General features: G+C 32.1%; 8 protein-coding genes across 11 annotated transcripts; 4 read left to right on the forward strand and 4 right to left on the reverse strand.

Annotated features, from left to right (window-relative positions):
* Positions 1–47,719: 47,719 nt before the first annotated feature.
* LOC121130765 (uncharacterized) lies at positions 47,720–55,399 on the reverse strand. 2 transcript variants are annotated; one of them, XM_040726462.2, is made up of 8 exons: positions 54,308–55,399; positions 54,129–54,235; positions 52,591–52,736; positions 52,161–52,528; positions 51,902–52,038; positions 50,882–51,137; positions 50,235–50,304; positions 47,720–49,282 (listed from the first exon to the last, which is right to left on the reverse strand). In XM_040726462.2, exons 1-8 carry the CDS (start codon positions 54,705–54,707, stop codon positions 48,472–48,474), a joined length of 2,295 nt encoding a protein of 764 aa, XP_040582396.1. In that variant the 5' UTR covers positions 54,708–55,399; the 3' UTR covers positions 47,720–48,471. The 2 variants fall into 2 exon arrangements, with proteins under 2 accessions (XP_040582396.1, XP_040582391.1); XM_040726457.2 differs by having other exon boundaries at positions 54,129–55,399.
* Positions 55,400–58,321: 2,922 nt separating this feature from the next.
* Positions 58,322–60,967, forward strand: LOC121130793 (HEAT repeat-containing protein 3). 2 transcript variants are annotated; one of them, XM_071893788.1, is made up of 4 exons: positions 58,322–58,817; positions 58,879–59,043; positions 59,104–59,753; positions 59,834–60,967. In XM_071893788.1, exons 2-4 carry the CDS (start codon positions 58,902–58,904, stop codon positions 60,914–60,916), a joined length of 1,875 nt encoding a protein of 624 aa, XP_071749889.1. In that variant the 5' UTR covers positions 58,322–58,817; positions 58,879–58,901; the 3' UTR covers positions 60,917–60,967. The 2 variants fall into 2 exon arrangements, with proteins under 2 accessions (XP_071749889.1, XP_040582407.1); XM_040726473.2 differs by lacking the exon at positions 58,322–58,817 and having other exon boundaries at positions 58,825–59,043.
* Positions 60,968–61,561: 594 nt separating this feature from the next.
* RpL14 (ribosomal protein L14) lies at positions 61,562–62,218 on the forward strand. The gene is made up of 2 exons (XM_040726497.2): positions 61,562–61,692; positions 61,761–62,218. The coding sequence occupies exons 1-2, from the start codon at positions 61,690–61,692 to the stop codon at positions 62,172–62,174; spliced, it is 417 nt and encodes a 138-aa protein (XP_040582431.1). The 5' UTR covers positions 61,562–61,689; the 3' UTR covers positions 62,175–62,218.
* Positions 62,219–62,597: 379 nt separating this feature from the next.
* Positions 62,598–65,866, reverse strand: LOC121130805 (autophagy-related protein 16-1-like). The gene is given in 5 exon segments (XM_040726480.2): positions 62,598–63,221; positions 63,284–64,962; positions 65,024–65,370; positions 65,441–65,503; positions 65,505–65,866. Coding segments are annotated over 4 exon segments (1,611 nt in total). The 5' UTR covers positions 65,724–65,866; the 3' UTR covers positions 62,598–63,221; positions 63,284–63,980.
* Positions 65,867–72,250: 6,384 nt separating this feature from the next.
* On the forward strand, positions 72,251–92,869 carry roq (RING finger and CCCH-type zinc finger domain-containing protein roquin). Of its 2 annotated transcripts, XM_071893799.1 has the most exons (10): positions 72,251–72,498; positions 72,558–72,804; positions 80,401–81,057; positions 81,412–82,032; positions 87,973–88,306; positions 88,784–89,090; positions 89,155–89,857; positions 89,919–90,546; positions 90,610–91,125; positions 91,650–92,869. In XM_071893799.1, the coding sequence occupies exons 3-10, from the start codon at positions 80,893–80,895 to the stop codon at positions 91,787–91,789; spliced, it is 3,414 nt and encodes a 1,137-aa protein (XP_071749900.1). In that variant the 5' UTR covers positions 72,251–72,498; positions 72,558–72,804; positions 80,401–80,892; the 3' UTR covers positions 91,790–92,869. The 2 variants fall into 2 exon arrangements, with proteins under 2 accessions (XP_071749900.1, XP_040582438.1); XM_040726504.2 differs by having other exon boundaries at positions 72,454–72,804.
* On the reverse strand, positions 92,620–94,811 carry bys (Bystin). The gene has a single exon (XM_040726509.2). The coding sequence runs from the start codon at positions 94,185–94,187 to the stop codon at positions 92,931–92,933; it is 1,257 nt and encodes a 418-aa protein (XP_040582443.1). The 5' UTR covers positions 94,188–94,811; the 3' UTR covers positions 92,620–92,930.
* Positions 94,812–108,807: 13,996 nt separating this feature from the next.
* On the forward strand, positions 108,808–110,588 carry LOC121130862 (uncharacterized). The gene is made up of 5 exons (XM_040726516.2): positions 108,808–109,252; positions 109,312–109,567; positions 109,617–109,808; positions 109,879–110,063; positions 110,119–110,588. Exons 1-5 carry the CDS (start codon positions 108,925–108,927, stop codon positions 110,469–110,471), a joined length of 1,314 nt encoding a protein of 437 aa, XP_040582450.1. The 5' UTR covers positions 108,808–108,924; the 3' UTR covers positions 110,472–110,588.
* A 3,921-nt stretch (positions 110,589–114,509) lies between these two features.
* On the reverse strand, positions 114,510–118,241 carry rt (Protein O-mannosyltransferase rt). Its single transcript, XM_040726522.2, has 9 exons — positions 117,758–118,241; positions 117,533–117,699; positions 117,346–117,470; positions 117,104–117,280; positions 115,992–117,032; positions 115,694–115,914; positions 115,507–115,633; positions 115,267–115,441; positions 114,510–115,197 (listed from the first exon to the last, which is right to left on the reverse strand). Exons 1-9 carry the CDS (start codon positions 117,947–117,949, stop codon positions 115,011–115,013), a joined length of 2,412 nt encoding a protein of 803 aa, XP_040582456.1. The 5' UTR covers positions 117,950–118,241; the 3' UTR covers positions 114,510–115,010.
* Positions 118,242–121,896: the final 3,655 nt, after the last annotated feature.

The raw sequence follows: 121,896 nt of genomic DNA on the forward strand, positions 1-121,896 counted from the left end.
TATTATAGCTACAAACAAGCTACTTATATGTACACGATATTGATATTAAATATAAATAGATAAACTATTTTTAATACTCAAGAAATTATATTTATGAAAATGATTTGTCCAAAAATTATAGAGACAAAATACATAGAGTGATTAGGCTGAGTAGTGTTGGATCAGTTCTAGGACTGTTTGCATAATCAGTCTTTTTTCTCCTTCTGCGGCCCTAGCTATCTTTTTTTTATCTTCATTCCTTGCTAGAATTGAAGAATATAAGAACTAAGAAAAAAAATTAATGATAGCTAGAACGTTTAACAATACGTTCTAGTCACACATCCTCTACTTTTATCTTCAGGTATCCTGTCTTTTTGATAGAGGTTATGAATTATGAAGAAACTTCTGCGACTGAAATGACGTAGTTAGTAGTAATTTTTAGCTGTTGTAATTACCATAAAAGACCAATAAGGACCGGCCCTATGACTGACAATATTTATTTGGAACCGGACTAACAGGACTGTGTTCTTTTTAGACCGATCCAACCCTAACAGTGAGTAAAAGTAAGGGAAATCTTTTGAAGTCGAAAGCTAGTTAATCAAAGCATTAGAAAATAAGCTTTTATTCATCAATCAGTCCTGATCTTGTATGAAACTTCTATAAAAACTGAAGTGCCCTCTATGTTGCTAACATAGCTATTTATTATTACTACAATTTGAATATTTTGGTCAACTACGCTAGCGTCAACTTCTTGTTCGCATCATCATTCTATATATTATTTTCTTTGTTCCAAAAATACATTTATTTATAATCAACAAATATATTTGTTGATTATAAATAGACATTTTGGATTTTCAAGTGTAATGTAACAGTTGTTTGAGTGAGTTGATGTGCCTGTTTTTGTGAAAATGGACAACATCGAGTATGTAGCTCTAATAAAATATTTGTTTTTTAAAGTATCACCATTAAATAGATTCTAACAATAGCAGACATATAAAGGCTAGTTGTATTAATATTTGAGGCGTCTAAGTCAGTCTAACTCGGAGTAATTGAGCCAAAAACAAAGAGTGTATCCCGTACAATTTTCAGAGATAAATGCCGAGTACTATTTGGATGGGTTACAGAGATGGAAACATTGCTTGGAGAACTGTTTAGAGTTACAAGGAGACCATCTTCAAAAATAATAGTAATTAAAATTTAGAAAAAATATAGGTATCTATGCTAGGTCGGAAACTTTCCGGACCACCCTCGCCGAAGTCTCTTAAATGAAACCCAAAATTTGAGCTATAACTAAACTCTTGGGGATCTACACTCATCCAAGTAGTTTGAATATAAAGCCTATAATTCTATATATAAAGTGAAAAAATAAAGAAGGTTTGTCTTCTTTTCTTGTTTTGTGCTCGAGATTATTTTCATGTTCACCCACCACATATGAATTGCTTAGTTCATTACTGCAAATTATATGTGCATAAGTGATTCAATGATTCCAAAAGAAATTTCAATGCCGATTCCTATGCAATTCTTGTAAAAATTGGATATGCTAATTCCGATTCTTTAATATTTGAAATAATAGAAAAAATATTTTTTTTCTATTAAGGGGATCCACACAGTCATATTTTAGGAGGCTTGGTTTTTGGAATTTTTTTGAAAAACAAAAAATAAAAATATCCGTTAGAACAGGCAATATACCAAATGTCCAGGCAATGTGCAAAATGCCCGTCAGAGTGGGTAATTTATAAAATGCCTGGGCATTTTATAAAATTTCAACTTCATTTACATTGTCAGGTGAAATGATTGTGGTCAATTTGATAACCTAGTGAAGGGATGTTCAACCTGTGCATAACGGGCAACATCGAGGCCCGCTGAATGTTTAGGTGAGGCTTACTACTTATTCTCACTTCAAGTAGTATTTTTTAGAATAATGATTTCACATATCATCAAAACACGTAGAACGCTTATAATACGAACAACAACATTAAAAAATATTTAAAAGTATCTTGTATTTTCTGATACTCTAACAGGTTTCGCAGTTTAGCTTTTTTTAAGCAGTTTGGCCTTGAAAAATTAAATTTATTTATATTGAATCTAAAATTAAAATAAATTTGTATTTAATAGTTTTGTTTTATATACGCATTTGTCAGGAAATTTAACTTAATAGGTTCTGCAGCCCATTGAAATATTTCAAGTTAGAATACGGCCCATTATATTAATAGGTTAGACATCCCTGATCAAGTACATTTTTCTAAAAATGTATTTAGTATTCAGACAATCAAACTATAGTATCATAAGAAATTGTCATAAGAGACTCCATTTTATTTTCCGAAATATACTTAGGCCAACAGGCTTTGAAAATATTTTTTTTTTTGGAAAAATATTTCAAATATTATTTTTTTTCTTAAAAAAACGAAATTTTTTGGAAGAAAAAATTTCCATATTAAATTTATTGGAAAAAATACAAAAATCCACAGCTATTCACAAAAAGTTAAACTTTTTGGAAACAAATTTAAAATATTAAATTTTAGAGTAAAATCAAAAATTCCTTAATTTAATGGTGAAGGGCGGGGCTATGGACCCTCCAGCCCACACCCTCAGACGCCACTGTAGTCTAGATAAATATATTTATTACAAATAACGTCAGAAGTCCAGAGTTTTTGAGACCTACCTAAAACTCTATAATAATTGGATAATTTTTATCCATTAATATTCTTTTCTTACTAAGTGATCACAAAACAAGTTATGAAAAAAATATTTTTGACTAGTTAGTGCAGAAAAATTTCAAATATATTGTATATAATAATTATGGACTTGAAATGAACTCAAAATAAATATAAATACTTGAAGGGAACTCGATCAAAATATTTAATCATATTATTCTTTTTAGCAAAGACTTGAGACTCTAGAAAAAAGAGTTTGGACCATACTTGGACATATATATAGACTATAGTGTTATATATATATAGATTATACTAAGTATGAAGTATATTTTGTGGCCGTATACGGTCATATCAATAAGAATTTAGGATTTATACGTATGAGCAAATATTCCTACACTATCATATGTATTAAAATCATTCTCATCCATCAACGTCTATCCTATAATCATAATACGTAGCCTTATTTCTCGGAGGGGAGGGAGTTTTTTCTCCTCCTTTTATTATTGTTGTAATAATGGTAGGGATTTGACAAATTTTATATTGTATTAATAATAAAGAAATGCTATTGTGATTAAAATTCATTCTATGTAAAACTATTTGGCAGTCACGTGTGTGCGTGTCTCTCTTTCTCTCTGTCAAAAGATTAATTAATATGAGAAAACTTGTCAAGTTCAAGGCCATGCTCATCGTTAATTCCTTAGCTTCTTTCTTCCTTTCACCCAGATAAGAAAATACATAATACATTCAAAAAATAAAATATCTTCAGGAGCATTGTCCTTTGAGCTGTCATGATGAAGAAAAAAACGAATAACAAATCCATGGTTAGAGGCTAAAAACCGTTTATTTCTCTCTCTCTCTCTTTCTTCTTGGCAATAGATGCAATTCAATAATAGGAAATATCTTTGAATGGTTGATTGGGTCAAGACGTGCATATATTATTGTTATTTATAAAAAGAAAATGGCTGAAATAAAAAGGAAGGGGGAAAAGGAAGAAGAAAAAAATAGGATTGTTTTGTTATTATTGAATAGCTGATCCTTTTGGCTATTTTTTTTCTTTCTCCTCCCCCCTTTTAACTCTTTTCCTTTTCTTTGGTGGTGAGTATTACTAAGTGTAGTAAATAGCCAGTGGATCTCTATGTAAATTTAATGTTGTTATTGTTGTTTGGCTCTGATGGTTTCTCCCCCCTCCTTTTTTTTTTTTTTTTTCTTGTTAATACATTGTTGACTTTTGTGGTTTCCTTGGATTTTCCCTTCCTTCCCTCCTCTTCTATGGTCTTGTTACCCTAAAAAGACACACACAAAACATATTTAGAAAAATACATTTTTACTATGTGTTTAGGGGGTATATTTATATATTTTAAAGCAAAGAGTGGTTTAAAAAAAAAAAACACTTTATTTTTTCTTCTGCATGGAATTTAGAGGGGATTTTTTTTTTTTTTTCTGTTTCTCCAATAGCTCATTTTGTCAATCTCTGTTCGTTTACTCATTATTAAGAAGACCTAGAATGTTATGTAGGAGTAAAGAAACTTTCAAAATCCTTATTTTGCACCCATTGTGGCAAAAATAGATGTCATTATTAATGTAGAAATCGGTTCAAGACCAATTATTTCATAGTTTGTTCATAAATGATTTTTCTAGATCCATTTGGAATGATATTATGGTCCAGACCGCAACGTGGATCAAAATTTTCTTTTTTTTAAAGTAATTCTTTTGCAGAACCGAAGTTGGACCGAATAATTTAAATATATAACGGTCTGGGACCGAAACCCAACACCAGTTATTACATCTGTGGGGAAATAATTTATGACCCACTAAATTATAATTTTTTAAGTTTTATAAATCAGGATATTTTATTATATATACAGAGTATTGCATGCTCATATAGGACGTTGTTTGTTGTTTTAACGGCTAGCCAGAAACCTTTAGCGTCAGTTAAAAAATAGCATCGAAAATCGTGAAAAGGCAGAATGTCCTTGTTGGGATTCGAGCTCAATTCAAGCCCATTAATATTATTTATTTGAATTTTTAGGCTTTTCTTGAATTCTGTATATATTTGTGATAATAAATCAATAGTAATTGCTGCCACAACTACTATATATCAAATGCAAAGTAGTCTATCATTATCCATTGGAAGAGGGGGGGGGGAGATTTTGTCTCCCCCAGATATTACAACATATATATAGTTACACCCTAGAATACCCCCTCTCAAAGCTTATAATCCTAACTGCGTCCCTGTTTTCCTTGTTAATATTTTGCTACTCATCTTGGCTCGAATTAAATTTTAAACGTATCAAATCCACTATGAAGAGTAATTTACATAGGTGAAAAAAAGTCCTTACACTTCCAGTCCAAGTCCTTAAATATTTTTATGGAGTCCAGATGCAGACCACAGATTTATTTTCTGTTCATTTCTAACTCCATAATTATGATATAGGGACCACAGGAGTATTAAGACCTTTTTCAGTTACGTATAAAATAAATTTGAGTCTGAATGGAGTCGTAAGTTTTTGAATTTAAGATCAAGTCGAATCTTGCCATTCGAGTGCAAGTTCTCGTTGTGTATGTTGAAAAATCAACATAGACTTCATCTTAGTGGAATTTGTACAACCTCGACATTCTTAGATTTTTCAATGTTTTGATTTACCTCAATCTTCAACAATTATTCTAAGCTCTATTCAAACTTGGGGCTATATTATCATATGTCTAAGAGTTAGAGTTAATCTTTAAAAATAACAGTGATAACGCATAATTTATGTAGATATTTCCAGGGAAAAAATCCAATGATTGCAAGAAATGTGTAAAAAACGAACTCAAGTCCATTAAAGTCTCACGTCTTTAAAATAAAGACTTGAGTCAAAGTCCTCACCATTGGATGGTAAAGTATAAAGGTTTTGGATTTGCCAATCAAGGGTGTTGTTGGGAATTTGACGTAAAACGAAAACTCTTTAATAACTAGACATTTACAATTATACTTTATATATAGTTTTACTGAAAGAAAAATTTAAAAGTCTGATATAGATTCCTTGTGTTGAATCAGGTTCCTACATTTCTTATTTATTAATAAGTTAGTAAGGTCTTGTTTTGACGGATATGAAGGGATATTTATAACCCTGGATCATCATCATAAATGACCGATTCTATTTTCCCTTTTATAGGGCTTCTTTTTTGTTATACTTCCTCAGAATTAATCCTTGACCGTAAATAGGTAATCCGGATATGCCAACTGCGCGGATTTCTTTTGTTTCTTTTTCAGGTGAAATATAATAAATACAATTGTATAAAATACATTTATAGAATATGAAAAAAAAATACACTATGTATTATGTATTTATATAAGTACAAATATCAAAAGATATATTTTTTTCTTAACGAGAATTCGGAATGAATCAGCAAGTCCTTTTTTTTCTCTATCTTGCTTGCTCCTACACAATAATACAAAAATTTCTTAGCCATTAGTTATAACTTTGACTAAGACGGATTTTTTCGGTTTCGATTCGGTCTTAGGCTATTTTTTATAGAGCGGGTTGTACTTATAATTGGTTTGAGAAAGAGGTTTAGACATTGAGCCTAAATTATATTATTTTTCAAATCGAAGTTAGATTTTTTAAAGTCTACCTTCTTAGACCAAGTTCCTCACCTTCCCAGTTATCTGTGTTAATTTTGTCTTATTTTTTCACATTTTGCCACGTCTTTATCACATTTAGGCCCTGAACACAGGGCAACGTATTTATTTTATTCGGATTCAAATAGTTTTGTTCCCAAATGATAATTAAATCTGTTTAATCCAAGCCGGTTAAAAAAACTCTTGATGGGAATCTCATAATTAGAGAAGAGAGATTGAGCGTATTCGGCATATACAAATTATCTCCTCCTCTTAATTTATACAATTTCCTGAGAGAAATGCTTCATTTCTTAAAACAAACAAACTACAACTTGTCCAAGTTAATTATAAGTAAACGGTTTTCGAATTCTTGGGACAATGCTTAAACCTCCACTATTGTATTTTTTTTTTCCTGTCATAATTAGAGTTGTAATAAATATTACGTATAACAAATGAGATATTTTTTGTATTTGCAACCTGAACAATGTTTTTCATAATTATGTAATTTTGAAGGAGATAACATTTAAATATTAAGTACGTGTGAATGACAGAGAGTAACACTGATAACTTTTAGGGGGGGGGGGAAAGAAACCGAAAATCAACATGGTAACCCTGACAATTTGAAGAATGTTTTTATAGGAAATCAGCTACAATCAGCTGTGAGGAGGGAGGAGAAGGAAATGAACAAGGACATTGGCAAGAATGTCTCGGATGTCGATCCTTAATTCTCCTCTGAGTCCAAAAAGGACTTGAACTTATAACTCTGCAACGATTCCTCAAGGTTACTCTCCATCTTTTATGAGCTCACACAGGTTTTGAATATAATTGAATCTAGTAGGAAAAGAAGTTCAATACTCTGGAGTTGAATAGTAAAGACATTCAGCTAGGGAAAAGAAAATAGGTCAGCTAATAAATGCACAGGATTTACATTACTGGTTATATATGTCCACAGTTAGACTCAGATTCTAAGTGAGGATCGATATCGGAGACATTTCTTCCTCTATCATTGCTAGATACGGAGTGGGGATTTGTGCTTATTCTCTTCCTGCTGATATAACTCAATCTCATGACAGCTAGGCTGCTCTCCTCCCAAACATTCTTCAAAATTGGCAGGGTTGTCAATTTCATTTTTTGGTTTCTTTTATTTTTAGCATACTAGCAGATTATGCATCGCTGGTTATACTACATTGAAGCAAAGTTTAAAGTCCTGGGATCCCAAGAGATAGTCCCTGGATGAGAACCAAGACAAACATAGAGATTCAATGCAAAATATCTACTACGTTGTATTATATATTTAATTAGATTGTGTTTCTTTTCTTCTTTTTTTCTGTCAGATTTTGGAGGGTAGAAACAAAACATGGAATTTAATTTACAATAACTTGAGGATTGTTTATGGCTAATATCATGGTTGTACTTGTACATGTACAATGTACATATAGGTAATTTTTTTTATTCTCTAGCAGCAGAGTCAATTAACATTTACATTTTGGATAATTTATATATTCTAATATCATTAAAATGTGTGAAATTAAAAATAAAAATTGTACGTACATACATATTATATAGTTATAATAATATATGTGTTATAAAAAATGGAAAATTTGCAATCAAAGGAACAATGAAATGATACTACGGTTAATAACACTTATCCTAAACAAAAATAATTAAGGAAACCTTGAAATATATTCATATTTGCCTAAATAGTCTAGAAATAAGGCGTTGAATGCCACAAGTGTCTGACACACTTGGATTTCATTTAGTACAATGTGTTCATATTCTTTCTCTACTGTACAGGCGAATTGATAGCTTCCTACCAGGTGGAAACTTGAAACTTACACACTTGGAAAGTAAAAAGAATATAGCCTGCCATTCTTTAATTAGGCATTTCACAAAAATCCTTATTAATCTCGCGAAAAGAGTAGCAAGTATTACGAATGAAGCCCATGACAGTCCACTCCTCTTCGGTAGAGGCCTTCATGATTTTGGGTGACGATTAGTGCCCAGAAAAAAAAGTCGAGGGGATTTACATCCGGACTATATGGTGATCTCATTATCTGGTCCCAGAAAGGGATGTTTTTGGCGAAGAAGTTCTGCAGTGTGATCGGGGCCCCATCTTGCTGAAAGACGAATTTGCAGTCGGGAAATTTGATTATTGGTTATTGAGATATAATTACAGACAGTTTAAATTTCCTCATAAGAACATCTCAAATCAATATAATACAAGTATGTAAGTCAACAAAAGGAGAGTTTTGCTTTAATCCAAAGTATCTAAGTTGTATAATGTTTCTGCCAAAAAGCTGCAAAGACCGTTCGCATCTCCATCCAGAGTCTCTACAACATCAAGAAGTTCATTACAGCACCACACATTCAATAAGACCCCAAAAATTATGCACCAATATAATGGCTGACATATATCCTGCCTCCATGTGAGACATCGTGATCATGAATGTATGTCGCACCTCTCATCCAAATTTGAATTCACTCCGAGCTGCCATCAAACCAACAGGTTATCCCATGGACTTAAAGAGTTGCCAATTTCTCCATATCATTGTTGTCAATAATATTGATTTATTGAATTAGAATGAACTTTTGCAAAGTCGTCAACAATTCTCAACATTGGTTAAATAATATCATGGACGTCCACAGAGGTGAACTGAAGGAGCTGTAGCCCCCCTCCCAAATTAAGGAATTTTTGTTTTTGCTAGAAAATTTAGTATTCGAAATTTAATTAAATCTTTTTGAAATTTGAATAGATTTAGATTTTTGAATTTTGTTTTTTACAAATATTTAATATTTGAAATATATTTTCTAAAAATTTGATATTTGAACTTTATTTTTTGAAATTTTTGTACAAAAATTAAATTTTGTATGAACAGCTGTGGATTTTTGAAAATTTTTGAAGAAAAAATCAAATATTACATTTTTTCGAAATTTCAAAAATTCAATGCAGTTCAAAAAGAAATTTAATTTTTGGAAAATAATTTCAAATATTAAATTATTCTTCTAAAAAGTTCAAAATTCCATGGTTGTTCACAAAAAATTTATTTATGGAAAAAAATTTGAAAAATTTATAATTATCTACAGAAAATAAAAAATTAAAAAAGTGAATATTTAATTTTTTTTTGAAAATTTTAATATTTGAAATTTTTTTCCAAAAAAATTAATTTGTCAAATTTTTTTCTAAAAAATGTAGTTTACAAAATGTTTTCAAAAAAAAAAAAAAATATACATATATAATCCTGCGGCCGCCCCTATAATAAGGTATTACTTGAACGAATTAGTTGGACTTTTCCTTTCTATAGTCACACTAAGTGTTGTGATGAATAATTGAGCTTACTTTCTTTTGAATAAACTGGACCTTTTGCTACGGCACGGTTATAGTCAATAGTCAAAAGCAAGCACATGACTAGTATAGATATTGGTCGTAATTTATTCAGGGTATGAATGAATATCATTGATTTGTAAAGAGGCATTTTACCGTTCCAAGATCGATGATGATGACGGATTTAAAACGCCATAGGAATTTAAATGGTGTGTCGACAATAATGATGGAAATGAAAAATCATTTTGAAAAATAAGTGATTTTAAAAGCAATAATAATAATAATTATGTGAAGATGGTCTTCAACATTCAACATAGGTAGGATTCTATCATGAGAAACAGAGAGGTGGGATAATTGCATTTCCTCAGCTAGGGGGCTGTCGTATTACTGAAAAATTGGACATTTTTGAACAGATAACTGATATATAGTTTTGATGCTATGATTCCTAGTTATAATTATACCTAGGAATTTCCTAAGAGACTACCATTCGTTATAGGCAGCCATCAACAAACCAATAGGTAATTAATAAGTGACATTTCTGATGAGTACCTATTAGACAGGCTTTTCCCGCTCATTTTCTGAAAAGTTTGTATTCAGACGCTAATTCCTTCATTCAGTTGTTCATATTTGAGCATAAAAATTACATCATGCTAATTGTTGCCTAGAGCAATATCAATCATAATTCAATTAAATCAAAACCAAATGACGGATTGAATAATAAATAAACTTGCAATCACTATTATCATCCCTTCCTTCTAAATTAAAATACGGAGGTGAGCCTTAAAAGAATTTGCGGACAGAATGGTGTTTAATTTTAGATAATTAATTCGCCTCCTCTACGAGGTCAAGGAGCTACGTAAAAAATAAATTTTTAAAAAAGGGGGATAATACGAAAAAGAGACAAATGTTTGAACAGCTACATCAACGCTGTTTCTCCGTTATTCAATCAACTTTTTTCTGGTTCAAGAAATCAAAACTGATTGGAAAATATAGACAGTGTAATAGTTGCTTTAAATCTAAAGAATGTATTTCGAATTGGACGGAAAAATCGTTCATTTGAATGATTTTTTTACTAAATAATGTTGTCAATCTTTATCAATTTTTGAATAATAAAATTTTGGAAAAGAATGAACTTTTATCTTGTATGAAAGATAATTAAAAGTTTTACTAGACTAATTCAAATGGTAAACGGATAAAAATGATACTCCACTCTAATATTATGCCTTGCAGAGGGTGCTTTAATATTTGGAACGTTTTTCAAGGACCGATTTTTAGACTCATAGTAAGTGGGGATAGAACCTTTCCATGTATGGTAATTGGTTCTTATGAAATATCAGCAAACCATTTGGATACTCCTTGTTTGAAGAGAGAAGTGGGCCCGCAGGAAAGGATACTTCAGAATCCTTATTACATCACGAAATCAATTAAGATACACTCCTCTTAACTAATATTAGATAGATATATATATCCTGGGTGGAGTACCAAGTTATTTGAGTGTTGTTAATTATCATTCAATTCGTACAACGACACAACAATAGGGTCTTCTCTTCTGTTGAGATAACATCATAAGTAGATAACAACATTGTCTATATATTGGTATTGGTGGTAGATGAAGAAGTTTCACACTTCATGCTTTTCTTTATCATTCAAATTCTAACTCAATGTAACAGTCAACCAGGGGCGTCCGGAAGATTATGTTTTGGGGGGAAGGGGCTTGGTTTTTGGATTAAAAAAAGAAATAATCCAAGAATTACAATTTTTGGGAAAAACAATTTCAAATATGAAATTGTTTGATAAAAAAAAATCAAAAAACCACAGCTATTCTTAAAAAATTAAAAGATTTCAAAGATCCATAGCTATTATCAAAAGATTTCAGAGATCTTCTTCTTTATTTCGAAAAAAATTCAAAAATTAAATTTTTTGAAAAAAAAAAAAATCAAAATTCCATGGCAATTCACAGACAATAAAATTTTTTGGGAAAAATTTCAAAAATTTAATTTAATTTCAAATATTACATTTTCTAGTAAGAATAAAAAATTCTATAATTATGGGGGCTTCCCTCCCCCTGCAGACTCCCCTGTCAACATACATACATTCAATTTTAATATAGACAGCCATAGTTACTTAGATGCAACAAAAATAACAATAAGAGCTAGTCTTATTATTGAATAAAAAAGAAAGGGAGTTAGTTGAGTCGAGTCATTCTGAGAAATGAAACATGGACCAGTTGGACCAAGTAGTGGTGAATGGTGATGCATTCAAATCAAGTCCATCATAATATGTATTATACGGGGGAATGTGGCGTTGATAGAAAAGATAGCCCTAACAAGCTACGGAGATAGTAAAAAAATACTTAGATAGAAAGAAGGAAAGAAAGAAAATTATTGTCATCCTGGAATGACGAGGCAATTTTCTCTTTCGCCTTCATTATTTGAATCTCTATGAAATGATGATAATGACCTTGAAGAACTGTCCAAAACGCTTCGAATTAGGGGGAGAGGAGAAGACGGAATTGTTTGTCAGATCTATGAATCTATCTATGTTGTGTATTGGGAAATAGGAGTCCAAGTAGTTGGATCTACTTCCTCGACATTCCATCCTCCTAAATAGTGATCGAGAGGTGATCCTGTGATTGATAAATAGTCACCAAATTAGGGGGAAAAAATACAAGATCCAAAGTTCCTCTAACAAAGAGTATAATTTTTTTTTTTAAATAGATTTTTGTAAATCTACCGAGTAGGGTTGCTAAAATTTACAGATGGCCGCTTCTGTAAAAGTCGTCCTCCACCCAACCTGACATTTACATAATGTTTGGATGAGTCACAGATTATAATAAGGATATTATGGATGATCCATCGTTCTTTTTCGACGGATATGTCCTATTTTTTCATCCTGTCTGGATCTTACATTGACTACTTTAATAACACATTTTTTTTTTCTAAAAATCTTTTTTCTTTTAAATTATTTTTCTTATTATTTTTATCAGCTTTATGGACCGGAGTTCCCATAACAGTTTTCAAGCCATTTATTAGCTTGAGCGGTATTTTTTCTCCTCCTCATAAACAGTGTAAAATTAAAAAACGAAATTGTTTGTGATCTGGTGTTATGGAAAGAACAAAAGTAGGTTCATACTTAGCAAAATAACTCACAAACTAAGGAACAAACTGTCATGGAATTTTGACAACTCTCTTTTGAAGCATGGTGCTAACTGAAAATAAGATGAATTTTAAAAAAAGTCATCTATGCGTAAAGTCCGATACTTTTTAGCCCATTATATCAGCCACTTTGCAACAGGAAGAATGTCAGTTAGAAAACATAGAACATCGGTCAGAAATTTTGATGAACTATTTGCAAAATGTTATCCTAGTTTCTACAAAAGATAGTAGCTGTTGTCCAAAATTTAGAATATTTGAAAACAGAAAAAATAAATTGTATTCAAAAAGGTCATCCACACATAAGCATTTATATATATATTAAAAAAAGGTTAGTAAAAATATGTTTAACATAAAAAAAAGTGATTCAAAGACTCAAATCAAGGGTCCACAAAGGAAAAATATGACGGTGATCCTGCATGATATGCCCGGTTGTTTGTGTTCTAAATTGATTTTACTTCATTTTATGATTTACTATCTCATCTAAGAATTTCCCAGGATTCCAAAATTAATTTCCAGGGATATTGCATTTGTACAATTTTCTGAGAAATGAGAAGCCCTAGTAGAAATATGTTGACTGCTTTAAATGATTTGATAACAGCTCATTTTCAAAATTCAACATTTAGAGCAATAATAAAGGTTTCGATAAATCCACAGTAGAAAGAAAATATGTTCACAGTTAAACCTGTATTAAGCTGTCATGTAAAGGAACTGTAAAAGTAACCGCTTAGTCCAGGTAACTTCTTAAAATAGTTTTTCTATTTTGTAACAATTTCCATTTGAAAACTGGATATGGTCGCTTAGTCACTGCATACAGGCTTAAAACATGTGGCTGTTAGACCAGGTTTGATTGTGTATACATTTAAAATTTCCAGGCAATGTTGATTTTTTGGGGGATAGCAATTTTTAAGAAAGTGGAGTCAAAATATAAACGATATCTTTGGGTCACCCAATCAATTCTTGCACAACAGGAAATGATGTCATAAATTTAACAGAATTTAATTGGTTCATATCTTATGATTTTGAACAAAAATTAAGAACCTTTTTTCAAATGGATCCCTTCTTAAGACCTACCATTAATAATAAAATGATAAAGATATGAATCTTGAACGAAGGAAGGAAGAAGCTTTAATTCCAATTTAATTCACCCTTCTCCTCATTTTAACTTATAAATTGGATGGTTTTTATACATACATATATAAAAACCATCCATTTAAATTGCAATCTCTACTTAATAATGGATTGCCCTTCAATTTCATCATTTGCCTAAAGATGATATTGGAAGATGATCTCATTTTTTTTGGAATGAGAGACATGACTTTGTAAATCTATTTTTACAGAAAGAGTAGATATTTACATTGATATATATGGGGTGCGTTTACATAAAAACAATCTTGAACATTAAATCCTAAATTATTTTTTTGTTTTGTTTCATAAATACATACATCCCATTATCTCTTAGAGATATTTGAGTTAATAACATGCATTGTATTCAAATTACTGGGATAAGTTAAGATACTCAATAGTTTTATCTATAGTTGAGAACCTTTATTTTATTTAAGAAACTTATATTGGGCCCGATATGATACCTTTCAAATAAAATCTGTCAATTTCTCATTCATTTATTGTCCTGTTCAATTTTGGCTCCTTCAACTGCAATTTAAGGTCCACCCAAAGGGTTAGTAAAAATAATTTGTAGATAGAAATTGACGAATATTTGTCGAAGAATACAAATTAAATCCAAACACAATTTATGAAATAATCATTCTAGCGTTTGTGTTAACGGGCCAAAAATATAATGATTCAAGACAAATCGAGTACAGTTGTTAAGGATCGACTCAAATGGATAAATTAGAAGAAAAAAAAGTAATGAGGCCCACTCCCCATTTTATGAAGACTTGCAGCGACTCGATTTGATCTCACAATCAAAGACTCGAACTTGACTTGAACTCGATAGCTTTAAGCTTTAGGACTTTAAACCTTGTTTATACTGAAGTCTTAACATTATAGACTATTATAATTATGTACTTGAAATGAGCTGCAAAGAAATCTGATGACTTGATCCGGGCTCTATAAAAATAGTCAAGGACTCGATGAAAATATCCAAGGACTTGGTCTCATGACCAAAGACTTGAAACCCGACTTAAACTTGCAGTATATGGACTTTTCCATACATTTTTTTATTTCTTAAAATTTCAGACTATAGGTATATTGTTTTATTCATTCAATGTTGTTTTACTTTTGCATTGAACTGAAAAATGACTTCATTAATAGCCTGAGAATAGATAATGCCAGAGAGGTTTCTAAAGATTCATTCCTATAAAATTAATGGAATTAGTGTCCTGGCTTGAGGAAAAGTCGTACAATCTCCATGTTTTTAAATATATATCTAAAAAATTTGCGAGTGAGGGAACCATATTGAACAGGTATTTTTACTAATATCTCATAATAGCTGCTACCACGTTTGCTAGTCAAAATCCTTTAAAATTACCAGAAAATCCTTTATAAAAGGAAATAATATCTAATTTGGCTTATAAATGGCAGGTTAAATAGGGAGTGATTAGAAAATCATCTAGGTAGCACCACGAAAAAATAAAACAGTTTATGATGTTTAAGGATAAAAATCACCAATAATAAGCAAACTCAATAAATAGTCGTGTCAGATTTTTAGAATTTGAAATTCTACTGTTTATTTAAGTGGAGTCAAAAAATCATCAACTCAAATCGAGTCAATAATTGTAATGATCCGATCTGATACAAAACTAAGTGTAAATATTAGTGTTAAAACTCAGTCCAAGACTGAGTTTTTCCATCTCGATTTAAAATCATTGGACCAATATTCTGGTCCAAATCCCTATCTGAGACTGTAGACCAAAATTTAATCGTTTTCCAATCGTGGACCGATTTTTTGGTCTTAATATATCCTGATTTATAAGCTGTAAAACATGATTTATGCAACTCATTTATCTTCAATTGACCTTATTGTAGATACATGTTCACAATTTTGAAACACAAATCTTTCTTTGTGACCCATCGAGATCAAATTTCTTTAAAGGAGTGGATTATTTCCTACCACTTAACTGTCTCAGACCGGTCTAGGATTTTCATAGCCAACACTAATAAATATGTCAATGTAAAAATGTACTACTAGATCCTACTTCATCATTTGGGAGTTAAGAAGCTAGTATCTTTAAGTTGTCATTTTCTGATTGTATTTTGACATCCATGACATGGACACTCATTCATGTACATATATATTTATATTTATAATGTACATTTTAATCAAAAAAGAAGAATAAAAAATATGTAAAAACAACAACAATTTAATATCAAATTAAAATATGTCAAGAAGCAACTCTTTTTTTCTCCTCCTCCTCCTTGTTGCTCTCTCTCTCTCTTTCTTTTCAAAAATGGATGAATTGATTCCTATCAGAAGAAACCGATGGATCTTCATCAAGGACATAGATAAATTTGTGGGTCCTGTTCACGTCAATCCTTGTTTCCTCAACTTCATGATGTACATTTTAAAACTTCTCATTTCCTGGAAAATTGTATCTGAGAGGGATTCTGGGAAACGAATTTTTAAATTACGGGATCCCCTTATTAGATAATAAATACTGTAGAATTACAGTATTTATAATTAAATTTTATGAAGTTAAGAGACTCAAAAGCATGGATTCTCAAGTGAATTTATATTAAATGCATTCGATGTTGGTATAATTAGCCTACCTTGAGTTTTAATAACAAGTCCGCAGGGGGTGGCCTGGAGGGACTGTAGCCCTTAATAGCCCATTAAGGTATTAATTTTAATTTTTTTTTCCAAAAAAATTAATTTTGCGTAAACTGTGAAATTTTTAAAATATTTTTTCAAAAAATTTAATTTTTGAGTAGTTATGGATTTTCCATTTTTTTTTTTCAAAAAAGTTAATTTTTTGGGAATAATTATGGATTTCCATTTTATTTTTTTGGAAAAAAATATTATTTTTTTGAATTTTTTGATTTTTGATTTTATAGGAAATGTTATGGATTTTTGAAATATTTTATTGTGAATGGTAGTGGTTTTTTGAATTTTTTTCCAAAAAAAAATTAAATATTTGAAACTTTTTAAAAAAAAAATGATTTTTTGGGAATAACTATGGATTTTTGAGATTTCTTTCCAAAAAAATTAATATTTGAAGCTTATTTTTTCAAATTTGTTTTCTGGAAAATTTAATTTTGAGATTTTTTTATTATTCCAAAAATCAATATAATTTAGTGAACGCCTTGAAGTCTGATATGCACTACCTAATCTTGAGAGGGGCTGAAACAATTGTCATCAATAGTTTCTACAAGTGCTTGGTAATTTCCTCGGTTTTAAATCACCATCATAACTTCCACGTTAAATCATTCACTAGTAAAATTGAACCATCGACCGATTTCAGAGTTTCCTGGTTGGATCCTATATTTATGTTTATTAAGGATGTTAGCCTGTATTCTCAGAGATTAATGTTGTGAAAATTTTAGATTTTTCTAAAATTACTCAAGAGCACTTAACTCAGATAATGAAGATTCTTACATCCAGTCTGGATGCGAAATTTAAAAAGAGCTCTCGAGTTATTAGAGTTACAGATCTCTCCGTCTAAGAAGCCATATTTTTTAAATATAAGAAAGATTGTTATATTTAAAAAAATATCATCGAATTTTGAAAATGTAATTCATAAATATAATCAAGGGACACCTTATTTAGATCCTCAATCAATATAACCGCCTTTTTCCTTAATGACCAGTTCCAGCCTTGTCATGAACCTTAGAGATCTGTGATGATGATTTTCCCCGCGCGGATAGCTCCGGACACTTTTATTTCTCGATTGACTTTGCTTATTTTTTATTGACAGTTTCTTTAGACAGTTGTTTACAAAAGTTATGTGGGTTAAACATAGGAATATAACAAATAGGACAAAGGTGCACCCTGTAAAAAACATTTTAGTCGGAGGGGCCTGTATAATATCCACAAATAGCCTGTGAGTACATTTTGTTAAACTCTGTAACTCGATTCTACAAGCAAAAAAAAAATAAGAGATGAACAACTTAATAAATGGTGACTATATTTTAAATTAAACTTATATTATGAAATAATTAAATGTGTAATTTTCTCTAGGTGTAAAACTCCGATGAATCCCGGGAACACGGTATCCTGAGAGAAGAACCCTAGAACATATACATAAATATCCTTGAAAAGAAGAAAAATTTATATATATATTGCATAAGTACCCCAACAACAGCGGACGTGAACCCATGCAATAACAACCACCTCAAGAAAAACGTCATCGCTATACATATTATCTATAGAATTAAGACCCTTGTTACTATAAGCTGTCTGTGATATGATTTTGGAAAGAGAAAATGAATTACTCCTATGTAGTGGATAACCTTCTATTTTTAGAAATATCGTTAGTACAGGGGAAATATTATAATTAAATTTCAATTAATGGAAACATATTTTATGATGTATTTTTAAATCAATTTATACCAAAGATAGGCAAGAATTCTTCTTTCAGGAGGAGAAGTTAGCCTTAGTTTGTTGAATAATCATACCATAGTTAGTAATAATTGGCTAACTACTACCAACTGATTTTGGGCCTTTTTCCTGTTTCTTTCAGGAAAAGTTAAGGTTGCAAGATACCTTACAATAAAGGTAACGACATGCCATGCCTAGTAGTAGACACAAAATACCCTTTGGGGGCTGTTTCCTACTTGGTACGAATATGTAAGACCATTTGATATACTAGATACAAGAAGAAATGTGGAAGCCCTTACATCCTATGATCATGATGGGTTGATAATGGAATTGAAATGACAGGTTCCTTTTTTTATTGTAGTTACATGATCATGTCCTTTTACAGACGAGGATCGAATCTTTTATATATATATAATTCACTTCATCTACAAAATTCTACTACATGACGTATGAAGTACAATAATAATAATAATATCCAAGATGTGTTCTTGTCTACTCATCATCTTTTGGGGGAACGTATCTCTATATATGTGATAATTAAGGAGAGACTTGGGTCCAGTGCTTCTTAAACTTTTTAATCATATCCCAGGGTTAATGACATAACTACTCTTAAACTCCCATTGGGTGTACTCTTAAACACAATTTTAGGGTTATGGACTTATTCTTAGGGTGTAGTCAATGTTGAGTTTAGAAGGGGTATTAGAGTACTTGTCATAAGCCTGACGCTTGATTGTTTAAAATAGAGGCCTGCACATTGTAGATATTTTTAATAATATGGAAGAAATTTATAAATAATAGTCTTTTACGACAATTTCTTTTTTTTTTTGGTTTTTTAAAACTAAAATAAAAGTCATTAAAAATATTCTGTTTTATAAAATAATATAATTAAAAAAAAATATAAGAATCAACTTATTAAAAAAAAACTATAAAAAGACAAAAATCTCATCACCACAATAAATACCCCGTATTTTTGTCTTTGCTCACGGTAAGACCGGCACTGCTAAGGGTCCCTAATATAAGAAAATAGGGACCCTGCTCACAAATATTCGAAATTATGAATAAATTTAAAAAAAAGGAAAAAAAGGCCCCACACATATATTTATACCTTAGGCTCAACTCATGGAAAAGAACTGGCCCTGTGTTCATTTGGGATTTTACAACAGGGGAGAAGGGACACTTAAAAGATGGAATATGCGATAAATGCTGTAAATTTTAGATGTATAGGCATAGAGCATGATAATTTTTTAGGGAGAGGGCAAATTAAATTTTGCTATAATATTTGGGATCATGACATTTTTTTTTTTTTCATAAAATACATTTTTTAATATTCATTCATTCAAAGAAAAAATTACCCGAATAATACCAGCCAAATTTGCCTCCTATGTCTATGCTTCAATGGTATACCCTCCTCCCCCCTCAGCTGCATCCATGGCTTATATATAGATAATAGAAACAGAAAATTAGCAACACATCTGGCTATTCTTGCGAATGCATTATCTATTTTACACAATAGTTTGAGAAACACTTCTTGAGCCATTGAGTTGAGGACTATAAATGAGCTAGACTCCCCAATTTCTGACCTACTTACTCCAATTATTGATGTTATTATTTTTATTATTATTGTAAAAGGGTATAATAAATCTCATACAGTAGATAATTTTTTTTAAAATAAAAATAAAATTTCAAGTAGTTCATTGATTGATGTTGTAATCATATTAACAGATGTGTGTTCTCAATAATCCCGGGGATTTTCTCTCTCTCTCTGTACATACTCACTACTAACGTCTTTTTTTATTATTCTTTTTATTTTGGTTTCTTTATGGGTTTGATGAAGTTCCTTTTGTTTTTAATGGCCTGAGAATTTAAATCATCGTTTGTAATTATGTTTAAAGGAAAGAGTAAGTTACTACTATCATTATTCCATTAGTCAGTCCCCTAATATTAATGGAATGCTTTGTAAATTGACTGAGTAGTTATAAGACGTAAGTAGAGCAATGAAGGAAAAAAAAAAGGCATACTATCAATTTATGACTGGGATTTTTGTTGAGAAAAATGCAGTTTACAAATGAGGGGGAAACGGTTGGTACGCCTGCTCCATTTTCATAACAAAATAATAATAAATACATATATACTGGGAGTAGTATTCAGTATTGCCCAGATATATAAGACGCTGAAGAGCAGACAATTTTTTTAATAATGTAATACTGATGTTAATGTGAGTGGTTTTGTGAAAAAAGGACAAAATTGAGGATGGAGCTATGATTTTTCAAAATTTTCTCATTTTTAACTTGAATTCTGTGTATAAGAATAGACAGAATTCAGCTCATATAGGATTTGTGTAGGTGTATTGCCTTTCAAAAACAAATATTTAATGACAGCTACCTACACAATTTTGTCCATTTTCACAAAAACCCTCAACTCACTCAAACGACTCTTACATGACAACCCTCCGTCTATAATGGCTGAAACTTTGGTGAGTAACTTTCAACAGATGCTATATAGATCTGACTAGCTTTTATCTATAGCGATGTCATCTTTACGTTGAGGTCGGAAGCATTTCAGACCACCTTCGTCTATATCTTTAAATGATCTAATCTAATTACCGTTTATAGGGGGGCTCATACCCCCAGTGGTACTAAAAAATCCTAATATTGGAAGTTCTAATTATTTCCATTACTATCCAATGTCCAGTTCATGTTCTCAGAAAATAAAAGATGAATGGCATCCACTGAAAATAAATGAAAGTCGAGTCGAGTCCAGAGTCTGAGCTTTCGAGTCCAAGTCAAGTATCGAGTCCTTCATTGTGAGACCAAGTTGAGTCGCAATTTTTCAAAATACGGAGTGGAGTCCAAAATGGAATCCAAGTCAACACCTCCAGATATGATCAATGTACATTTACAATTGGGATTCTGACCCATTACATTCAGAGCTTTAATATTTTATTCAATCATGTATAGTACAAAAATTAAATTAATGTTCTATATGTCCGGGAAAAAGAAACTTTTTCTTTTTCCCGGACATATGTTTGGTGTCTGAGAACTCTTTTATAAGTTTGTGAAATGTTCAGTTACCTATATGGCACATTGACACTTGTTCAAAATCGAATTAAATTAAAGGAATAAAAAAGATTGATTTTTGAAAGAACAAAAATATAAAATCCAAAAAAATCTTTACTAAAAAAACAGAAATAAATAGAAAATATTTTATGATAAATAAAAAAAAATCTTACTACATCATTGAATTTTTTTAATATTGAAATATTAATTCCCTCTTCCTAAGTTTTATAGTCACATTAGAATATATGTTTACTGATTAACATGTAGTGGCCTGTAGGTGCTATACGTGCAATATCCATATGCATCAGAGAAGTTTTCTATATCCGAATCGGATTGAGAGTGTCCTTTTCATAGTTGGGTTTAAAACACACAAGACAAAAATAGATCTAGTTTTTTTTTTTTTTTTTTTTTCAGGACAACGAGATCCAGATATTCAAGGGTCGGAACAAGACTTTTAGGGGTCTTGATCCAAACAAGTCTTTCAAAAATTTGGTATTTAGCGTAAGACCAACCTCTAACAATACATCAATAGAAATTATCACAAATACATATGAATTAAGTATTACTTTTTAGTCAGAATTAATGTGTATGGTCACAATTAGTAAGAAAGTGATCGATCCATTGGCACGGTGTTACCTCACTAACACAAAAATGGATGCTCAATTTTGTTGTCAGACAGGAGGCCATGGTGGTGAGGGAAGGGGACATTTTGAAACATAATTCTTCATATTATGAAGTATAATTATAATTTAAAAAATACTTATGTACATATATATTTAGGTACAGCCCCAATTTGGAATTAATTACTCCCCCTTTCACTTCAAAGTTTACTCTGAAAGAGTTGGAGTAGTATTGACAGTTAGTTAGACATCCGTGAACATTGTTAAATATATGTATAATAATGTATATATAATGGAAATCAGGAGATCCTCCTTAATGAATCCACCACAGAGGTAGCCTATTGTGATAATGAAGAGGAGCTCAACAACATTCTTCAAGAAACGAATCCTTAGGGATTATAAATATATCGTTTTTCTTCATTTTTATTATGATCATCAACATCATGGAACGAAGGAATCAAGAAGCGCATAGGAAGGATAAATAGATACCTACTTATTACGCTCATCATTTTTCAAAAAAAAAAAAAAAAATCAGTCATTTTTATAAATGAAACCAATCATATCATCTATTTATAATCGATTATACAGACGCAACACAATAATGTGTTGTGTTAGTAGTTATGAAGCAGTCGGCTACTTCTTCTTCATAAACATGATTTCCATCCCTCCATGAGGTCTTCCTCTTCTTCTTTTCTTTCCTTCTTTTACAAATCTTCTCCATTGTCAATTATACCCTGTGGTAAAAATGTATGTTATATAAATGGATGCATAAATGATCCCCATTCTAACATCTACAAATAAAGATATCAAAAATGAGAAGGAGGGGTCAAGCCAATTTACACACACATAATTAGGGCAGTAAATTCTAAGTATTTGTTATTAGTGGCAACCTGAATATTCTTTTGTTTTTCTATAACAGTAATCACTATTCTTTAATTTTTATAGTATAAAGAGTAATCATGAGTGGTTGTACTCATGAGAGACGTAAAGTAACGCCGTAGATTTGTCAATGTGTCATAAGTGTAAGCTCCTGTTGGACTCAGAGTAGAATTAAGGATCAAAAATGGAGTAAATCCTGCCTATTTACTAAAAAAATTCAATAAGAAATTGCAATTATTATTATTACTTTTTTTAATTTTTAAATATCCACAGCTATTCACAAAAAAATTAAATATATTATTTTTTCCAAAAAATAATATATTTAAATTTAAAATATCAAATTTCAGGGAAAAAAAAAATATTTTCCTCTACTGCATAATTTCCCCGAATTAAAAATTTTACCTCTATTTTCTTGTAAATTTTTTTCATCCTGACCAAAAAAAAATTCTAGAAAAAAGCAAGGATTTCTTAATTTTGGTGTGGTACTAAAGCCCCTCCAGCCAACTACCTGGTACGCCCCTGAAGTTTGATGTTTTTACGAGAAGCTCACACCCCTCTATCTAACCCCCTTTGGACCCCCCCTGATGCTAAAAAGGAAGAACATAAAAATAGAGGATAATTTTTGAGTAGGACATGCTTAAAATGTATTACTTTTTCTTATAAATATATGAAATATTTCCCGGGATGCCTCCAAAGACAATTTCCCGGGAAATGAGAAACACTTATACAGATGTATGTATGTTAAATTATTACATATATTTAAAGACGATGAAGAAAATGAAATTAGATCCCTTAAGTCTCATAAATTAAATGTATGTATATTAATAATATTATATTATTAGTACCATTATTAATTTTTTATATATATATTTTGACGAATTCTAATTTTAAATAATAATTGAATAAAATAAATGTTATTATTAAGAGTTTAATGATCATTATGTAGGTATGCACGTTAGGGAGTTTTTTTTTTAACTTTTTTCGAGTTTCAAATACTTTTCAGTAGTAAATGGCTGAGAATCTAACCTATGCCAAATTGCATATGCAGTCACTTTTAGGTCGCACACATCTTGGTCAATGTTTGAGAAAAGGCAAACATTCCAAATATTTAGTCAATGAACAGTCAAATAAAAAAATATACTCTACAGAGGGACTTTAAAAAATAACTTTAACAATATTTTTTAAAGGGTAGAAGCATGTTTATCAAAATACTTTTATGCAAAATAAAGAATAATGCTTCATTTTATTATTTATTCACTAAATAAATTATTTCTAACTTTTTAATCTTTGTCCGAGATGTGCTACTTAAAAACAACATTTGCCATGAATTATGTGCATACCACATGGATATTTTTCCGCCGTAGTTGTATTAAAAATTCGAAAAAAGTTTAAAAACAAACCTTCCTAATACACATTGTCCAATTATACCTTCTACATAGGTAATTGTATAAATTATGAATATTTTTAGGCAGCACCTGGATTTAGCACAAACCCCAATAGACATAAATAAAGATTATTCATGAGATATTATATATTAGTGTTGATAATTGATTAAGTTTTTAGGTATTCCTTCAAATTAGACGGACATCCAGGGTCGTAAATTCGTCTTAGACTCTGGACCGAAATTACATGACTCTAAAACTCTTGGTTTTAGACTTTGAAATATGAACAACGACAATTGTCTCCTTATCATCACATCAAAGTGAGTCACTATACTATATAACTTGAATTTCATCATTATTTAAGCACTTTTGGCTCTCATTTGAAATCAACATTGACGTGATTATCTACCACAGTTTATTAAAATATCGGTATGATCAAACCAATGCATGATTAAAAGTAATTACTCTAGACGATATTTGTTCGAAAATTTCATTGCTTTATAAAAAAGCGGAGGTTGCTCTGATCGGGATGAATTTTTACACTTTTATTTTTAGGACCGTTAAGTTACAATTGACAATTCTCAATAGTTATTGAATAATAGTTCAAGAGTTGAGAAGAATATGGCCTTTACTCTATCTTTTCGATAAAAGAAAGTTTGTAAAATACAATAAATTTAACGATGTTCAAACCATTTGTTTAAACATTCCTTCAAGGTAGTTTAATCATTGTCTCAAAATCCATAAATAGTCATTTTATTCCAATACTTAAAAAAATTAATATTGAAAAATATTAAATATTTTTAGAAAAAGTTACTCCTAGAGGAAGGACTTTAGTGAAATTCTAATATTGATTAAGAGAAGTAAAAAAGGTTAAGAACCACCGCAATAAATGGCATGGCTGGAATTAAAAGTTTTACAGACTGTAGGGGGTTCAGTATTCGTGGATGAAACTCAAACCAAAATTAATTTGTTGAGTATGATAGAGTAAGGGTGTCAAGCTCAAGGCATATGGCCAAGGTTGTGTCCTTGGCGGTCTTGCAGTTCTAGCAGCTCAAGAACCTGAACCGAGAAATTCGAAGCGATACCACAATATATTGCTTAGCGGTCTCGGTTCTTGTGATTTTGTTCCTAAATAGAATACATTTATAAAGAAAATACAATATATAAAATTATAAAAAATAAATTAGCAGCAATTGCAGCGTTTTCCAATGAGTTTTTACGTCACCAGGGTGATACAGTTGTATCTGAGTTCCAAATAGCTAAGGGCTTCTTAAAGATATGAAAAAGGGGTTTTAGACACCAGGCTGTGAAAATAAAAGAGGTAAGGGGTGGGGTAGATTATGGATTCAGGTCTGCTACTAAGCTTGTCAAGGCCCTATAATATGATGACTATTATATTTCTTAAGCCAGCGTTTCCCAAATTTTACTATGCCAAGGCCCTCCTACACTAATACATTATTAGCTGATTCCCCATTTATACTAGTTTTCGGGACCCCTGTTGGAACTTGGGACACTCCTCACTCTGCGTATAAAGTAGTTGTGGCCCTGTTTGTATCAAATATCATTTCCTGGGCCTGAATTTTCTAGTGACGTCACTTGCTTTAAGTGTCTCTTACCAAACTGATCCTATATAAAAAAGAACCGAAGACCAGAACAGAGACCGATAAAGCTGAACCGGACGCAACTTGTCATATGGCACATGTAGATTGTAAAGTTATATCTTATACATTTTTTTGGGTTATATTTGTTCTGGACCCAGAGCTGTCAGAATAGATCCCCTCCAAAAATATTAAAATACCCATTATAGAATGAGCTCAAGTTAACCTTTTATTACATAATTTGCCCCTCTAAAGTTTTAGATCTTCTGATCCTCCTGATTGCACCATTACATCTGACAGCCATAATGTGTACATGCATCTCGGTCAAAATGAGTTTGGTATCGATATTTAAATGAAATCAATTAAATCATGGAACTTTATAGGTTACGTGAAAAAATCCAAATTAGTTTCTGTCAAATGAGCAAATTCTTTGAAAATACTACTCCAATTTATGAACTTCAAAAAAAGTAAACCATCTACTCATTTCTTATGTCAACTCATGGAGGGCATTAAATACAGTAGTGTTACATCTGAGAACTATCATTTCATTCGTACAGTAACAATTTCTTGATTACTTTTACATTCATCGACCTGGATTTTGTCCAAATTTGCAAATAACCAAGACAATGAAACTTGTATTTTTGTAAAGCTATTTCTAGCTATTACAAAAAGCCTACAAAATTCAATTATGTGCTTCTTATTGTTTTTTGACAGGAGTTCTGTCTTTGGATGTGTCTCTACGGACACCAATTCTCTAGAACGCACTGTGAGATAGACAGTAACTATATGAACTTTTAATATTATAGCTGTAGAAAATATTACTTGTCAGCATGCTACAAAAAAGTAAATCAAATTGGTAATTTTGTCAATTTGAAGAATGTTTTGGAGGAGAGGGCAAGGACATGGGTTAAGAATTACTCGAATGTTGATCCTCAATTCTACTCCGAGTCTAACAAGGACTTACAATAATAACTCGGCAAAAAATCCTCAAGGTTACTCTTGTTCTTTTATGGGAACACACGAATGTTCAATCAAGGTTTTGAATATAATTAAATCTATTTAGGGAAAGTATTTTCACTACTCAAGAGTTAAATAATAATGACAACTGTTAAGGAAAAGAAGAAGAAAAAAAACCCGGGCCAGCGAATAAATACTCACGATTTACATCACTATTCTCCACAATCAATCCGCTCACGCAACTTATACCTAGATGTTATCTCTTTAAGAATGAAAGAATACCACCTCTGAGTAATATAAAAACACTCTTCCGTTTGCAAATATGTACAAAATTAAGTATCTCACTCGCTTAAGTTTATATTTTTGACGACTATATGTATCATATTTAGTGACTTTTCTATAGCTCCAAACCTTCCTCCTTGCTAAAGCCAGTGGTGCCCGATTCCGTATGGATATTTGCATGGCATGTTTATAGTTATATTAGATATATAAATAGATATGAATCAAAAATCTTACTCCCAAGACTCAAATATACATACAATCTCACAAAATATTCAATTTGAATTATGCAAAATATATATATATATTTATTTTATTATTAATAACAATAAAACTTAAATTGAAAGAATTGATAAATATCTTTAAAATAATAAATTTTTATAGCAATTTATTAAAATAATTATTAGATATTATAATGATTATATTATTTGTATATTTATTGATTCAAATCTTTTAATTATATGTATATAGGTAAATATAATTTTTTTGAAGTTATTTTAAAGAAAAGAAAACAAAAAACTAATTCAATTAAAGTAAACATTTTTATGCATAATTTGAGAACTAAGGTTTGTATTTTCTTAATGTTGTATATACTATTTAGACTCACTTCCTTTTTGCAAAAGAAAAATCTTTCAAAAAATAATTTGTACAATATTACAGAGTGTATTGTTTGCTGCGTTAACATAAAAACACTCTTGAACAAATATGAAAAAAGGAGAAAAGGGTGGGGATTTTAAATTAGGAAAATTAATGGATAATGTATACGAGTATATCAATTAATTTCCCAAAATTAATTCAACAATTCACAATTTCTTACTCTTACAATACGAAGTACATGTTCAAGTTAATCACTCAAACTAAACACTTCCAGCTACAACCACAGCCTCCCACTTGGCCATGAACTTGGCCCAGGCTTTGATGAGGAACTCCTTGTGCATGCTGGTCCCTGCCTCGGGAATTGAAGCCTGCAAGGAGTCAACAGTGTTATGTGACCGTTTATTGGACTCTCTCTACAGACGCTCCCAGATAGTAGTCCAAGGGGATCAGATACAGCTAGCTAGTATTAATTTTAATTGTGTATTCCATTAATTTATTATCAGATATCTTTCCTAAACGATCATGAGCCTTGAAGTTGTTCCTGAGGCGTCAGACTCCTTGAAAGCCTTGATTGATTTTATATTTCGTAGGACGTGTGCCTGCCACACAATACAGCGTTCGTAATTGGAGGACATATTGTATTGTTACTGATACAATTTTGTGAGCTAAATCGGATGAGCACATTTTCATAGCATAGATCTCCGGGTTGCTAAGATATTGAGGAATAAAGTTGTTTCGGATTTAAAATCTACATATAAGTTGTGTGTACAAGTTGTAACTTGTATAAGCAAATTGTACAAGTTGCAAATAAATTTGTGTTTGCAAATTGTAAACAACATATACATGAAGAAAACTACACTCAATGACTTCTCTAAAAATGCTATTTACATATATTTCACAGGATGTAATTAAACTTTCATTCCTTAAATAAATACAAAATCAACATTAACCTGATTCCAATGCACAACCAGAAGTATGATCCTAATTAATGTGGCATCATTTGAAATATTTATATCAGCTCTTATAAATGAATTATGAATTGGTCTTGTAGGTTTTAGGCTTTTCAATAAATTGCCTTTTTTCGTGGGTAGATGGACTTTCTGCGGTTCTTTATAAGTGGACTTTATATACATGCAAATAATTCAGTGCATTATAATCTTTGTATCCAAATTTTTAGGATGAGTTGAGATACCCAATAATATTAACAGGTATAGTTTAGTAGTTGGAGCTTTTTCATCACTTTGTTGGATCAGTCCTTATATATTTGGTCCGGTCCAGTCTTAGGACCGATCCTATCAGTCCTTTGAACTGACTCATAAGACCGTCTGTCCTTCGGACTGTCAGGTCTAGAACTGATTTCACAAGGAGCAAAATTTATCAGTTTTGGGACTGATTTGCAGGACTAAATTGGACCTGACGGAGACTGAACTGGATTGTTTTTTTGAAGGAGCATCTAATTTTGACCGAATATATTTTGGTCTTAATCATTTTCAGCATGACCTTACACAATATTTGACCTTTCCAAAAAAAACCGTCATCGAAAAATACATATTTTCTATTTAAAAAAAAATGATAAAGATTCTAGCGTGCTTTTGTGTTGAGGGCTAACACAATATATCTATCATTTCTATATTTATGCATTTGCAAAAATTGACGAGATATTAATTTTAGATAGCATTAAATGCAATGACCGGGAGTAATAAATAATAACACGTGTAGCTCTCTTAAAAAATAAAATAATAATTACAAGCTATCATGTCACTTTGTGGTTTATTACTAGGCTGCTACAAAACCACACACACACACATAGAGAGAGAACCTTCTTCCTCCTTCTTCTTTGTTAAACAGGGTCAAATGTCAAAGAGTGTACTCTTTTAGGAGGTGGGGGGGCTATATCATAATAATAATAACATGTATAATTGAGCACACCTCTTGGTGGCTAGTAAAATAAAGGAAAGAGGAAGAATGAATGGAATATTATTTATTATTTATATGGATTGTTATTAAATTTCTTCTCAACTCCCTTCTCTTCCCTTTTTAACAAATATGTTAAAATAAAGGTAGATTCAGCTGCGATGAAAAGATGAGTTCAGGGCTTTTTAAAAAATATACTAAAATAAGGATAGATTGAATTGCGATGGAAATATTAGTTTTAGATAAAGAAGTATAAAAAGTGAAATATGGTACATGCTCCTATGATTTGTCCTTAGAGGGTGGGGGAAGAAGTTACATTTTTTAAAGTCTAATATGAAGGTACTTTTTTTTGGTAAATAAGATTAGGTCTTTTTCTATTTTTCACAATAGCCTTTATGATGAAGGATTCGGTTCATTTCAATCGAATCGACTAGTATACTAGCAATGGTGCCCGTCAGGAAACAATAGACACACTTTGATTTAATAATATAAATGACATGTTCCCCAACAACTCCTCAGTGTCAATCTCCGTTTTTCCGGAGAACACTCAAACGTTGTTACTCAAAACTAAAACATTTTCTCCTCAAGAATAAAAGAAGATGAGTAACAGCTTTTTTTTTTTTTTTTTTTACTATTTTACATAAAGTACTTCCCATTATTTTCTTCTTTTGGACTGTTAGTTAATGGTAATTTTCTACCTAATTTAGACAGTTTTAATGATTCTTTTTTGACATTTTGGTTCAACCATTCTTTCTGCATAAAAAGCTGAAATAAAAATTTCCTCATCTCGTCATTATGAGTGAGTTAAACGCAAAAAAGCAGATGTCCTAGATGCTGTAGTTGAGGTGAAGAGGATTATAGACTTTGTGATGTGCTCCAGGAGCCTGCTTTTCAAAAATGAGGAATGTTCGAGAAGATATGCACGAGAACCCCACGAGAGAGTTCATAGAGGTCAGGAGGCTCGAGAGTCCACATTTTACTACCAAACCCTGTACGTGCATACCTACTTTGCCCTTTTCTAAAAAAAAAAATGATAAAAGTATTTTTTTTAAGGGCTTTCATTTATATCCTTTTAAGTCACTACAAAAATAATCCAAAACTCCAAGTTACATTCTATTTTTTTGCAACTCGGATACTCCGTGGAGGATTATCAATCCCTCCCCCCCCCCCTTATTGCCATGTCTTTACAGATAGATTTGCCGATATAGTCATAAATCCAATAGGCTGATTTGTTTCCTATAACTTTATCAAACTTCTCAAGATCATAATGTTAATAAATTCATTGTCCAAATCAAGTAAAAATCCTTGTCATTTTCAAGGTCAGACCATCATGTAATTGGGCTTGCTAGAATTTTCAATTTGATGTATCGTATTGACTGCTGGGTAAGACAGGTGGATTTTCACAAAATACGGAATGAATCATACTCTATGACCTCACTTTTTAAAAGCGTGGTGGAAGTCAAACATCAATAGTACACGCTTTATGGTATAACCTTGGTCACCTCAACATTTTTTTTCTCTATAGTTTTAGGTGCACGTTTGTGATGCTGACTTGCAGGGTTACCCGTGGTTGGATTAGCCATGTATTTTCAACTCGCAGTTCCAACAAAAATCAACTTGTATATGACAAAGAAGTTAAGTTTTTTTTACAAGTTAAATTCCCCATTTCTTACTAAAGAAAAGTATCCCCAGTACAGGGCCCTCAAGTACCACACAGTTAACAAAAGAAATTCGAATCTTCTTTGTTGTTTTTTTTAGAAAATAAATTTCTTCAAATGTTCTTTTTATAAGAAAGAGAGTAATTTGATGACATTTTCTTTGAAAACCCATTTTTTTTTTTTTCAAATGACCTTATTTAAAAAAGGCAACAATATATATGTATATATTTTTAAATGTTCCTTTAATTGGTTAGATGGAGTTGCACTGATTAGGTATAAGTAAAAACTAAAGTATTACAATTACTCCATCTCACCTAAGATGAATTATAAATACAAAGGGTTGAAATTTTTGTAAAGGAAAAAAAGAGAGTAAGGAGAAGGCTGGAGCGAGACATATGGAATTTAGACCCTTGTTAATATCAGCTGAATTACTGTTATAAAGAGAAGAACATTACATTTAAAATAGCATTAGTCCACGGAAAATATAATAATTTTATTTGAATTATTTTTTTATATTTATTAAAACAATTTACAGCAAAGATGGGCGATAATTCTTCTCTCAAAGGGAGAAGTTAACACCATGAAGATATATTGAAGAATGAATAAAGGAGAAAAAAGAGCACTTGCAACAACCGGTTTTTTTCCTTTTTCCAATTTTTAAAAGTTTGTTTTTTTTACTACTCAACTTTATACATTAAATATATTTTATTCGCTAGGAGTAACTGCAAATAGGACTTAAGAAGCTTGAGTTGAAAAGAATAATTTTTTCACGAGTGCATTGTCCATTGAGCTACGTTGCTCAATAATTTTTATTGTCCCCTGTTTTTATATTCAAGCAGGGAGCCGGGGAAAAATACCCCAATCCCCCTTCCTTCGTCAATTATAACCAGAGGTGGAGACTTGGACTTGCAACTCAACTTGATCTCATAATCATAGACTCATGCCTGAATCTTATATTATAATTATGAACTTGAAAGGAACTCAAAAAGAAATATGAGGACTTGAACTAGGCTCTATAAAAATATTCAAGGACTTAGACTTGAAATTCGACTTGGACATGCAGTATATGGACTTTCATCCACTCGCGATTATTTATAACCAATATGAAATTGGAAGCGTAATGAACTATTTTATAGAAAAATAGAATACTTCTTAAATATATATATATTTATATATGATCTATATATAAATATTCTATGTCCATTGATTTTTTTTTCTTAATGATTGGAGGATCAAATAGTGTAATATATAGTATAATAACCACGATCATTATATTAATAGTTTTATGGTTATTAATAGATGGATGGAAAATGGTTCAGAAATCATGAATAAATAAATACAAGGAGTTGACCTAATAATTAATAATAATAATATAATTCTCTCCCCCCTCATTCTTAATAACCAGCTGTAAGAAAGTAATGAGCAGTTTAATAATGAGAAGAAAGAAGAAAACAGGGTGGAGACATCATGGACTAACGATGTCGAGAAGGATCATGATAATAACTCAAAAACTGTCAGGTGTCTCTCTCAGGTGCTTCAAAGAAGAAGAAGAAGAAGAATAACAATAAAAAGATTGAATCAGAAAGGTTGTAGGTTTTTCTCATTTGATTTGGGTTTGGGCACGCTTTGATGTTTCATGTACAAAGATATACATAGCTGTTAACTATGTAGAGAACAAAAAGTATTCGATTATATATTATATATGGATTAGAACATTAATCAAATGATAACATTCAGTAAATAAAGTAAAAAAGACAAGATTTGACTCATCCATTAAACATTTAATATTGTGAATAACATTTGCACAAACTGGAATGAGTTGCAACATACTTACATACATCGATAATCACATATTATTATCAAACAAGCAGCAATGTATCCTAAGTCGTAGATTGATTAACCCTGTACACAAAAATTATAATGACAAAATATATTTATATCATTAGGCCGTCCCCTTTTCGGGAACCTCTACAAAAACTTTTTTTAAAAGGACTATTGCTGCTCGGTAACCCAGTACTATCTTGGTACTGCCGAAGTACTGACACATTTAAAACGATAATAACCTAAACCAATATTGTAATTGGTACATGTAGCGTCATTTTGTCGTTAAAATATTCACTTGACAATGACCTAAGCCGGATATTTAAAAAAAAACCTTACTAAGGATAAAGTTATTAGAAATGAGCTAACGTATTAGGTATAATAGGGATGCTCTTGAATATCAAAAGGGATGTATCCACTCTGAAATATCCTTTACCTTCTCCCACAGCTTTGGCCTTCTCTATTTGATATTCAAGAGCCACCCTATAATCCCAAATGCAATATAACAAAGTTTTTCCTTATTAAAGAAAGTTACACTAGGACCACATTTTTTTTTTAGTCAAAAAGTACGGGGGAAAAAAATTGCAACCGTAACAGGTACTTTAATATTAACATCACAACAACTATATTAGAAGACAATTAAACAGTTAACTTTGGCAAAGTTACAGGCTTCTAAGCAATTTTACAGCCTGATATTTTTATTTAACAAATATAGGTTTTTAGGGTTGAAATGGGCCATTTTGAGGCTTATATTACCACTGTACCAATTGTACTTTTATATTTTTGAGTATTTAGTTTATCAGGATCAAATATTGAGCACTTTGCCCTTAATTATTTAAAAGGTCCAAGATGTGCTCAAATATTTGCAGTTTGTCAGTTTTATCAAAGACAATTAATGTTCCTTCTTTTTATTTAACAACAACTATTACTTCAACTATGTAACCCATGAGTCCCAGGCTTCACAAATAGGCAGCCCTATTTTTTTTTTCATTCGCCTGATTTTCATTTACTACGAACCTTCAAAAGACAGCTGCCCGAAATTTTATGACAACATGATTTTTTGATTTGTGCTTTATTCTGCTAAATTTGAAAGAACCCTACATTTGTTATTTCCAAAGCAATTGATCAAAAAACAATTTCGTGTTTCAATTTTGGGGAAAAATACCGTTCAAGCTAAGAAGAAAAGAGAAAAAAAATAATATTTTTAAAAATCAAACAATTTTGAGTGTTTTCTTTGTTAACCCAGGACTTTTCAAGCCCATCTGTAAGGGGTTAGATGTTATGTTTTCTGCCATTTTTGACTCATTGTGGGATTGTACTTGGAATGGTGGTAAAAGAGGTCTAAAAATCCCCTTTTTGAACCCAAAATGCCTTACGAGGCATCTAACATTGCAAAGTCAGTTTTTGTATTGTTTCCAGTCAAAAAGAAGAGGGGATATGTGCCCAAAAACGGGACAGTCTAATGTATAGATATCTAATCTATCTCCTACCTATGTATGTTCATCATCAGCCTCCACAAAACTGTCTACCTCGACTCTCTCTCTCTCTCTCTCATCTTCACAATAGTCATTATCGTCCATTTTATAATAATAAATAATAATATATAAAATAAAAATTGATCGATCGTTGACAAAAGGAATATTTTTTTATAAAATAGATTACTTATAAATATATGTATATATAGAGAGAGGTAGAGTAGAGAGACGCGCCATTATATTTAGGTGAAGGAATCAACCTCAGCAGAATGGCGACCCATTAATATTTTTACAGAGCTCTCCGCGCCCCCTGGGGCGAAGAAAAAAAATAAGATCTTATTAAAAACGTCTTAAAGAAATATATATATATATAAATTAGATCAACAGGGTGTTGTACTCATTAAGAGATAGATCTATTTCAGTATTGGCTCAATACTCCTCGCAATCTAGAAGAGTGAGTCTCAAACTTTTTTTATTCCTGGGCACATTAATGGAATAATTAAATCTATAGAGTGATGCACTCTCATTTGGGGGGTAATAAGTCCTTCAATATTTTCATCGAATGCATTTCGAGTCTTTGAATATTTTTATCAATCTCAGTTACAGTCCTCAGATTTCTTTTAAGTCCATGAATATGATATTATAGGTACAATAGTAGTGGCTTTTCTTGAGTTTAATATAAAATAGCTTTTGAATCCAAGTCAAGTCGTGAGTCTTTGATTGTGAAATCGAATCGCAATTTTCGAGTCCAAGCCCTCATCTCTAGTCATTCGAAAGTAATTGTAGTCTTGTCAAGTGGCGAGACTTAGCTATCCCGTCCAAATCAAGTTGCAAGTCTTTGATTGTGAGATCAAGTCGAGTCCAAGCCCCACCTTCTAGTAATTTTATCTTCATATATCCAGGGAAAAGAAATCAAATGATTGTAAAAAAAATGAATCAAAACGGTCTCAAGTTCAGTAAAGTCTGAGTCTTTGATTCTGAGTTCCATGAAAGCCACAAATCTTTAAAATACAGGTTCGAGCCCAGGTTCTCATTTTCGACTGGTAGAGTATAAATATTCAGTACAGTTTTTTATATGTAGATATTGTGAACTGAAAAAAATGTCATTTGTAAGTTTCATAACTAATAAAAAAATATATTCTCTGCACGGGGTTTGACAATATGCAGTTGGGGGTGGGGGGGGCATAAATAAATTAAAAATGCCAGTCCTTTTTAATAAATTTTTTTTTTTTATTGCAATTAAATACAATTTTGAATTTGAATTGACAAATAATAAATATATTAAACCAATGAATACTAAAAGTAATACTAGTTGTTAAGAGTCAGAGTTGTATAATTTTGCCGCAAGACGGTGTAATTCTCAATTAATTTTGTAAACAAATTAATATAAATAAACAACGCTCAGGCTCCATCACATTATATAAAATGCATTTTAATTAGATACTTTAATTAATGTGAACATTTCATTTTGATCTACATATAAATATTTCTTATTGATTTACGTGAAATGGAGCGGTTGAATGTTCTAATGTGCCACAGGATACTTGGCAATTTTAATCAGTAATGTCAAGATTCATATGATTAATATATCGACAATCTAATAGAATTTCAATCATTGCATTATACTTAAGTTATCAAAACTCCTTTCTAAGTTGTAAATTACTTATGTAGAATGATTCACATGTTACTATAAGTTGTCCACGACTTAGAGACAGTATTCTTGCAGGGAACTTGGCTAACGGTCAAGGTCCATTGTTTAAGAAACACTGACCCTTAACCATCCTCACATATGTAGTTTATTTCTTCTTCTCGAGAGTAAACGAGATTTCATTGCAAATCCTCATCAGTGATATGATAGTTCCAACTCCCCAGGGGGAGCGAACTGATGTTGTTATGAATTTCTTTTTGTTTTATTCTATGATTCCAAAGATCCATTTATTTTCTTATTCTATCCTCTGAAACCCGGGCGTCTCATCATTAATATGTACCTAGTTAATAATAATCTGATACTTTTTTTCATCCTAGACATGGGATCGCAGAATGAGATCAACTATTAATAATATTATTATAATAATCATAATATACCTATAAAATGGCTCATTAGATAGCATCCCAGGTGGCTGAAATTTCATTTTTATATTATAGGTATATGTATCAGTATGGTATAATAGATATAGTATTGGAACTTCTAACTTTCGCTTTATAGACACACTAATATATGCAAACGCCAAATGTATCATATTTAGACTGCGATTTAGCACAACGAAGTCAACATGTAATACATTAGGAGATGTTGATTGCAACCAGGAGGAACAAAAGTGTGTCGAAGTGAGCACCTTGGTCAATACAAAAAGGTAAGTGACCTAGAAGCTATAAGGAGATCCGTAAAAATCAGGGTTTTGTTGTCAACACCAAAAAATTAATCAGCAGAACAATAGGTGGATTACAATAAGGACCCAAGGATGTCCTCACTAGTGTTGTCTCAGTCTTCTTTTAGGACCGTGGTTCAGTCCCACTTGTCTCGGTACTTACAGGAGGTAAAATCTATCTTTTGTGGGGTCCATGGGGGTTTTCCTTTTTTTTTTAAATTATTAATTCATCCATCCAGTTGCTCTCTTTTTCTTTCTGAATTATCCCCTTTCTTCTACTGCTTAATTCACTCTCTCTCTCTCTTTCGGCATTCTTTCCCCCTTTACACTACCATCAATGGACGTCGTAACTATCCCCTTCTTCTTATTTATTATTACTGCATGTATGTATTTAATTATATATCAAATATCCCCCCCCCCTCTTTCTACAAAAGAAGAACAAAATGGTCGACCAAAGACAGCTGACAAGTTCCAACAGGTGATTTGTGTGGGAAAGGAATATTATTGGGAAATTCCATAGATGATCCGCTAAGGGATTGTGTTTCAAATCCTGGGATTAAAGAAAAAATACATAATATCTTATTTTTGTTTGATATCAAGAAGATGTATGGTAAGCAATTTTGCAAGGATTAGTAAATCCTTTAACAATTTTATAAGAACAAATAATGAAATTAACAGCAATTTAATATGTACTAAGCATGCTCTTTTTTTTAGATATTTGAAGCAATTTGTGGATGACTCATCTCCTTTTTGGTTGGTGTTATGAGTCTTATTTGCTTTCAATTAACATTCTTAGAAAGGGGGGGAGAGAGAGGGAGAGCCCTGGAATATAAATCCATACATATATGTACATCGACAATGTATAACATTATATGTAGCCTCTCTCTCTGTGCCAGTCCTAGAAATTTCAAATTTGTAATTGCAAATAAAAGCAAGACAATGGATGAAAAAGAACTAATATCATCCGAGAAATACGTCTGACAGCTAGGGAAATCGTTTTCGTCCATTTCATTATTGGATGACAGTGTTTGTATGTACATATTTGTTTACTGATCATTTCACTAACTCCTGATTTGACTAATTTTTATCAGGGATCAATCTATATAAGTTCAAATATTGTTCAACTATAATTATTCAAGGAATGTTTAAAAGATTTGAGATCAACTCCTCCCTCCTAAAAAGGCTAACTGAATAATATTTAGATTGATTTAGTGTTTACATCATTATAAAGAGCAGTTTCACGTGACGTCACAATTTTGATGTCGTCTATTTTGGAGTCCTAAACAACCAAGTTATATAAGAACTTAATACTAAAGAAAGTAGTGAACTACTGGGACCAACAAATTAAAAGGAATTAATACTTTAAACCTTTACTGTCTATAAAAAATCAATCTCATTATTGGCTAATTTTATTAAATATATATGACCCTTAAATATATTATAAATATGTTATTGCCTATTACAATCTTATTTCCACATTGTTGATAACAATTTACTATTACTATGGAAAAAATAAGATAATTTCCCCCAACTATCCTACTTTTCTCGTCTCTCATCGATCAAAAAAATGTACAAATTTAGACATTTCCTAGGGATTTTCAGTACATACGACTGAGATTATGAACCAATATCAGTGTTTATCATTGGCATCGAGTGGTATTTAAGCCAGGTGTTAAGTCTTTTTTTATTCTTAAAACCATTTGATGAAGTTTCATCAAGATTTATTGAACATGTATACTTTTGATGGGGTTTGAGCTCCCAAAATGGCGTTTCCTTCAATTTTAATGCAACTTATGACGTCAGACTCTATTGCCCCATAGTTAACATCATACTACTACGTGAATATAAACAACTCATTTTGTATTTATATGTTTGTTCAAGGATTATGATGACTCCACTTCTTAGTTCTTGCAGTCATTTGTTTTCAATTAGAGAGGCAAACGCGAGCGACTCTTGAAGGATACTTTTACTAAAGACACTCTATGTACATATATTTAATTAATTAAGTAGCAAATACATACATCTAAGTACAAACATGTGTAAGTATAATATATAAATTATAAGCACTCTAGACACTATTCGCAGGGGACAAAAAGTTCTTTTCAACTTTTTTCCTTATTCGGTAAGAGATAATGGAAAAATATTTGGGTCAAAAAACATAATACTTGTGTATCTAACTACCTACATAATATGTAGTAAGTTAGAATGATAGATAGATAGATAGTCTCTGCTTGGATGGATCACTAGTTTACCAAGAGAGTCGTACACACTATCCATTTACAATTGAAGTAGATATTATGCATATCGTCCAAACAGAAATGTATTTTTATTAGTAATGATACGATTCCAAAAAAAAAATCCCAATACCGATTCCGATACGATTCTAGTAAATATTCCCGATTCCAATTCTTTAATATTTTAAATAATACTTATAAAATACCACTTGATTTTCGAATTTTTTTTTAGAAAAAAACTTTTCTTAAAAAATTTCAAAAATTAAATTTTTGAAATTTTTGAATTTTTTAAAAAATTCAAATATTCAATTTTTAAGAGAAAAATTTTCAAAAATACATAATTATTCACAGAAAATTTCAAATTTAGAAAAAATTTGAAAAATTAAATTTTTTGAATAAAAATTTAAAACAATAAATTTTCTTGTAAAAAGCAAAAATTCCTTAATTTGGAGGGAGAAGCTATTTTCTTCAGAACTTAAAAATGTAATAAATAGGTAATTACCAGGTATAAATAATAATCACAAATTAAACATTATTTTCCCGATGCAGATTCCGATTTCGGAAAAACTCCCCATTCTCTTTCCGATTAATTGTCCCATCACTAATTTCTATTCAATTGTTACTAAATATGTGGAGACAGAGCCGTAGGAACCACGGCGGGGTTCAATATTAAAAGTTTGAGGGCACAAATATCATTCGGTTTCCCAAAAAAATATGTTATAATATTTTTTAAACACACAACTCATTTTAATTTCAATTAATCAAAATCTTCTGCAAATAATCATTTATGTCATTTCTATATTTATAATTTGCAACAATGATACATTAAAATAGTAAAACCTTGCGTAGTTTTGAAGCGAAGTAGCAAAAGTTATTTTTCATTTTCCTCAAACTTACGATAAATGTTTATTGTCTTATAACTTGGAATAAGAATTTCATTTGGGGATATAAGTTATTCTACACTGAGAAAGATACATATTATATTATATATATATAGTCCTGGACCTCCCTAATATGAACTCTACCTACACCCCTAAGTTAAGGACCAAATCTGGAGTTTTCATACACGTATAAAAAAGAGAAACAAAATATGTATTTCTTTTATTACTGAAATTTACGATTTCTACACAGATTTAATTTCGAATCACGCAGTTGTTTCCCTATTTTCTTTTACTGTACCAGGGATTTCTTTCCTAATCCCTTGTTGTTAAACTATGTCCTTTCATAAATATTTCAGATTCTACCTTCCACATATCAACGTACTACTTACCTCTTGTCCAATAATTCAATTCTTTCCTGTTGTTTATTTTTCTAAATATTAGTAGTATTCGGTACCCTGGTACCTCATCAGTACCGGAGTACTGATACATTTAAAACAACACTCTACTAAAATAATATCGGAATCTGTATTTGTTAGATCAATGACGTCATTTGAAAAACATTGCCCGCTAAACAAATCTTTTTTATCCACTCTCAACCTAGAATGGCATAAAGAAAGAAAGAAAAATTAACATTTAGGGAATAGGCAGAGTATGAATTAACATGACTTCTAAACTAAGGCACTTGATCAATATAAATTAATATAAAAATCCAAATCCAATGCAATACTTTTTTTTTACTTCATAATATACCTAAAGTCAGCTATTTGAAACCGTACAAGTGTCAAATTATGAAAATAGCTATAAGGAAAAAAACACTACATCTCTGTTTACTTGACATTTGCAAGCCGTGAATGTGTCCTTAAATAAACAAGAATACAAATTTTGTTTAGTGAAAAAAAGTCTAAAAATATATGAGCTGGCCTTCATCCCAAACAAAAATTATGCGGACAGCCCTCTAAGGCCTTGTTAATTGCCCTTAATGGCATTTTTGTTTTGTATTTTAAGTCGAAAAATTATAGAAAAGTACTGAAATATCGACCTATATTGGCAACGGAACTGATACGGAAATATTGGCATCCTGACAATATTTATATGTATATACATAATCAGAACTAAAACAGTTTGAAAGGAAGACTCCTAGTAGTTATACTAAAGGGATCCTTATCACATGGCCCACAAAATCAAGCATCTTCATGAAACCACAACTATTTCTACCAAAATCCATGAGGCTAATATATTAATCTACCCATTTTCTTAACGTAAAATAATAACATCGCTGGAATTTTTTTTTTCTTCTTTTCTTTTAATCATTGTTAAAATGCATTTATCTACTATTTTTTGTTTTTAATTACACATTGTAATAATTCCTGAGCAGTATTGGAAGAGGAGTTTTAATACAGTGTGTTTTCTTATATTATGGGTTTAATTAATTATAGATTTTCCTTTATTTTATTTTTTTTACCTGTTATATTTAATTTCTTCCCTTTTTCGTTCCCCTTTCTCAATCAACTCACTCTGAGGATTTTCATGGTGCTACAAAATCCTTTGAAGAAACATATCATCAGATATCTAGCAATTAATGTACGTATGTCAAGACGTAACCTTACTTACACAAAAATCTTTAGGTTTTGTTCTCAGCTGTCGATGTTTCCGCTTCTTTTCTCATAATGAGTGTTCTGAGCATTGATGGGTTGAATTCAAACGCACTTTTATTAAGCTTTGAACAATCCCCAATTATTATTGAATAATAATTCCATATTTGGGAAGAGTTGGCTAACTGCTACCAACTGATTTTTGGCCTTTTTTATATTTATTTTTGTAGGTAAGGTTACAATATAAAATAATATTAATGAGGCAGATACAATAGTACCGAGCACCGTTTATGAAAGTCTTCAGAAAGAGTCGTTCATTACACTGATTATAAGAAAAGAAGCAGAAAACAATTTTTTCAATTCTATATGATAATGGTAATTTTTCAATAAGTGGGGGCCATGCCCCTGCCTCCCCCAGTTGTACAGCCCCTGTAATGTACGTACACATGTACTATTGTTGAGATTTAGATTTTTTTGGGTTGGATCTTACGTTAGTTAGTTTTTGTTTTTTTTTTTGGGGGACTGATCAGGACTGACCGAATTTTACTAAAAGATCGTTTTGGTCTATCAAAAAATATAACATGGTCACAGACATGTCTAGGATTTTCATACCGAACCCCATTACTAATATTCTGTTCGTACCAGGTCCATAACTACAGAGGGCACTAGGTTAAAAAACCAGGTCCTCCCTCCAACTGGAATATAAATATAAACATAATTAAAATTGTATTCTACTAAAAACACCAGAATTGTCATCATTTCCTAGATTATTGTACATAACCATCCTTTATTATTAAACCTGTTTTTCAGACCTATGGCGACTACTGAGGGCTGTTATAATATCCTACACATTAAATACATTCTCACTTATGTATATATTTTAAATAAAACAACACATAACTAATTTCAAAATTTGCCCTTTTATAAAAAGAGTCATTTAAATTTTTCTACAATAAATAGATAAATAAAAAGTCACGACTATAATTTGGCATGCTCTTCCCTGGATATAGTTCTGGTTACAGGACTGGTACATACTCGTGATGTATAGGACATCTAAATTCGCAGATGCGATTATTTTCAATGTAAGAGGCACCGGCGTCGGAATGTATTTACAAGAGGAGAGGCCGAGGAATTATGTAATAATGACGTTATCCAGGGTGTTCACAGGTTTAGGGGCTGTGCCTATGATTTTTTTAGGGAGGGAGGAGTGCTGGAATATTTGACAACTTGGACAAATTGTTTTGTTTTTGTATTAATACCAAATTTGAGATAATAAACTTTTTTGAAAATTTTTAGAGCAATTTGACCGAATAACATTTTTTCATAAAAGGCAAATGATACATAAATGAATACATTTTTGACATCACAAATACATAATTTAGGGAAACCTTGATTTTTGTTTTGCTATTACTATAAAGTTCCTCAAAAGGAACTTTCTTTGTTTAAAAGAAGTACTGCATTTTCAAACAGCTGATGGTTCAGATTGTAGATGCGATACATTATTAATAGTACTAGTTTGTTATTAAATTGGTAAACAAACTTCGAACATGTCCCAGAGCCATATAAATCATTAGATTGACGAAATGTCAATGAATCCATTGTTATTCTTTCAAGAAATGCACCACCTCATGTTTTGGGAGGAGGAGAAGAAGAAGAAGAATAAATATCCCTGATGATAGGGAGGGGTGGCTGGCTCTCTTTCTTTACTCACCATTATGTTCCCATAATATAATATATGAATACAGAATACATAGGTATTATGTAGGTAAATTCAAAAGAATCTGTTCAAACATAAATAATTTCTTAGAGAAAGGAAAATCCCAGGTGTGGGGATCTCCATATGCATATTAGGATGAATTCATGCATCAACTCCCTGTTGGCTCAACAGTTGAGCATGTATGAAGGTTAGGACAGATTTGTATCCAACTTTTATCGAATTTTGATTACGACTAGTTCAGAAAAGTAAGTTGTCTTGTGGTAAAAAAATAACCTATAGGGGGTCTCAAAAATTTTAAAATTTTAAAAGCCGTTTTCACTTCTCCATATTTTTATTTTGTGCCATTTTGATGGCAAAATTTTTAAGGACAAGTATGTAATTCAACAATTTTCTACAATTTTTATTTAATATGCCCCCTCCATTCTGAATGATAGCTCCAATATGGGGACGAACAAAAGCACAACTGCCCTTGATGAAGTCTGACAACAAAATGTTCCACTCCTCCGTGATCACGTCTTTCAGGGTATGAACATTCGGGTGATAAGTTTTGTTAGTCTTGCTCTCCAAGATGTACCAAAGAGTGAAGTCAATTGGATTACAATTAATGTTAGAAATTAAATTTGCAAAAAGTTTAATATTTGAAATTTAATTTTCGAAATATTTTTTAACAAAAAATTTTTTTTTTTTTTTGAGAATATCTATGGATTTTATATTTTTTTTTCAAAATTCCAAAAATCAATCCCCCCTATGAAAAAAAAATATGTTCATTCGAACGCCCCTGAAAGATGACATCATCTTTGTACAATGCAATTTTGCATATTTTACATTCTTACCAATTAACAACTTTCCCTCAACAGCAGTATTCAAAATTCAAAAAAAGTTGATAAAACGGTCTTATTGACCATGTTTGTAGATTGTAGGTATTAATGGCTCGAATCTTTGACTTATTAAATTATTATATCTAACCCGTCAACACAAAAGCAAGTTAGAATATTTCTTTTCAAAATGGAATGTGGATTACATTTGTATTCATATACGATGAATTATGTATTCTCAATTTTTATCAAAAAATTTGTCTTATTATTTATAGCCTTTATGAACGTCACAATTTAAGAATAAATGGTTTTGTTTGAAAGGGTCAGGGGCGTTCTGAGTATCCTAACTCATCCTATAAATTTGAATGAGAAGCCTATAATTGATTATATACGAGGGGTTGTTAGAACAGAAAGGTCCAAAAATTTTAAAAATGCAAAGGACGAGAGAAATAGTATTTATTCTTTTTCGGTTAAAATTAAATGGGAAGTGGATTTTGGGAGGAAGGTGATTCAAGGGCGTCTGAAAAAAATTCAAAAAGGATAAAATTTTTACCAAAATTTTAATTTTAAAATTTTTCCAAAAAAGGAGGCTTTTTTTTTGGGCACAAGTGAATTACTACTTTAATTTTTTTTTAGCATTTAGTTGGAAAACTCTTTTCTGCTCTGTTTCAAATTCATAAATTTACTCATTTTATAGCCTTTTATCAAGTTTTGATAAACAATTTTAAAAATTTTTTTTTAAGGTGATTTTTTGGAAACTTGGTTTTTTGAAAAAAAAAAAAATTAAATTTTTTGGAAAAAATTTTAAAAATTAAATTTTCCCGGAAAAAATTTCAAATATTAAAATTTTGGGAAAAATTTAATTTTTTGGAAATAGATATAGATTTTTGAATTTTTTCCAGGAAAAAATTTTATTATAGGATTGTAATTTTTAAAATTTTTGGAAATTTTTTTTTATTGAAATTTGTTTGCGAATAGCTCTTTATTTTTGATTTTTTTTCAAAAAAATTCAATATATTTAATTTTTTAGCAGAAAGAACAAAATCCTTAATTTGGGGGGTACAACAGCTCCTTATTTTTATTTTCAATTTAAAAGATAATTAAAATTTTTGCTCCGCTGTCTTATTTGGTCGAATGATCTTATTTTTTAAAATCCTGAATTTATTTCTAAAATATTTTTGTGACATTGAATTTTTCTTTCAGAGCAATACTTTTTTCTATTCAAAAACAAAAATCCCCCCCCCTCCCCGCTGGACACCTCTGGAAGGTGCCCCCTCTAAAACCAGCACTGATGTACATTATATTAAAATACTATGTATGATAAAGGAAATTTGAGAAATCCTTATATATTACAAAAAAAAAAAAATAATAATAATAATACTTTGTTTCAATTCATTGGAATGACTTGAGATTTTTTTATACTTTTTTTTGTTCTTCCATTCCATTCCTTTTTCTTCATTTTTATTATTGAGATATTAAATTACACTCCCTGCAAAAGAGGAAAGAATTATAATACAATGAAGTAAAAGAAGATTCTTAATTGAATTGACTAATTACGATGGAAAAGTATGTATGTATAATGTACATACATATTATAATAGGGGTTTTATCAAAGCCCTAGAACAAAAAAAAAAAAAAAAGAGCAACAAGGTAATCATAGATGTACAATACTATACCTAGATAATTACATCTATATTGTGGTTCTTGAGGAGAAGGCTATTATAGTAGGAAAAGCACATGGATTATAAAATATTAAATATTTAATTAAAACCCGTCAATAAAGAATGTTTAATTTAATTCTTCTTCAACAAAAAGAAAAGGAACGGAAAAAAGATAGATTAATGTATCCCTTTTTCTCTCTCAAATGTTATTATTTAATATTTATATCACTAAGTAACCATAAAAAAGAGTTATGATATATATATGCAGTACGTCAACATAAACATTATCTTGAACAAAAATCAAGAAAAGGAAGAAATCTCAATTTATTTTCTTACTTCATATATAGGTACATACGAGGGCCGTTTGAAAAGTCCATGCAAAGTCCGAGAGATGGCACTAATGGCGCGTATCGAGCTTATGCTTAGTTAGGGTTTTTATTTTCTAAATCATTATACCTTAATAATTTTTGAGGCCGGAACACCTACATTGAAAAGTGTGGATGCTCATGAAAGACGGAGCCTAACACTGAGATACGATGTTGGGGAATTATAATTAGGGATGTGAAAATTGTCAAAATCCCTGCTGAGACAAAATCAAAAAGAAAAGTCTATGTTGGCAAAAGGCATATCCGCTCACAGAGATCACTAATGATGTATATCCGCCGTGTTTTTTAGCTGACCCGTTAATTTGTAATTGGTAATATAAAGAATGAATTTTCTTTTCCTTAAAAGTAGTGAACATCCTTACACAAATAGATGTTCAAAACCTGATTGAACATTCGTGTGTGCTCTTAATAGACGGAGCGTAACCCTGAGGATTTGTTGCGGAGATATAATTGTAAGTCCTTGTTGGACTCAGAGTAGAATTGAGGATCAAAATCAGAGTAATTCTAGCAAATGTCCTTGTTTATATTCTTTTTTCCTCCCTCTCTTGTCACAGCTGATTGTAGCTGATCTAATCAAACGTCATGAGCACTCTTCGATCTCTCCTCCAAAACATGATTCTAATTGTTGGGGTTACCATCTTGATTCTCAGTTTCCTATTTTTAACATGCCCATTCCACACTGGATTTTCATTATTGGAGATCATTATAAAAATAATTATTATTATTGCAGTGCTCATGAATGAAGGAGAGTCGGACTAAGGATTTGTTGTGGAAATATAAATGTAAGCCCTTATTGGACTCAGAATAGAATTGAGTTTTCGACATCTTAATCATTTTTTGCTTATATTCTTACTAAATACGAAGTAGAATTTGTGTTTATTCCCTTCCTTTCACAGGGTATTGCAACTAAACTAATAAAACGTCATGTCAGCTAAACTGCTCTCTTCCCAAACAGTCTTCAAATTTTCAAAGGGACTGTGTCATTTTTCGGGTTCTTCTTTTTTAGCCTACCGGCAAGTCATATTTTCTACTACTCTACCTATAGAAATAAGAAAGAGACTATAAACCTTTTTTTTATTAGAATTAAATATAACTTATTTTCTTAAAAACGTTATTAAATTAACTATGGACAAAATTTCTTTTAAAAAGACCAAAAAGGTTTGACCAATTCCCAAGAAAAGGTCATTCAAAAATTGAAGCTAAATATTATGTCTTAAAAAATGTTAATAATTATAGTCTGTAGACCACAAAAAAAAAAAAAAAAATAAGGAACTTTTGCTTTTTTACTAGAAAATTTAATATTTGGTTTTTTTTTTCCAAAAAGTTTAATATTTGAAATTTAATTTTTTTTTTTCAAAAAAATTAAACTACTTTTCTGTGAATAACTATAGATGATTTTTATTTTAGACAAAAAATTCAAAAATACCCCCCTGCGGACTCCCCTGAGAAGGACACCACCTATTAAATGAGTTCATGTATATTTTTCAATCAAATTACAAAAAGGAAAGGAATCAATGTGTCCTGCACATGAATACTTGCCCCACTCACTCTAAATCTGACCGTACGTTCATCTTGTACTTGAGTACTACTAAATAAGAGAGTCAATTTTTTTATCATCATAAATAAAAATAATAAATTTATTATAATTAAATAATATATGCGAAGGTTTACAAATAATAATATAATATATAATGAATCATTTTCTGTTCTTTTTTAAAATATATAATAATAATATAAAATCGTGTATACTTAATTGAATCATCATATTAGAATGGAGGCAATCTTTTTCTCCTGGAAGACAAAAAAAAGTCCCTGAAATCTCTACAAATTCTCTACATCAATAACATCATCATAATAAATATCATTTATTTGTCGATTATCGAAAAACCAGAATAATAAAATAAAACAAGGAGTGGTAATAGGGGGAGGGAGGGGTGTGGGGTTGTTTGGGTCTTGGAAATGAGATCATCATGTTGCTCAATTAAATTAAATAACTTTTTCCTTCGTACTATCATAATTATAAAAAAATCATTCCACTAAAAATATGTATAATAAAAAGTATTTTATCACAGGTCACTTTAAAAAAATCTTTTTTTTCTTTTTTTTTTTTGCTAAAAAAGAATGGCACAAATAATAACGGGTTTTGTAGCACACTTTTATAAATATGTATGTCTGTAGTAGGTAGGTATGTATGTATGTATGTATGTATTCTATAATATTTTTCTTCTCTCTTTGGCAGAGCTTATTAGTATTATCATTTTGTAAAGTAGTAATAATATATAAGTAAGAAATGTTTTTGTTTTGAATTCTTCTTCTTGTTCATGAGATCTTTGTATTCAATGTTTTCTCTCTCTCTCTCTCTTCAATACATGCACCTAAGTCATGGAGAGTAGAGGCGGTCTTTTATCCGGATGTGAGGGAGGGGGGATCATAGAGCTATGAATGGATGATGGTGGTAGTGGAGGATGTGGGAGTGAGAGGCCAGGGTGTCCACTGCCGACACTTCCACCCCCATGGGGATGATGATACTGCGGTGGATGGTGATGGATTGAATGATGAGCATGAAGATGATGAACAGGGTGATGTGAGTGATTCCCAGTCAACTGGGATATACTCAGAGGATTCTTTGAGTCTCGAGGATCTGTACCAACAGGAGGGCGCTGTTGCATGCTACCTGCAACTGCAGCAACGGCAGCAAGATGATGTTGCATAGCTGCTGCTGCTGCAAAAGGAGGTGTCATTGAAGGAGGTTTAAAGGCACCAGGACCATTGCTGAACCTCAACCAATCAGACTCTGCTCCTCCTCCGGGAGTAAGGGGTGAAGCAATAGAGGCTGGAGATCCCAAGCTAGGAAGACTACTGAATCCTGCAGGGGAGGTAAGGCTCGGCTCGGATGGACTTTCTAAACTTCCAGGATGAGAAGTTCCATCTTCAGAGTCCTCTTCATCCTCTTCCTCTTCTTCTCCATCCGAATGAAACATATTCGTGTCATCCTTATCGTGCTCAGAGCGAGACAAGGAAACGTTGTTGTTCAGGATAGTGTTGTGGTTGTTGATGTTGTTGGCATTTAATACATTGTTGTTATTGTTAGTATGAAGACTATTGTTGTTGAGGCTCAAGGATCCAGGAGCATTATTACTCTTTCCATCCAAGTAGGCTTGAACACGAATACATTTCTTCTTCCGTCTGCAGCAAAAATAAAGAGAGGTCAGACACATTCATATACATAATAATTAGATTTTTTCTTGAAATATTTAATTACATAGACAAAAGTAGTAGTACATCATGCAAGAAATTTAGTTTATGTATGTAAGGCTCTACATCTACAGCTATTTATCTACAGCTAAAAAAGTTCATGCATATTTCAAAGAAATACCTCTGTCATAAGCCATTCATTATTAAAAGAAGTAAAAAAACGAATCTTTATAAGGAAATAAACTGCGGCTCCAGGAGCGTCGTTCCAACAACTTCTCGTGAAGAGAATGATGATAATGGAGAAGAATGAGGCGCGGATTCAATGAACAACTCTTCATGGATAGGGGAATAAGGAGGATAGAAATGAGGGGTTTCATTATTTGAGGAGGAAGAGGATTGAGAGAGTGGGGGAGTATTTGGGGAATATAGAGGAGTAGAGGAGGAAGGAGAAAGCTGCTCCGACACCACCTGTTGATGATGCGTATTTTGTTCATACAAAGAGGATTCAAAGAGGTCTTGAAGAGGTGGAGAAGGACTTTTTGAGTCAATGATTGTGAGATATATCATATGTATGTGTATATGAGAGAGAAATGGCAGCAATAGGATTAGTCAAATAAAAGAAGAAAGAAAGAAAAAATCAGTGTTAGTAAGAGTGTTTCCCCCAACAACAACAACAACTTGTAGGTTAACCGTTAACCTTCAAGTTAGTTCTACGTACATATTGTTGTTAGTAAGTAATAATACATATTTTAAGGAGGAGAGTAAGAAAAGTAAGGGGAAAATATATATATATATATATAATATTAAATTTCAGTTCACCACCACCCTCCACCAAAATAGAAAAAAAAGAAAACGTTTGACGTCCCTGGCATGTATGTATGTATGTATATTATACATTCATTCAATATGGTTGTACAATTTATTAAAATTTAATGTGTCTTACCTGCATGGTTTGCACCATAAGTCTTGCTGATCTAAGCCATATCGAGCACGACACTTCTTCATACCGCCTGCTATAATAGAGCCACATACAAAAAAGAAGAGAAAAAAAGTATATTTTAGTATAAATTACTACAAAGTAGGAAAGTTGTATATTTATATTGTACATATAATTGGCATTAATCTGTAGCGAAAGATCCCTTGAGACATGCAAAATTCAAACAAAAATTATGACACAAAAAGCAGATTTTGAGAAGTAGTAAAAAGTCCAAATATATGTAAGTAAATACATTAGGAGAAAAAAAAAATAAGCAACCCACAAATGAAATAAATAAATTAGATGATAAAAAAACCCAACTTCTTCCGGCATCCCTTTCTTAAAGGCGCAGGAAGAAGAACTTTAAGTTAGAGAATGAGAAAGTTAAAAAAAAAAAAAAAAAAAAAAAAAACACACCAAAGACACAAACAAAGTCAAATGCATTGCGCGCGATACTTGTTGAATTGTTGTTACAGATGCTTTAAAGCTTCAGGATTATGATTAATTTGTATTTTATTTTAATTGAATTGAAAAAAAAAAAAAAAAAAGGAAATAAAGACTAATAAAGAACTGATGATGAACTGATATTTTTGGTCATTTTTACTACTTCTTACCTCCATGACTACTGCTCCCATAGGGGACTCCAATAATTGGAGTTCCAGGTAGCCGAGATGAAGAGTAGGAGGAGGAGGTTGAAGAAGGAGGAGGAGGAGGAGGAAGAGGAGGGAAATAATCTCTTTTCTTTTTCTTTTTAAGTTTTGCATAATTGTCTCGAGCAGACCAACCCGGATATTTCGCCATGTGATCATTCCTTTCAATCCGAGCTAACTCATAGTATTTAGCTTGCTCTTCCTTACTCAGGGAATGCCACTATGAAAAAGAAAGGGAAAAATAAGAAAAATTAGTTATGAACCTGGATCATCGGATCTATCTCTTTTTCGCTTTTTCTTCTTTTGCCCGAAACGATAATTATTCGCGGGCATTCCAATGGGGATACATTTGCATATGTTTTTGACGTTCCATACGGGCCTTTTCATAGTATTTGGCTTGTTCTTCTCGACTAAGGCCATGCCACTAAATATATATATAGTTATGTGTAGAATATAATGTGTATAATAGGAAATTTTGGCATGATAAAGAAAGACACTGCCACACAGTCACACAAAAGAGAGAGAGAGAGAGAGACGGCACAAAGTAAAATAAATACACAAACAAAAAAAAAGTAAAGTAAAATAATAATGGTCATAATTTGTACTAGTTATTGTAGACTACTCTATAATACATACATATAGAGTAGAGTGAGAGAATTAACAAATTCATTCGAGAAGAAGGAAGACGAAGAGGAACCCTTCAATTTGTAAATATATTAAGTTTTAGTTTTTTTTCTTTTCTTTTCTTTTTTCCTCAAACTTGTAATTAAGTCTACTACTTCAATATATATTTATATATATATATATATATATTATATTTGTGTAGAGGAAAGGTTGTTTTCATTTTGAACAACAAGAAAATAATAATAAGCATAAGAAAGAAGATAATAGTAATACTAATAAGTAACTCGTGAAAGTCTTGTATTGTTTCAAACACAAGAGGTTTAAAAGAAAAGGGGAAGGAATATAACAACAATTGCTTACCCTTCTACCCAATATTTGATTAATAGCTGCAGACTCCTTTAACGTACATTCAGACTGAACTACTGGTCGCATTTCCTTCATATAGAGCATAAAAGCATTGAGTGGTTTCTTGATGTGTGGTTCTTTGGATTTCTTAGCTGAAAGAAAAAAGGTATTAATCCTCACGTCAGTCAATACGAAAGAAAGAAAGAAGGAAACGAACAAACAAACAAAGGACATACATCACTACATAATACGAGTAGAAAAGAAAACAACTTACCCGCTGATTTCGAGGGACTGTTTTTATCTGAATGATTTCTACTACTACTATTATTGTTATTAAGGTGGTGGTGGGGATGATGAGGATGGTGATGATTTGAGGAGGACTCCAAGGATCTCTCGGATTTAATTACCGTGTTCGTCGAAGACGGGACACCAGAGGAATTGGAGCCACCACTCACAGGACTACATAATCCACCAGCGCCAGGACTTAGTCCAGGATGAGGAGGAAGGAGACTTGTGGGGGAGAAACGAGACATTGGACTCGTAAGAGCTCCTGAGGTAATGGGAAGGCTATAAGGAGAGGCAGAGCGAAGGGCTGCTGCAGCATTGGCTTGTTGATACATTGAGGAAGCGGCTTGGTGATGCCTGTCAAAGAAAGCAAGACAAAATATTAAGGAGCCCACTGGAAATGTAACTTCACAACTTACCATGCAGCTAATTGATCCGCTCCGAGCATGGAATAGGGATACTGGGAATGAGCTAGAGGATATAAGGGTGGCCTTAGTCCAGCTCCCATATGTGCCGGAGGGGGACTTGATAGTGGATCCGTTGCATAGAGAAATGGGGAACGTGACTATGGGAGAATAAAAGAAAGATATTATTGTATGTCTAATATATATAACTCATTGAATCAAGTTTCAAAATGAGAACCACAAAATTTACTCTAATTAATACTCTATGACTTGTGGATATATTGTAATCCTAAGAAGTAGCTCTCAATTAATTACATATATGATGTATGTATGTCATAAGAGCAATACTTTGAGACTAAAGCATCTCTAATTGCATTAAAATGAAATAAAATAAAAAGTGAACTGCTCCAATAACAAGAACAACAACTCCATACTAATTGAAATACGACACCCTCTCCTCTTCTCTTCTGTCTATGTATATCATTGTTATTACTTTTTATTACGATATCCCCACTACACCTACTACAAGGACCACTCAATGTACAATATGTACACATCAGTGATATTAAGTATATATCATATCAAGTAGAAAAAGAGAAAAAACATTCCCCATTTCTGAGGTCATAAATTTTTGCATAAAATCATAAATTTAGCTATTATTTCCCTTTCCCCCTCTCTGTTGGGGGTGAAACAATTATGTCTGAATGAATAATGGCTTCACAAAAATGAAATGAAATAAAACCAACTCAGTTTTTCTTTCTATGAGTGAATACATAATTCTTTTTTCTCATCTCCTTTTCTTCGGAGGGCGTTAGAGCGATTCTGAGGGTGTCGGATTGCATAATAATATTTAGAAGAGTGACAAGAATTCTCTTTATTTCACTTACAAGAGAATGTATATGTGTTGTTTCTTTGCTTTTTTTAAAATAATATTTCCATTCCCTGCAGAAAGACAATAATGAAAAAAGACGAAAAATACCAAAAGGAAGAGAGTTATTTCTCATAAAATAATAAGCTCATGATTAAAGTGTGGCGTAGATATATGTAATGAGTGGTGGTGGGTGACCTTATTATACTCTCAAAATAAATATATTATTATATCAAATAATACGAAACAGACAAAAAATGAAGAATCAAAACAAGTTTGTATTTTTTCTCTCTTTTTAATTATCATGAATAAAAATGTCAATTTTTTGTCTTTATCAAAATATATACATATATCTATATCTATAGAAAGAAAGATATACATATTGTGAAAAACGTGTTTACTCTTCAGTTGCAATTGATATATATATTTTATTTAAATTATGGCTATATAGAGGTCGCTTATCACTGATTAAATAGTAGTTGTAGTTGTAGTCGTCATGATTCGATGAAAATGATAAAAGATTATCAATTTTCACTTAAGTAAGCAACTTTAATATAAACAGATAGTGATTATTACTACTCGTTTATAAATATTCATTTATGTACTACTGGCAAACAGATAAAAAGTATATATATATATATATGTGTGAGTGTAAGAAGAAATGAATCAAATAAATATAGCTTACCAGAGCAGATCCATTAGCAAGTCCATTCGCATAGGCAGCCGCATAAGGCGATACGAGGTAGGGAGGTACTCCAAAGGGAGAATTAGGGTCAAAGAACCGACCTGGAACTAAAGAAGGATGATGGTGATCATGATTTGTCGGCGACAGAAAGGGGTGAAGAGGGATGGACATGATCTTACCAGGGAAATAAGGAGGAAAGGATTTACCCATTTCGGATTCGGAGATAAGAGATGATTTTTCTTCAAGAAGCTCAGCCTGGAGACTCTCTGAGACGCCTCCATCCCTCTCATCTTCACCCTCATCCTTAAAGACTTTGACTTCATCAGAGGGGCCTAACTCATCATTAGAGGAGGAACCTCCTCCACGACGAAGGGAGGAAGGAGAAGAAGCTTCATTGTGTCCACTACCACTCGTACTGGATGACGTAGAGGCCGTGGCATTACGCCCACTACTACTGCTGCTATTCACACTATTTGATGTGTCTGTAGGTCTCAGAACACTCCGACTCGTCTGGGTTTCATCACTCGTTGACGAAGAAGAACTATTGGATCCTGAGGGTAACATGGCAGAAAGGCACATCCCTTGGTGAATAGCTTAAGAATAATTCTTGGGGTATTAGTTACTTCTTTTCCTCTTTAAACTAACATGACACTTGATTATTATTTTCTAATCATTAATAACAAAGATTAAATAAATAAAATGAAGAACACAACACGACTCGCCAGTGACAAACACACATGTATACTGTCTCCACACGTTCTATCAACAACTGAAAAAGCGCAAGGACGGCACTTGATTCCATCAAGAAGAAAAATAAACGAGTGCGCCGTCGTTATTCACGCGCACGCGTATAGCAAGTGCATGAAGCGTAGTTAAGAAAAGGAGGTAGCCCCAATCGAGCGTAGAGAGAAGCGGTGATAAAAGAAAATAAATAAATACTTATCACAACACATAAAAATAATAAAAAGATGACACCATTTTTCCGGATTTTATATTTGATTAAATAAGTGTCATGAGCAAGTTCAATATTTCCATGACTTATCCAAAGACTCTTGATTGTCATAACTCACGATTAAAAGGACAGACGAAGGTGAGGGAATAGGAACAAACCACCTGCAAATGCTACAAATCAGCCGAACAATATGTATATGAACAAAAAAGAATCTCCTCCCAAAAGTGTGATATTTTAAGAAAAAACAAAAAAAGATATTATTATAATATTTTTGTCCTCTCAAAAAAATAAACGTTCTTTTAAAAAAAAAAATAAAAGAATTGTAAAAATTATTCCATATTTTTATTATTCTAATAAAATGTGATGGACGTAAATCCATCCTCCATAAAAATAATAGTGTAGCAGGAGCAGATTCCAAATTATCCAATACATATAATATTCTCGCAATTCCCTCGCAAACAGCATATCACTAGCACTCTATCATAATAATATGCACTGTATAAGTATAGGAGTATACAAGTATGGATGAAACAATAATAATCAAAATAATAATAAAATAAAACATTTATGGGTATTTATTTTAGTACTTTTAAGAAGTTATATTTAAATGATGATTAAATGACTAAGATGGACAAAGAATGACGACAACGACAAAAAGAACGCTTTCTTTACGATACGAGGTGTTTACTCAGCGATCATGAGTCTCCATTCAATCCAACCATCCAACAGTTTATAATTTTATAACATGATAATTACTCGTAAATCATTCATAGTATATACCATTCATTCCTCAGCTTGTCGCTAGATACAAAGTGGCTTGAATAGCCATATTAGGACGAATTGAGCCAGTCAGATTTGTTAATATATTCCAAATGAGAGCAAGTTTTAATATATTGAATCAAATGATATTTAGAGCGGTTTCATGTAACGCTAGATTTGTTGATATTGATCATTTTGGAGGCCTAAACAATCAAGTTTGATTACAATTTTCATTAATATATGGAAAAATAGCAAACTATTGGATGTCAAAATCAGAGTGACAAATAAAAGGACTTAACCCTTACTGTCTATCAAAAATGTATCCCTCAATAGCCTAGTTTTATTACATATTTGACACTAATATGCATTAAAAATATATGTTATTATATTGTTATACAATCTTATTTTCATTTTTAGATAAAAAGTAAGAGTCTTATATTGTATTTTTCTTTCAATACCCTACTTTTCCCGTCCCAAACCGATAATTTTTTACAAATTTAGACATTTTCTAGGGATTTTCAGTAGATATTATTTTGAATATAGTCAAATATATCATTGTAAAGTAATGGTATCAAGTAATATTCAATCCAGGTCTTAAGTCTTTTTTATTCTTAAATCCATTTGATGAAGTTTAATCAAGATTTATTGCAAATTTGTACAATTTTATGTAGTTAAAATATCAACAATGACCCCTTAAGATGGCGTTTCCTTCAATTATGATGCAATTTACGAATCTTAAGAGCATTACTTCGCTTACACAAAAATAGTCCTTTTATTTACTGTCAACTGTCGATATTTTATCTTCTTTCCAAACAATCCTTGTACAACAATAGTTTTGAAGGAAAGGTTGCGTGAAACAGTAAAGGTAACGCCGTAGATCTTGTGTCAGTCAACAAACCATGCCAACGGAGAGGTGGTGGAATTATGGATAAATAAAATGGGGGTTCTGGTGAAGGGGGTGGGGAGAAGAAAGGGAAAATTAATGAAAAGAAGGATTCTTTGGAGTTATTTAAGAAGAAGCACCCTATAATTAGTAAACTACGGGAAATATCTAATTTTCTAAATCAATTAAAGTCAAGAGGACAGAAGGATGGTGATTATGGATATATATATATATTCCACTGCTCCTCTCTCTCTCTCTCTCTCTATCTCTTTCTACTCAATCTAGCTATTTTCTGTTTCCCTTCTTGCTTAATGTAAATTGGTTAAATGTATAAAAAAAATAACAGTTTATTTATTTTATTATTTTGCCGACAAAGAGCACTCTGTTATGTATTTATTTTATGATAATATTAAATGAATTGGAACGAAATTTATTTTTGGACTTTTTTTTCTAATTTTACATGTGATTAAAAAAATGCCATCCAGCGTGAATAAATAAATTTTGCACGAAGTGAAATTGAATATGAAGTAGTAAAAAAAAGTCAATAAATAAATTAAGTATGATTTTTATATCCCAATTTTTCTTATTATTTTTCATGTATGTTCAATGTACATATATTTTGCTTAGACCGACATTTTTTTTTTTTCAATGAAACTAAAAGCTTTTTGTTTTCATGTAAGGAAACAAGGATTTTTTTTAATCAATGATAAGAAGGTCAAAAATGGGATTTGATACATATGTATCTTCAGGGGCATCCGTAGTGGTGGACTGGAGGTGCTAAATCCCCCATTATGGAATTCTTCCTTTTTAATAGAAAATTTAATTTTTTTATTCTAAAAGATTTAGTTTTTTTATTCCAAAAGATTTAGTTTTTTTATTCCAAAAGATTTAGTTTTTTTATTCCAAAAGATTTAGTTTTTTGAGAACAGCTGTGGATTTTTGAATTTGTTTCAAAAAAATGTTATAAACGTGATTTTTTTTAAACAGCTGTGGATTTTTGAAAAAATTTTCTAAAAAATTTAATATTTGAATTTTTTTTTAAATTAAATTAAATTTTTTGTGAACAACTCTAAACTTTTGAAATTTTTTAATATTTTTCCAAAAAAGAATTGGATTATTTAAAAAAAAAAATTCCACGGCCCCTAAAGATTGGACGCCCCTGATCTTTCAATACTGTTTGTCAAATGTATGGGCGGAGAAGTTATACTCCCTTTATGTCGCCACATAGTGGGATAATAATATCTTATCAATAGATATCAACGATTAAAAAATGTCAATTTATTTACAAATACTATTTATTTGTATCATATAAAATGTATTAATTAAATTCTTCATTAGAAATTAGGTCTCCAGAGGGCAATTCCAAAATGTCATATTCTATTAGGGTTATTTTATTGTTTACTTTGAATATATGTAGTTCTCTTTCACTTCTATAGGTGACGTCCTTATCTAGGACGAAGGAAAAAAGATTCACAAACCTGCGCCCTCTTTTGTATTTAATTATAAACTCGACTTCAAATGCTTAAAAACTAGATAAATAGGGTTATTTCTTGACTTACGTTCCATCTAGAGATTAAGTTAATAAAATAAAACTTGACAAGAGTACAAAACTGCTATTTGATTTGATATTTTCAAGTTGATAAAGTCAGACATTGACAGCTTTAAACCCTTAAACTGATTATTTTTCGAAGAAGAAAATATTTGTAAAGTGAATCATATATAAAGAAAAGAGAAACATTTTATAAGTGGAAGCGAGTGTCTGTCGAGGCAAAGCTTCGCTTTGATCGCTCCTCGGAGCCTGATCAGCGTTGTTTCACCTCCTTTCCCCCATTTCTTTCTTCGCTACAGTTTTCCCGATTGCCGAAGTGTCCGTTCACACGGGTCTTTGTCGCACGGTGAGATACGAATGCACTTTCAACACAGTTCTACTTCCCTTCGATGGGACGGCATTTGCAAACTTGTGTTACTTTGAGCGCTTCTAATATCATGGCCTCATCCGAGATGGGTTGCCAATGTTTTTGCAATTTTTTTTTTTTTGCCAAATGACGTCACAGCCAGTGGACCAATCAGAAAAAGTAGTCCTTCCCAACTTGAGGTAATAATCAATTGTATTCTTGTATGTATTGCAACAACGTGTTTTATTTAAATTATTCTAGTGCTACTACGGATTGGGATAGAAATGGGTAAGGTGAAGAGGAATAAAAATGCTCAGAGGCAAAATCCTATGAATGAGATTACTCCTGAGAGTGAAGAAGTAGTGTTTGTTCAAGAGAGAGATGAAAACACCTTCATCGAAAATGTTATTGCCAAACTCAAGTCGGGTAAGTTTATTATCGGGTATATTATTCCCGAAATTTAATTAAATTTAATTTGTACTTTAGTAAAGGATCAAGAGAGAGAGAATGGATGTGATAACTTATGCATTGCGGCAGATCATCATGTTTCCTCTATCATTGAAACAGGACTTTTGCGTATTTTAGGACCCTTACTCGCAGATCCCAATCACAATGTTCGACGAGCTGCTGTTGGAGCCCTTAAAAACCTATCGTTATCTTCAGAAGACCCGACAGAAATTGTCCAAGAGCTAATGAGGGCTGATGTTCTCACTCCATTACTTGCACTATTTGATAAATTATCGGAAGAAATGGATGATGAAGAAACATTTATACAAGCGATTAATTTACTATGGAACCTCTGTGAATCCAGTTCAACTGCTCTAGATAGGGCTTTTGAAAACTTCAAGCTCTTAGAGTTATTCCTTAATTATTTGGATAAGTCGCCAAGAGTAAGGATTCCTATACTACAATGTATATTGACTGTGTCAGAAGATAATCCAAAGGTAGTCACATATTTGGAAGAGAAGAAAGAGCATATACGAGAGCTCATTGTGAAGGAGTCCTCTCCTTTGGAAGAACGGATTTTGGCTTGTGGGATCATTCTTAACATTATGTCATCAGAGTGTGATGAGAATGAACTGAAAATAATCCTAGGAATAATTTCACTTGTACTTGACCAAGACCATCGTCTTTTGGTGAGGAGGAGTTTTTCAAGTTTTATTCATTGTTTAATAATAAACTCTAATTAATAATTTGTTTTCTTCTTTAATCACAGATCAGCGAATTTTCAAAGCGCTTGTCTCTGAAAAATGAGGAATTAGAAGGAAAATCAAGTTTTACTGATAAATCAAGTATGGATACAGAGGATAATTCGGAATTAGAACTCATTTCTCTATTAAATGCTCAACAAAGAGCACTCGAAATCCTCACAAATTTGTTTTGCGACAGTGGTGAGTATGAAGAGGCTAGTGAAGAAGGAGAAGATGAGGATGAACAAGATATGACTTCAAATGATAGCCAAATGGATGATAAGGAGGGATTATCTTCATCCATCCCTCCTTTCATTGTGGAAGCCATTCAATCACATAATTTAGTTCATAAACTATTGCAAAAAGCTATTTTACCACCCATGGAAATTGTTCATCAATTAAGAGAGTCGATCCAGGGAAAGGATCTGCTACGATCCATACGATCCCTTCGGAGCAAGTCCTTCCTTTGTTTTAATAATATTCTAATTTCAAGTTCCATTCAGTTAAAAGAACTTATTGAAGGTGGGAGCAGCGATGATCGTTTGTTTGAGATATGGACTGAGTTAGGAACCCTCTGCTTTGGAGAGAGTCAAGAAAATGATATATCTGTGCTTGAGTCAGCAATCTCTGCACTCAGAGCACTCACACAACGACTCTGCGAAATTAGGTGCAAAAATTTTTCTTCAATTACTTTTCAGGAATTAAATATGATGCTGGAGTTGACCAAGATATCTGGCTCAGAAGTTAGGATTAATGTGGTACATATTGTTGGAAATTTGGGAGCATTGAACCTTGGGGATGACGTTACAAAAGGACTAGCAAACTTCTTATTGGAAACAGCTCATAGGGATAGTGATGTTGGTGTTTGTGCTGAGGCACTAGATAAAATACTTGACTTATTTGCTGAGGATGAAACAGATCAATTGGCTGTCGAAGTGTCTTTAATCCCTAGACTCAAAGGACTTTCCAATGGATTCAAGGTTAAATCCGGGCGTATGCCAAAAGAAGATCAAAAATATCCACTCGTTCATACGGCTAAATTAAATCTTAGTAGATTCATAAAATACAAATCCAAAAGACCACTTGTATTTAAATCATTATCAAGCTAATTATTTAATAAAATAAATGTTACATACGTCGCAATAAACCTATTTCATATACTTTTTCACTTATTTATTGAATAACGAGCCAATTTTTGTATTATCAATTTAATATTGATATACACAAATAGATATATCAATGTATTAGATACCTAATGAGTATCAATTTGTGACGATTTCAAGATTGAATATAATTATTTGATTTACAATTAGTTGACTAAGATCATCACTGGTGCTAAAATGACTAACTGAGATTTAGTTGTGTTTCTCAGTATTACGAGGTTTCTCATTATACTTGAAAATACAAATTAATCTGTAATTATAGTTCACCGGGTATTTTTTAGTATTCCGTGTCTATATGAATCGTTTGTGTTCGTTAAATATTATTAATTAGGTAAGTATTAAAGAAAAAATTGGGAAACAAATCATTCAAAATTGCTAAGAACGAACATATTTGATGGTTGGCCTCTCAAAAATTTTATATAGAGGCTATAATTTTAAAAAAACCTTGCTTTCATAATGATCAACAGCATTATTATTTAAAAATAAATAAGATTAGTATTCATTTCTGTATTTGAATTTTCCTAATTATGTATATAATATCAAATGAATATATATTACAGATATAATGACTTAAAGCATTTAATTCAAATTAAAAAGGCTATTAAATACTAATTATAAGAAACATTTGGCACTCCTGTGTCAGCTGTTGAACGGATCTCCAATTTCTTATTTGTCTCCTCTCTCTCTTCCTTTCTTTCCTTCCAACGCTTCCGGTCACGATGGTAAGTCTCTGAATTTTGTTTTATAATATATATTAATTAATTACTGATCGATTTATCTATGATTGCAGCCATTCAAGAGATTCGTAGAAATAGGCCGTGTGGCTGTAGTGACTCAAGGTCCTTTCACCGGACAAGTAGCAACGATTATCAACGTTGTTGACCAAAACAGAGTTCTCCTTGAGGGCCCTGGTGTACCTCGGCATGCGTACCGCATCAAGAATCTTCACTTGACCAAGCTTGCCACTAAGTTCCCCTTCAATGCTCGTTCCAAGGTCGTGAAGAGTGCCTGGGAAGCAGATAAAATCTCCGAGAAGTGGGCTGAATGCGGATGGTCTAAGCGCATGGAGAATCGTGTTAAGCGCGTTAACCTTAACGACTTTGATCGTTTCAAATTGGCCAAGGCTAAGTCCGTGAGGAACAAGATCGTTGCTCGTGCCTTCAACATTAAGAAGAAGAAGTTGACCAAAACTGGAAAGTTATAAATTAATATCTTGCGTTTCTCATAAATAAAAAAACATCCTTGAAACTCTGTGACTTTATTTGTTATCTTTTATTCCTTTGGGGTTGATATTTTGGTTTTGGGTGCTTAGTTACTTAATTATATGTATTAAGTCGTGATGGTAAATTATACTGCAAAAATAAACAACGTATATGGTTTCAATGTTTCCTTTAATACCTTGTTACTCTGTACTTCCATAAAGGTTAACCTAAAGTGTAGGTTAAGAAGAGTTCACTGATTACTAATAAGAAATGTGCGCCAAATTTCTAACTGTATATCTGTGTGCGGCTGAGATGAATTAATAATTTCATATTCATCCATCAAAAAGCGCGTTTAGAACACAAAAATAATCCTTCACACCCTCAAGGGTACGAAGCAACCCCCCTCTTCAAATTATGTATAGCAATAGATTTTAAATTTTTTATTCACGGACGTAACGTTCATCTAACAACCTCAGTACAGGAATTATGTATTTGATGATCTGTAAATGTCGATTAAATCATGATGAAAACCACTTATTCTCGAAGCCAACAACTAAGTCCCACTCCATATTAAAGTCCTTGTTCTCAGTAGGTGGTCTATAGCCTTCTTCAATTGGTTTCATCCTTGCAGAAGCCCCCAAATCTTTAAATGTGCTATCCTCATTTCCTCTGGACTCATTTAATAGATCTCTTGTCATACGTTTACTGAGTTCTACAATAATATCTTTCGATAGATTTTTCCTTTGTACTTTAGAATTCAAATCTTGAACAAATAATAAATATTGTTCCTTTACCAATGAGCCCACAGTCTTACTTACACTCTCATATAATGCAATTGCCCTTAGCCAAGAGGCAGTAGCTTTGAGAGAATCTGTATATGTGTCCCCAAGAAGGTCCCATGCCTTGGGAGTATGTGGTCGATGAATTAACATTTGAATTATGCAATACTGAGCAATCTCTGTCTGATCTCCCATAATGAGGTATACCTTCGACAACAAGTCAAAACTGGCAAATATATTACAAGAGTTAACGGGATTCGATGTTGAATGCTAAAAAAATTGTAGTGTAATAAAGGGATTAAGGTTATTTTAAAGTTTTAATGCATGCTTACAAATAGTAGAGCATATTTTAAGGCATCTTTGGTCTCCCCAGTTTTCAAATAAGCACGACTCAAGGATTCAAACACTTCTCTTTTAAGAGGAACACTACTGGCCACTTTATCCATCATTTCCAGTATACAAGCATACTCAGAAATAGCTTTATGATAGTCCTTTTGAGCATAGAAATAGTCCCCTTTGTATTTGAGACGATTGAGTCTAAATTTTGGATTCTCATTGTCTGAACTTAAAAACCACTATTGGAGTAACAAAAAAAATTAATACTTTCATATTTAAATGATGTATTGCAGGACTTTTTTTCTTATTTTTTTTGTAAATTTTATTAGATAACTGAAACAGAATATTAGGCATATGAAATAGCAGGAAGCGCGTAAATTAGGGGCTTGGAAGGCAACTGTATTTAATTGCATAGAAACTGTACCCATTATTTTCTACCTCAAGAAAAATAAAATGAATTATAGAGAAGCAGATATAATCACGTTTGTAATAAATAAAAAACAATTAAATTGATGCCATCATAAAATACGTTAGTTCAGCAATTGACTAGTGACAGCATTTTTTTTTTTTTTTTCTTATTTGTCAAGAGCAAAATAATGGAGACTGACATACTATGTAGCTCCATCAATCAAAGGAAAAAAAAGAGTATCACAATGAGAAAGGTTGGGAGGGGAGGAGATGACGATAATCTACTTATATATCAGCCCAAACAACAACATTTCTATTCTTATCACAGGATACAAGTCCATTCCCAGAGGGCTGCCAAGCAACTGCCACCACAACCGAATCAAATTCTTTCAATATACGCTCAGGATTGGATGAATTATACTTCCATATAAATATTGAGCCATCAGAAGTTCCACAAGCGACGTATTCCGAATCAGGACTGAAGGTTGCTCTAGCCCAATCACAACCAATTTGAAAACCAGAGCCACTTAGACAATTAAGAGTTGTTTTCATATTTCGAAGATCCGTTATCTCAATTTTGTTTTCACGTGTGGATGCCAGTAAATATTGACCATTTTTTGAAAGATCAAGGGATGTAATTTTGCCTCCAACAATGATTTCGCTTTGATGTGTATCAGATCCAAATGAAGAAGAGCCTCCAATATTTCGACAATCATAAAAACGAATTTTTTTATCGAAATGACCAGATATAATCATTGTTTCATTTGTGACTAAATCGTTACAGGTTGAGCCAGCAAATTTTGTGGAAATACAGGCTCTTGATTGCAAGTCCCATACTTTTATTGTACGATCTTGGCTCCCAGAGATAAACTTTGTAGAGTCTAACAGAAATTTGGCACTCATGACTTTACCCGAGTGACCTGTTAATGTATGTCGCAATCGACAACCATCAACACTCCAAATTCGAGAAGCAAAATCACCAGAAGCACCAAGAATTAAGGATCCAGAAGTATCAAAATCTAAAGACATTATAGAACCATTGCAACCTGATAACTGTCCTCGATTCTCAGCTACACCCTTTGCAATGTTCCAATATTTGATTTTACGATCTGAGCCACCGGTATAAAGATCAGAGGTATGAGGATTCCAAGCAACACAATTGACTTCTCCATCATGTGCGATAAATTTTAAATAAGACTTTGTTGGCAGTCGCACGGTCGCACAAATCGTGGAAAGATTAGCTTGTCCGACAGTTTGAATGTTTTTTCTGAAAAAAAAAAAAATGAAGAAGAATGATTAAGTCATGACCCCAAATTAAGTATTCCTACTCATTGGGTAAGTGAACCGTTTTTTCTTCTGCAGCTTCACGTAACTGCTGTTGAACCTGTAGTTGAACTTTTTGAAGAAAAATTTCATTTTCTCTATTCATGAGTTGAACGTCTCTTTCTTTGAATTCCATGACTTGAGCCAAGAGTCTGTCATTTTCCTTTTGGGCCTCGATGAGCTTGTGATCCGCAGAGTTAAGTGCTAGATGAAGAGCCTGATACTCGTCGTTAAGTAATTGATTCCTATCTCTAAGCTCATCTAACTTTTCATTTAGAGATTCAATCTCTTGTTGAAGCTTCAAGACAAGGGATTCATTCTCTACAAGACTTTTTTCTTTCTCTTGGATCTCCTGTAGACATATCAATGACATTTCATTTATTATTTAATAACATGGAAATGGAGATGATATGATAATATACCTTTTGCGAGTACTGAAGAGCAGTGGAAAGATCGATGACTCGTTGTGCGTTATCCCCTTTTTTTTCGATGCAATTCTGTGAGTTCTTCTTGAACTCTGAAGAGTTTTTGCTCTAAACTCTTTACAGAAATGGAATCCTCGTCACGCACTCCAACAAAACCGCCACCTCCTCCTCCCCCTCCTTGCAAATCTCCTCCTCCATGTCGCTTAATCAAGTCTGCAAATCCCGTTTCTCGACGATTTCGTCGCCGAAGCTCTTGATATATGGATTTACGCCAATCCATTGTCTTATGAATTAAATATTACTTGCCTTGGAGGTCTCGAATCGTGTCTTGTAATTAATGTTCTTACACCGACTCTTCTTTTCCCCCTTCCTCTCCTCATCAAAATCCTCATCCGAGAAATTCAAAACTAAATCCATAGAAGATTGATGAAAAATGTTGGTTAAAATAATATGATAAAAATGAAATAAAAAGTTTCTCTTTTTTTTCCTCTTTCTTTCTCTCTCTCTCTCTGCAGTTAGTACATGTACAAATGAGTTCTTATACTATCTGGAGGAGTACAAGCTCTAATCACGCAACCTATTGTGGTGATTAACATCAATTTTTATCACAAATTGCTGCTAGTAAACTCATATGGATATGATTTGTCCAATCATAAGAGTAATAGTTTGTCGTTGTTGTAGTTTTTAAACAACATCACGTGGTGTTTTATTTAACTCTTCCATTTTGGATCAGCATTTTAAATCCCCATAAATTGTTTTCGAGGCGAAAATGATGGACTCACTTCACGTTCCCTGCTCAAGATATTTTTTAAAAGGTTTTCTAAAGTAAATCGTCAAAAAATAATTGAACTAATTATTTAAATGGATAAATTTGCCCTTCAAAAATAAAGTTTCAAATTCAGTTCATGTTTGTACAAGATTATGTGGTATCAGTTTCATTCCAATGATATTATATTTATTTAATAGATATTATTAATCTTGTAATAATAAAATAATTCATTCATTATGGACCATAATGAATGAATGGTAAATGGTAAACATGTGTGTTTATGTTGGGTGTCGAACTGGAGCCGATAGGAAACTTCCTTTTTTTTTGTATGTAATATCAGAATAGAATATGCTTTGTAGACCAAAATATCGAGAAAAGAGAATCTTTACGAGTCTAGAAATTTTCTTGCACTTTTTTTCCAATGATAAAAGAGACTCAATAGTAATAAAGAAATCCATCAGGGGTGAGATTGAAGTGTCCATGTTACATAATTATCCGTATAGACCGTATATAACAAAATCCAACTTATACATGGAATTGATATAAATCTGATTGCGATGAGTGATTTCTGCATTATAATTTATATAACAAGGTACATCAAGGGTACTGAACTACTCTTATTAATGAAATAGTTTTCTTATAGTAGGGGAGACAAGGCAGAGTTGACTTTCATGAATTTCAAAAAAGGAACTGTGGATGGAGGATGATAACTGTCTCTGCTCCTCACTTGATCTTTCTGTTGTTTTATGAAACTCCTTAGTTCTTATATGTAGATGTATACGATAATTCTGTAGAAGATCTGGAGGAATTTATATATAAGGACAATGATTAACGAGATTAAAAGTCACTATCACAGATCTTGACATAAAGAGGCACTACAACATTAAAGGAGACTATATCCACCGAGTGAAGCAATTGTTCAAGGGATATCGACTCTTAAGAGTCGATATCCCTTGACTTCACAAAGCACTTCGTGGTTTTCATTTTGACGACCTAAGGCACTAAATGGAAGCATCCTGGTCCTACAGGAGTTGTTTCCAAATCTTTAATGAATGAAGTAAGTTTCTATAGCAAATCTCATTTGCCAGCAAAAGGGGATTCTAAGAACGGAAGATACCGGAATTGTGGACGTCATTCAGCATACATTTGCAAAATGTGCAACTTACCTGTACACCCAGAGTGTATGGAGGCATTCCATACAAAAAACAATAGTTAGATACATGCATGATTAGTTTATAATATTATTTTAAATAGTAATAGACAGTAACGCAGAAGACAATAAAGATATTTATTTACACTAATGCCGATTTGTATCTATAGTGACCATGCTATATTTTTTTTTCCCCCGGATGAATTTTCAATTTCAAGTTTTTTTTTTGCGTTGTATCAACCCTAAATATGTTAATTAAATCATTAAATGTAAAAAAAAGTCCGCACAACAATTATCGGCATCAATGGGTTATAACAAAGTAAGAAACGAGGACCTTCGTAATCAATATTTCTATAAGGTATAGGTAGTAGAGATAATTTTTTTGTCCAATCGGGTCGGGATTGAGTATACATGAATATTACTTATTAATTTATTATATTAGTAATAAGAATTTACTCAAGCTGCGCTAACAATCATGTTTTGCTACTAGTTGGTGGGTTACAAAAGATCAAAAATAACTGAACCAAGGACTTTAAATAGGTTCCTACGATGTATATTGAATGTATATTTTAGTTGAAACCAAAATGATTTATATTTGTTGGATAAGCACTGAGTTATTGTACTTTTTCTAAGACGAAAATTGTATCAGTGGATATAATTTTATAAAATTATGCCACTAGATACATAAGTCTAAAGTTTACCGAATTCTGCCCGTAATTGACAGGAAATGTTGTCGAAAACTTACCTTTTTTAAAACATAAATTTGAAAAAAAGTGAATTTTCAATTCGGAATGTATTAGAGCTATTTAAAATGAAATTTTTATTAAAAAGAGTTGTAGATGACAAAACAATTTATTAGTAGCCATAGCCAAATGTAAGTCTCATAGTCATCATCTTGAATATGTTATTAAAAATCAAATTTTTGCAAGTCCTATAATTTCGACGTCAGTTTATAGAATTTTATAAAATTCTGACAGTTTATAGACAAAACCCTAAAGTTTTCCGGATTATTAACCTTGACCTTTTTTAAAAGACTAAATTTAAAAAGGTAATTTTGAATGTATTATAGCTATTTAGACTCATTTTTTTTTACACAAAGTTATAACTGACATAAAAATGTATTTGTAACTTTATATAAAAATCTTTTTCCTACATATTGTAGAGCCTACTCTATTTGTAATTACGAAACATAATATCTTTGTCAGCTGAAATATTTTTTTTAAACTTCCCATTTTCAAAAATCCAAAAGAAGACGCAAGAAGAAAAATATGGATATCAAATCTTAAATATCTTCCTAATTGGGAACCCGCTAACCATTCTGTATATGGTAATCATTTTGAATCATAATTACCTTTCCATAATTGTTCAAGCAAAAAGTATATGAATAATTAAGTAAATAAAAGTAGAAAACAGTACAGTACTTGACTCATTCACGAGAGAATAGGAAATTATATTCCAAAATGCTTGAAATAATAATACCTCTAGCGGAAGAAAAAAGTAAATTTTGACCAAGATATTTTTTTTCGCTAATGATGACTTTTGCTTTCGATGCGCTACTTGGTACAAAGCTTTAAACCAGCCTACATTATTAAGAAAAATGACAGAGTGGCGTCATATGAAAAGCGACATATCGCGAAAAAGTGTTAAAATGCTGCACCATTGTATCTCCTCAGGTCGCGTTTCTCTACTTGGTTTAAAGCCTATATCTAAAAGTAAGTATGACAATTTCATGGTAGTGTCCTCTATGTTGGTAGTAACCTTCATACTACCAAGCTTATGTTACATAAGTTATGTATTTATATTAACCTTGCCTACTACTAGCTTTGTTTTAAAGTTTTACTATGACGTAGTCTCAGCTGTTGCATTGTAGTTCCAGCAAATCAAGAAGATAACAGGAGCGGCGTTGTCAAGATTATATTTTGGTTTTTGGATAAATAAATAAAAATTACCCCTATTTTCTCATAACTTTTTTTTTCAAAACGGAAAAAAATTAGAGTACAAAGAAAAAATTACTTTATTTTTTTTTGGGGGGACTTGAGCACCCCCTCTGCGGACACCTTTTCCTCAATTTTCCATATCCCCAATTCATGAGCTTAAAAGGATCCAAATAATGTAATTTAAGTAATTAAATTTAATTTAGCATGTAAATAATATTTACGCACAAAGTTATATGGATTTGAAATTAGAATAAGTTTTATTCCAATAATGTTTAATGGACAATGTAATTCATTATTTGTGACAATCAAGGGACTATGTGTTTAGTGCCCATATAAAGCCAATTGGAAATACTAATTAAATTGTATGAAGTGCCTAAATCTCCGTTAGTTGTAACCATGGATAATGAGTCAGCCGGTAGTCAGGAGAGTAAAATGTATTTACACATGGAGTTGAATAGATTTGGAATATAGAGAGTATATATACAATATATATATATATATATATGTATATGAGTTGGAGTACCAAATTTTCAAATAGCTGAGATACGGAGCCGGGATCTTTAAATATTATAAATTCAACTTTAAGAAACTATAAGAATCATACGTTATAAATTTAATTTAAACTCTTAGTCGCTAAAATATCAAATGAACATGAACAATTTATTAAAACTACACACATCTAAGAATCAATTATTCTTAATTTATAGTTGTGAATAAATAATTTTTGGTGATTCTGGCTCTTAATATAACATTTTATAAATTACACAATTCAAATTCCATTCGACTCCGTGTGCAAATTTACTCGACTCTACCGACTATATGAATTAATCAAATGAATATTAAAAGATCAATAGAGGAATAATATTTCATATTAGTTAATTTATTTGAATGAAACTCATAAGTCACGAACTGAAGTTGATACTTTATTTTCAAAAGACGAATTCATCAGCTAAAATAAATAATTTTATGAATATTTACGTTAAAAAAGCCTTTAACACAAGGTTAATAGAAATACAACCTTGCTTTAATATATATATACCTTGACAATGAATTGGATACATCCAGTCAATGAATTATTTTTTGCTCAAGAACAATTTTTTGGGATTTCAAATATTGTCCCAAAATAGAAAGGTTACTTAAAAATACCACGTGTTGTATAAAAATACAACTGTATCAAATACAGAAATTTTATAATTGTACAGATTTCGTATGAGTTTGCCAATAGGAATTTATCATCAAAAGTGATGCTTTCCACCAGAACAAGTTGCGGGATTGGATTTTGTGCTCCTTCAGATAGTATTACTAAAAAAACAATGCTTTGGAGCCATATCGATAAAAGACATATCGTGATGATGAGAAGTAGGAATTAAAGTTTTCAAAAAAGAAGAAATAGTTGACCAAAACATTCGAAATATAAGAGTAAATATAGGGGGCTTCAAATAAATGTTTTTAAAATATTTATTGTAATAATTATAATTTATTACCATAATTATATAAATTTAGAGATGTCAATAGGTTAGTATAGTAGTTTTGAAAAGAATATTTTATTAAGTATATTAATATTTTATTCAAATTTTTAAAATTCAATACAATTTTATTTAGCCTTTCAAAATATTAATAATTGGCTTTGGGAGATAATTCTCATTTCCAATTTAATTCAAGAATCAATAATGATTGATTCTTGAATCGAATAAGATTCGTGAGTATGCTTCCAACTTTGGTTCCTTGAATCCTCTCACTTTCACATTTTCCGAAATGATATATAATTTATACGCTTTTTGTAAAATATGAGATTAATACATTAGACTTAGTCTACTATTTTTATAAAACTATAACCCAAATCAATTAACCTTAATAAAGATAATTCAAAGAAGTATTAAAGATCCACTAGATCTATGATACAAATATTCAGATTCCTGATAGTCCTAAATAATAAATTAGTCATAATAGTCGAAAAAGTATACATTTTCCTTGTTGTGACATTCTTTACTCATATTCTTAATTTCCTTATCAGTTTCTTGAATCGTTTCTTGCTCGGGATCATAATCTTCATGATTTATCTAAGAATTGTTCCGATATTTAGAGGATTTTGTAAAACTTGCCGCTCTGGAGGTACAATTATAGGTCACAAAAAGTAGGCATGTTCAACTTAGGACTATATATATAAATTTATATATTATTTAAATAACATACACCTGTAGTAAGGATGTGCAGATTGATGTGATGTAATCATCAATGAGATGCAAATTATGCCTTTAATTCGATTTTTTTTAACTTACAGCAAGAAATACAATGTTTTCGATGGCTTTGGTTAACAATTAATCTTTTTTTGTATGCTATTGATGTATGTATGGTATTTTATCTCTATGATTAGATCTCCGTGTTTTTGCTCAGCGTTAGCACTCAATGTATCTTGTCTCTATGGGTCAAATATATTTAATATTGACATTTTGGTTCTAAAAGTTAGCCACCAGATCAGTAGCTACGTGAGAACATACGTAACTGCCTTCTTGCTCAAGGCCTGTGTCAAGCATTTATGATTTGTTGAGTCAAATATATATACATGTCTTTAAATAATAATTATTTGTTTCTATTTTATTATTGTCATTTAAAAATGTGTTTTCCTAAATAGAAAGCCTATTTAAATATTAAAATCTGATTTAGATTTTCATGTGCTAAACCAAATTAAGCAGTTGTATAAGATAACTCAACAAATTTACTAGGTATAACAAAGTTATTATAATAAGTATTTAATTTAGAAATTAAAATTCATAGTATGATGTCACACATATTATATGTATTTGTACTAGCAAAGATGAGATTCTTCAATAATATATATTTAGGGACAACTCCTACAAAATCTTGAAGGTAAAAAAGAATTGCTTGATAATAGGTAAATACCTACATTTGCACACAGGAATTGCGCAGTGCGGGCATCTCCCAAGATTTATATTGAAATAATAAGTCATCTAGATATTTCACAATATAAATGACGTCATACAAAAAGTAATAGTAATTAGCTGCTAGTGTTGTTGACGTTTGTTGTTCCAATTATTGAGAATTTCTAAAGGAAGTCATCACGTGCTTTTCTTTCTATATTTTGTACAATAAATTGTACAAAAGGATCATAAGATTAGCGCAGCTAGCAGCAGCTACAAATATACATCTATAAATATTTGGATTTAATAATATATTAGAAGTACGTTACTAAGTAATAATAGTATATTAATAACTAACATTAAGAAGAATCATATCTAGCAGCAGCAGGAGGAGGAGCAGCAGCTAGGTATATATGTTTGGTTGTGTGTATATGTACGTGTGGACTAGACAACACGGGAGTGGGTGTTTGTATGTGAAGAGTGTGTGTACTAGTAAAAAAGTCAGTCATAGATCGAAGGAGAGAAGTGTGTTTGTGTCGCCCGAGTTCGTTTCTCGATGATCCAAGAAACAGGATCCTTACCTTTTATCAATGATCACATCATAATGATTTATATCCTTCCTTTCGGTAAGTATATATCCTTCTTTCTCTATGTCTTTAGTCAGATCCTAGAATGATTACGTATGCTCTCATGTGGAATGGTCGTTAAATAAGTATTCAGTACTACTCTAATACACAGAGAGATAGAGGTGGGGACGTAATAAGAACGTGTCCCGCAGAAAAGTCGGAACATGATTTGACTTGATTTTATTGTAAATAACTAAATAATAATAATATAATATTTCGTTTATATTATTTATGTTATGAATAACGTTCTACGTGTAGTTAGTTGTTACACTACACAGAGACTTTAGTAGTGAGTGTTTGAAGGCTTTTTTGCGTCAAATGATCCATGTACTATGGAGAAAGATGAATGTTTTATATATATAAAAAATAAAAATGATTGTGTTTGATGTTTCTATGAGAAGGAGACAGAGCGATGGTGATTCTCATCATCGTCATTAGCCTATTCTGTATAATAATATACATGATAGTATATAAAACAAATAATTTGATTTTAATGCCTCTTGTATTTGAGTAGTATGTACCCTGTAGATCTGTAAAATGATACGTGAATGTTATCAAACAAGAAATGATGTAATGTCTTTTCGTTTCATCATAACTATGTGCTATGCAATTTATACTTTTTAAATATCCACTCTACTTGAATTTATAACTTACACATAAAATATGTCTAACCCTGAAAAGTGAAGAGGGAGAGTATGGAATCGTGTTGCCAAAAATAATGGCACTCGTGAATTGGTATTAGTGTGTATTACATAATAATGTACAAGACATATTGTTAAATGCCTCAGTGACGAGCATATATTAGTATCTTTTCCAGCTCCAGCTCCTCCTACTTATTGCCTCCAAGGATATTATTTGCTAGGTACTCAAAGTTTTGATGACAATTTACGTGTACTTTGTACTTATTTAATACCTCATAGGCTGGTCCATGCATTATTAATTGTAATTCAATTCCATTTCCGGTTTTTGGATTTTGATAACCATCAATTCATGTCTTAAACATATACAAAAGAATTGAATAATTAAAATCATATTATGCTATTAGATAAGTTTTTTAAACAAAAATATGTATGTATATATTGTTATTTCATAAAAGACGATAGTTCCTTAATTCAACTTTTTTTTTTGTCGGTAGATCTTGTCGAAATTACTACTTCCTTGATTTGATTTCTCTTATAGAAAGACGTTAGCATTCTGTCTGAGTGGTTTCGAATATCTATTTCCGAAAGGTCTTATTTAGTTTAAATGTGTAGGTGCAATAATAATACTTTGGAACATGCCTCGAATTTCTGGTTTTATATTTTAATAGACTTCCTATAATATGTACAAGGTACTCTAAGGAGTATAATTTTTGTAGATAGGTATTATTATGCTATATGTAGGATGATACAACAACTCAATCAATAGGCCCATAGTAATATAATTAGAGGGAACACTTTTTAGGATAGTATGTAATTGAGTTTCTCATTTCCTGGAAAATTGTCATGAGCAGGATCCCGGGACATATCGGGATCCCGTTATTAAATGATAAATACTATCAAATTGAAGTCCTACTTCTTTTTATACTTGAAGATGAAAGAATTAATTTTAAGCAACGAAGTCCAACCCATATATTATCGTTTTATCACTATCTATAATAGTGCGTGGATTGGTTTTTTAAAAGCCTGCTTTTTTGGACCTCGCTAACCCAATCTGACCCATAAGAAGAAAAAAACTAAAATGTTAAGTGATGAACGAGGTAGGTTATTGTATAATAAGGCGTGAGCACATTAAAAAATATATATTATCCGCAAGTTGGGTTGACTTTCTGTAGCCTAGGCTAATATAAGTATGTTAGTCTCTCCTCTATGTGATTATGATAATTATCATTCAGGGAGTTGTATGATTTTGTTGTAATACGGTGCCACTCACTGTCGCCTTATTTACAAACTTATATAAGTAAACAACGCTCATGCCATATTGTGAAATACACAACCCGATCTGCGGGCTAAAAAGTTTACTCGTGCATCACTAGGATATATTATGTAATCTCGAGGGATTCTTGATTTATAACTAAATGAAGCTTATATTATGAAGTAATAAATGCGGTAATCTTTAGGTGTAATCCCCGATAAATCCCGGGAGGGAACCCTAGTATCTACAATTTCGATTAAAAATAGGCTTCATATTTAATGAGAGTTTGATAGCATAACCCGGATGTCATTTATGCATATACTATATGTATAAATATGCTTTACAAAGAGATATGCAGATTTGATTTTTTTTTAATGGAGAAAAAAAGAGCGAATTTTGTATTAAAAAATAAGGATTAATTATAATTAATAAAAACATTATGATAAAGAGGAAAAAACTTTATTTAGGATATATATTTCAATCGAGTCATTTATATAATAAAAAACACAATGGATTAACAGACATGAAGGTTATTGTAAAGTATAGGAGCAACAACCAAAAAAAAAAAAAAAAGATCGTAAAAAAAAATAAAATCTGTGCAAATCTCTCATTCTTTTGTTTCATGTGGAAGGGGTTTTTTGTTTTTTGGTAGAAGGTTAACACCAAATCATGTGTTGAGTTAGCTATTTTTTTTTCTCTCTCTTTATATACATATATTGATAATAGTATGTATATACAAAATCCTGATTTATTATTATCTTCGATCATGAGTCCATTGTGAGTTAGGGAGAATAAGTGGTTTAACTTAAGATGTTCATAATTAATTGTAGAAAATATATTGATACTTTATATAATATTATTTTTCGTCATGATTATTTATTTTCTCAAATAAATAATTCTTATTTAAGAGGGGATCATTCATTTTTTTTTTTTAATTTACTGTCCAATATTCATTCTTTCATATTCGTATATATCTTATAAGTAGGGACTAATGATGCATGGGTTGACTTTTTTTGAGCCTCCGAATCCTGCATCATTTGAATATTTTATCCTATTGGTCAAAAACAATAATTTATTATTTCTTCCCCATCATACTTATCGAATACGTATTAATTCAATATATTTAATTAAAATTCACAAGTTTAATTTTCAAATTGCCCGTCAACCCCTTCAATTATAATTGAATTACGTTCTGAATTATTGCTTTAATGTGACGTAATTTAAAAAATATATAATTTTAGAACCTTCAATGTCTAACAATGTATGTAACAACTTGTCACAGAAATAGCAGACCTCGTCACCCTCAACTCTTACGTGCAACGTTAGCTTCCCCTCCCAAAAAAGAACCTCATATCCAGGGTAACTTTTCTATGTTTTAAAAAGTGTGTGGGATAGAAGTTTGATAAGGTCTTACTTAAGTTTATAGGCTATTTTGTGAGAGTTTTTAGAGCCCTGGAATGGGGACACCTTTGTTTAGTAACAAATATGTCATTTAAAGGCTTAAAAAATAAAGATTATTTTCGTAACTGCGGGTTGAAAATGCAAAGCCCGACCTGCGGATCTTGCGGGCTAAAAGTCAACTAGTAGCCACATACTATATGTCTACATATGTATTAAGAGGGGGAAGAGTAGTTGTGGTATCTCCATTGCACTTGATTGGCAAATATTATGTATACATATATATTAACTTTAGTATGATACAAAGAAACTTGTTCTGGTGGGTTCATACCTGGAAGGAATAATATTATTAGCAAATGATCACTATTTAATGCTTGTACTCTTTAAAGTCTGTTGGGAGGGAGGGGGAGGGGTGATGGCTGATGGATGTGTAATAATACAATTGTATTATTTGTAATTCGTACATTGGTATATTTTTATCTGTTAAATAACTAAAAAGTCTTAATGCCAAATAGTATGTGTTTAATACATACTATTTGTGATTCATATTTATTTATTCTTCTGTTACTCCTACTCCTCAAGGACGCCAGACTATAACTTACTATGTATGTTACTTAGTTACTTTTATGTACATACAATATATGACTACCATCAATTCTATTATTTTCTTATTGTATTCTCATTGCTCTCTCCCTCTCATAATGATGATTATTTCCTTGCAATTTGAGTTCATAAAATTGCGAAAATGTATGCTTTACTTTGTTTCTGCACATATACATAGATCATCAAAAACATTGTTGTAAGACTTTGTTTTCCTAAGGAAATGGACAAGTATGTATGCATATAGTGTGGGCCCTAAATACTGTATACTTATATTACATAACCTAAGTATCTAGCGTTGTGTTGATAGGACTCAAGACTAGGTCCAGTCTCAGTCAAGTCCTAAAACTTGAAAAGTTCAGTCCTTGATGACGTCACTCAACTTTATATTTTAATCAGTTCTATGATTGAGAGTCCGAAGAACCGATAGTCTCAAGAACTGGGATTGGACTGGACCAAATATATAAGGGTTAACAAAACACTAGAGGAATCATGGATCAATTGTCAACAAAGTTTGCTTAAAACGTGAGCAACATCCTCGAAAAAGGTTTCCTACTATACTATGTCCCAAGAAGAGAGACGTAGACTGTTGACACGTCCAATATGATGCAATGGAGATGTCAAAGACTCATCTCTATAGATTTTAAAAGCAGCAATTTTTAGCTACTACCCAGTCTAGATTTTGAAATCCGGTTCATTTCGGAGAATAGGGTCATCCCTATTTAAATTTAAACCCATAAAAATCCTCCTTAATGAGGTAAGGGGCAGATTTTCCTTGCATTACATACTATATGCTATCATTTCTGCAAAAGTTAACCATTTTGAATATTATTGTTTCCACTCCTTTGAAAAAAATATCCCGTAGTATCCACACATATAATTTTAGGTTTCTAATTATATAGGATTATTCATTTTACACTATCTAGTGTCCACCCTGATATAAAATTCTTCTACATAAGGAAGCTCTTATTGATTCCATGTTCTTTTGATGATTGCTTTAACTATACGTGCTCTAGTAGTAGTAGTACAGCAGGTATTTACGAACGTCGATATAGTATGTACTTATCCTTTAAAAAGCAAAAAAAATAAAAAATAAAAATAAATAATAATGTGTATGCGATCTGCCTCATCCATCAAGAAAACTGATATTAGCCACAACAGCAATAACAATAATAGGTGATAGGTGAAAATCTTATTCCGGCCATGTAAACAATTTCTTATCAATGATTTAATACATATGTACATTTTTTTATTTTGCATTCAAGGACGTATGTAGGTACCAAAATACACTGTTGTTGATTTTCCACTCCTATGATGGTTACAGTTATGTGTATTCATTGGTTAATGATCACTCCTCTTTCTATAATATATTATGTACATGCGTTGATGACTATTTAATTGTATTTAATTTTGTATAAATGTGTTATTATATAATAACCAAATCAGACATGGATATAATAGGATAACTTCCGTGTTATATTAATATTTTTCTATATAATGTCTTGAAAAGTAATGTGCCATACATTCCATTAATTCTTCATCTACGGATCACTATTATTCATAACACTAATAAATCTTTGTCCCTCAGTCATTACAAAGGTCGGTGTTTAGCTAAAGCTCAATATTACATACTTCTTGTGTTGGATTTCGGTCTAAAAATTCTAGACCGTTCTGAAACCATTGTAATAATTTGGTTCAACTTATGTATGCACCAGCCTCGTAGTAAAAATTGGCTTTGATCCAATCGCACGTTATTTTTTGGAAAGGGAAATTTTGATCTGGATCGAAATTTCTATCCTGATTTGTCTAGAAACATTTGATCTCGGACCGACTCTCAAGAATACTTACTGCATATAGCATAGAGTCGTCTTGTAGTATGTTTTGATACCCCACTCATTAGGGCACCCCTTAACAATTGCGGAGCCCCAAACAAAACGGATGGCTGGAGGCCCTTTTTGTAAATAACCTTTTGTTTTATATAAATTATAATTATTTTTTATTAACCTTTCATATTATTGATCGAATGACGTTTTAAAGAAAATAAAGTTTTGTTTTATTTTTAGAAGGAACTTTTTGTGAAAGGTCTTTTTTTTTTACATATAGGGTCAATATTTCAGTTGATGATCTTTTTTGTAAAAAGCTTTCTCCCATTTTACTCGAATTATCTGGGTTTTTAAAAAAAATATTATAATATCTTCAATCCAGCACGAGGCCTATTTTTTGGAATTGTGGGATCCACTGCGGCACTATCTCTCATTTTCATTTTTTGCTTGCTTATAAAACTGTAAAACACGCCTAAACAATAAAATTCATATAAAATGCCATGAATAATAAACATTTCTCATGATTAGAATAAAAATTATGTAAATAATAGCATCATAGCTGATTTAAAAGTCTTTGTTCCTTAACTACATTTTATATAATTAATGCTTTCTATACATTATTTATCACATAATGCACCAGCGATTTTGAGATTTCTATAGCAATAATTATCATAATTATGTATAATCATGTATTATGTTGATACTTAATCTCCCAAATCCTACACACACTCTCAACATGGGAACTGTGGATTTATTTGCTAGAGTAAACTAGGTAGATTTTTTTATTTAATATTCGTCTATATTTAATTTATCCCGGGATAAAGGTATTAATTATTATATTGTATAATTATAGCTAAGTATGTGAAAATTGTCGAAATCCTTGTGAGAATACATTTAAAAAAAAGTATATGTTAGTAAACTACAAGAAATTAGTGTTCTTATTAATTATTTATCCCGGTTTTGAAAATTAAAACGTACTATAAAGCAAGCAAGGAGCACTTGAGTGTTTATAGGTATCTCTGTCAAACTTGCCAACAAATAATTTACTTTTTAATTAACACTAACGACATGACACAACAACACCACACATGAAAAAAAAAAGTAGATTCAAAATAATTTCCAGTTAGAAATATTCGAAATTAAATTCAAATTTTTGAAAAGAGGCCATAAACACATTTATTTTTAACATAGGCCCTGCTTCTGGTAAAAACCAGTTCTGTCAGAGGTTCCAGAATCCATTTATAAGGGAGAAGGGGTAGTTTTATAAAAATAACGACACAATATGTAAATAAATAACACCACAATCACCCAACTTTTAATTAATATATATATATATATATTTTTTTAAAAGTGGGTTTTGAACAAAATAATAATATATTTATTATAATATTGAAAGAGTTTCGTAACGGGTTTGTTATTTATATGGATATATAATTAAAATTTTCCATGTGTCTTCCGCCCAAAAATATTTTAGTAGTTGATGGTCGTTGGTAACAAGGCGCCGCCGCAAGGAGAATCTACAACAGAGTTGTAGAAGCAACAACGCCTTCAGGAAGTTTATGTATAATAAAATACATAATGGAAAATTACTCCATTTCGATTTATTGATGAAAAATGGTTTTCATTTGCTGAAGAAGTCGACTCTCATGACACTTTTAATGTGTAATTTTTGTATTTTGTTTTTGTAAAAGATATGAAAAGGTTAATAACAAATATATTATACATACATATATATATATGTATATTTAACAGTTCTTTATTATGATAATATGGTAATAATTATTAGACGTGTTCGAAGGTCAATAAACTGTTGGGGAGGGAAGAAGTATGTCCTTGCAGAGCCTTTATCTCTATTTATATACTTTTTTTTCTTCTTCTCAAGGGTAAGTGACTACTATTACTACTACTAGAAGAAGAAGAAAGAGGAAGAAGAATAAATATACGACGACCAAAGTGGTTGACGGTGGTGTAGTGGTCGTAGTAGAAGTATTAGTAGTGGTTGGTATCGCAGAACTTACTTACGAACTACACACATACAACTATAGAAAACGTAGAAGCGTCAACGTCGTCGTTTACACTTGCTTCCCCGAGGAGAAGAAGCGCGGGGGAGATTCGCTTCCTGGTAGTCGTCATTTTTTCGGGATTTCATCTCTCACTCTTTCGTATTCGAATCGTTTCAAAAGGAGCAGCAGTTATTGTTGCTATTGGCGACTGTAAATAATGTTCTTCAGAGGAGAGCTTTTGAACCACACTCCAGCCTCTCTCAAATGGCATACATCTTCCTCTTCTCCATATTGATGCAAAAATAAAACAATACAAAATAATAATAGTGTGCACCTCTACAAAAATTTAATTTTGAATAAGTCACTCCAAGATGCCTATACAAGCAGCTACTCAATGGACAGAGTATCTAAATTGTCCAGTTTGTGAAAATGGTTTTGATATAAAGGTTCGACAGCCTATTAGTTTAGGATGTGGACACACCATTTGCAAAACTTGTCTCTTCAATCTTCAAAGAAATCAATGTCCCTTCGATTTAGTAAGTCTTCCTATTTGTATATTTTTCAGATTTTAGATTTTTTTGCATGCGTTCAAGTATGAAAAATCACTTAATACATATTTATATATATAAAATACGTCTCTTTCTTATGTTAATATCCTTGAACTTGATATTTAAAAAAAACAAACCCGTTTATTTTTTTCTTCTTAAAATAGAATTCAATATATGACTATATTGTATTTATGTTTGCCTTTGAACAAATATGAATACTCTAAATTTGAAACCATGAGGTTCCTTCAAGGAATGGTTTCAAATTTTAAATATAGGAATTGTGATTGGATGATTATATTTGTTGGTTGTTGATTTCCTCTTTTTTTCTTCTTACTTATTCAGGGTGTCATCACCGTGGAAGTGGAGCGACTCCCCATCAACACGGCTCTCATGCTCCTCATCGATAGCAGTTATAATAACAACAATAATGCTTCTTCCTCGAAACAAACATCTCAGAGTCCTCCCTTCCCTTCAGAGCTGGAGTCCTATCGTAATTCCTCCGAACCGCAAGTCATTGCCCTCATGAAAATAATGGAAAGCTTGGCTCTTTTCCTCAAGCCTTCCTCATCTTCTAACTCCCTTTCTCGCTCTATGCAACGAAAACTCATCACTCTCATCAACTGTCAACTCATGGAGGACGAGGGAAGACTTCGAGCAGCACGAGCGGCTCGTTCTCTGGGTGAACGCACCGTAACAGAACTCATTCTTCATCATCAGAATCCACAACAACTCTCAGCTAATCTCTGGGCTGCAGTTCGTGGACGTGGCTGTCAATTCCTTGGACCTGCCATGCAAGAAGAAGTACTTAAACTAGTCCTACTGGCTCTTGAGGATGGAGAGGCACTCTCAAGAAAGGTTCTTGTCATGTACGTTGTTCAGAGACTTGAGTCACAGTTTCCGCAAGCCTCTAAAACCAGTATTGGTCATGTGGTACAATTACTCTATCGTGCATCTTGCTTTAAGGTAAGGCATCAATACAAGTATTAACTAAGTTTTCCCTTATTAATTATCATCATCATCAGTCTTCTAATTAATTATTATTGATCGATTATTTGCTATACATAATAAAATGGGTTATTAGAATTAGAAGAAACAAAAAGTACTCATTTTTTTGTCAAAACATTTTCCACTCCTTTTGTATCAATTTAGTTGACATATATCTACCTATGTAGTATGTATATCCGTACAATAGTCTATAATATACATATGTTCAATTATTGTTCATAGCATATTATTTCCTTGAAGAAATAATCATGACCTTGAATGCCATTGGCAGAGACATCAAAAATACATTCCTGTTAACAACACACACAAACACTCACACGGAACAGTGTTACTTACCATATATATATATATATATACTCAATTGATATCAGATATGTATGGGGGCTCTTAAAGGGGGAAATGGAGGAAGGAAATAAGAACAAAAAGAAAACCCCAAAAAATCTAGGGGACACTGACTTTTCACATTATGTTGGTAGGTATAAAAAAAGGTCAAGTAGTATATATCCAGGGGCGTCTGCAGGATTATAAATATATATTTTTTTTTTGGGGGGCCCAAAAAATTTAAATTAAATTTTTCTGAGAAAAAAAAATGAAAAATTAAATTCTTTGGAAAAAAATTGAAAATATTAACAGCTATTCAGAAAAAGTTAAATTTTTGCGAAAAAAAATTCAAAAATCCACATCTATTCTCAAAAAAATTCAAAAATCCAGAGCTGTTCAGAAAAACTGAAATTTTTGGGGAAAACAATTCAAAAATTCAATTTCAAATATAAAATTGTTTTCAAATATTAAATTTTTCGGGAAAAATATTTAAAAATCCATAGCTATTCACAGACAATTAATTTTTTGGGAAACAAATTAGAAAAATTTAATTACATTTCAAATATTAAATTTTCTAGTTAGAATCAAAAATTCCTTAATTTGATTACCTACTATTATTTCCTTACTTTCTCACTTTTGTCAAAAAAGAGTAGTATTACAATTCAATGCCTTTGCCTATTTTTGTTTTTTCGTTGTCAATTTACTGCATGCAGAGGTGCGAAAAAGTCCATTTACTGCGAGTCCAAGTCCTTGAATATTTTCATAGATTATTATTTCAGATTATTTCCTTTGCATTCATTTTAATTCCACAACTATAACAGATATAGAGCAGACATACATAGTAGCAGACTCAAAAAAACCTTAATTATGGACTTGAAATAAACTAAAAAAATCACTCATAAATTGAAACTACTGGATAAAAATATTCAAAGACTTGGATTTGTGAGCAGAGAAGACTTGGAGACTAGCTTTCGAGTCCTAATCAAGTTACAAGTCTTTGAATCTCTCTTCAATTTAGTATTATTTATTGCGTGTTAGTCCAATAAAACATCCCAAGTGGTTGTTTTCTGAAATAGCGGAAGTTGTGTGGTTTGGTGTGGTGGTCTGATGCAACGTTTACGGAAAAACTTTTATTTATCACATGTACCCACACACTCCACTCCACCCTTTTTGGTAAGAGAGCTAGCTAGGAGACGAACAAACAACAAAAGCATACATATAATAATAATTTAATTCTTATGCAGTTTTTTTGAAGAACTTTACTTCCTTTTAAAGTTGAAGGTCAACCCCCACTAGGAGTAGGTACATAAATATAATAGGTATCGTCATCGATAATACATATATACGTATCGATTCTTGGATTGTTTTTCTCTTCAAGAAATTATGTATTCTAGGTGCATTAACATATTATCATTTATAACTGATGAATATTGTCAGAAGGAATTCCATTCCTCATAATACAAAATATTATGTAGGATATGTTTGTTTGAAATTCACTCAATATTGTTAATGACTGAGTGAGTGAGTTGGTATTCTGTACATAAAATGATCTACTCCCTCGTAAACACTTTTCAAATAAACAAAAAAGTACTACTCTTTTTTTTCTTTTTTTTTTCATTGGACCCCCTCGATCTGCGTGGAACTTGAATATGATGTGCTATTTAAATGTCATTCAATAATATAATGATGTGTTGCAATTTGCATTTAAGAGAGATGGAGGGAATCGGTAGAGAGCAGCCGTCTTATCATGATCGTAAGGAAGATGATTATTATCATTTGAACAAATCATAAATACCTATGTACATTAGTCATTACTGACAAAATTAACACTTCACTTTTTTTTTGTCAAGTTAATTTCATGTAGTGCCCAATGGATGAACTCTTACCTACAAAGGACACAAATTTCCTTTATTTCGATCAAAATAAAAAAAGTTAACGCATAAAATTTTTTAAATGCCATTGATATGAATATACATAATATTTGCGTGATCTCTTATCCCAAAGTTTTTTATGTTTTAATTTGGTAGTTTCAAAAAAAAAAAAAAGTACCATGCACGAATATCAAGGGAGCTCTTAGTTCCATAACATATGTAATGCATATACGGATCATGTAAAAAGATATCTCATTTCTGAGACTGATTCTATCCGATTACAGTATTAGGACTATTTTGGATTCTTGAAGAGTCTGATTTTATATATATTTTGTTCCTAAGTTTTTATTAAAATAAGCATAGTTTCATTTTATATTCAAAACTATATATGGAACATTTTCACGGGACATCACAATTTTGATGTCGACCATTTTGGGGGCATAACCAACCAAGTTTTAGTACAAAAAAAAGATTTTTTCATTAATATTAAGGAAAATAGTGAACTATTGGGTGTCCAAATGGTACACACAAGTAGAAGGACACTGTCTACTAAAAATATATCCTTCTATTTTATAGTTTTATCATATACATATAGATCCCTAAAATGTATTAGAAATGCCATCTTATTTTCAATTTGTAGATAAAAATTAACTCTTATAATGAAAAGAATAGGGTATTTTTTTCTCTAATTATCCTACTTTTCTTGTCCCTAATCGATTCCCAAAATAAAATTAATTGTACAAATCTAGCTATTTTTAGAGATTTTCAGTACATATTACTTTGATTTATTTCAAATATCATTGACATCAAGTAGTATACAATGCAAGTGTAAAGTCTTTTTATTGGTAAATAATCATTTCATCGAGTTTTATCAAAGTTGATTGGAAGTGGTTCATTTTATGTAGTAAAAATATCAAGATGACGTCTCATTCAATTATAATGCAACTTATGTCGTCAGTGAAAAGGCTCTATTATAAGCTAATAAAAAAAAATATGATATCATTTTATGCGTGACGTTGTTTGCTCAAAACATTTGAAAAACCAGATTTTATTCAAACTCTAGATAAAAATCATCCAATCAAAGTACCGCAATCACGATTTTTTATCGCCCTCTCCCCTGATTGATTATGGCCCTGAATAATGACCCAGGGATATTAGGTTGTGAAAAGTCATTACTTAATGCACATATTATTAATTTTGTAGGTAAGAGAGAGAGAGAGGCAATGCTGCACACTCCATTGATGTTTGTTGTTGATTAGATACATAGGCATATTAGTCGCCGCTCCTTGATAGTAACATTCATTTATTATGTATTCTGTCATTTTTGAAGACAATGTAGGTATTAACAACTACTATTGTACATTAGTCCATGTTATTTTTATCGAGGGGAGAGAGGAGATTGCAACTAGTATTTTTAGAATGAATTCGTCATAAAAGGAAAATAATATTATTAGATGGGAACGGAGTGCGACGGCCCACCTCTCTTCTCTCCCTTTTCCAAAAGGCCACTACATCTCCTCCAACCTATGTGTTCCGGTAGATAATTAATTATTCATTAATAATTGCTAACGAATAAATAATGAAGGCTCTTCTTTCCTTATCATTAGATAACATGCGTCCCTCTTATGTATTTACTTCCAAGATACATTTTATACATAAAATATAGCCTTGACTTGAAATCCCATATGAAATCTTATAATCAAAAAAGAAAGAAAGAAAAATTGAAAACTAGAATTTGAGTCACACTTCTCATTGATTGGTTCTTCATTAACCTATCAGATACATAGTCCGCCGTCATTTTGTATTATGTATACTTTTTATAGAGTCGAATCTACGTAACCTTTAGTCTATGTTCTAGAGTTATGTGATATACACTTATTGGTTCCGTAGAGAACTCGATGTCTATATATACAATGTATAAAGAGTGCATTTTAATTAAAACTAATTAGGCTTGACTAACTAAATATCATTTGAATATATTCTATGATGACACAATTATATAACCAAGAATAAATTTCCTATCATAATTAAAAGAAATTGGCTGTGTAATTGTTTGCAGTTGAGATGAAAGATCATGAATATTTTTTTAAAGTTAAAGAATAAGATTACATGCCAATGAATCGTTTTTAATACTAGAACGGCCAATATTACGTATCACCACGGCGGGCAATGTGATGCCGTTTTGTCATCCCTCCTAAAAAAATCAATAAGATAAGTGATGTCAACTTGACCTCCTCGCCGTTCTAGTGTTAAAAGTTGGGCATTACTGACTTACGGTTCTATAACACTTTGCCGATAAATGTTATACATTTATAGATATTAAATCAGAGGGAATGTCGTTTTGGCAAATTATCCTTGCCTGTTGCAGTCTATTCAACTAAAAATGTAGAAAAAAGTCCTTAATCCGAAGCATAAAGTTGTCCCCTTTTCTGGAAGAGAGAGCTTTAGCCCTTAACATTTTTATTATAGTTTTTGTGTACAAGTTGTAATTTCTTCGTCTTAAAATGCATTATTTAATTTCAACATTGGTCATTCTTATTACCCACCATACATTGATACACTCATTTCACTTTGATCTATTAAAATGACATGGTTAAAATGCCTATGTATTTATGAGTAATATAACTGTGGGCTTTTGAACTTTATAATGTGCCACAGTATACTTATATTTTACTAATTTTCATCAAATAGAAAAGAATTGTACCTATAATGTATCGAGTTGCAACTTGTACAATATATATTTTGTACACAACATAATTATATTATGGTGTTAGCAATTTTTGGGATTTAGCCCCCCCCTTTCAATGATGAAAGCTAGCAACGCCCCTGATTCAAAGGCTTGGAACATTATATAGTCAAACATGAGTATGCGACTGGTGAAGAATTAATTTTTTGTAGATTATTACGTAAGATCTTAACTTTTATTCAAAGGCGTTTATGAAACTCAGAAGTGGAAATTTATATTGAGTATATACCTTATGGCATCATCCACCATAGTACATAGGGGCTCTGTGACGGCTAAATTGTAGTCTTTGTTATAGAGTACCTCCCAAAAAATCGGAGGAAATATTAAAGACTCCATAATTACATCATATCTTTCATGTCATTATGTAATTAATAATCATAACATGTACTACTCGTATTGAATCCAAGAAGAAGCAATGCTATCTATTTTACTTTTTTATTCAAAATTATGAAACTTCAAAGGGTGTGTGCAACCTCTAATTATTGATCAATATGGTTGATTAGAATTATAAAATTACTCACCAGAAAGATACACATTTATTTACCTATATGACGAAGCAAATATTATATTGCTCTTTAATAAATAAATACAGCTACAAGAGTAAGAACAATATTTCATCATAATATAGTTTTAAATTGGATTAAAATATGCAAATATAGAGTATTTTGCGGTGAAATGCCCCTTTGGAAAATATATATCGGGGAATTGTCCATTCATGCTTACTTACATATTTTATTAAATTCCCACTTAATGATAAAAACATTTTATTAAAAAATATATATTGGTTAAAGTCCAAGGACAACTCTTAAATCAGCAAGCTTCTCATTTTGAAGGTGAATTTCAACACAATTATGTAATGAATAAAATTATATTATCCTTAAATCCCTTATGATCCTGAATTCATTTTATCTTTTAAATATTTAGAGTATCATTAAATGAGTATATTTATTATGATTCCAGGTGACCAAGAGAGAAGGAGACTCGTCTCTTATGCAGCTTAAAGAGGAGTTTCGAACCTATGATGCCCTACGTCGTGAGCATGATATGCAAATAGTTCAAATAGCAACAGAAGCCGGACTCAGAATTGCTCCTGATCAATGGTCTTCTCTATTATATGGAGATAGTCTACATAAGTCTCAAATGCAGTCCATAATGGATAAACTTCAAACACCAGAATCATTCTCTCAGTCTGTACAAGAGCTTGTTATAGCCTTACAAAAGACGGGGGATCCGGGTAAACTTACGGATCTACGTCCTTCTCTGGATTTCCTTGCTGGAATTGATCCTGCTCAAGGTTGACATCCTTATATAATTTAAGTAGTTTCGATATGACCAAATGGAATTTATCTTTCTCACAACCCCTCTTAAGAATCTTTAATTTTTGAAGTCTTAGGTTTATTTTCTAATGCATACATTGTCAAAATATTGTTATTGTAAACAAAAGTAATGCGGTTTGGTCATTTCGATTTTTAAAGTTCAGATCGACATGTTTTCCTCTAAGTAAAACTACTCGAAAGTCACGAAGTATATTTGTGTTTATGATTTATTCAATCTTTCAAAGGTAAAGTATGAGTGTAGTTTGAATATTATCTTTAATTAACCGGATATATTTTACATTCAAGACATGTACATATATTTTTAGTATTTAAATATGCTCATTACTTCTTATTAAAGTAGTATAATCCCGGATTCATTCGATCTCAAACTCTTTTCAAATATTTATAATAATTCCTCATCAACGAAACAAACTTCTTACTCATCTTTTTCTTAGATACTTTTCTACTAAGTTTTGAAACATTGAGCTCAGCTCTCGTATCCGTAAATAAAGTGCTCTCTGGTCTAGTGGCATTTGTCAATCTCCATAGTAACTCCAAGCGAAGTACGATAAATGCTAATGTTTCTGGGAGTGGAAATGCCTCATTGAGTGGAGGAGGGAATCCCGGTGGAGGAATGATGGATTCTCGTCATCATCATCACATTCGATACAAAACAAACTTGTGTCGAGATTTGTCAATCCATGGATCTTGTCCACGAGGAAAAAACTGCACATTTGCACACTCTCTTGCTGAACTAGAACAGTAATGTCCAGAATCCTTTATAATTTCATTATTCAAATATCATGCTCATGTTTATTTTTTAAAGGCATCGGAATAGTCGTAAAAACAATAATAAGGGCTTAATTCCTCCGGACTCGACTTCCACCAAAAGTCCATTGACAGGAGTGGTCCCATCAATTCAACCATCATGCTCTAATACAAGTAATGAATCTTCTACAGTCTCTAAAAACGAGAGTGGACCTTTTCGTGGACGACCCCCTCCAAACGCTCCAGTGGCTCAAGTAGCTCCCCTTCCACGAGTTGTTAAACAATGTCGTCAAGGAACCGGTGAAAATTCTCCTTCGAACAGCAATAACAATCTAAACAGTAACAATTTAGCAGCAGTTGTTCTTCCTCCAGCATCCAATCCACCGCCTCTTCATCATCCTCATCAGTCATCAATTAATAGTGGTGGACACATTCAGTTTCATGTTTTAAGTGATGCCTACGGAAATCCAGTTCCTTATCAACATAGTAGTAGTACAACTCCCTCACCTGTAATTCAATTAACTACGCCTCCACAACATTTTCACCCTTTTATTAATGGAGGTGGGAGAGGAGGAGGAGGAGGCGATGGAATGGAATTATCATCAACTGAGGATTCTGTTTCAAATAAACAAATGTCGACTAAGTCGTCATCAGATTCATCCTGTATAACCATACCCATTGGTGAAAGTGGAAATGAGGAACTTTTGTTTAAAAATAATGTTTGTCAACTTGATGAAGAGATTGTTTCCAAGTCAATTGCGGTAATCCTTTTCTTATTTTAACGTTCATCATGTTAATTAATAGCTAAAATTTATTCATTAGAGAATCGCAACCAAAAGTTTGAGTGCTCTGCAGTCCAGAAAGGAAGAAATCATTGACACCCTTGAGGATTTGATGGGCAAGGATGAGGCCTCTAAGTTGTCACAAGAATTTGAGGAGCTTTCCTTTCAAAACAAAGCCTCTCAAAATTCTTCAGGACTTGAGCAACAAATTAACACAACTAATGTAATTATCCCTTCATCCTCATATGATGCGGATCCATGTCTCAATTCTGTTTACTCAATGTGGACAACAAAGTCTATAGTTTCTATTGCTACAAAAAATTATGCTGAAGCTGCAGCTGCGGTCGCACACGAGCAGGCTGTGCATGATGGTCTTGAGAATCAATGCACAGTTAATCATCATGAGAAAGAGGAAAAAGGAGGGCGTTATTTGTTCCAACATGGAGTCAGTTTTGGGGATGATGATATTCATCCCCTTCCAGATGTTCCCCTCGTAAGTCGTTTTGGTCCCATATCTCGCCGATGTAATACCCTCCTCAAACCCTCAAATCCTTCTCAAACTCAAGCATCAATGGATGATGGAACTGTTCCAACCGACGTTGTAACTAATGCAAAGCAAATGACTCATCAGATACCATCTATTACATCGCCCTGGTATTATCAGAATGGTTCGTGACTTTAATTTTTCATTCGAATGTTTAACTAAATAACTAATTATTTATCTCTTTCAGGAATTATGTCAGTTCAACCAGTTGCCGTTGGGCCAAATGGAGAATTTGGATATATAGTTGTCGCAGATCAAGCTCAATCTACTCCTGTTATACTTCAAAATCCTCTTCAGTCCGTTTTGGCCTCCGAACCCGATGATATTGACAGATACAATGAGGAAAAAGAGTGTCTCAAAATTTGTGGAGAACTATCCTCTGACATTTTCTCATCGTCATCTACGTCCTCAGATTCTTCAATTACTCATGGTAGCAGTTGTAGTATCAGCAGTAGTAGTAGTAATGATAATTACCATTGCTCTAAAGACACCACCATAACTTTTTCAAACTGTCCAAATACCTTTGATCCCAGCTCAAATGGTGTAAACCTGCAAATTCGTCAGGATCAGTTGTCAAATGAATTATTTCTGATTGAAAACAGTATTCGAGATCGTGAGAGGGAAATCTCAATTAATCATATGCAAGAACTCTCTATTTCTCATCATAGAGGGGCCTTAGACTATGGCTCATATATTTCTCAAGGTAAGGCTATCAAGAGCTGTTGAGGTGCCACATCTCCTCATCGTTTCGTTTGTAGACTCCTTACTCTGATTATAATAATTATTATATATATCCACACAAATCTCCCTTCCATTACCTTCCGTCCTCTCATTGCCTTCTCAGAGTCATAATCCCTTCTATTTCTACCCCAATGATAGCTAAATAACTCCTTAGTCAATGTACTTCACTCAAACGGCGGTCAACATTGTTTAACCATGTCACATATATTATTATATCTTTATTTGTTCTATGAAACAAAGAATATGTATGAGGTTATAATTAATTATGCTTCTGATTAATGGTTTTAGTGTGTCGTCCTCTTAATATTTTATTTTTTTTGGGTGAAGGGTTTTTGTACTTAATTAGACTAAATTCCCTTTCTATTCATGTATACTAAATGACCTCATTATCGATATAGATAGATACCTATTCCTTTCTTCTTCCATTTTGCTACATCATTTGCTTTGCACAATCTATTATTTCCTTCTTTTTCTTCCTCGTATCAGGTCTAATATCAACCGAGGAGGAGGATTCTGGACTTTGCAGTTATGTTTCTCTACCGGCATCAACCACGGGATTTGCTTCCTGTGATTCTAGGGATAAGGGTCGCACATATATTCGAGAATACCATCACTACGCTTCATAGCAACTCTTTTTACTTTTTTACAAAACCGTATATATTATAATCGTTAGTTACTCAATCAAAATCTTATTAGAAGAACAAACTAAAAAAAAAAAAATACTTGATGATTAATAAACAACCACGTTCAAAATGAGATTTTTCCTTACTTTTGTATTTCAATATCTTAGTAAGTGAGTGCACCCCACCCCTATTTGATTATTAATTATGATTAATAATAATATATCAATATCATCATCACTAAACTATCTACTAATAAGAATAATATTGAGTAGTATTAGGCTTTGTTATATTAACAAAACGCCCATGGGCTGCTGGGAGTCGTCAGTATTGGAATTTGGAAACTAATCTATATATTATTATTTTCGTTAACTAAAAAAGAAATATCAATTATCGTTTATTGTTATTTAAATAAATGAAACAGTTTTCTGGCATTAAAGTGAGAAAAAAAAGACCAAAAAAATGAAAGAATACTATTCATAACAAAATTATTTTTCTCTTGACAAAGTTTGATTTTTTTTTCTCCCACTGTGGCATTATATATTTTTGTAGATGAACTTTATTACAATAGTAGTGACGTGACGAGAGTCTTTATACACATAATTATAAACATTGTATTCATATCCTGTACATTATGTCTCTTATGTTAAAAAAACTATTTTTGTTGTATTTTGTTGGCATTACTATTATCCTTTCTTTTTTGTGGGGCTCTAAGTCACCTCCATGAATCTTTATATATTTTTATCAGAATTAATTAACATTTTATGAAATGTATAGTTAGTTGTTCTCTGTTTCTCTTTTCTTACAACGTACAAGTAGTGTTGTCTTTATTAAACAAACAAACTCTTCAGTTCCAATGGAATATATAATTAATTTATTTTACTCTTAAAGGAAGGAAATTTCTGATTTATTTATATATATATATATATATATTCACAAATTATAATGATAAGTACTTTTTTTTTGTATTTGTAGATGATTTTCTTCATACGTACAGTTATTATATATATTTTGTCTCTAACAACATATATGTTTCGTTGTGAAGACATTTCAATTGATTATAATAAAACAATACTCAAATCTTGACATTTCGTGTTTGATTAATTAATAATAATAATACATATATGCAAAGAATGTTAACTATTTATTAGTACAGATCGCCACCCATTGGTGCATCCACCTCTTCATCCCTACAAACAGAGTTCTGCAACTCCCTTCGAATTTCCTGCGTTATACCTCCCGAGTGTGAATGCATTTTGATAAGCTCAAGAAGAGCTTCCTTCTGCTCAGAGGAAATATCTCTCTTATAGCGCTGTATAAAGGTCAAGAAGGCTTGATGCCATAGAACTGGGAGCTCTTTTCTTTCGTTTCGAAATTGGAGGATGTGAAAAACGGCTGCATCAATGACTCTGTAGGGAAGTGCATACTTTTTGTCAAAAAAGATACGTAGAAATATGGAGTTAGCACCAGAGTATTCCATTTCAGCTATCTTGAGAAGAGCAGCACATGAGTGCATGACTGGGATAGAGTTTTTTGCTAAAACAGATCCAATTATTACGGCCTCTCGTAGTGTGCAAGTTCGACTTTCACAAAGTGGGAGGAGAAATCCTTTGAAGAAGGCTCCTGGTTTGAATAGAGCCTTTCGGAGGGCTTGATACAGGTGAAAGTTAAGACGGCCATAGGTATCAATATCATCTCGTATACGAGGTAGAAGAACGCAATTGTAGAAACGTTGAGTCATTTTCTCTTTCAGATTGGCAGCAAAAATTCGCGTGGCCTGGTACATGGCTGCAGCAGACCAATTCTCAGGCTCTGTCAAAATCACTAATTCCTCCCAATGTCTAAACTGCGCAATCACTTTGAATGCTTTTGGGACTTTTCCAGAGCGGTAACGTTTGAGAACAGTTCCCACTTCCTTGTACATTTCCACGACACGAGGGTCGAATTGTGGTTTAGGCTCAGCTTGAGAAAACTCAGTTTCAATCTCTGTCTTCTTCTCGTTAATCTTTTCCATGATGATATCCGCTAAATTCCTTCGAGGCCCAGATTCTGCCGCCAAAAAGGAGTTGAATGCCTTTTGCTCATATTCGCTGAGTTCTGGAACGTCTTGTTCATCAAACTCAACGATCTCTTCCTCCACTTCTTCCTCTTCTCCAGAGTCATCATCCAGTAGCTTAGGATACAATGGACCCTTCTCGGAAGAGTTGCCCATGAGTTCTTGAACCTGAGCACGGGCCTGCTTCACAATCTTAGATCCATCAAATACATCATCTTCTTTGTCAGATTGTCGATCTCGGATCTTACGACGATTCGAGGGAGTAGCAAAGTTGGACTCGTGGATTTGATCACCCAAGGATAAGGCTTGCTCCTTTTTAGATAACTTTATCTTTTTAGCTTTACCCATTCCGTTACTCTGGAACAATAGACGAACTTCACAATTAGAATGTATCAATGCTGTATGAATATGATCACTAATCGCGGAGCACGTGTGTTTACTTTATTTTGACAATCTCATTTTTTAGCTACAGCGCTAGCTACATTTATTACAATTAACATAACATTGTAAAAAGAAACTAGCTACAAAAGTAATATATACATTTCATTGTACAAGTCCATAAATTGTCACATGGTAACAATATGAATATTATATTCACGAAACCACTCAAATAAGAAGCTCCATAATATCCATATAATGAAACTGAACTATAATAATTTATAAATTATGATAACTAATAAGAACGGATGAGTTTGAAAAGAGAGACAGAATAATCAAATAAAAGACCCAATGACAAATATAAAAAGTATCTCCATCCACAACCCAGTCATTAAAAGGCATGAGTGATGAGTCAATTCCTCCTTAAGTCAACTCACTTCGTCTTCTTTTTTTTTTTTTAAACTGTTTCATTTACATGAATCTTAAGCATCCTTGATGTATATATAAATATTATATTGCAAAAATCTCTAATCTCAATCACATTTATATAAATTCTATTTAGTATCTATAACTTTGAGTTCGTGATGTATGCTGTTAACTAGTGTTGTGTCAATCTTTATTTATCAGTATCACTTAAGACTGCAGTTTTGTCCAGTTCAGTTGCAGTCCGACCCAGTTCAGTCCTGCACATCAGTCATAAAACTGATAAAGTCCAGTTCTTCATTCCTGGTCCAATTGCTAAATTAAATTCTGAATCTTAAATTTTTTGTTGCTTCTATTTCAATTAAGTATTATTTTTATTAAATCATTACATACCAATATATATATTAGGAAAGTTTTGAACTACATTTAATTCTAATTTCGTTGTTTGCTTCAAGAAATCCTTGTATATAGTCTGTATTTGAATTTATTTATGTCTCACTTAAAACGCTCACTATATGTTAAAAGTAGAAATTAAACTGAAAGAATGTCTAGAGTTAATTATTCTTGATCACTATATGTAATTATGTTGCACTTTATCACAGTGACTTGTTATTTCATGCCGGTAATGACAAATTAACACAATCTTTTGTTAGATTCAATTCCACCCAAGGAGTATTTGCTTGTAAACATTCATTCAGCATGCACCATGCATCAGTTGCAACCAAAAACCACTGTGCTCAAAGAATAAAATCAACGAAAAAATAATTTAACACAAAAACATAACTCAATAAATATTTGCTGAAAACAATGTGTCTTTTAATGTTGCCTTTCAGAAACAAGTTAAGAAATGCGTGGCTTCACCTTGGCAAGTTCCACTCTCATATTGTTTTCGCAACAGAGTCTGTTCCTTTTCATCGTTTTTATGTTGACCATCCTTAAAAATGATTTCTCACTAAGATATGTTCTTACAAATGCTATGAGTATCTCCAGGGCTTTCATTGCAATAAGAGGGTATGGTACGATTTGCTGACACCAAAACGTTGATAGTGTCTGAAGAGTTGCTCTTGAAGACGTCTCTGCTGAATTTAAATGGTTTCATAGAGATATTCATCGTTCTCGTCTACCATCGCAACACTAAACGTGAAATGCTTTCTCCCCCATACTGGATATGACCCTGTGGTTGGTAAGTATCTCTTGATATACTTAGCAAGCTCTTCTAAATGCATGGCAATTGCTTGCATCGGCTTTCCAGATACATAAATGTCTCTAATTCTAGCTACATCTTCCATCTTACTAACACTATCTTCCAGCAGGGAAAAGTTAGCAAAGTTATCATTCTCTGTTCGTCGTTTCCATAAAGGTAGCTTTTTTTATTCTGCATCGATGTTGTTGACTCCACCGCCCTATATCTGTCGATTGAGAGCATCAAAAATATCTGCCATGTACACCAAAATGAGAATGAACTCATAATTTTTAAAGTAATCTGCGTAGCAATGTCCATAATCTCGCAAAAAATGGGCTAATTCTACATGCATAACAAAAACACGATTCAGCAGCTTTCCTCTCGATAACCGAACGTTAGAATGGTACCGAAGTACCTCGAATTCAAGGCTCATTTTGTTACACAGCTCTTTGAAGATACAGTGCTTCAAAATACTATTTCGCATGTAGTTCACACATTCAACAACAATTTTTAATACTTGTGCCACTTTTGGAAACCAGATTTTTGTTGCCAACGAATGCTTATGCAGAACACAGTGCGTAACAATGATATTTGATGCATCAGATTTTATCAGCGCTCCTATAACAGAGTATCGTCCCAGCACGGCTAGAGCTCCGTCCGAAAAAACTACAAAAACTATATTCAATGAAAGATTGTTGTCTCTCAAGAAGTCATCCACAATCGACTGCCTTGGTTGTTGTTGTAAGAGGCTTACAAAATAAAAAATCTTCCTTTATCACTTCTTCTTTCATACATTGCACAAATACAACAAGCTGATTTAGATAGAAAATGTCAGTGGTCTCATCGAGTTGGGCGCTGAACTTTGCAGGGCTTGAAATCAGATCTGCAATTACTTGAGCCAAGTTGTTGTATATACGTACATATTATATTTATATAGCGTATTATTATTCTTTAAAAACCATTATGATTGCTGCTGATAATGTCATTTGAAAGAGGAATTTGTGATAACTTATCTTTTCAGCTTTTTCCAGCATGGTATTCGCCATCTTCAACTCAGCTGGTTTTGTAAGTGTTTCGCCAATGTGAGGAATTTGCCCTGCTTTGCGATGAGGTAGGCAACTTTTACGATGCTGTGAAGATTGGATTGTAAAAAAAACTTCAATTGAGTACCTTCTCCACTGTTTTGGTATTGTTCTACTGTTTAGCTATGAAATTTAATTTTCTTCAAAGATTATCTTCTTCATTTTCAATGGTATTTAGAATTGTTATTAACTGTTCAATCTTTGATTCAATTAAATTTCCTAAATGACAAAGAGTTTCAATTTTCTCAGATGACATATACGTTAAATTTGTTTTTGGTTATAGTTGTGTCATTATTACATAAAGTAAATTTTAATTTGTCAAAGATTTGAAGAGATAGATAAATTTGGGGAACTGTTCCATTTATAAAGAAAAAACTAGGCTATAGGTGGTTTCACTGAAGTCCTAACGCACTCATTAATTATAAGACGGTAAACAACTAAAATCGATTTTAAAAAAAGGATGCTATTTTATTTATTATAAGTTTCTTATGCTTTTAGTTGACGATACTTTTTATTTTTAAATCTGTAAAAATTGTAGGAAAAAGTATTCGCAGGCCAAAAAGACAAATGAATGTTTGTATAAGCTTCAAAATACTATTTTTTTCCAAGTAGGCAAACTTGAAGCATTAGTTTTCGGAACTGGGCTTGTTTTGAGTAGTATTGCTCGAGTACCCTCAAATATAGATGGAACTGCATCTTTCTTTAAGTTATGGCAGGAGATAATTCTGTTTGTTCAAATTTATAGTCTTTGTGTCTAAAATGTTTCTACATAATCGTAAATTTTTACTCTGTTCCTAATCTTTCCTATAAGTATAATATTAGTAAAAAAAACCTCCTCTCGATGAGTTAAATTAAACTTTGCTGAAATACTATGGCAAGCTTTTTTACGACCAAGTAATGATGGAAAATTACTTAATGTTTGTGCTGGAACAATCATAAGCCATTACTTTGTTCTTACTTCTTCTTACTTATAATGCATCCTGAATTCATTCAAAGAATTCAAAGAAGCCCTAGAATACAAAGATAAGGGCCCTCCACCCCAGCTCCTGCAGAGATATGCTTTGTTACATTGTATTGGAGGGGAAAGAATAATGTTCATGACGTTTCATTCGATTAACTACAATCAGTTGTGATAAAGGAGGAAGGAGAAAAGGTTTTAAACAAGGACATTTGCTATAATTACTCCGATGTCGATTCCCAATTATACTCTGAGTCCAAAAAGGACGAACAATTATAACTCTTCAACAAATACTGAGTGTTACGTTCCGTCTTTTATGAGCACACACGAATGTTCAATCAGGTTTTGAATATAATTAATTTATTTAAGATAGTGTTGGATATGAAGTCACACATTACAGATAGATAGAATTAGTTTAGATATTAGTTATATCTAGTATATATGATATAACTATTTTCCTCTACATGTAATAATACACGCACAGTTCAAGCTGGATAATAGTGGTAAGGTATAACTATAGAAAGAATGTATGTCTACAATCAGAGAGTATTAAATCTTAAAGCTATTTAGGTCATGTGGCAATATATTATTCCGGCTGGAAAATTGAATCAATTAATCAATGATTTTGAATATGAAGTATCTATAAACTTGTTTTAATACCCGTACATCCAAATTTTTAATCATATTAGTCTATATTATTTTTCAAAACGCATGAATAGCTTAAATTTTTTTAACGGAATATTATAGTAATCGATATTCAACGCAACCTAACCAGCTCATTTTATAAAAATTCATTAATAAATATTAAAACAAAATAGACCAAAAATCAATCAAAATCGACCTTTTTAAATGCGATTTAAAAAAAGTTAAATTTAACGTCTATTATAAGCCTTCCCTAGGATATAAAGCACTTGAAGAAAAAATAAAAAAAGATAATCGCTTCCAAGTAAAGGCCTTCATTTTATTCGATTTTTTAGTGGTTATATACATTTATTATTAATTGTATTCAAGATAAATTAAAAAATATTTCATTTATCAAATGCTCAATGCTTGTATCAATTTGTTATTTCATTTGATTTTCATCGATACAGGTCTTTCATGTCAAAATATGCCGATGAATTTTAGCTATACCCTAAAAACTTGATTTTAAAAAAAGGCTTTAAATACCGAACCTACATTCTCTGAAAGTTTTAATGGTCATATTCGTGTTCTATGGCTTAAATATAATAATAAATGTGGGGTTCAGCCTGCGGGCGTTACAACACCTTCCTTTTGTTCCATAGTATAAGGTGTAACTAAATAAAGAACGTGTGTTGCAAACAAGAGATTATTAAATATGTTACTATCATGTTCACAACTGCTGTATCCGTATCCTACATAAAGGATGTTTACTACTCACTACTATTCAACACTGAGTATTTATTGAACATCCTTTCTGTAGAATACGGATACAGCAATTGTGAAGAGGATATTAAATATGTCGAAGTTTGATTTGATCAAGTTGATCACTTCTTCTTTTTCTTCTTGTTATTATTATTATTTATCTAGAATATAATCAGTAGATGTTTGAACTTTAAATACTTTATATTTGTGACCCCGACGTGATTCGAAAAATGCCCCAAAAGCAAACTTCACCACCTGTGTATCCCCAAAAACAAGCATGGTCGAGTAAAACGGAAGAGGCCAATTTAGCAATGACCGTTGCGGAACTCCGCCTTCCTAGGTTCTGTTCTTCGGATGTTGAGAACTGGTTCCGGAGCTGGTCCATTCCGCATTCATCCATGTAGCTTAAAACTTCCGGCTTTGTACTTTCTCTTGAAAAATGCAAGTTTTTCAGGGACTCTTGGACATTCTGTTTCACCGGAGGGTTTTAAACCTCTTAAATCGAAAGTTGAATCTATTGCAGGAATTTCATCTCCAAAATCGAAAAATGATTTACAGAGATTTTTAGGCATTGCTCAATTCTATTCACAATTCATCAAAAATTTGTCAAAATGGACAGTGATGTTATATCCAGTTTTAAAGAAAAATTTAAATTCAAATGGAATGATGAATGTGAAAGAGCATTTCAAGGTATAAAACACAGTTTATCCTGAAGTACTTAACTTTCATTCCGGGACAACTCGTTACCTTTAGCCCTTACAACAGATGCGTCTGATACTGGAATGGGAGCCGTTCTGGAACAGAAAGTGAATGGGTGATGGCAACCACTATCATTTTGGTCTAAAGCCTTATCTGAAACGCAAAACAAATATTCAACTTTTGATAAGGAATTACTTGCTATTAAGGAAAGCATTAAACATTTTCTGTGGGCATTAGATGGACAAAATTTTAGAGTATTCACAGATCATAAACCTTTAGTGTCGGCGATAGACATCTGCAATCCCTCCTGCACATGTAGCAGAGTGTTATGTATTTAATATGTCCTTTCTGGTTTTTATCTTCCTGTATATTCTTTTATGTATTTAAGTACTGAGTTTTATGTATTATAAATAGTGTCGTCTTATGTAAATATATTTAGAGTATAATTAGAACACACATGATCTAGTGTAGTATCATTCCTCCACGTCCTTTTTTCCTCTCATCTCTCCCGGTCATCCTGGATCTCTCCTATTATAAATAAGCTTGCGTCTCTCCCTCGTCAAGACGCAACACAGAGTTTAATTGCAGGATTGAGTATGTTTCAGGAAAATGAAACCACACCGCAGATATTCTTTAAAGAAAGGTCAACAACATCCAATTAAGTCCCAATTTTCTTCAAGATGTAATTGAAGATCAAAGACCCTAAATTGTTAAATTTTAAAGTTCAACCTTGTCTCAAGTGTGTTTCAGGAACTTTACTTGCAGACTTCGGCAACGAATACTTCTTTCGTGTCATAGTGTCCTCTCCAGAACTTCGCCGACGAATTATTCATTCAAGCCACAAAGATAATCATCCGGGATTCAAAGAGACTTTAAGAAGGGTGTCACTTTTCTACGCTTGGTCTAAATTACGTTCTGATATTAAAAAATTTACTGAAGAATGCATCGCATTTCACAAACGAAGCCTTTTAGAACCTCCAAGCCCCCTTCCTCTTTCGATCCACCATCAGCGAGATTTGCCTTCATCCACATTGATATAATTGGCCCGTTCACACTCTTCAAAGACTTAAGGAGTAGATCATGAATCTGTAATTAGATTTTTTGTACAAAATCGTTTCTTTGCTTTAACTGCAAAACTGCACCAAACAAAAACCTTAAAATATGGTGGGTTTTCAACTCTAAATTACATTTCTCAGGATTAGATGATTGTATATCAAATATAAGAAAATATTTGAAATCAGCATAAAATAAAATGCAATACTATGTATGACTTTTATGTTAATTATACCTCCATTTGAGAACCAATCCTCAATAGATACTTACCTAATCTTTTACAATTTTAAATAAGGCTCCATGTTCAAGGATCTAATGTTCCTATATTTAGTAATGCTAATCAATGATAGAAGTCAAATGTGTATTTTAAGTTCCATATCTAATTATAGGGAGTATGTAGTACTCAACGTGAGTGGATCACGTACCTGTAGTTAATGGTTTCATGTAAAACCGTATTTGATTTTTTTTTTGTCCCTTATAGTACACCCTAATGTATATCATATACATATTTTTGATCTAAGAAATATCAATTTAGTCGTATGACTGAAATATTGCAGGCGTGTGCGTGTAGTATCGAATATGTAGAACTTTTTTTTTTTTTGTTCTCTTATGTATATCACAACTCATATGCAATTTCAGTTTATGTTAAGCTATCAATAAAATATAAACCATAGTATGTAAAATCTACAAAGATTTTTTCGTACTTGTATAACAAAAAAAGTTATGGAGAATAATGTCGTCGAAAAAAGAATCCTCAATAACTGGTTCATTTTTCCAAATATTGCAAAAATTATGAAATAAATATTCCGGAAATTAAAAATACTATATTGTATTTTTAGGTTTTAAAATTTAATGTCCAAAGAACATCGTTTTCTGGCAAACAAGATGTTCAAAAGATGTATTCAAGCAGTATTTATTGACAATGATTTGTGTATAACTGTTTGGAAAGACTTGAATCAGTCTAGATTGGATCTCAATATTTGAATTCAGAACCTATTGGATATAGGGGTAGTAAAAAAAGAGAAAAACGTTAGAAGCTCTCAACACCATCCCCTAATTATATTTTTCTATGCAACGGAAATATGGGATGCTAGATAATACTGCAGCTAATCATAGAATCAGATTAAGAACATAGAAAGGGTACTGACATTGTATAACTGGTTCTTGTACGTTCAAATGGTAGAGGCCTGGCGCTTTTGCAGGAGAGTTGGGATCTTGAACAAGGATAAAAGCGAAGCCACAATGCCACAAGTTAAATTGATCAGGAGCTGTTTCTCATTGATTATATCGCTTCATGATCATTAAGGCCCAAGACCATACCTTAGGACATATCTAGATTATTACACGTCCGCCAGTATATTCATATGAGGGGCTAGAGTTGAAATTTTATTTTTTCATTATCCATTAAAAAAAGAAGAACATTTCAAAGTATTAATGCTGAAATTAAAATGTACGGGTTCGTTGGAAGTAATGGGTTAATCATAAATGAGGATTTTCAATGGACGATGGAATAAGTCTCTGTGACAGGGGCTTATCAGGGAAATTTGAAAGACTTTGGCTAATTTTAGAATGAAGTTGCAGAATATTTTATTTTCATATAGAGGGTACGATCGCTATTTAACAACCAACACGGTTTTTTTAAATGGACTTTGTTCTACACTAATCATCCGATTTAAATAAAAACGAATGCCAAATAAAAGTTAAATGATTTATTATTATTATAAATATAATCGCATTGGGCGTCAATAACGGCCTCGAGTAGACCTCGGAAATGAGAACAGGTCGTGAATACAGTCTCCTTTGGCTGATTCCACAATTCGTACCGGATCTTACAAATTCGATGAAAAATCCATGTGAATAAAAAAATTTAAGTTTATGAAATATCAGTTCTTGATCAATGGAGTCAGAGCGCTCATAAAACCCATGGGGTAAGCCAGCTCTGTCCAGTTTTAAATTTAGTTTTGATATCGAAGAAATAGTATCGGCCATTTCGAATACCTGAATTTTATTCATTATATTTTCTTTTAAGATCTGAGTCGAAGAGAGAGATGCTTTGCTCCTAGCTATTTTGACTGGATTGGAAAAATAGGAAGGCATGTTTGGAAACTGTGTTGGTGTAGCATCCTTGTTTAATATTTTTATGTAGATATCCTTACGCCGATAGATGTTCGTATTCTCAGCTTGAATTTTATAGTCGGAAGATAAAAAATGCGAGTCATATATGGGAGAATATTTTGCAGCCCCTAGTGGCTAATTTTTAAAACAGAGAGCTCAGATATAAAGACTTCGTCATTCCTTATTCTTTGGAAAAATATGGAAATGTCTTTTGGTGGGAGGATGATCCTTCTTCTCTGACTTAATTAGCCTAAGTCATCCAGGTGCGACACAAAGTTTTCCCATTACTTGGATGAACTTATACATAAACAGTTTAGTCAAATTTCCTCCATGCATGAAGTGAAAATGAATCCTACTTGGTAGACTTGTTTTGAATGGTTGTGAGAGTCTTTCCTTCCTTATCTAAGAATTCATTGGTATAAATTATAATACTAATTCATAACTATCTTACAACTTACAAATACCACAATATTGCAATTTATAAAAATGAAATATTATTAAAATAGCTACAAAATACACTGGCGTCAGACAACAGTTGACATAATCTTAAAAGATACTAGCGGGCTTTAGCAATCCAGCCTAATATTATCCCAAGCGACAGTGAGTCACACCCCTGGTGGATCATGTATATTTTTTAGTTTGCTCATGTCCCATTGAAATGTTGAATTTGTAATCTTCAGGGCCCGGCTATAGTCCAATAGAAGCACTGCAGTTGTAGTGGTCTCCACACTTTCATTAGGACTCACGCTTGATTGAAAAAAAAATGGAATTTTCTTGTGTAAAAAAAAAAGTTATTCGAGAAAAATCAATTCAATTTAAATTTTGTTATTATTCAAAGGTTTTTCAATATTATCCTTATCCCAACCCAGAATGTAGCCTAGGCACTACACAATACGTGTTGCATAGGACACTGGAATAGGTACGGCCGATCATGGAAATAATTATAAGTAACTCGTAATAGTTATAGCCAATCATATTATTATCTTTGGTCTGCTAAAAACTAAATTAAATGAGAATGAGAGGATGTTTATTAATGGTGATTGCCAATTCAGTAATTCTATAATATTAATTAGATTTCATATCTCCTTTTCGGTATTTCGAAAGGATTTTGTGGCGTAGGTATCACTTTATCTATCTATTTAATATTTTTCCTTCTCTATGCAACCAGTTGCTTCGGAATTCCCACTGCACAATGATCAAATTAAAGTTGCTGATTCTACTTTGGTTGCTCCATCTTTCAATGGTACAAGCTCAAGGCTTAGAAGATGCAATAACTCAATCAAGGGACTGCAATTGCCAATGTATTTCACTTCAATTTATTGAATCTAAAGAGATAAGGCACGGAAATTGCGAAAGGTAGAAAGATATTAACTTATGGTGCTATATCGAGGTTGGTAAAAACAGTCCTTACCTGGATCTCCTACCATCTCAACGGTTTCAAGATACCTACTGGTCTTTTTATGCCTGCATTACACCACCAAGGGATTCCCAATTTTGTAGATATATTTCTAGACCAACATTTATATCCCCTTGTCCTCTGTCTCAGCGTCCCTTTCATCCAATGTTATTCCTGACAACGTATATTAAACATTTTGTAAGCTATTTTCATTAATCTGAGGTCAGATAAATGGAATAAAATCCCTTTTTTCATTCAATCAAATACAACGAAGCATTTTGTACCTGTTTTAACATTAACGAATTGTTCATAGGTTAACAACAGCTAATTTGAGTTCAACCAATCAGCATTCATAAAACTAATCTATTAATAAAGCAAAGCCTATCTGTATGTAATAGTATATGTACAAAGTAAAGTCATTTTTAAGTGATTCTTAGGACTGCATCGGTACTTTAGAATACTTTAGTCTCTAGAGACTCCCTGGCTCATCAGCTATATCCTTTTTTTCTTCCGAAGCTGCTATTTCTATTATTTTTTTCTTGAGAAGATAATATCTATGCGTTGGATAACTACGCATGAGTGCACATATAAAAAACAGTGAGTTACACTATATTTTTAATCAGGGTATATCTGTTCGACTGTGATCAAGACAATATAGTATTTAATAAGGGGCAATCGATAGCTGAGGAAAAAATACATAGTACACTTTTTATGTTAGTTTGATATGTCTTTTGGACAGTTTCAAAATTAACACGTTCTTACGTATGACAATCGTCAAATATGACAATTCAACTCTTTATTATTACATTGATCTTTAAAACTTATAACATCAAGGGTTAACCGTAGAGCCAAGTGCCTTTTTTCATTTGCCATCATTGGATTGGAGTTATAGTTCTCTCTACGACTCTGTATCTGTAATTTTTTTATCTAATTTTCTGTCCATTAGAGAGCCAAAATTTTAAGAGCGAGAAAAGTACAAATACTTGAAAAAAAGTATTGGTAGTTTCAACCAGATATGAGACTAAGTCACAAGTAAGTCCCAACTAATTTTTGCTAAAAATATAATGACTTTTTTTTTAGAAAATACATTTCTTATTTTAGGCATTCTTTAATTTAACATATCTATTCTCAAATCAAGTCTCAAGAAAGTCAATATTTATTCAAATCATAAGTTATAAAAAAGTAATTCAAATCGAGTGCAAGGGAGTGTTACTTAAGTTCTCAAGTCTAGTTAAAATATTTAGAGATAACTTTATATTACGTAGAAGTAGGTACGGTACAAAATTTCTGTGTTTCTAGTGAAAAATGACAAAACAAAACATATTTACTATAACGGGAAAAAGTTTTGAGACCATTTTCAATCGTATTTTGTATTAAGTTTAATAAAAAAAATTCCAGTCACTTAACTAAAAACTTAGGTTCCCAACTATTATTTGATAAATAGATCATAACCAAAAGAAGCAAGATAATCACAGTGGAAGAAAGCATAACTTAACTTGACGTTTTAGTCTGCTCCGGCATGACCACGTCCGATATCATGAATACATTATATCAGTTAGGCCAAGGTTAATAGAAATTCAAGGTTAGACCATCATGTAATTGGGCTTGCTATAATTTTCAATTTGATGTATTGTACCGACTGCTGGGCAAGTCAGACAGATATGGACAAAACACGGAACCAATCATATGGTATGTGACCATTTACTTGTTTTTAAACTCTCTGGAAAATTATTTGATGCTAATCAATTTCCCTTGGTTGCATAACCCTTTTAAAATGTATTTATGCATATTATACAATAATGGTATTGTTATAAATCAAATAGGGGAATATCAGACTAAAATTTCATTAATATCCAAAAGATGGCGTCGACGGACATACTGGGCCCGTAACAAGGGGGAGGAGCCACCTAACTTTCGGAGGATTTACAATTACTATATAGCTAGCAGAGAAATGGTTCATATTTAGTAAACTTACTGGAACTCTTGGGGTGGGAATATATCAGTCTTAGTCTCCTTTTTTCATGAAGACACACACACGTAACCGCTCAAAACTTATATAAATTCATATCACGTGTTCTTTCCTCAAGAGTTAAAGAATAATAATAAGAGTTTGAGAAAAAAATAATAAAATGATGTGATGACTAGGGATAACTTTAGTCTCTAGAGCGCTCACTAACAAAAACATTAAAACTACTACATTGTTATTTCTTATATCAAAAAAGTGTATATATCATTTACATCAAGGATCCACAGTGCACCTGGTGACTTTTTTCCATACAGAATACAGATATACTTTGCTGTATTAATAAGATTATCATTCAGGGAGTTGTATTATTTTGCTAAAAAACTAAAATAATAATAATTGGAATTAAAACTTATTAATGTCACATTATAAAACCCTCGAATATGCTTCAAATTATTCCTGTCGATGGCAACTTGGATAATTTAAGGTATAATGGAGTCCACCAGCAGTGTCGAAAATGATTCCATTTTGGTCATTCTAGGATTAACTGCTCTGATATAAGGTTTCTGATTTTTGAATATCGATCTGTTCTCATCCAAAAGTCTACTCTTCTTCGAGAAATAGAGGTGTCTGGAGCTATAATCGAGAAAAATGAATCAACTGCCAATAAGGATATTACTACAACGACAAATAAAAATGTTAATAATTAGTGTTTCTATATCTTTTGAAACCCTCAAGGAGGTTGACAGCAACTGTGTTAGTGCTATTGATGAAGAAGCTGAGGCTCAGGTATCCTACATTCCAGATGTTCTGACTCAATCATCTAATAAAGCATTTTTTTTAGTATTATCATTATACTCAAAGCGTTTTAAAATTACCTCTGAAATAGTTAAAAAGTTTGAATTATCTTTACAATGGGAGATGCCAACTAGAGTTTGTATTAACAAATATGTATGTTGTGTGTACCATAAACTCCGATATTGCTGCGGATGTTAACTTGACATATTGTCTATTGAATAAAATGGCTTTTGTCTTTTATTCATCCATTTTTGGAAGACACAATTCAGTAAAACGTCCTCTCGTCCCTTTTAGACTGAAATACTTTTATACAAGTACTTCCTACTTGAGAAAACGTATGTATGTACACACCAACCTTAACACCATTCAACGCATATTTGGAACAACGCAGCATTAAAAAACGTAGCCAAGAAAGCCTTAAGGTAATCGCTAATAAGTTGTTTTTTTACTTCGAGCGAAAGATGGATTAAATACAGAATATTATCTGGGACTCTCGAGGTTGCTACCGTGTATTTTAATGACGAACTGGGAATTTGCTTCTTCTGTCAATGCTCAAAAGAAACAACCGATCATATTTTGTGGGAATCTAAGTCTTTATCTATAATTTATGGGGGCGTTGTTAAATTGTTATTACATTATTCAATAAACAACTGGGCAAAGAAGATTTCCTCTCTACTTCAAATAATGAGAGAGTTGATGCAATTATTATTAAAACGCAATATATAGTCTATAAATTACGGACAGTAAAAGAAAACAATCTCGATGGAATTTTGCATATTGACAATCTTTATACGAATGTTTTATTGAAGATTTAAACTCATTTATTTTTTGGTTCATCGTCCAATTGATGTAATTTGTAAATAGTTATTCCATATACTCTTGATTGTGCTATATTTAATAATAGTCTTTTTAATTTTTGTTTGTTTACATGCTATAATTATTTTTCCAGTATATTGTGCTATATTATAAATGTTTAAATACATGCCAATAAAGGCCAATAAAAAATGTCACATTTTAAATTTCCGGTTATACTTTGTTTGTTGAAATTGAACCAGAGTTTCAGCAGATTTGGCTATTTGAAATTTTGTGTATACCATATCTGTTGCTAAAATTAAATTGATAAAGAACCTTATATAATCTCGGAATTCAATCATTTGATTGCAAAAAACGAAATTTAGAGTTTGCAGGTAAAAATCTAAAATTGACCCTATTCTGAGTTGTTGGGGGGGGGAACCTTTGGGCGATTTGATGAGAAATGATCCTATAACTACTTTATTCATTGACATAAGAATATATTTAATTAAATTACTTCTAGTAAAGTGTATGAATGAAACGAATACATTTGTAGTTGATTCAAAGAATAATTTTTTATACTTTCAATGGGGAAAATATTCATCGTATTTAATATTATAAAATTTGGAAAAATCCTTCTTTTGAAGGTTTTATAGGGTTTAAAAATAAAATATCAAAAATAAAAGCTAACCCTTTCATTAACACGAACATTTACCATAATATGAGAAAGTCATGATAGATGATATTACGATAAGGTACTCTGTGCTGATATAAGGTACGTGGAATTTATGTACATAGAGTTGGATCACATGCATAATATAAGTGAGTTAATAGGGGAAAATCTTGGAAACAAAATTCAATTATGAGTGTAATCTCCGCAAGCATGCCTGGTCCTCGAGGTGTTGGAACAGACTTTTACAATCTAGTCAAAGGAGCAGAAAAAAGCTACTCCTGTTCATATTTGATCAATTTGGATCCGGACCTCCTTGGACTTTGTGCAGATGAAGATCGAAATGCTCTTGACATGGCGCGAGATGCACTTATTTCTCACACAAATAGAATATTTTCACAAGTCATTGAAAAATCTGGACGGGACTTGAATCAATTCTGCTTCGGGACAACGTTTCTCACTTTGAATTCTAATTATAAGAAACTGGATCACATGGATCCAATGACCTGGAAAAAAGAGGGTAAATTTGTTATAAAAACTGAAACTGAAATATCATAAATTCCTCTTGATAAACAAAAGGGATCACTCAACATTGGTCGGGAAAAAGGGGCTTCCGTAAAGCCTGTTGTAAAGTATGTTGCACTGATAAAGTATGTATTGGATGTACAAAAGACAAGGGGTGCTATAACGCTCCTATTAGGGGTTGCTATGACGGACTGGTTGTTCTTACAGCAATTACAAAGGAGTCATTACCCAATCAGTATACTGTCATTCCTCCAGGTGCAAGTATTCACGATGTGCGGAGTCGCAGAGCTCGTCAAGAATTAGATAAAAGGTATTTCATTACAAAAAAAAGATATTGATACTAAACTGAAATTTTTTAGGTTAGATCAAGAGGATTATGCCATGACATTGGAGGGTTTGCTAACAGCTCATTACCAGTATGGTGGCGAAATGGATATGGCAAATAAGGCTGTGACCTCTCATCGAATGTCGATTATATTAGGAGAGGTAGAGGATATGGAAAAAAGGAAATCAAAGAAATATCCAGCATATGCCATCTATGTGGCTTATAGGTACAGTACATAAAAAAACAAAAAAAAAAAAGCTATATATGCCTTTAAAATTGATTGATACTCAATGCAGACTTGAGAGTGAGAAATTTCGAAACAATGAAATGGTTGGTGTTGGAAAGTTCTACAAATTGAAGAGCTCAGGACCGGTTGCCAAAATGTTGAAGGAATCAACTGCCGTGGATACGAATAAAGTGTTGAATGATGAAAATATTAGAGGAATAAGTGAGGTTTCCATTCCCATTGGGGATTCTGGAGGTGAATTTGTTCTTTCTATAAGGGAATTCTTTTATATTTTTTGCATAAATCTCAGGAGGAGATGCAAGCATATGGGAGGCTTCTGAGCGAATGGAATATGATGATATAGATAGACGAACTTCATTTGGTGGTTTATCCAGGGATTTATCTAGAGCTTCAGGAAAAGAGTCTGATTATGATGACGTGGATGGCATGAAAGGAGAGGATAAGATGAACGAGTCTGGACTAATAAGTCGCGTAGATGAATTAGAAACAGAGAATTCCCGACTTTTCGAAATTGTTATGAAATTAGAGCATGGTAAAACTTGGACTGAAAATCGTTTGGACTCTCTCCAGTCGGAAGTCAACGAAATACGTAAGAAACTTCAAATGCCTATAATTCATGAGACTGAGGATGATGATCAGTAGTCTTCATAAGCTGAATTAATAGGGAATTTTGATATTTTTGTTGAGTCGTTAAATCATTTACATTTTTTTATATAATGACTAAATTAAGAATAAGTACAATAAAATCTAGCAAAATAACCAGCGTGTCATTATGAATACAACATTTAGATTAATCAAGATTCTTAGGACTATTTACTATTTCCATATTTTATTTTTAGAAATTCTCTGATTCCTCTTTGTTGTTTCATTTGAATACCATTCATGAATAATAAGTAATATAGTTATAATAAATAAGTACATACCATAATACCGACCAAAAGTCATAAATAAGATGTATATTAATAAAGCGAATTTGTCTGTTTGAATAAAAAAAAAGTCATTTTTAGATAAAGAAATAACAATGTAGTCATATTAATGAAATCTTGCAGGCGTTTTGCATATAACATCGATTGTGCATAGCTAAGGCTAAGCCAGGTAGCACTCTAGAGGAATAAGTCACTTGATAATTTTGGTAAGAATATAAAAGCGTGCGAGGAGAAGGGAAGGAATACTTATGGCGTGCATCATTGATTAAATAATATAGATCTTCTTTTATTAAGAACGTTATCCTTCCCGCCTTTTTTATTCAATATTAATATAATATTAGATGCTGATAGTCGATCGAGAACAAAATAAAATGCCTAAAATAACGTTGCCTTCTGTCTGGATTTCTGAAAATGGAGGCCCAGGAATTTGGAAAATACTTACTGGATAAAAAACAGATGGCTTCTCCGATTTGTCGATATAAATGTACCTTTAGTCCCCTGTCTAGAATTACACGCCACTCATTATCCTCATCTCATATCAAGAGTATGGATATTCATCTATAAAATCAAGTTAACGTTGAATACATCAAGTTAGACTTTAACTTTGATCTCACAAAGATGTTTATTGCATGTGATATAACCTTATCCATTACTAATCATCCTACGTTCAAAAAATTTATGGAGAAATACACGGGTAAATTCTCCCCTTTCCGAGGAATCATCATTAATTAATGGAGGATGTTGTAATGATGTTCCAACCTTTACTGTATATCACAACTTCTCATCCGAAAATGGCAAAAAGTGCTTAAATGGTACAACAAGAAACAAAAAAGGGCCTAAAATCAGTTGGTAGTTGGACAATTCTTCAACTATGGAATTATTATTGAATAATAGTTGACAACTACTCACAGCTTAATAAAAACTAATTTGTATCCAACTTATCAGTTTAAAAACCCTGATTGGAGGAAAGGAAGAATAAACTTCGACGGCTGACTACCAAATACAATGTACATTTTTGTGTTTGTGAGCACGGTGTTACCTCGCCGAAACACAAAAAAAAAAAAATCAGTGTATTTCTCCTAACCAGTGTTTTGAAAGTTGATTGATTGAATTATGATTATTAAGTCCTTTTAAACTATGGACAATTCTCAACAATCATTGAACAATATTACCATAGGCGAAAAGAATTGGCTTACTACCAACTGATTTTTAACCGTTTTATCTGGTTCTTTTCGGGGGAATAGTTGCGTGATACAATAAAGGTAACGACGTGTGAGATAACAGCGTGTAGAATAACCACACCATGCGACTATTTATGTCGCTCCAATCACTAATCAATATTAATAAAGTTTATGTTCGATATAGATAAAATCTTATAAATATAAATCTAGGATTAAGCAAGGTTAATAAAAATTCAAGGTTAAACCATCATGTAATCGGGCTTGCTGGAATTTTCAATCTGATGTATTGTACCAACTGCTGGACAAGACAGGCAGATTTTGACAAAATACACAACCACTCATAGTCTATGACGTTACTACTAGAATTTTCAATTTAATGTATCGTACCGACTGCTGGTCAAGAAAAACAGATTTTGAAAAAAACACGCAACCATTCATCTACTATGACGTCAATATTAAAAGCGTGGTGGAAGTCAAACATCAGTCGTAAACTCGTTATGGTATAACCTTGTAGTTCTATTAACCTTGGGATTAAGTACTAAGCAGTACTCTAAGTTTTTTAAGATCCAGAAAATCCCTTAGATCTTATTTATGCCCTGTAAAAGTTTGAGTACCTGAACCCAATTCGATTCTAGGATCTTAATAAAAGTTTACTTATACTTACCCGGGTACATTGGATCCGGGTCCAAGACACATCCTATCTCCAGTTATATTCTATATTTCTAAAGCAATATTTTTATGTTCGTCAACGCCTAATAACTAAGGCAATGCCGGGTACAACCGCAGTAGTTTGGAAGTTACTAACAGGATTATCCGGCATTGATCAGAGTTATATTTTCTTTAATAGTAAAGTCTATGGATATACCAAATACATTCTCAAATTGTTAGATTGACCATGTTAATTTCCACTTTTTTTTAGATACTGGCAGGTCATAATATTTGAATCGATGTCTATATTAGATATGTATAGGGATTTGAATATCGGCTTAATTGCGCTGAGAGTTAAAACTCCCCCTAAGAAAGTGTCATACAAAATAAAGTAAGTTTGGGATTCGACATATCTGCTCAAGTTATATCACAAATGATTTATATAATATGAACTGTTGGTATGTTAACTAAAAAGAAACCGAAAATTAATGTGATCCCTCTGACAATTTGAAGAATGTGTGGGAAGAGAGCAGCTTAGCTGTCATGACATTTTATTAGATAAACTAAGAGTAACTATGGGATTCAGGAAATAAACACAATCCCCAAGCTCTGTATCTAGCAATCATATAGGTCCGGAACTACTCCGATGTCGATCTTTAAATCTACTCCGAATCTAACAAGGCCTTACAATTGCAAGTATCATTTGAAAAGTCCGTGTAAAGTCTGAGAGAGGACACTACTGGCGCGTATCGAGGCTATGTTTAGTTATTAGCAACTCTTGGAAGAACACTCATCAACTTTCATCCAGATCGGTCTATTTTTTTCTGTTGGAAATTCGTTTGAATCGAGCAAGGTTAATGTATTTCTATTAACCTTGGAATCGAGGAAAGGGAGTGATTTTCAAAAAATGGACAAAAACGAATTTCGTGTGTTTATTAAACATTACTTTATGAAAGGCAAAACGCCACAGGAGACTAAAAAGAAGATTAATAAACATTATGGGGACTCTCCACCTTCAATTAGAACTGTTTATAAGTGGTTTCAAAAAATTTGGAGTAGTCATATGGGCACAAGTGACGCTGAACGTTCTGTTGAGGTTACTACTCCAAAAATCATTAATAAATGAGATGCCACTAACTTAAATATTTTATTATAGTAAATGTAAGTTTGTTTGTAAATAAAAATGCATAACAGGGCAAATATTTCAAAAAAGGAGAAGAAGATACCGACTTTAGATAAAAAATAAAAGTTGTTCATAATTCTGGGTTACGTACCTAGGGCTCTGTTTCATTCTGATTAAACCGAATTCCTGGGATTTGGAGGAAAAGTTTGTTTTTTCGCTAATAAATTGTTTTTTTTTATAAAAAGATCGATTCCCCGTGTCTCAAAGTTATTTAAGGTATAGGTTGTCAATTCAAAAATGCACCAAGAAATTAAAAATCCGAAAAACGAATTATTGTACTAATAGAAAAAGGGAGAACGGACATGGATTACGAATACGAATTTAAAAAAAGGGAATTAGGAAGATGATTAGAGAGTTTGTCATAGTATGTATCTTCATTATATTTGAAAGACTAATAGAACTAATTATTATGTTGTTTATCGACAAGTTTGCCTAAATTCTGAAGTTATTTAAACCTTTAATAGAATAATTCGAAATAAAATATATAATACGGGTACGTCCTAGTACAACTAGAATATTATATTAACGTAGATAATTTATAAGAAGTCTAATAAGAAAAAGTTAACATTTTCATCCAAGCAATTTCATTGGTCAACTTTTTTGAGATCGAGGGAGACCCTGCCGGGAATCCTTATTTCGGCATAGAGTATATGTATTGTTAAAAATATTAAATTGGTATGCTAATTATATGTAAATTGAGGCCATATAATTAAAAATTCAAACGCAAATTACAATTACTAAGTAGATGGTACAAACGGAAAACAAGAGTTTATTGATACAATATCTGAAGTCATAACAAAACAAGCATATGAAGTGGAAGATATAATATGTTTTGGTTATGTTTCATTGTCTGAAGACATAATATGTACGTGTATCACAGATTTTGTAGGAAGATATAATGAATTAATAGAAACTATAACAAGTCGTACACTATACAATACTACACCACATCATGTACAGTCAAAAGACATTAGATAGGAAATTGAGAAACAAATATATAGACATAACTATGTATGATTGATTGAGTAACAAACAAAGGATAAATTAAGAGACGCGTAACATACATCTCATTCAATTTATACAGTAGAGAGCGGCACCTGATGAATGAATTAGATTTGGACATCAATGGATTAGAACAACAATTTACAGAAAGGCACTTGAAATATTGAGCATTTTAAAGCAGAGTTAGCTAGATGATATAAATTCAGATTAAGTTACTTATAACTAAATATAACACGTCAATTCAAGGCTTATGAATTATTAGATCCCACGTTTCCTTCCACTTTAATTCCTTGACCTCGTGAGCTGTCATGGGATAAATTCCATAACTCAGGACTGACATTTGAAGAAAGACGTAGACAATTCCACAACACCATAGGGTTATGAGTAATATGTAAGACACTTTGAATACTTTGAATGGTAAAAATGATCTACATGAGACAAGAAGAAGGAGAAGAAGTTACATATAAATAGATATTTGACAGTATTGCGGTACTCACCCTATTAATAAATATATGTGATTGATCAAAAAAGATGTAAGCATAATTTTAAAGAGGTAAGATGTCAAATAATGATGTAAAAACATGGTTCGATCATAAAAGAAAAAAGGAATGAAGTGAAGGACATAGCCTACAAAAAGGATTTCCACTGCATACAAAAATTGCAACCACATTCCTGAAGAGGGAATAAATAAATATATATATGTTTATGCATAATACATTACAAAATGAAATAATTACCCTCAGATATATCAAAACACTTGCGCCTTCGTCTCAAGAGATACCCCATATAAAGGGCAAAAAAGCAAAAGATGCTGAGTGTTCCTGAATACCAAACAATTATATTTCCAAGTAAGTGAACTTGAGCCTAAAATAAATAAAAAATATGTATCTCATTGACATATAAACTGTATGAACATGATATTACATTGGAACTTTTGGATATGAAATAAGCAATGCCACGACTAAGAACTGGCCATTCTTGTGGCCCGGAAGCATAATTATGATTCTGAACATTTTCTTGATCCGTAATAAGCATTTTAATTTGAAGTTCAATAAATTTTTCAAAGAAACTCATGTCTGTAGGATTTGTTGGAATCAATTCGGATGTAATGAGCTCTCTCTCCAAAGATTTTTGGTCATCATCATCTATAATGATAAATTATAAGGGATTAGTAATTAAAAATACATTCTATGTATTTATATACTTGTACATTAATGCTTACTTTTTGTGTAGCGATGCTCCTCCACGTTCCAGGTAGTGTCCAATTGGATGATATTTTTATCAGCAACAACCTCATTTTGATGAAATCCCCAGTCTGGATACAGCTTGCCTGAATACTTCAACGCCTGGCCGGTGGTATGATGTATTAGCCTAACTTGTGAACCAATGGAGTACCATAGTTTTTCTCCAGCAGCGGGTGGATTCGCTATATTCACTTTCCAAAGATTTTCTGTGTGCATTGATATGTTATAGTCAATGTAACAAGATACTTCCTGATTGTGTGGAGACATAGGAGCCGCAACGTCATGTGAATTAAGAGCTCTATGAGTTAGACCATGTACCAATTGAATAACATCTCCATCCTTGACAACATCTAGAGGCTCATGTACAGCTAAATCATCTCGGTCAGGTCTTTTTACAATCCACCAATTATTTACATCTTTATAGCCATAGCAAGAGACCTGCTGCTGGTGAGATGATCCTCGATTATCTGAGTATTTTACTGGATAAACGTGTTCGTGAGAATGGAGCCAGCATGTTTTACCATGTGTATGTCGAAGTGTTATTTGAGATCCATGAGCTACAACACTTGGTTGTCCCCGGATAATAGAGCTTAATCCTCCATCCAAACTGGCTTGAAAGGCACTTGTCATCAAATTATCGTGGCTCCCTGCTTTAGTCAGAATGGATAAATGTACGTAAAAGAGTCCCAAGTAAATAAACATTGGAATCAAATTCACAACAATAAGCTGAAAAAGAGCCTCGAATACTAAGCGTAGGTTAGAGATCGACTGATCTGCAATGCGAGACCAGAAACCTCTAAACATGATCCACACACATAGAAAAATGCAGTATATTCCCAAGTATTTTACACAAAAGGAGAGAGACATTCCAATGACAGTACTAAAGAACCAAAAGAACCATGGAAGACTTAGAGCTTTATTTGTCCTGAACTTCAAAGCTGAGAGAACTGAGATGAGAGAAAACATCATCATTATGGACTCCAAAAGAATATACCTTGACTGAGTCAATAAGGCAGTATCTGTAAAGGAAAATCATTTTTGAATTACTCTTTTTTATCCTCCATACAACTTTTGATGATTAATTAGTTACCAAAGAGGACCATAAACCCAGCTAAAAATCCCGACCAATGAGAGAGGCCCATTTGACAAAGTATCAAATAAACCAAAGGGCTTAAAGTAGATCCACATAGAGCTGGGACCATTCGAAAACTCATCAGAGGAAAATCGGATGGATAAGGAGTACCGATTTTATCAAAAGTAAAGTTTCCTTAAAATTTTGGGATCATGTTAGTTATGAAAATTCAACAAATATAAAAAACATGGTTTAAAAACCTTCATATCCCGACGTAAGTGCCGCTCCTGCAATCATCATTTTCCCCAAAGGAGGATTGGAATCGAAAAAAAACGTTCGCTTCAAATACATAGTCGCATATTTCCCATAATGCATTTCATCGAAACTAAGGCATAAACAAAAGTTATTTTGCAATACTTTGAAGTAACATAATAATATCTAACTTACACCACATTACGCGGTTGATCCAGGTGGATACATCGCGTCCATATACTAAGAATAAATAGTAAAAGAGCCATGATATCCACTGATATGGAAAAGGTGAATGGATTGTCACTTGAGGGAGGAGGGTTGAAGGATTCATTCTTGACTTTGGTCGAGGATTCCTCCTTATTCTGTACGCAATTTTGAAATAGATTAGGTAAACTGAAGTAAAAGATTTAAGTCACAAACCTCAGGCTTAGATTTTGAATGAACTCCATTGCTATTGAGATTTGTATTTGTTTCATTATCTCCTTTGAGACGAGATGAGGGAATTCCTTGATTTAAACTATTTATTATCTCTTCATCCTCATCATTATTATTAGTGTTATTTTTGGGATTCTTTCGTCGCCGTAGACTCGAAGACTCAGATTCCAACCGCATCCTTTCTTTCCATGTAATAAAAGTCCTGTCTTTTCTACCTGTCTAAGGATCCTTGTTGCTTGCTCCAGTCACAGGAAAGGTAATAATAATAATTCATTCAAGGGGAAGACTTCACGTCTACATTTCCAAAAAGTGAAATTATATTTTCTCCTTCCCTTCACGGCCGTAAATATGTACCTATTATTAGGTACAGTACATATTATCATCTTCACCAATTGATTTGAACATTTTGACACTCCCACCCAACCGGCACTCATAATAATAGTTCATGTTGCAACTTTTGAACACCAGTATCTTTTCTTTAATTTACGGAATAAATGTTAGAAAATTTATAACGCAACTTATTTTCCTCCTGTCATATTTTGTCAGTGTACAAGAGATGATAATTTTTTAGGGGGGAAATTCAATTATGCCAGTCATAATAGCCTCATCACTATGTTTTTTTCTTTGGGGAAGGGAAGCCTCTTGATTGGTTCATAACTATTTTGTATCGAGATGACAATTCTTTTGATATATTTCCTACAGGAGGTATTTTAAAGAACTTTTTTTTTTAAAGACACTCAAGACACCTATGATATCTGTGTCGAAGATTAATTGAATGATATATTATAAAATCTTCAAATCAAACAATCCGTAAGCTCTAAACAAATCTATAAAAAAATTAAAACCCTTCGTCTTAATTCCGGAAAAGTAACCACTGATCCAGAACGAATTGCAGAAGAAACTCATTCATTTTATACTGCATAAGTGTGACAAATGTACTTTTTTTTTTAAATGCAACTTTTGTACGCAATAAAGACAACCCAAAAACAATGTAGTACCAGGTGGAAGAACAAAGGCAAAAAAAAAAATTATGGAGCAACTTAATCTCCCAATGTCACAACATTAAATAAGTAAATAAAAATCTCCCTTTTGAATTTTATCAAACCTTCTATATGCCATTATCTGAAGTCTTACAAAAAGTCTACGATGAAATTTTTCATACTGGAGTGGTGCCTCAGTTCATGGATACTGGTATCATTACACTTATTACGGGGGAGGATCCTCTCAAACTCGTCAATTACAGACCTATAACACTTCTTGATACATCTTATAATATCGTCACTGGAATCCTTGACAAAATAATTAACTTAACTCTCCATCTGATCATATCTCCAGTACAGTAGGGCTTCATGAAAGGCCAGTTAGCAGAAGACGTTCCAAGATCCCTTCAAGAGGCTATCAACGTAGCTAAGTCAAATGAAACAAACTTTGCTGCCTTACTAATTGATTTCGAAAAAGCCTTTGATTCGATTAGTCATGAATTCATAATAAGTCAATAACACAGTAGTGATCTTTCTCCTACATTCATCAGTATGATATCCTGTGTCCATAGAGACTCTTTCTAAATACTTTATTTACCAAATACAAAAGGAAAGTTTTTAATAGAAAAAGTATGCGTTAAAGGTGATCCTTTCGCTTCTTCGTTATTTCTGATTGCTATTAATGATCTTTACTGCAGAATCGATTCGAAACATCTTGTGAAAGGTCTAAAAATAGTGATAAATCATTTAGGACTCTTTGATATGTAGATGATCTCACAATTTTTACAACATATCACAAAGTGAAATCCAAATCTAATTAATAAACGTTATTGATAAACTTGTGAATTCGAAGGAACATCAGGATTGAAATCAAACATAACTAAAACAAAATTAGTCACCTCTCTAAAAAACGAACTTGAAATGCCATTTTCCTACTTTCAGCACGCCTCCTCAAGCACTCTCTTTGGCATTGTTGTCTCTTTGATATCCCAAGAACATACCTTTAAAGAGAATTGCGAAAATATTTGGAGACAGTGATCAAAGGAAGTCAACAGATATATTTCGTGGAATATTACAAAATTAGAAAAACTCCGAATCTGGGACAAATTGTTCGTTCCCAAAATCGTCCATCTCTTGAGATACACACCATTTTCCAAAAACATATGCAAGAAAATAGACTGTTCCAAGAAATACTTGTCATTGGAGACAAACGACAGTTTATCTCGAATGACCGCATAATTAACTCACTTAATCGCTGGGGACTCGGTTCAGACGACATAGAAGTATTTTGAAAAAATATAAACTTTGGTTGGCTAAAAAGACTCATGAAAAGCGAAGAAGTTTGGGCAAAAAAAAAAACAACAGCCAAAAAACCAAATCAAATACGTGTTCGAAAATCAACTGGATATGAGTTCTCCGACAGAATATTTTCTGAACGAACGAAGCTTTTAAAGTAATAAAAACAATGAATTATTGTTATAGAATGGCAGTTTCTTGGGAAAATTCAAACGTTGGTACTCTCATTCAAACTTCAACAGGCGAGCTAAAAGATTCTCAGGAATCATTGCCGATTGGATTCTTCACGCAGGGTCACTTCCATGACTTGTGCTGCTAATTTCCTACAACAAGGCCAAGCAATCCCCTTCTTTATAGAAATGGGTTCAGTGGAAAGGAAAAAACCGAAGAAATCATGACCGGATAAAAAATCAACACCAAGGTCGTTGGTAGCAAAACGATGGAAGAAACTTAATATGAAAGAGAAGCAATGAATCCAAGAATAACAGACTCAAACCCCTTTACTAAATGTTTGGAAAAAAGCAACTTAGCTGTCATGACGTTTCATTCGATTAGCTGCAAGAAACTATGATACGAAGGAAATAATCACAAATCCACCTCCGTATATGTGGCAAAAACATAGGTAGGAATGTAGATCATCAATTCTACTCTGATTCCACTAAGTACTTAACTTGTGATGTACATCGTTGTTATTTTTTAGCTTGTTGTAACCTAGAATATGGCTTTATTCGACTTAATTCTACTACAAGTAAGATCCAAATAACAAATCGTTACATACATAAATACTTTTGTATTTGTTGTAGAGTAATAATTGCAAGTTCTTGTTGGCCTCAGAGTAGAAATGTTACAAAATACCGATTTACAGAAAACAAAAATCTTGCAGGATGCGTGCGCAGAAGTCTAAAAGTGTTTTGGGGATCCCCTAAGAAATTTTGAATGTGTATGGCATAATTTGGGGAAATCAATTTCACGTCATTTATATCTAATGTAAATAAATTTTTAAACTATCACCCAGGCTATTTTTTTTTTTTCAATCTGTTGCTCTGTTTAATTGCACCGTTCACTGGAAAATTAACCATCTCACAATAGCCTTCAAAATCACAGAGAAGGTGTAATTGATCAAATAAAAGTTATAATGGATTTTAAAACATTTATTTATCTAGTATTTTGTAAAGTTTTAAAATTTTTTGTTCATGTGACATTTGAACCTTCAATCTTTAATACTGCGCTATATGAAAGTACTTTATCTGAATTTTTAACCTCTTATACTCGAATTTCATATTATACAATTCAACTGCAGGTATTTAAAAATATTATCTTTTGCACAATACTGTACTCTGTAATTCATGAAAATTTCAATCAATTCGCTTATTGTTTTGAAAGTTGTGCTGTTTTATTGTAGTATCATATTTTTATTAGATCACAGATTTTGGTGAAGGTTATAACATAAACGGTATGAAATAAAGGCTTGAAATTTCCATGGTCATAACTTCCTTTATATTGAAGCTAGAGACGTGATTTTGCTATCAAAATGTATTTTTTACCATTATCTATTAGAATAAACAGGGTTAAAAGGAAAATAAATAGAATTTGATTTTTTTGTAACATAGAATTCAGGATCGACATCCGAGTAATTCTTGCCAATGTCCTTGTTTATTTCCTTCTCCTCCTCCTTCCTCGTCAATAGTGCTCTTCCGATCGTGATTGATTACTGAACCTACTCAGTTGCATAAGTATCCGTTCGTTCATATCTCTGAATCCTTTTAGATTGCAGAAAGCAAGAGTTGATGTTATTACGAATACTCAGGTGTGCAACTATATATTTTTATTAGCGACGATTAATAAAAA

Source organism: Lepeophtheirus salmonis, chromosome 1 (assembly GCF_016086655.4).
Source record: "Lepeophtheirus salmonis chromosome 1, UVic_Lsal_1.4, whole genome shotgun sequence".
In the NCBI taxonomy this organism is placed as follows: Eukaryota; Metazoa; Arthropoda; class Copepoda; order Siphonostomatoida; family Caligidae; genus Lepeophtheirus; species Lepeophtheirus salmonis.

Coding starts and splice junctions, on each gene's coding strand:
- LOC121130765 (XM_040726457.2), bottom strand. CDS start 54,707: ATGTGCCTTTCTGCCATGTTACCCTCAGGATCCAATAGTTCTTCTTCG. Junction 52,039..52,160: donor CAGTCCCTCGAAATCAGCGG/GTAAGTTGTTTT, acceptor TTTTTCTTTCAG/CTAAGAAATCCAAAGAACCA. Junction 50,305..50,881: donor TGGGAGCAGTAGTCATGGAG/GTAAGAAGTAGT, acceptor GCTCTATTATAG/CAGGCGGTATGAAGAAGTGT.
- LOC121130793 (XM_071893788.1), top strand. CDS start 58,902: ATGGGTAAGGTGAAGAGGAATAAAAATGCTCAGAGGCAAAATCCTATG. Junction 59,044..59,103: donor TATTGCCAAACTCAAGTCGG/GTAAGTTTATTA, acceptor TTTGTACTTTAG/TAAAGGATCAAGAGAGAGAG. Junction 59,754..59,833: donor ACCAAGACCATCGTCTTTTG/GTGAGGAGGAGT, acceptor CTTTAATCACAG/ATCAGCGAATTTTCAAAGCG.
- roq (XM_071893799.1), top strand. CDS start 80,893: ATGCCTATACAAGCAGCTACTCAATGGACAGAGTATCTAAATTGTCCA. Junction 89,091..89,154: donor TCTCTTGCTGAACTAGAACA/GTAATGTCCAGA, acceptor TATTTTTTAAAG/GCATCGGAATAGTCGTAAAA. Junction 90,547..90,609: donor GCCCTGGTATTATCAGAATG/GTTCGTGACTTT, acceptor TATCTCTTTCAG/GAATTATGTCAGTTCAACCA.
- bys (XM_040726509.2), bottom strand. CDS start 94,187: ATGGGTAAAGCTAAAAAGATAAAGTTATCTAAAAAGGAGCAAGCCTTA.
- LOC121130862 (XM_040726516.2), top strand. CDS start 108,925: ATGAGTGTAATCTCCGCAAGCATGCCTGGTCCTCGAGGTGTTGGAACA. Junction 109,253..109,311: donor AATGACCTGGAAAAAAGAGG/GTAAATTTGTTA, acceptor GATAAACAAAAG/GGATCACTCAACATTGGTCG. Junction 110,064..110,118: donor TCCCATTGGGGATTCTGGAG/GTGAATTTGTTC, acceptor CATAAATCTCAG/GAGGAGATGCAAGCATATGG.
- rt (XM_040726522.2), bottom strand. CDS start 117,949: ATGCGGTTGGAATCTGAGTCTTCGAGTCTACGGCGACGAAAGAATCCC. Junction 117,471..117,532: donor GATCAACCGCGTAATGTGGT/GTAAGTTAGATA, acceptor TTTATGCCTTAG/TTTCGATGAAATGCATTATG. Junction 115,634..115,693: donor TCATATCCAAAAGTTCCAAT/GTAATATCATGT, acceptor TATTTATTTTAG/GCTCAAGTTCACTTACTTGG.